This window comes from Panulirus ornatus, chromosome 3 (genome assembly GCF_036320965.1).
Source record: "Panulirus ornatus isolate Po-2019 chromosome 3, ASM3632096v1, whole genome shotgun sequence".
NCBI lineage: Eukaryota > Metazoa > Arthropoda > Malacostraca > Decapoda > Palinuridae > Panulirus > Panulirus ornatus.
Window position 1 is genome coordinate 73,377,791 of NC_092226.1, and position 117,393 is coordinate 73,495,183.

Genomic DNA, 117,393 nt, shown 5'->3' on the forward strand with positions numbered 1-117,393 from the left:
CCCTTACTTATCCCCTATCCATGCAGCACGTCCCTATCTATCCCCTATTCACGGAGCACGTCCCTTACCTATCCCCTACTCACGAAGAGCTTCCATCGTTTATCCCAAGCTTACCTACACCTAACCAGCCAGAGAAAACTACACTATCTCAAGCAAGTCCTGTTCACATGTGAGATTTTGAAACTATTTACCGCTGAGCGCGTGGGATTCGAACCCACACCATCAAAATGATTGTCTTTTTTCTGAACGTGTTACGGTTTACCAGTAACTGGTAACCATAACTGGGTTTCTTCCCTATAATGGGTTTTTTTCCTATAATAATTCCCAAACAACGGGTCTTGCATCTATCATCTACCTAACCATATCGTCCGGAGAAATCTTAGGTCGAAGCTCTTGTATATATACTTACTAGAAGCGACCATAGACTTTTCTCAACACTCTGACGCGTTTCTCCGTCTATATATATATATATATATATATATATATATATATATATACCGGTAGGTCATTACAGGGTCAAACCCTGTCTAGTGTTCCCTCCTGTGAGATGTAAATGAAGGTCAGGCCAAACTGCGTCTTCATCTCCAAAGTCTCTCCGCTAAATGCAAGTCTTAACACCTCACTAACCCAGTGTTCAAGAAAGATGTAATCTCGAACAGTTCCCCTGTAGGGACATGCGTCCTCATCAATATCTGGTCTACTTATTTCACGGTTTCCTCTTCCCCTGCAGGAGCTTATCATGTACTCATCTCACACAGAAGTCCCCAGGGATGCGTCCTCACCACCGGCTGGTATACCCACACAAACGTCCTCATCCCCTGCAGGAGCTAACCATGTACTTGATCCCCCGCCCACAGGTGGTGCTTGTGGTCAACGTGGCCACCTACTGAAGGCTCACCAACTCCTCCTACACACAGATGAATGCACTGGCGGAGACCCACGCAGGGCAGGACTTCGTCATCCTTGGCTTCCCCTGTAACCAGTTTGGTCTGGTAAGCTGAATATCGTTCCTCGACATTTGTTCAATATGGATGTTTCGTAAATCAACACTATTTGTAGGAGAGCTTCCATCTCTCACGAAATATATTAGGCAACAGAGCGCATAACACCGTGATAAAGATGGAGACTGACCAAATGAACCATCTATGCTTGACATGATTAACAAATTATCATAGTCTTCCTTAGACAAGTCTTAAATATCTGAAATCATTCGTTTTCTTTATTTGATCCGTCTTGTTGTTCCCCTCTCCTACTTCATGTTCCTTACAAGTAACGCACCGCCCCTCAGTTTCCTGTTAGCCACGTCCATCCTGACCCCTCTCATACATCTCTCTCTCCCCGTCCCTTGCCACAGCAAGAGCCCGGAGAGACCCCAGAGGAGATCATGAACGGGATCACTCACGTCCGTCCTGGCAACGGGTTCGTTCCCAAGATGACCTTCTTCCAGAAGACCAAAGTGAACGGCGCAGAGGAGAACCCGATCTTCACGTTCCTGAAGGTGAGCGGAGGTGATCCTAAGACAGAGCGCCTTTGAAATGTCAAGTTTTGATTTGAGGACGCACATCTTTGACATACATTTACAAATGCGATCTTTCTTAAGATGAAATACATACTTCTCTCTGCTTCACCCACAGAGTAGCTGCAGCTACACAGACTCAACATTCGAGTCCTCTCTGTTCTACGAGCCTCTGAGGGTCGACGACATCCGCTGGAACTTTGAGAAGTTCCTCGTAGGGCGGGACGGCAAGCCCTACGCGCGCTACCATCCAAATGTTGTGGAACCTGAGGAGCTCCTAGGTGACATCAAAGCTCTGCTTAATGCCGTTTAACTAACCCCCGAGAAGGGACGATGGACCACTGAGCATGTTGGTGTGACCCTTGAACACGACGGTGCAATCCTAGAACACGACAGTACGATCTTTGAGCACGACGGTACGACCCTTGGGTACAATGGCCTGACCAATTTCACCTGACTCTTATTGGCCAGGTTAAAAGGTCCGGACAACATACCCAAGGATCGCATCATTAAGCCCAGGGATCGTACCGTCATGCTCAAGGGTCGTAACGTCAAGCTCAAGGGTCGTACAGTCAATCTCAAGGGTTGTACCATCTTCCTCAAGGATCGTACCGTCGTACCCGAGTATTTCAAAACAACAGTCTCGGCAGGTATAGGGGAGTCCTCAAAACGGCCTCATGCTCTTCATGACATGGTCAACATCCTTCATTTGTAACCCCATATAAGTCCCCATGTCCTCCAAGTCAACCCTCTTTGCCGCAGCGCCCCACCGACTTATGACGACGCTGCCACGAACCCCCAGAGGGTGGGCTGCGTCCGAAGTAGCTAAGGGAGCCGTAGACTCTTGTGCATTCTGTCCACGACTCTCCTGCTGGCGGGCTTCTGCTGCAGTCGAGGGTCGGATTGGGGGCCACCCCGGGGCCACTCTTGTGTCAGCACTGCACTTACGTTGCACCTAAACTATATTGCCACTACTGTACTGCTATTAAATGCACATCAACGATCTATCGCATCTCTAGACCTTAAATTGTATCATAGCTGCACCGGATGTTAATGTCTGCTTAATCATATTTTTACGCAAGGCAATTAATTTTTGGCATTATTATTCAAACATTATCTACTATTCCATGCAGAGTTATCTAAAAAATGAAAAAATTCCTTTACATATCTGTTTATATCATGTTTAAAATGGCTGGCTTACAGAGAGTTTAGTTAGGAGTAAACCTGATAAACACGAGCTTTCGAAAGTGGTTGAGATACACTCATCATGTGGCGACACCTGTGTTTGTTTGCATTCATAAAAATGCATTACTCATACGTGGCACAACGCACAGTCGCTTGGAGGGTTTTTCAAGGTCTCTGCTTGACATGTTAATAACGAATCCCACACCAAAGGGAAGCACTATCTGAAACGTGCGAGGTATATACATGCGTACAATGAAAATAAAAAAAATCATAAGGATGCATCAGAATTTTGCAACTGAAGCGGTTAGAGAATGTTAGGTTAGGTTTTACGGGCTGGGATACCCTTTTTGTGTGTGTGCCATTTGTTGTATACACAAAAGGAGCACAACACCGACCCAAGAAACCTACCTAAAATATGACCTACCAACGTTTTAACTGATAGGACTCACAAACTCACAAACATCGCTTTTGCTAATGGTATCCTACTCAGTAACCACAGAGGTAGTGTATGTAGTCTCATGATTAACTTCAACACCTCAACATAAAAGATTGTTCTAGCTGGCGGTTAAAACTGGACGTTGACGGCCTGTTCATGGCCCTGGGAACTGATACGCCGAAAGCACCAAAGAACCATCGTACACCATGCCTTTGCTGCTATATTTTTAGGAGTATGAAAATTTACAATTTAAGGGAAAAGAACTTAGTCTTGTCAGAAGATATGTATGTTTATTACATTTACATATGTAGAATATGTAAGGTAGACTTTCACTATAAGGCGAAAAAATACAAGCCCAAATCTTGATGAACAACTGTACCTTCAGATAAAAATTGATAAACCATTTCGTGGGGATGATTCAGATCCCTAGATCACACTTCCATTGTTCCACGCCAATGGCGACTACGTTTAAGGATCAGGCATAACAAGGTGACTTCTTCCATCATGTCTTCAAAAATATAGTTTGACACTAATAATCACGTCTCTTGAATTACGAGATAAGACAAGAATAATGAAAATCTGACACACAATGACATGAAACTAGGAATGTTTTAGAAAATATGAAATCCACAGACAATCGTCCCAAAACAGTATTGACATTATATCTGGGATGAACTTTTAGATAATTCTTGTTAATTTCAAGTGAAAGTTGATATGTAGCTATTCGTATGTCAGAATACATTTTTTTTCATGTGTACAATAGGTGACTGCATCACCTATTGTGCAATAGTAAAAGTTGATATATTCAGTGAAAATTGTGCGCATGGGAAGTAACAACTTATGCTATATTCCTACTGTCTACAATTATATCTTTACTGGAAAATATATTGCCCTCGGCCTGTTAAAGGCCCTGTTAAGTATATAGTCGACAAAAAAATTCAAACGCAGATCGAAGACATCATTAGCTTTCCTACTAGTTCGGAAATCAACCTTAAAAAATATAATTTCACAATACGTTTTTTTTCTAATTCCAGGGTTGTCAGCCATGAAGTCATTATCCATGAAGGCAATGAATCTACTGCTAACTACTGTACCTATCTGAGACCAAATTCCTGCCAGTGTTCTCTGTAAAGGTTACATCTGTGTTTAGCGTTTGAATTCATGATTGCACTTAACAAAGATAACAAAGAAAAACGTGAAATGCGTCTGTAAAGACCATAAACTACATGTCATCGAGACATTATATGTTTAAAATAGTGTCACGACGTAAAGTTTTTTAAAAGAAAATCGAAACGTTTTCTCTGAATTACGTGTAAGAGGAACTAAACTATTGTCTATCTCCGCGCTTCTTAAATAGAACTATACATTGACAGATATTACAGTACTAATGATCATGTGGTTACTGCTCATTCAGACTAACTAATTCTAATATGCTATTAACATTAACATTTTTTTTTTGATTAATCAACACATCCCCCCAGTAAAAGTGACTTCTCTGATGACAAATTATTATGTATTCAGCCAAAGTTCTTTTGATAAACATTAATAGGCTGAACTGATCACATTTTGCACAACACACACATCCACCCATGAGAGCCCACTACAGTGACACGTGAAATGCCCTGTGCCAGTAATGCCACCCAGTGGACACACCCGACTTATGCCAGTAATGGTACACCCGAGAACGAGCTGTCATTGACAAGAGCCTGTGCTGAGCCTAGTCTGGTTTTCGCGAATCTTTATACTTACACATTGGAGGAGGTTCCAAAGTCTTGAATATACTAGAATTGCCATAGCCCACAAACACGCTGAATATCAAATGAAGGCTAGCGAAGATATTCTATTCCGGTTCACGTCAAACTGGATTTCCCGAATATTGAATATTGATTTCCCGAATATTGAAATATTAATGCATAATATGTTCATTGTGAGGACGTATACTTAGCAAAGGTTTGTTATTGGTGAAGTTGAATCCACTAATTCGTGATTACTATATGCGTGTTACGGTGAGGACGATCTGTGTAGAAAAACTACAGAAAATATCCTGCCGTCATTTCTGGACAAGCCGATGGACAAGGTAGTGTCTGGGTCCCCACCAAGCAGTTAGGATAAAGGTGGGGAAACCTAGTCAACAGGGCTGTACAACCCTCAAGTCTCAGGGTAAACTCCACGTTAGTGCTACCTAATGTCGTACGCGTCGTGCTCATGATATCTAATAAGCATATGTAGATTAGCTTTGTTTTTTGAGTGACCTCAGGTCGTCGCAGAGAAACCCCGGGAAATCCTACAGGACTTGGAAGCACCAGAGAAGACCGTGACCCACCCTCAGGCACTGCAATCACGACCACAAATTTCCTACGAACTGATCTTCCGCCAACGGGGAGTGAAGGACGCACTAGCCTAGCTCTCCCCGAGAGAGAGAGAAAAAAAGTTTAAGTAGTGGGTATCACAGCTGCTTTAAAACCGAAGGTTAGTAAGGCAAAACCAACAGGGTCTCCGTACCAGACTCATGGTGTTGTTGTGTGTATGTGTGTGTGTGTGTGTGTGTGTGTGTGTGTGTGTCTATCTGTCTGTCTGTTTCTGCTATAACTATAGTAAGGTTAGTATAGACACAACATGACACGCAAAATCAGACACTGCACAGTCATCCAGAGACAATGTTGATTTCTGGCGGTTCTAACATCACTCATGATCAATAGATGAAATTACTTAACCATCACTCGTGATAACAGACTTTTATTAGATAAGAGTCAGGTTGGGGGAAAACATTACAAAACAAATGAACAGCTTCTGCAAAGCCAAAATAGGAAGCAACAAAAATAACATACAGCATGACCTGCTCTGGCCTGGGACACTATATACGCACACAGAGACAAATACACATTGGGAACTGCCATATACATTATTTCATAGTATACACCTACAAGAATTAAGAGACGGAGAAAAACGAGTGTATAACTCTCTTCCTATAATAAATGAATAACTAATCACAAAGCACACTACACGTACTTCACTTCATTATGAAATTTAGTATGGCATATCTACACACCCTCGTTACGCTATAAAACACTACCACACTCAACTATCTTCGAAAACTCAGTGAGAAACATACGTAATGATCGCTAATGATTTAGCCACAGTAACCCCATTTGACACCTGTTGTTCACGTCATATCTCACACCTTGAGAGAGAAACCATCTTTCAGTATTAATAAAACTGGCATTACAATATTGCTTCACCTGGTAATAACCTTATTCACAAGCGTCTCTGTTCACTCATGCGAGGCTCTCAACCTTAATGTTAATAGGACATTATTACACGCTTCTGGGAGGCACATTTCCAACATTTCACCGATGATACAGTTAAGGGCAAAGTTCAAGGACGTCACACAAGGGCACAGTGCACGGGGAGAAAGGTCACGCGAGTTCAGAAAATCCATCTGTTTCGTATTGTCTGGTCATGACGCCTTAACGCTCCCAAGTTTCTAGTAAACTTTTATCGAGATCTTTTCACAGACCTGATGAGCGGGGACTTCGGGCACTCTGGACTTAAAAACCTCCGAAGCCACATGACCAGCTGACTCAAAACTCACGATTTACGTTCTCACAGTTGCTCTCCTTGGCCATTGTCTCTGGTAATCCTTGTTGAGAATGTGATTGATTGGCGAACGCCTTCCCAACTACGAGACTATCATTCCTTTACGATTTGCAGGATGTGCGTCACACTGTGATATACCATTTCACAAAAAGTAACGAGCTTTCAAGTGTTCTTCTGCATATGGGAGGCTGCAACATAACCCTTAACTAGACGATACCGACCTGTGAGGAGTGTTTAAGCCACTGTTCTACAACCTACACTGGCGTGATCAATGTGTACGGGACTGTCACACTGATGTGGTGTCTCCTCTCCATGACGCACTGACAGACGACACTCGCTTAAGGTCGGTCATCAGCTCGGTGCTCAGAAGCATTCGGGTAAAATAACAGAGGAAAAGCATTCGTTAGTTACCATACGTCTGAAAGAGCGCGTATCCAGAGACCGGAAACACCCCAAGATAATGTTGAGAATATCTCTTAAACACTTACATTGTTGAAAATTAAATATGCCAGCTTTCTTTGTAAGTTTTCCTCCTTGAGAAGAGTTTTTGTCTATATCCAGTATCCTTTAACATACATACTCGTGAATCAGACATTAAACTTCAAGTGTTTTTCTTCCCTTGCCTCAGTTGGTGCTTCCTTCCCGGATGTGCAATAAATGTTACTGTTTCCTTGAACACATGACAAGCAATAATAAAAAATCTGTAAATTGCTACATTTTGTTTGTTTGTTTCAGGGCAGATCCCAACTGCGGGTGTATTTGTCGTCCAGTGGATAGAGTTGAACCTTCAAAGACATCAGGAAATTTCAAAAGTGGATCAGAACTTGGACTGATTTTTGAATATAACTTTTTGCTCAGCTGACCATTCAAAAGTTAACTCTTTTTTTTTTTAGCAAGTAGCTCAAGGTGAGGCAATGTTGGGAAATCCCTTTAAGAAAAGTTTGTGATATTGAGCAAGGCAATGAAGGCTAAATATACTGAACTGTGTTCTGAGGAAGGGATTAACTATAACTGCTTCAGTTTCTTCATGAGTTGAGAGAATTACACTCTGGCTTAAACGTATTTCAAATGACTGCTGGAGTTATGGACAGTAGCGCCTCAAAAGGAACTAGGCACTGAATCAGAATGGGTTTGCCATCTATATTTCCTCTTTATAGGCTTTGTTACCGATATATTTTCCTTTTGTTTTGGCTTTGTTACCCATATATTTCCTTTTGTATAGGCTTTGTTACCCATCTACTTTTCCTTCTGTTTAGGCTGTTACCCATCTACTGTTCCTTCTGTTTAGGCTGTGTTACTTAACTGTTCTTCCTTCTGCTTACATAGTATTCTCTCAAGAACCATTTAACAAACCTCTTCCAAGTTCATCTAAAACCCGCCCCTCCAGACAGCACTCAAGAATGATGTTCGTAGTTTTAATCTCCAACCAGTGGTACCTGATCCTGAACCTTTACATCAAGGAAATTTGGAAGAAATGGTTAGTGTTCCGCAAAAACGAACGAATATCGCTGAGGGCACGATAAAACATGGTTCGATAATTATCACTGGTTGACAGTGTTCAGTCTTTCGAAGATTTAAAAGCAGAAAATACAGACCGCTCTATTGTTTGTTACCACGGAAGCCAACAGACCAATGCTCCGTTTTATGCTTAGCTAGGCTAGTCTCTAACCAAACGCGAAATACAGGATTATCCTGGGTTTGTTAACATTCTAGATTAGGATAGATACGTTAAGTTGGTTGGGTTACGTTCTAAGGATTGGTTAGGTTAGATTAACTTTCTCTTGCTTGTATTTTGAAAAAAAAAAAAAAAAGAAAAACCATGCTGACTGTGGACAACACGGGAGCCAGTAGTAGACCCAAGCGCTCCATCGTCACTCGCTTGTGAAAGAATATCCCGATCACGCCAATTGTACCTTTGACGGAATAATATCCTCCATCAAGTCTATACCCACTCTCAGAACGAGGTATTTGGCTAATTCAGTCTCTACATCTGCAGAAGAAAATGTTGCGGAAAAATTACACGAGCCAAAACCAATTTTTATGGTGAGACTAGAACGACCTCGGAAAAGAGAGAATAAAGTCAACATTTTCATCCCTGAGAAAATTATTTGGTAAAACAGCGAATCAGTTCATTGTGATTACTACTTGTGTGTTCTGGGGAGAGAGCTTTACACTCGCGTTGCCCCATCTCTTAACCTTGTATATATGTACCATTGTCTTCCCTTTTAAGTTTATGCACACACACACACACACACCCGACCTAAGCCGTGATATTATAACGAGGACATTGTGACCTCTTAAACTCTCCAGATCACTTAGAGGTGACACATGATACGTGCAGGAAATGAAATGCTGAATTAGCGGTTACGCATTCCTGACCGTGACGCCTTCACGGGCCGCCCAGGGTCGAGCGAATAGGTTCGAATCCTCCTTGAGGCAGTAGGTCCACAGTCAACCTAGCTCTTCATCCATCCCAGGGATTGGTCGTTAAAATGGGTACCTGGCTCAGGCTAAGGTGTATATATATGCAAATGATTCTTTCCTGTGGACGTTTATGTCATATTTTCACCAGTGTGATTCGATCTAAAGTTGTATAGAGACTATTGGTCCAATGTATTTTGATCAAATGTCATCTTTTTTTTACCTTGTGGCATCTCCTCCCTAACGTCACTTTATGTATGATATCGTCTACCTAAGAAATGGCCGAGTCTGTCATCGTACCAATAAGTGTGCTACACTTAAAGATGGACTAGTCCTAAATATTGTTTTCCAGATGATCCTCCAGCAGTTCCTGAAGTTAAATGAAAACTAATTACTCCAGCGGTAGTGATGTGTGTGTGTGTGTGTGTGTGTGTGTGTGTGTGTGTGTGTGATTGCAAAATTATACCAATTAAGAACCTGAGTTAAGGCTTTACATTCGTACGAAAGGCATTTCAGTGATAAGAGAAAAATAGGTCCTAAGGTTCGTGGAAGTAGTACATTTTCCTCCCCAGGAGAGTCCACTCACTTCCTTGGGTATCGAATCATGGTCCACTGGAGCGGTCAGAGGGAGGTAAGATCAACCGGTCCGTCAAGTGAAATACGATGACCACGAATTAACTGAGTGACTGATCCCTTCGGGCATAGTTGATGGTCGTGACTCATACCATCAGAATAAGTCTGGAACAATTCCAAGCCACTGTTCCGTCCTTTGACTTTCCACCTTCAACACTGAGGTCTCATTACCAATGTCTATGTGAACAATGTCCACTGACTTGTACAATACATTGTTCATTCCTCACTTGCTAGGAAATAAATGTATCTAAGAATAGCCATGATATCTGGCCAATCTTTTGACATATCCAGGTTAGGTCACGTCGTATATCACAGCAATATACCAAAGCCTTCTCTAACTTTCTGACCTGTAAGGTCAATCATATCAACCCAAGGTATTTCAAATGGAACCTCAAGAATCGCGAATATATGATTCATCCGATGGTCGATTGGGAAAGGTTGTCCTCGATATTCTTATTTGATACACAGAGATGGAGAAGGGAAACTGATTTCTTTCTGTTCGTGGCGGTGGAAACTTTTTCCCCAGCTGTTATGAGTTGGTACGCTCGCCAGACAAATCAGCGACCCCGATACCCCTAAGCTTTTATGGATACACATTAAGTGTAGACACTGTCCTGCGCAGGTAGGTTCATCTGGACGATTGATATGAGTTTAGTAACGTAACTCTTGGTTAGTTATGCTGGCTTTATGTTAAGGATTGTGACACTTCTGCATATCATCCTATGAACAACAGACTTGCGTTAAGGATGAACAGAAAGGGCTTGGAAGCATCGGATGTGGTCACTCTGCCTTCTCTGATGTTCAGTGTGTCGTTGTTTCTGTCTTTGAACGTCTTGGTAAGAGATGTCCGGAATCAATCACATTCTCTACAGTCCGGACCAAAACTTCCAACATGAAGCGTCGCGCGATACGCCGAGACACGTCTGTCTTGCGGGAAATCATGAGGAGCCGCGTTGTTTGCAGATCCAAGATGTCTTCGTCGGTGTCGAGCAGTGCTCGCAGAAAGCTCATCCCAATACGACAGTGTGTGTCAAGCTTTTAAACGTTCCATGCATGTATCTTAATTCTCCCGGCAGTACACTGAATAATCGCTCTGGCATTCTGGGTGAACTGTCGTACATTTTTGTCCGATATACTCTCGGTATGTTCTGTAGTGTTCTCGAAGACTTAACCACTCTGTATCCTTCCCCCGTTGAGAGATCTTCAGGTTCAACACATTTTCTGTCTTCTCTCTCCACACTATAGTTGCATTTCCCTCACCCTTTCCTGGCAGCCCATACATACGTTCCATTGCTCCGATCTTGCCTTGTGAAGTGCTTCTGAATTCTCTTTGTTTATTTCTGATTTTTCCCCACTGGCGACCAAACAAACCACAACGATATTCCATCTTGCTTCCATTATAAACACTAACCATCTTCATCGACAGGTTTCCATCTCTGGTAAAGGAAGTTCCCAGAATCGTACAACTCACCACTAGACTTGATAGTGCTAATCTTGTCAGTTTGCTCTCTGAAATCTAGTCTCTTATTTCTGATGAGAGAGAGAGAGAGAGAGAGAGAGAGAGAGAGAGAGAGAGAGAGAGAGAGAGAGAGAGAGAGAGAGAGAGAGAGAGAGAGAGCTATAATTGGACATATCGTGTGATTAGGCAGTTGAAGAAGACTGGTTCTACAAATTTTCAATCAGATCTTCCACTGAAGATGATAAGTCGTGTGTAATGTTCTAGAAACAATGCAGATGCAACTGTGGTACAGAATTATCTAGACAGCAATTATTTGACGAAATAATGATAAAAAGAATATGTCCAGGCACTGTATTCGTCTACGGTCAATTTAAAAACTGCCTGACAGTTTTCCTTGTGTTCGATCATTTAAAGTTAATATACATAAGCAGTCACATATTGATATTCCATATCTATATTCTATAAGAAACTCGGATAAAGCAGGACAAGGCCCCAATCAGCCCCTCACCTGTACATTCTCTCTCGTACCCCGTGACGTTCAGCCCACGTGACCCACCTGTTGCCCTGCAGCCTCCGCTGCCAGACGTATGAAAGCCATCTACGCTCAAGAACAAATTTCTCAATCAAAGTTATCAGTATCTGATCTTAAATCAAAATGAGGATTTGAATTTGGCGTCTTTTGATCGTATGTACATTATAGACAAACGTGTAATGAGAAGTGAGAAGTACGGTTCTTGTCGAGACAGAAAGGCAGCAAAGCTATCCCCTGGAAATTGTGGCAACGACGGCTGGCGGGTCAGTCTGTGGAATGACTGCTGGTGTATAAGATTGTCTGTGAACTGTGTATGCTGTTGTATCAGCATTTTATCCCACTAATACTTTGCTGAAATTTCGTGTACCCAACAAATACTTCCCTCACAATGTCTGATATCCCTGATAACGCTCCCTCGCCTCGGCTAAGCATCATCGTCAAGTGGCCAGATTTTGAAGGGTATGGCTTTAACTTGCATGCAGAAAAGTCCAAGCCGGGCCAATACATCGGCAAAGTTGATGCAGGCTCGCCAGCCGAGGTAGCTGGTCTTCTAGAGGGTGACCGCATTATCGAAGTGAATGGAGTGAACATCGCTAACGAGAACCACAAGCAGGTAAACGCATCTGGGAAACGAAGTTCTAAGAAATTTCTTTGTTAATGCTCCAGCGTGCATATGTACTGTATGTAACAATTTTAACTCCTGCTAAGTTATTTCATTTCGAAAACTAACATTCAACTTAGGTATGACATTCCTTTACCCATGTTTGTGTCGCAACTGACATGCGTATTGTGTAAAGTGGATTTGATATTCCTCGGATTTTAACAATGACTGAACACATCATCATGATTATTCTGTGTCTTTACTTGCATGACTGACTTAATCGAATTGCAAGACTTAGGAAATGGATGATTCAATGCTAATTAGTCCTTCTAATCTTTTCATTGACTGCAAATGGCTGACTTAGATTTTAAGTACATGGTTGATATTTACGATGTAATAATCGCGCATTCTTAAGGGAACTCTTTAGCCTGAGGCTACTTGACGTAAATATAATGCTTTTACAACTGCAGTCATCTGGGGAGAGTCGAAGGTGTGTTCCTCGGTGGAGACCGGTATCAAAACTATCACTTTCTGGCTAGAGGGAGGCGACCTCTGGGCTGCCTTGCGCACCGGTGCTCGCCCTTTCCTGCCTCGTTCAACACCCCACCAAGACGCCATCTGAGTGAGGGAAAGGGAACTTTCATTATCATATCTTGGGGTTCAGAAACCTCGATAGAAAGCAATAGTTGTCAGACTTGAAAATCGTTCAGAAATGTGTAAGGACAAACCCTCGGGTAAAATACTAGCCAAGCAGCCATGGCTGTTGAGAGTTTTGCCTGGGAAAGTTGTAGTGTATTTAGAAAATGAAAGTTTCGGACCATGATATACGGGATCTTATGTCACTCTGCAATCTAATACAAAAAAAGGTTAGGGTTATGAATATAATGGAAAATATGGGGGTTGATAACGTAGATCAAGCACTCATAAATCGACATACCACCTAAGAATCTTCCCAAAACCCCACGTCTTTTAGCTTTTGGTATTTCCCTTAATTTTCTTATATGAAAAATATTATTTTTCAATAGTTGCACGTCCCTGCTGCTGTACACACGAACGAATTTCGTAGTGCAACACATGGTCCATTTCGACTGACTCGATATTTAAAGCGAATCAAAAGAATCCCTGAAAATTTCTTTCATCTTACCCAAGCAGCGGAGATTTATTTTATAATTTCATTGTTATTGTTTCTACATGCAAACGTCTGCGTGACGTCACATCAAGTATGCGGTGGAATCCGTTTTTGAGAACTGAAACGTAAACAATGGTTAACAACTTCTTGTACGTGGCCATCGTAACAACCGCTTCAATTGCAGATGATGTGAAAGGGCAGATAATGATTGCTAGGGAAGGTTAGAAACTTAGTTCTGCTGAATTCCAATAAGAGTCATCTAAGTTCTCCCGGATGTACATGATACTCGCCGTATTTGATATCCTAAAAAATATATAGTGCTTCAATTATTCCACAGCATTAAATTATCTGAACAATATATTACCTTTGAAGAACAAAATCATTGTATCCAAAACTTTTTTGAGTAGATAATGTGGTAATTTACCATCTTTCACAGCCTGACGTGTTTTTCTTTCGTAATTGCGAACGTTTCATGAAAAGAACAATGATTATAGGGTCTGATAATAGGATCCTCTTTCTTAAAACCTTGATCTCTGTGATACTGATTTAACTAGCATAACGGCGTTATAATGATGCGGGATTACCCACTCATTGATTCCGGGCTTTGTCGGGTGTCTTACCTGTTTACATGCAGGGAGGTTGTCTTTGTTCGGAGGGTGCAATACTACCCGTTTCCTTTCAGTTAATGTCGAGACCCTGCCTCACTTTTGACGCTTCTGTTGAGGAGGATCGTCATCCTGTCTCTTAAATGATGTTTTCGGAGAATCCCCTTTTCGTAAGGTGTCCCTAAAAGTGTGCCCCAAGGAAGAACGCTAACAAATGAATAATTCCAACTCGACGAACCATTGTAAACATTTTTCATTATTCATCAAAAAAAAAGTTCACAGACTATTCCCCTCCGTAAGGAAGGCTTTGTTGGCTACGTGCAAATCTTGTGTGTAAAGTACGACTTACTGCTTCCGTTGCATGACAGATCCTCGAACTCTGATGTAGGAAAGTGTACTTAGATAATGGAGGAGTGTTATAAAGGTTAGGGGGGAATACACCCCACTCTGTACACACTGGGCTGAATGCCTTTGTTTTTTACACGTTTCTTCTGAGAGTAATTATAAGAATGAGAAGGTGCGTAAAGGAATTTATTTCCAACCTGGAGGATTTGCGCAGTAGCTTTGAGCAGGGAGGCGGGTGCATCCCACGTACTACCTCACCATCTATCACAAAACCATTTCTTGTCGTTACTCCTTTCTTGATTGTAGTATTAATTATGATCGTTGTCCCATCTCATTAAACACAATAATACGGACAGGATAATACGGAAAGTACATAGATGTCTGTATGTCGATATAGGTGTGTGTTGGCACGACAGAACCTGGATGCGCACGACCGCTTAGGATTGTCGATTAGGGCCAGACGTATAAAAATATATATTTCCTGCTCGAACAGCTGCCTAAAACCTGGTTGACATTTAGAGAGGACGTGAGCGGCACTCCTGTGCAGGAATGCGTTTTCCTGAAGGTAAAGGAGACTGGAAGAGCCACTGTTGGTGTAGTCCGTTGTGGAGCCAGAAGTATGGGAGACGTGTTAAACATTTGAAAAGTGGGCTTACTTTCCCCTCTCAAGGTCACCCACCAGGCTAGGCTTGCCACTGGCTACCTTTCGCTTCCCTTTACGAACTACCAGGATTGTCATTGTGAAAGTGATGGACTTTGTTGGAGGATAAGCGTGTATACTTGAAAGCAGGTGTTTATCTTGTTTGATATATTCATGAAAACAGAAACACCGGTTTACCCCTTCCTCGGGAGTCGATTTCTCAAAACGTACCCACACCGAAGTGCTATTGATGTCGTTCGTTGTTCAGGTAACCTTACAGGATGCTTGACTGTTACAAAAACTGCGAGAAAATAATTTCGAGCACGTGATATGTGGCCCCTATAATGCTTGGGGCTGTGATGGCAGAAGCCTCCTGTTATTCAGCGTTCGAGATTTTATGCAGCTCACGCATTCGGGGCTGAAGAATGACAACGCTCTTTCATTGGAATTTTGTGATGAAAAAGATAATATTCACGTGAGGTAAAGATTCAGTTAAGTCTTTTGAGTTATACGAGTTTACTTAATATTCAGGTAAGAGAATATTTTGAATTAATGTTATCAGGGAAGTGTGATAATGCTTACAGAGAAAATGGAAAGAAATACGAACTAGATATAAGTTTCAGATGATCTTCGTATTGACATTTACAAGTAAATTATAATTTCGTCCGTATCCACAATAATGATATTGGTAATGAGGTGGATTTGGTGACGGGTGTGGTGTTTAGGGGAGGAACCTGGCGTTCTGGCGAGTGAGTGAGGAGTGCAGGGTGGCATCTAGGACGGTAACTGTGACGATGGTGACTGGAAAGTTGGGGTATGGCTGTTGTAGCACGGTGGGAGTGGTGGTGGAGCAGCTTGGCCGGCTGCCCGCCCGGCTGACCTACATGTTCACGCCGTTGGACGACCTTCTGCAAGGTTCTCACGTGTTAGGCAGCGGGTCAGTGACGTGACGCGTGCTGGACCTGAGTGCTTCACCCACACGCTACGCATGACGCGTGCAGAACTACAGCATCCTAGCTTCCCATCCTCACATGCTAGGCATGACGTGTGATAAATTATTACATCCTACTTCCTCACCCTCACATATTTACGCATGACGCAGGTTGAACTACCGCACATAGTTTCTCATATCACATACTGCGCAGGACGCATGATGAATTACCACTTTCTATTTCCTCACACTTGCACACTACGCATGACGCATGCAGAACCACTACATCGTGGTTCCCCATCCATACCTGCTACACATGACGTGTGCCTAGTTACCACACCGTAGTCGGTTCCAGTATACGTAAGGCGTATTGGACAACCACATCCTAGTTTCCTCACCTTCACAGATGGCACGTGCCTGGGACGTAAGGTTTGGTGGTGCGTCGTAACTTGTGAGAGAGAACAGTGGTGGAACTGTGGGTCTGTGGTTTGATGAGGCATCAATGTTGTTGTGGGGTTGGTGGGATGCCGGCAAGATCCCAGAAGGGAGGGGAAGTATCAACGGAAAACGAAAGTTTGAGAATATTCTGAAGGGTCGGAGGTGTAATTTTAATTTGATTTATTGCTACTTGAATAGGGAAGTTACTTTTGTCATAACGGAGGCATAGAAGAGTAGACGATATATTGTCGGCTTGAAATATAGTTTGGTGAGATGGAAGCGCTGGAGGGTTGCTTGATGGCTTTAGATGGATTCATAGTTCAAAAGGTGAGCTTATTTGTTTTTAATTAAAGTGTGCAACCGAAACTGTGTCTCGTAGTTGTTGCGTTTGCTCTATAAGGGCATGAGAGGTGATACTGAAGTATTCATAAGGGCATGGTAACAACACTTGCCTACGAAAGTCGATATCTTATTAATGCATGGACAGCCAAGACCCCGGAGCACGGCGGTGCGGTCATTAGGCAGGCGTTACGACCTTTGAGCTCAAGGTTGCGACCGTTGGGTGTGATCAAAGCTTCACCTCAGGTCATTGTTTATCATATGATACTCGAGGGTAAAACCATCGTGCTTATGTAGTGCCTCATTTGAGCTGTAGGTGAACAGCATTTGAGAGTAGAGGATTACAGGGGACTGATCACCCAAACTCTTGTATAAGAAGAGACTGGAATGTCAGAAGGTGGGATTGAAAGGTGAGGAGTGTCGTAGTATTACCTTGGTCTCTCAGAATGGCCAGGAATGCAGGCGACAGTCCATGGGCAGGCAGTGTGGAGTCATTGTTGTCACTGATTCTTCAAAGGTCTTTAAATTGTAGGTCATTGGGTATTGCTGGCAATGAAACCACAGAAATTATAAGCTGCACATGTGTTGATATGAAACTAACATTTTTGGAAGGATGGTATTGACAACACGCACAAGCTGGGGATTGAACAACAGCGGACTTCGAACTACGATCCTGTGGTTAAGAGCTGGTCCTGGTGGGTGACAGGGATGACTAAGGATGATGTAACAATTACGTCCTCTTCAAGGAAACATTTATGGAATAAACGAGTTTGAAAAAATATAGTTGAGGATGGCTGAAGGTCTCTGAGGGGAAAAAAATTGATTGTGTTTGGTTGGTGCTGAGCTGAACGATGCTACTAAGAAGGTTGTTTATGTAGGAGGAAATGTAATGCTAGAACAGTGGAAGGCCCTTCCCATTACCCCGTTGCTACCTCACTGTGTATGTGGAAAAGGAAGAACAATTCATGACCCTAGTAAAAGTCTTGTATATCAAACCGAGTGGTATTTTTTCGAAGATATAAACGAGAGAAAAGTGAAAGTCCTGCAGTGATAACAAGTTTTGTAGGATGATGTTCGGGTAGGAACTGGCTACGGCCCGGGAAACCTGCGGGGAGTTGGTATCAAGGACCCTCTCAATAGTCTCAAGTTGGCTTCACCATTTTACTGCTGGTGGCCGTTCAGCTTTCTCCCGTGAGGTGTCGGTCCAGGACTTTTATGTGATGGTAATGTAGTACCGTGTCTGGTATCTGTGCCTCTAACTTCTCCATTTTGAAAGATGCAAAGGTACATTCAATAAGATTATTGAAGAAGGAAAACGAGGCGTTGGCTGGCCAGATTGGTAGAAAAACTGAAGGTTCTGATGTTTTTTGAAATGATGTTGAGTCATTGTGGCATACTGCCGGGAAGCTCTTGTGAGGGGTGAAGCAAGGTTCCTTCTTTAACGTGGTGGCCCTCCTGCGGCTGTGCTTTGATGGGCTTCCGTGGCCGTAGCCTGTGGTTTTCTTCCATTTTGAGAAGAGTAATGTAGACGACATACGTCCCCATGGGATTTTAGGTCCGAGTCGTAGTTGATGTTATCGCTAGTTACTTGGCAGGCAAGTGGACCAGATATACTGGGGGTGCCACTGACATAGGTGATCTTGAAGTAGTTGAGGTAGATGAGAACCTGACGCAACTCCCCGATAGGTGTGGTGGGAGGGTGATGATGCGTATAGCTGGTGCTTGCTGTGTCTCCTCCACCTGCTGCTGGTCCCAGGTGGGAGCGGACCAGTGAAAGTCCTGAATTGTCTTGCATTGGCCACTGCTCGCCGTCCCCATCAACAATCCGCGCCACCACCAACAACACTGCTGCCACATCTTCCACCCAGCCTACTCGTGCAGTCAGTCGTATTGGGCCAAACACCGCCACACCGGTTGCTTGTTGATGTTCGCTTACGATGGACCATCATCTTTTCGCTTGAACCTTCCTTCGGAACTTCTCATGGACCTTATACCCGCCAGAGGCTTTCTCTCCTGATCCTCCTCAACCACCCCACGACCCAACCAACCACACAGACCTGACGTAGCTGAACACGTCAAGCGGGGTCCAACTGAGCTTAGAATAATGTCAAATAACCTTGGGTTTTTGTGGTGTAAGTAACAATAGTTGTGTAACGTGGCAGTAAATAATAGACAGGGAGGACAACCTGGTTGCGGAGTTTAGGTGTGGATGTATTTGAACTTTGATCATTTGGTAATAGGGAAATAGACCGGTGTCGTGCGCTGTGTGTGTCCTCTCTCCTGCAGGAGAAAACGCCCATAGGCCGCTGCCGCTGGCAATCTCCTATTATAATTCGAACAAGGTCGTTAACGGTCGCTCGACTGATCGTAACACTAGATATCAGCTTGCTTTATCAGATTTTACTTTCACCTCCGTCGTAGATATTTTTCTCCGCTCTCATGACAAAATTCCACGTTATTTTGTGGAAAACAGAGCCAAGTGGGATCCACCATCAGGACGAGGTGCTGTGTTGCCATCTGTGTAGGGGCAAGTGTTTGTCGGTGGAGAGGCAGGCAGGCAGGCGGGCGGGCGGATGGCATGGCTGGCTGATGCTTTTGGCTCATACATTAAGAACTGCAGTAGAAGATCTGGAAAATAGAGCCAGATTTTTTGTTAATTAAATATCTTAACATATGACATGGATTCTGGTTTAATACCAATTAGTTCAATAATTCGATGAACCTGGGCAAGCTTGGTATATTTTCAACTTCTAAGAAGTCTTCGGACCATGTAGGCTGATGCTTACATCTTCATTTTCTTACGAATTCTGTTGTTGGGTTTGGAGCAACACCATCTTGAACTGTACTCTTCAATTTGTTTCCAAAGTTACGTCCTGTTTTTCTACCTTATGGATTTTTTGAAGCAGATGAGATCATTTGAGATGAACCATTTACAAACACGCTTTAACGGTGTCACGTATTTCTTCTAGTAGATCACACACACTTGAAGCATTGATGTGAGTAAACTCGCTAGACAAATAAAAACACAACCTCCACGCTTTCGACTGCTGCCCCATTTCCAGGAATAAAGGATCATCCTTAGAAATGGCCTGAGATACAGTCGTAAGCTTGCAGCTTCTATATATATATTTTTCCAACGATATTTTTCATATCCGTCTCTCTTAGACGAAAGCGTTTAGTAGAAATCATTGCGTGTTTCGAATTGAGCGATGAAATGCGTTTCTGGTAATGAGGCAATACTCGGGAAGTAGTGTTCTTCTTGCCTAAACCTTCCCTACCCCAGACTCCACTGGCGAAAAGTTTCACCTAATTGTGAAATATGCGAAAGGACAGCGCTTACGTTTCCTATACAAGTGTCCGGGTGAGAACGGCGAATAATGGCCACGTCGGTAAGGTTGCTTTGTCTCGTTAATGCTTATGACTTTCGCCCGGTATTGTCTATTCTGGTGATGTTTAGTGCGTTATGTATGTAAACAGTCCATTGTATATGGTTCGCTGCGGTGTTACCGGTACTTCATGACGTCACATTCCCAGCGGTTATCGCTTTTGGTGATTGTCGTTTGGTGTGATTGGTCAGGATCCGAGGTATCAGTGTTCTGAAACATTTATTGATCCAACTCATCATTCCTAAACATCATAAATCGGAAACACCATTATTCTGCACCGAAACAGCTTAGGTCCGAAATATTATTTCAAATCGTAGGTACGAAGCATCATTATTCCGAAATTTAGTCACGAAGCATCTTTATCCGAAACATCATAGATCCGAAGCATCATTATTAAAGCATTATATACTCGAAGCAGCATTATTCCTAAACATCACTGGTCCAGAGCGTCATTCCAAAACATAGATCTAAAGTGCCATTATTCCGAGACGTACATCCGAACCATCATTAATCCAAACATTAATAGACCCGAAGCATCATTGTTTCTAAAATTCTTAGATCTGAAGCATAATTATTACAAAATATCGTAGATCCGAGGCATCATTTACAAAACATCATAGACCCGAAACATTATTATCAAAAACCGTAATGTATCCGAACATTGATTATGCTGAAGCTTCATAGATCCAAAGCATCATTATTGCTGATTATCATCGATCCATTACATCATTATTACAAAATATCATTGATCTGAACATTGATATTACCGAAAAATTTTCACCTCCGAAGCATCATTGTTACAAAACATCATTGATCCGAAGCATTATTAAAAAATTCTAGATCCTAAGCATCGCTTTGGATTTACCAATCCGGTTTACCATCTCTCTCTCTCTCTCTCTCTCTCTCTCTCTCTCTCTCTCTCTCTCTCTCTCTCTCTCTCTCTCTCTCTCCCCAGTATAAGTTCGCGGCAACCAAAAACTTGTTTTTCGGTCTGATGGGGTTCTCGAAAGCTTTGCATTAATAATAATTCGTAATATCATGGTATGTCTGCAGATGGAGGGGATTTTTTCTCTGGTTGGATAAACTTTAATGAATTCTGTGATTTTTTTTTTTGTTGTAACGAATTATATTCGTGGCTTCATATGATTTTTGTACTCGCTGATTAAGTAATTTTTGTCTAATAATGAATGATTACGCAGATGGATTTGGTAATAGGGTAGTCGTATATATTCATGGATTCATTAACTTGTTTATTAGCGACTCTGTTCATGGATTGTTATATTACCCCCTGTGATGAATAATAAGTTATATGCCTACATGTATTCGGTAATTTGTGCATTGTTATAGATAAGAATGACACTGAAAGATTCAGTTCTTGTGTATCTAAGATAACGGCTTGTCGAAATGTCATTAGTAAACATTTTCGCCGGAGAGTACACCATCCGCTGCAGCGAGATCCCAGTGGGGACTTTGTCTCCTCGATCTCTGAACTGGTCCGGAATAATAAAGCAATCCGTGGAATGAAAAAAAAAAAAAAGAAAGAAATATTAGCACTCGCTGTGGGTTTCTTAGGTTGCTGCGTATACTGACAACCAGTTAAACCCGAAAATGAAAATCTTTTGGTTGTAAAGAGCAGGCTGTAGTGTCATGAGGAAAGCGGGAAGCCGGAGGCCAGTCTCCAGTGATTCTTTGGGTAAAAACGGTGTGTATTAGAGCGGAAACTCGACACATTGTGGCGTTAGACCAAGCTAAGGAGCCGTTGAGACGAGAGGCTGGTTGCTGGTGGAACCTTGTGGTGCAGGTCAGGGTGTACGGAGTACTGAACTACAGCGTGATGCGAGTCTTCAAATTAATATTCCGAACGCATCGAATTTTGAATTTGGGAAAAATATGTAATATGGTCTTTGGTGATTATTTAAGGCAACTGGATCGTCAAGGATTTGTTTATACCGTGTGTGGGGGTGCAGTGAGTGAGTTGGCAGTGTTGGAAGGCCTTGAGGAGAGGAGTGTAGGAGTGAGCAGGTTGGCGGGCGCCATGACCAGTAAGGTTAGTCTGGGGCCGGCCGACATTACACCCGACCGAGGACTCTGCACACCAACACACCGAGTCATCGGGATGGGAGGTCGTGGTTGGTTGGTTGGGGCTACATGCACTCGACTACCAAGGATCAATTAAATCCGTTGAATATTAAGGTATCACCACCGCCCGAAAAAAATTTTAACACCCCTTTTCATGTATTTAAGAACCTAGATAATTTACTAAAAATCTTTTAACATCCATTCCATGTATTAATGAACCTTGAATATAATTCTAAGCCCACATACACTCCGCGTCCATACTTGGTGTTAATAATAAGTACTGTGTTGCAGTGTAGCCAGCACACTAATTAGTTTATCAGCAGTTTACGGCCCTTCTTTGCGTGTCAAGACTCCTTGTGATTGTATGTTACAGGATGTGATAAGATAGCGTAAGTCTGCCGGAAGTCAGCTCGGGGCTTACCAGTAACTAATTTTTAAAGAAAATATAGAGTAAATGATAAGATAGAATGGCTTGTAGTTCTATATTAGACAACGTCATAAAACATACCGTATTTATTGCATCGTACGCGACTTACATCATACTTTTGTCATTTCCTAAACAGTACTTTTTTGTGTATGGAAATGACCTTCTGTATCACATTATACTGGAGATTAGACCACCTCTGCAGTGTTTTCACATTGGTTGGCAGTACCAAGCTTTTTAACTCGGCTTGTACTGATGTCACAAGCTGAATATTGATAGGGAAGGCGAGACTGGTGATTGTCATGAGATATGTGTGTACGCCCACTGGGTTCATAGGCAGCGATAACCTCTGTATACAGCTTCGGTCATAGTTAGGTGGTACCAAAAAGACACTAAAGTGTGATATACTTTACATAATCGTTGTTCATGATGAAATATTCTCTCAATCTACATGCATTTGTTGGAACTGTGGTGTGGTATACTGTTCGTAAACACTTGTGGGTAATGAACAGTTGAAGGCAAGATAACATTTTATCAGGGTGTCAGCATCTAAACTGCTGGCTGCAGCCATAGGTCATCTGCTGCACCATTAGTGTACGGGTACTTCACGTGCCCATCACTACAGTACTCACTAGACATGTCCAGTACCACTGAACGTGCACCGTTTGGTCAGGTTGGGAATGACCTGACCTGCCTATCTACGCGGGGTCAGGTCATCCCCCTGACACTGTGGTTGTAAGCTAAGCTTGCTGGAGGTCACACTGGTACACAACTTTAGCCTCGCCCGGGGCGCCATCTCAGACCACATACATAAAAATGTTAATGAGAGTTAAGTGACACTTTTTTTTTTCTTCTGCCGGCGATGGTTGCGGATTTAAGCTTAAAGGCTGAGTGAAAATTAAATAATGTGGATGAGGAATTGACAGAAAATGAAGAACAGTTAGTTCATTGTTCACACTAAAACAGTGCAATGTGATATTCTTGTGCTCAATACGTTACGGACAATAATATATATATATATATATATATATATATATATATATATATATATATATATATATATATATATATATATATAAGAAAGGATCATTTTTACGCATGATCAAGTATATTTCTTTGAGTCCACGGGGAAAATAAAACACGATATGTTCCCAAGTGCACTTTCGTTCAATAATCACATCATCAGGGGAGACACAAGAAAGAAATAGAAGCCAGATGATATACAATGAAGAGACGTGGACTCATAGAAATATATATTACATTTTATTATGTCTGTTCCTTTCTCGCGTGTCGGGAACAGATGAGTGAGCCATAGAGATGACACTGATGGGGGGGGGGGGGGGGGGAGAGCAGCCCAGGCCAGTTGAGAAAGATGATGATGATGAATCACATGAGGAAGTTGACGGATGGAGTTCAACTGAGACTGAGAAGTCCGCCAACCTATCTTACAAAGGTGGGTTCGGGTGAATTCTCCAGCAGGAGTTTTGAATTACCATGCGAGACTGACAGGCAGAGATAAGAGAGTAATGGTAATAGCTGTTTTGATTTACTGTGGGACACAGACGTTAGTATATTTAAGCAGGTGTACACTTCATGGGACTGTCACCATCCCGTGGTCTGAGTGTTCACCATCAGCTTAGATATACGTGAAAATAAGAAAAACAACCTCAGGTTGCATCGATTTTAAGATTCCATTCAACGTCTGTTGAAGGTAAGATGGGCATTTCTCGTTGACCATACTCGTTTATATTAAACTAAACGAAGATAAAAGTTTGTAGAAAACGTGACAGAAGGTCTTTGTCGCTTCTCACAGAGGTACCTGTGACCTGGAGGTCAACACACTCGGGTAACCTTGGTGTATTGACCATCAGGAGGGAGGTGAGGCCTCCAGCAGTGTTCCTGAGGGCAGATGTTCCGTCCCAACTGCACTAATTATAGCAACTAGACTGACAGACGATCGTTAGGCGCTGTCAACGACATTCCGAGCGTGATACAGATTAACGACGGTAGGACCACTTGAGCACGACGGTACGAAACTTCATGGGTCATGCCAAAGGCTAGATCATTATAACCAAGGGTCGTACAGTCATTCTCAGGGGGTCATGCCGTCTTGTGCGTAACTGTTTTCGAATATTCTAGTCAACATTTCCTCCTGGGCATCCACCGTTAGGGCTGGGGGAAAAGTCCACATGTTTTGTGATAGTATTTTTTGGAAAACGTTTATGTGACTTAGGATTTTTAGGCCATGTGTCATGTAAAGTAGTTGGATTTCTATGCCTTGTGTCATACACAATGGTTGGGTTTTCATTCAACTTGTCACATGAGTGAATTTTCTGTCGTATGACTTATAAGACTCTTGACATTCAGTCTTATAAGGGACTACAACCCTGGAACCTTCTACAGGCACATTCTACAATATGGTTGGAATTAATTGACAAAATCTTATAACAAATGTTTTCCTATTTCATGAGAAGGATGTACTTCAGCTTAGACTAGTTAGTTTTGATGGACCGAATAGATTACACTTTTTGTAGGCATTTTGAATACTAACAAACCCTGTTTTACTTGCGAAAGAATTTTGAGGAAACTCAAGTTCTTGATGTTGGATGTGGATGTTAGATAGATTTTATGTATGGTTTTGAGATGGATTGTTCGGGAAAGACCTATGACTTAAAGCTGTTTTGGGGACTGCTGGGATTATTGTAGTAGTGGTAAGTTTTCATACCTTTTCCCTCCGTTAGAGGTAATTGATAAGCTTTATTTATTGTAAATATCACTGAAAAACCTGAATTGTCGTTACCAGGGCCTCTCATTCGCCAGGCTTGTTTACGACAGTCTTTGGCATCCGTATGCAGGCGGGCGTGTCCCGCGCCTCAATTAATGCCTGGCGAGCTCCAGGAGGACACCTGTGAATTATATAAGACGTAATTACAGAAGCCGAGTCTCATGTTTGTGACCAGGGCTCATGGGTTAGTGATCCACCCCCCCCCCCCCCCCACACACACACACACACAACACACACACACTGGTCATGGGCATTGTCCTTGCCTAGCCTCGAGTCCCGAGCAATCCCGACTTCAGAACATGAACGCGCATGCTTAATGTTGTTATGTTGGTTCTTTTGTTCCCTTCTTTTGGTGGTTTTATTTCAGTTTCTACTCTTGGTAATAGCTGCGTGTGTTTGGCAAGTCACTACGTCACATGATTATGTGGCTATTTGTGATGTCTGTTCCTTTCCTTACGCCGCTAAGCTGTTCAACCATTTCCTTTTTCATTTTTGCTCCGTTCTCGTAACTTCTGTGTCTCTTTAATCACTGAGGTTGACATTTTACTTTGTCACGTATCTCAATGGACATAACGTGGCCATCGAACCATGGATATCAAAGAAGACTTGTAACAGGAGAGAAGTGCGTGAAAAATATAAGTGAAGAGGAATCATAAGACTTAAGGGATACTACACAAGTGTGCACGGAGAAGGCAGCCCCTTATACTAGTTTTAATGAGACTATATGTAAGATCAGACGTGGTGTCATGACGCGGAAGAAAGTTCTTTTTTTTTTTTTCACCTTATCTAGAGTATTGGTACTATTCTCCTTATTCTTACGCATTTGTATTCTCTGATTGGCTTGTTCCTGCCACGCGTCTACGCTTTTCTGTCACCCTTTTGCTGACGTCCTCAGTGCTGAAGTAAACTTCACATACGTCATAGGATGGGAGGCCCAGTCCCTTTTAGAACTCGCGTTGATCTTGACCAACTAATTAGACAGACATCCGGCCATTCATCATGGTCGTCACGGTCAAACCACTAGACGTATTTTCCTCTTAAACCCTCTTCACTGTAGCCACACTCCTCCACCTTATGTGTTTGGCTTACGTAATCTCACTCCGGGCAGCTGGTCTTGTGCAACTGAAGTCTCCAACAACTGGTCTGTAGCCAAGAGCCTTGGGAACAAATGGTCTTTAGCAGAGAATATGTGTGCCATGTAGTCTCTAGCCAGGAATGTACTTGATATATCTTGTCTCCAAGAAAGTATCTTAGTAGCAAATGGTCTTCAGCTGAGAATAATCTTTGACAGCTGCTCTATAGCCAAGAATATACAGGACTTCTGGATTTTAGCCAAAATCCACCTTTCGTAACGTATACAGATCCAATGTTCTTCTTTTGTTCCGTTCTAACAACAACGACCCTACCTCTCTCGAAAGTGATGAACCCACGCGATCTCTTTTCTCCACAGGACGGGTAGGAGTGCACAATAAAACTGTCGTTTCTTGCGACAGAAATCAAAATCAAATCCTCCCATTCTCCTTTGCACGATTAAGACTCTCCTTCTCAACGTTTTACTTTCCCTCGCCCTGTAACTTTGTATTGTATTATGTCATCGTAAGAGCTCATAAGTTCTTAGAACCAGATCATTTTCTTACGAGATAAAGCACCGAAACCTGACTGTTCAGGGAGGGGTAGGTAGACCAGGCTTTGGCTCACCTGTGCTTTCTCCTTATTCGGCCTCATCCTCGAGCACCACTTTTTCCTTCTTCTGGACACTTGCCCTGCTGACGTTGCCTCATCCACGAGAAAGAAAAACAATTCTTGAGTGATTTCATTTACTCTCCTTCTAGCTTGGACATTCATTAGAAATACCTTTGTGAATCATTCGAATGCTTCACATCTTTCGGCATTCCGATTCGTACAGTCTGTGGCCACCTGCATGGTTCCCGAGTAGGATATATATATAAACCGTTAGTATTTTTTTTTTCACTAGAATTGAATCTGATCTACATCGATCATGGACCTTATGGAATCATACGTCGAAGTCCTTAACATAATGAAGGTTTTGATACCACAAGTCTCTGATGTGTGAAGACTTCCATCCGTCTTTTTTTTCTCTCTTTTAGCCTTATAAACTCGGTGTCGCCTGCGTAGTATGTGGCAGATGCTTAAGGAATCGTTTCGTTTGTCCGCGTACCGTGGGAAGTCGTGCCTTAACTTCATACCTTTGGTCATAACGTCAAAAACTATATGTATTCGTGTAACTTGATACAACTGTATCCCATAGTGTGATGAAGTGAATGGCGGAAGACCCGCACCTCTGACATGGATTCTGCCTGAGTTATACCAGATACAAAAAAAAAAAAAAGGTGTATAACCTTGAAACTAATCTGCCATATAATTTGAAGAAAAAGCTATAAAAAGGCTATAAAAAAGCTATAAAACTTATCACACGTATTTCCCATCATGTAAGAGATTGAATGACAAAAGACCAATAACTTTTGCTTTTTCTTAATGCCAACGTTACAGAGGTATAACCTAGAACTTAACCTCATTATGCCATGTCAAGAGAATTAGCTAGGCATATATCTTGAGAGATGTTTCCAGTGATGGCCATGAAACTTGAACCTGTTCTTTCCCAGTATTTCAAGAAATGAACGCCTTGATTAAGACCAATGAGTCTAGTTTTATTTTCATGGTTATATAATGATTTGAACTGGTTTTGATCTGGATAACTTGGCCGTGTTGTTAGCCACACAGGTGTTCCATGGAGCACTCTTCTTGTACACTGCAGGCAACACAAGTGTTCCACGGAACATCCTTGAAATACACTGCAAGCAGCATAAGTGTTCCACTGAACATCCTTCAGTTACACTGCTGGCAACACAAGTGTTCCATGGAACATCTAATACACTGCAAGCAACATCACTGTTCCACGGAACATCCTTGAAATACACTGCTGGCAACACAAGTGTTCCATGCTACATCCTTCTAGTACAGTACAGGCGACTTCCAACACCCTTGTATTACAGTGCAGGTAACACGAGTGTTTTATGCAACATCCCTCTAGTACACCGCAAGCGACACGAGTGTTCCATGCAACATCCTTCTAGTGCACTGCAGGAGACGCAACACAGTTCTGCCCATTCCCTCATCTAGAATTCCTCCTCATTGTGTGTCTCTTTGGAAAGGTTCAGTTGTAAGAATACTTCATTGTGTACCTGGAGATGATTTATCTCGAGAGGCTGCCTGCCTCGTCCAGTGTTGAGTGTAACCTCTCATAAAAAAAAACAAAAAACGTTAAGCTGATGAATAGAAATGAAGGATTTAGTAACTGCACGAACGAGGCGACTTGGGGCATTTAAATACAGGGAGTCCTTGCAACTTTGCCGGGGTGTTTACGATGCTGAAACACCTCTTTGGGGATGGAATGTATACGCATGCCGTAGTCAGTGCCAGGCGTATACGAATATACGTAGTGCAATGAGTGCGTATTTTCTCAAGAGCACATAATGCTCTCCAGTAGCAAGAATTCGTACCCCCTGCTATTTGTGTGGGAACTGGGTACCCAGCATAGCCTTGGGGTTAGTGTACCCAGCTAGCTCGCAAATGGTATGGGGTTCGAATCCTTGCTGCTAGAGTGCAGTGTGTGATCATATATATATATATATATATATATATATATATATATATACACATATTGTCATACTATTCGCCATTTTCCGCGTTAGCGAGGTAGCGTTAAGAACAGAGGACTGAGCCTTTGATTGAATATCCTCCCTTGGCCCTCTTCTCTGTTTCTTCTGGAAAATTAAAAACGAGAGGGGAGGATTTCCCTCCCCATTCAGTCGCCTTCTACGACACGCAGGGAAGACGTGGATAGTATTCTTTCTCCCCTATCCCCAGGGATAGCGAGGTAGCGCAAGGGAACAGACAAAAGAATGGCCCAACCCACCCACATACACATGTATATACATACACCCACACACGCATATATATATATATATATATATATATATATATATATATATATATATATATATATATATATATATATATATATGTATGAGGGGAACATCCACTGTGTCAGTCCTCGGGCGTCGAATGGAAAGTAATTCTTTGAACACGACGCTACGGTGGTTGGGGTTGTGATAGCCCAGCCCTCTGACCCGACCCTTTATTAAGGGTACTGTCGTGCCATCATACCCAGGGATCGTACCATCGTACACAGGGGTCGTACCATCATACCCAGGGGTCGTATCATCGTACCCAGGGGTCGTACCATCATACCCAGGGGTCGTATCATCGTACCCAGGGGGTTAGAGACTCGTATTCCAGTGTGTGTGTGTGTGTGTGTGTGTGTGTGTGTGTGTGTGTGTGTGTGTGTGTGTGTGTGTGTGTGTGTGTCTTGGCCAGGTGTCAGTCATGAGGAAGTCGCGTGTTCTCGTTTGTTATCCTGTATCTGGGCTCCCTCTCTCACGGGCCTTTGATAAGATAGCCAGTAGCTTCGGGCTTCCCGGAGATGGCCTGCCAGTATCGGGAATATCTTAGAGGAGGATGATAATGGCCTGTATTTGTTGACGTCATACAAGATAGCCAGCACTCGCCCAGTGCCCGTGTGGAGACAGCCAGAGTTCACGCCGTGGGCTCCTTAGAAGGTATGGGGAGTACCGGCCATGCGCCCTGGGAATATAGCCATAGCATCCACCGTAAGCTCCTAAGAGGATGGCTAGATACACGGTAAGGGCCCCTAGGAAGTTGGGTAACACCTACCATGGACCTCTAAGATGAAAGGCTAACACCCGCCATAGGACGACGAGAGGATAGTCAGTACCTGCCATGGGCCTCTGAGATGATACAGTTCCCGCCATGGACCTCTAAGAAGATAGCCAGCGCCTGTCATGGGCCTCTAAGAAGATAGCCAGCGCCTGCCATGGGCCTCTATGAAGATAGCCAGTGCCTCTCATGGGCCTCTGAGAAGATAGCCAACACCTGCCATGGGCCTCTAAGAAGATAGCCAGCGCCTGTCATGGGTCTCTCAGAAGATGGCTAATTCTCGCCATGGGCGTTTAAAGAAGACAGCCAGTACCCGCGAGTCCTCCACACGTGATGGCCAACGACAGCACGTCAAGATAGCCAAAAGTCACACGCAAACCCGGATGCATGATGCTGTTTTTCTCCACCGTGAACAGGTTCGATTGATCATCGATATTCGAAGGACGAAAATATGTCGAATAATTTATTAACAGTCGTGAATAGGTTCGATTGATCGTTGATATTCGGACGAAAATAAGTCGAATAATTTATTAACAGTCCATGTAAATATTACGCTTTATTATTCAAGATGAAAACCTATGTTTATTTAGCTACCCGGGCGTATTCAAACTCCTCATAATCAATTAAGGGGGTTAAAGCTAGGATGTGGATGACATAAGCGCATTGGAAAGTACTCCTTCGTTGTCCAGAAAAAAAGAAAACACGGGATTTTAATTTTCCCCGGGAAGTTAGTGGACTCGTTTACATAAAACCATTCCCGATTATATTTCTAGCTCGAAAAATACCTATAGTACATAAAACAACTCTACATGGGCATGTTGGGAAATGTTTTTAATAAAGGAATACGAAAATAATCCATCATGCAGTTATATAAAGTCGTTGCTCATGAGTTTGGTGTTTTAGTTCCCGAAGGAGAAGCCAGTGATCTGTCAGTGTTGTTTGTTCTCCCTGCGGGAAAAGCCGAGGCGGAGGGCGTCGTCGCTGGAGCCTGGTGGTGCGGCGGAGAGAGAGAGAGAGAGAGGGGGGTAGTGGGTTGGGGAGGAGGAGCCTGGTAGGGGTAGGGGAGCAGCCACAACCAGGTCTTCAAGGTTACCTTGCCTTGCCATCCTGCTTGGCCTGCCGTGGCTAGCGACCTGGCCGTAACTCAGGTGTGTGTGTGTGTGTGTGGAGTGGAAAACCTCTCCCCGTAACACACAAATACTAATCGCACTCACCTTAGCCAAAGCCATATGCTTATTTATCGAACAGTCCCAAGGGGAGGATGAACACCTGGGTCAGTTGTGGGCAGGCTGCTGCGTTCAGGATTCGAACGCTACATCACAGAGGTTTAAGTGTGCTTCGCTAGGTTACAGTAGTGTACAGGGTCTAACAGCTACCTTCATCCTGCTTGGTTCAAATGTTCCAACCAAAAAGTATTGTATATATATATATATATATATATATATATATATATATATATATATATATATATATATATATATATATATAAGTTTGTAAATAAACTGAAGTCCACTGGGTTGAAAAGTTTGACTGAATGAAGCGCCGGTTGTGGGTCATCTAAAACCCGTCCAGTGGGAGAGACCTGGGGAAGCCCGCAGCCGCCCATGCCTAGCGTACGTAAGACCTTTCCTAAACTGACGCAACTCTAACATAGCTAAGGGGGGGGGGCTCTTCCCCCAAAAAATTGCTATATCTGTCCAGGTAGATTTACCTTAGGGCAACGCATTACTAGCCAGAGTAATGAGGGAGTCCCTAACCAGCCCTATTGGTAGGAGCATATTGTGTGACGCTCACTATAGAGGGTATATATATATATATATATCTTTTTTTTCTTTTAAACTATTCGCCATTTCCCGCGCCAGCGAGGTAGCGCTAAGAACAGAGGACTGGGCCTTTTTTGGAATATCCTCAACTGGCCCCCTCTGTTCCTTCTTTTGGAAAATTTAAAAAAAAAAAAAAAAAAAAAAAAAACGAGAGGGGAGGATTTCCAGCCCCCCGCTCCCTCCCCTTTTAGTCGCCTTCTACAACACGCAGGGAATACGTGGGAAGTATTCTTAATCCCCTATCCCCAGGGATAATATATATATATATATATATATATATATATATATATATATATATATATATATATAAAAGGCCCCTTTATTATCATCGTATTGAGTATGGATAAGCGTTACTTACAAGTCCTGGATGGTGTCCACATAGGGGATACAACTCCAGTCTTCGACACACATTCCACCATGGTGGCCCACAGTCTCCATATTTGTCGGGCAGCTTGTTCGACGGCTCTTAACCAACTCCCCAACACGGGGGGGAGGAATGAATCCCACAGGATCAGAGAGATCAAGGCTGCTGAAGTTAGGTCACATAACTCCTGACCCCACATGGGATTACACCTGACATATCCCCCGCCCAACCTTTCCCCAGTTTCTCTTCCCTTCACTCCTGACCTGCCCTATGTGTTACCACCCATGACTGACAGTACCTCGAGCTCCTCCTCCCAACGAAGGGTGGTGGTAAAGTTAGTCTTTCTTATCGTGCATCTTGTATTTGACTTTCACATGAAGATGCTTCATGCACAGGCGAACCGTCCGCCGTGTGTAGTACTCGGGAAATGTTGGAGAGCTTTGGGTAAAATGTCTTCGCCCATCCTCATGAAATAGGAATGGGGATAGGGGAGAAAGAATACTTCCCACGTATTCCCTGCGTGTCGTAGAAGGCGACTGAAAGGGGAGGGAGCGGGGGGCTTGAAATCCTCCCCTTCCATTTTTTTTTTTTAATTTTCCAAAAGAAGGAACAGAGAAGGGGGCCAGGTGAGGATATTCCCTCAAAGGCCCAGTCCTCTGTTCTTAACGCTACCTCGCTAACGCGGGAAATGGCGAATAGTTTGAAAGACAAAAGATATATATATATATATATATATATATATATATATATATATATATATATATATATATATATATATATATATATATATATATATATGTATGTATGTATGCATATAATATGCAGTCAAAATCAAAAGGGAATGGAAAAAATGGTGTCAGGTGCTTTTGTATGATTCCATGGTCAGAACGGAGTGTGTTTATATGAAACACACAGGGCTTAAATTGGTTACGTAATGTTGGGAGGGAGGGGGCGAGCGTACTCGCACTTACAGCGGGAGGCACTTCTGAGGCGGCTCCGAGCTGCTTGAACAACACAGATAAACAGAACCGACGTATTTTCTCGCATCTGACTTTGTAATTTTTGTGTTTCAGTGCCAAGTCTTGTGAGAACAGTTTTTGATGTTTTTATGGTAATGTTCTGTCCATTGAACATGACGGTACGACCTCTTCGGATCAGGTTGGAGGTGACGCCGTCGCATCCATGGTGGTAAACGTAAACATGAGCTGGAAACGACAGGTTACGTTTCATTGAGTAACGAGAGTAGCAGTGCTGGTATGAAAGTGGTGATGACGTACGCTTTGCTGCTTTGGTCGGTAGTCATGAGAAAAGTAGTGGTGAAAATCTTGCAAAATTGTATACGACAACAGCTGCGACCCAATTTTGCCGACGGTGTCGCTAGCCCTCCTTTGTTTACCGTCGCTGTATTAAGCAATGAAGTACAAAATTGCTTTATTTGGTGATCACCACGGTATGATCTTCGAGGATCCTTGAGCCTGAATGTACGATCCTAGGATATTGAAACGTGACCTCTGAACAGCTGTTTTTAAGTCAGGTCAGAATCTGACCAGACGCTTTCCATCGCGTCAGGTCAGAGATGAACCAAACCTTTTCGATCGATTCATGCCAGAGACCATATCACCCTATCCGGGGGTTGTCACGCTGTACTCAAAGGTCGAACTGTTGTGTTCATTGGTTCGATGAATTTAGCTGTATTAGAATCCGTCTTCCATATCAAGAAAATGCAAAATCAAGAAAGCTGTGTGTCTAAAGAAGTTTACAGCTATTCCGACGAATTTAGCGATGTGGAGCTAGGTTTGAATTAAACATACGATTGCCTTGAGAATGTAAATCTCACACTAGAATGGTTCTTCAGCCTGTATTTCTTAGATTAAAAAGAAAGAAAACAGGCTGCTGAACATTACTACTGACCCCACAAAAAGAAATTAATAAAAATGGGGGAGGGAGACAGTAGAGAAGATTGAGATGGTAAGATTCAGAGTGCATAAATCTGAGTCTTTCGTTCGCCACTTGGGACTGTAGGGTTCCCGTAGAATATTCCACACACTACATCCGAAATTAAGTGTTTTCCAACGTATGTTATACAGAATGCTAATGATTCAATCAATATTCGAATATTTAACTTAAAATACATCCAAGTAGCTTATTACATAGTAATGTAGGTGCTTTTGCCATTAACATTTTTTAGAATTGTACAAGTATATAATGGGCACTGGCACGATTACACACCATTGCTCACACTATTATTACATCATTACAGACTATTACCTAGCCAATTATCATTATTTGTACTAATGTTTGGTTTTAGTGAGGGATGCGTCTGTTCATGGTATCCTAAGGGCATTTTCCCTCGTGATGGAGTGGCAGGAAGCAACCTCCACTTCCTTGCACTCGTCCTTGTCTGAGGTGGTAGCCTGGTTCTGGTAACCCAGGTGTTGCCTACTACCGGTGCCCTCGGTGGCAGCTTAGGTGTTGCCTTACTGTAGCGGTTGCTTGACGTGGCAGCCTAGTTTTGCTTCATACATTCCTCATATTTTCATCACCCTCAGGGTATGTTCTTTTTAAGCATCAGTACAGCTGCAGCTCTGGGTGTGAAGACGAATCACTTATTAGTTTCCGAGAAATATCCTGCATAATAGGCTCACGGATGTGGGAGTCGACCCTCCGCGCTCTGAATTCCTTAACGCGCGTGTTTTCTGAAGACGTCTTTGAGAATTGTTGGAGCATGGGATTCGAGAGCGCCAAGAACGTGAGGGAACATCTATTAAAGATATAAACGTCTTCTGTCTTGTTTTGACATTTTGATGCTTGCCTCACAGTTTTAACCGTTTTATTTTGAAATTGGTTAACACCTGGGAATGGCTGGTCATAAAAGTAATAAAATTGTTGTTTTGGATACTGTGTCTGCATAAGAAATTGTTGACTCGAAGATGGACCCCTTGACCTCCTCACTTAACGGCTAAACTTTACGGTTCTCAATAGATCATGCAAGACTGATCATTTATACAATACGACGACCTTTCATGTCGTTGTGCACGACATAAATCTCAAGGTTTTTGTCTAGATGTCTTCAGACTCGCTCACACTGAAAATGTAGCGCAGCAGGAGGCAACACTGGTTTCACCTGGTGTTAGTAGAACGATGCAAATGCGTGCCTATGTAAACTTTTTCACGCTCTGTAAGAACAGAAGACCTCGGTCGCCAAATTTTTAATGTTCGAAATTGAAATTTTCATATTGTTGTTGTATTTTCGATAGAGTGAATACAGGATTTTGAAACAGTTAATTGTTTCTTGAATTAATTCAGCGAAGAAATTGAAAATTAGAACCTTAGTAAGAACAGAAATATAGTGGGTTACTTTTGAACCATACCTTTGTAGTTCAGAGACGAGGCTAGGCTTCCTTTGTTGGCATTTGCACCCGCCAGATCAGCCATCCCCATGTGCGCGACCGAATGGCCCTTGAGCACGACGGTACGACCTTTAAGCGCGACAATGTGGGCCTTGAAAACGACGGCACGATATTTGAGCATGACTACATACCCTTTGAACTGATCCTTTAGTCCTGGATCAAAGGCCAGGCCTTCGTGCTCAAGTGCCATCTTAAGAGTCTTTCCCAAGGGTCATAGTATTATGCTTCGAGGGGGTCAGGGGCGGCAGTACAAGGCCAGTTGAATATATTTAAGTTGATGGTAACGGGGAAGCCAAGACACCTTGATGTACATGATTATAAATACTGAAGGCATCGGGACCCTGGCATTAGATTAACAAGTGTCAGGGGTTGTTGTGATGTGTCCATCTCGTCCATGGACACTTATGCATAGGATCGTTCTGTCGTGTGCAAATGTTTCCATTTGACTTTTATTTCATCCTTTCGATAAATCTGCTGCTGTTGTTGATCAGTGCTTTCAGCATTCTCCAGTCGATCAAGATTTGAATGAACGTTACAGGAACGAAGGAAATGAATTCGTCTCTCGTTTGTCAATCTGTTCCTCGTATGCCCGAAAGAAAAAGGCGTGTTGTTATAGATTTGGATCATATAGTAGGATTTAATGCAATCAGATGCACTCTGATGTCAATCATTGCACCTTTGATAAAAAGTAAGCTTTGTCATATATAAATGCGTCGGTATATATATATATATATATATATATATATATATATATATATATATATATATATATATATATATGCACTTCACGTCTGTGGTTCTGCTGACGTTTGCCAAGTAAAGAAGAACTGCGAGTGTTGCAAAGTAATGAAATGTTTGAAGAACTGGCGCATGACGGCTGGAGCGCTGCCGTGGCTTCATCAACAAGGCTGGTAGATCAGCTGTTGTGTGCCTGTTTTCAGGTGTGTGTGTGTGTGTGACGTTGATTAAAGTTGGTTATCCTTTGTTTTATAGTTTTTGGTTTCTTTGTAAACGGGTTTTTTTTTTCACGAAAACGTAAACTGTATGACTGCGTTTGAGAAGTTTTGCAAAAACGTATGGATAGGAAAAATAGAGAGAGAGAGAGAGAGAGAGAGAGAGAGAGAGAGAGAGAGAGAGAGAGAGAGAGAGAGAGAGGATACCCCTTGATTCTGTAAGTGCTGCTGTTACAGCTGACTCGGCCATGTATGTTGTGTTCAGCACATATCGCGGTGGTGGTGGTGCAACGTCTCGCTGGGGATGTTCGCCGTACGTTTTCCTCCTCCTGCGCACCACACCTAGGTTGAGGATACTGCTGGTGGTGAGGGTATGGCTCCGTGATGGCGTTGTTGGTGCTGTGTGCAACGTGTCGGCAATATTGTCTGGTGGTTTAGACTGTGGCGGCGGCGGCACCAGATCGTCTGCTCTTTCTCGTGGAAATCCTCGAAACGTGTCTTGTGGTTCCTATGACCGCCGGCAACCCAGCCCAAACCCCCCTCAGCACGCCAGTCAGGCCATCCAACGCACTCGGCGTTATGCATTTACGAGTGTGTGTGCTGATGCACAAGCACACGCACTCTGTCGCCTCCCTCCCGCGAGTATGTTTGTAGTCTGTATATAAATTTATTTTATACCTAGGTCAATTGTTTTTGTTTGAATATATATATAAATTTATTCTTTACCTGGAAGGTCAAACGCTTTACGTCATTTCGTCATTTCCACTTTTAGAAATTGTGGTAAGAGAGGTTTTTTATGCTCTAAATCCCTTGAGCATCACGGTACGACCCTTGCTTGAACATCACGGTACGACCCTTGCTTGAGCACCAGTCTACGACCCTTGGTTACGACGGTACAACCCTTGAGCACGACGATACGACCTTTGAGCATGGCGGTACAACCTTTGCCCACTTTGGTACGGGCTATGAGCAAGTTGGTACGACCCTTGAGCACGACAGCAATACCCTTTGAAAGGCCCGATGGCTTGGATTTTGACCTGACCCATGACCTTAAGGGAGGGGGGGAAGGGGTCAGGTCAAAAATCCAGGCTGTCGTGTCTCAAGGGTTCGTACCAAAGTGGTTGAGGGATTAGAGCGTGATTACTGGGTCCGTTCGTGGCGAGGTGGGCACGACATATCCGGATGTCTTGGAGGTCACCGGGGCTCTGGGTGGTAGACTGTCATGGCATAGGTGACGTGACGTTTCTTTGTTCTCTCTGGAGGTGTCACTCACCAGCGTGACACACATCACCACCTCATTTTGTGGACTGGTCTGTTGCAGTGGGGATGAAAGACGATGGTGAGGTTATGTGATGGTGGTGGTGATGGAGTGGTTGTGATGGTGGTAGTTTTGATGGGGTGGTTGTGGTGATGGTAGTAGTGATGGAGTGGTCGTGATGATGGTAGTCGTGATGGAGTGGTTATGGTGATGGTAGTAGTGGATTTACCAGGAAAAGGGTTGTGTAGAGGGACACATGAAGGGAGAAATGTGTTTAGATATAAGAATCTGGCAGTAAGTGAGAATCGATTTTTTTTTTTTTAAAGGTGCAGAGATTGCAATGGTTAGAAATGGCACTGTGGGTGTAAAGAGTTTTTCGAAGGCTTCGTGTTTTTAGGGAATTACAGTTACCACAGCATTCCACCCTTAATGTGGTTTTATTGGTGACTGACACAGCACGGGAATAGCTCTGATCATAGACATCTTGAATGAAAAGAAAGAGAAATAGAACAATGAGAATTGTCAGTTTCTTTAGTTTTTTGATAAATATGACTCATTAAGGTAGAAAAGTTAAGGGATTAGGAAAGATGTAAGGAGAAGCGCAGAGCTTCGCTGTCTGAGGAAAGGATTACGTATCCTAACGGTTGAACTTCGAGTGCCTGGCACTCACACAGAATTTTAGGGAAGCAACCGCCGGAGCATGTTCACTGACGGGGACACACATGCAGACATCTCACGAGAGGAGAGAGAAAGCATAAACTGCTTTGCTGGTCAGATAAAAAAGGGATTGAGATTATGTAAAAAATGAGCAAAAAGATTTTTCCAAAACTTCAGAAACGGCAGAAGAGAGAGAGAGCAATGGGGCGATAGTTTCGTGGAGTTAGAGCTGTTTCCTCTCATATGGATGGGCTGCACCTAGGCATGCTTCCAAGGTGGAGAGAAAGTTTTGGGTTAAGACAAGACTAAGTAGGAGGGCAAGGGTCAGAGCTGGGTCTGAGGCACACACACACACACACACACACACACACACACACACACACACACACTCCTTGAGGGCGAGAAGAGATAATACGTCACCCAGGTCCATGCTCCCCACCCACATGCAGATGGGAGAGTTCGTGGAAGACCTTGCACGACGAAAACATAAGAGTGGGCTTAAGTTCAGTGGGAGGAGATGGAAAAGGGGGTCATCCAGAGTAAAGATGGAGGAGAATAAGCTGGCGAAAAGAACGGGCGTATTATGAGCAGGAGACGAGACTGTTCAGTGTACAGTAGGCTGAACGTTCCTTGGTATGTCGAGTATGACGAGGTCTAGCAATTGGGTGAGGACACGTGAGCATCCAGCTCCCTGGAGCAGAAACAGAAGCGATATTCACTGAAGATGGAAATTGTAACCGACGCTTTGGCGTAGTGCGAGTGAGTCCAGCTGTGAGGTCAAGTGTGGGGGAGTTGATGAATAGGATTGTTTTGGATTCTACTTCTTATAGTGCACGGGTAGGGCTAGAACACCCTCAGAATTGGGAGCCGTACTCCATCCATACAAGGAGGAATCGGCCCTTTGCAAAAAGTGATGGTGATAGCGGTGGAATGATTGTGGTGGTAGTAATGGCGTAAATGGGAAAACCAAGTAGAAGGGGGAAAAAAAAAACTGGTTCTGTGAAGAAATCCATGGGGAAAACATGATAACAGACGACCTGATGGGTTTATGAGGAGGTAAATGGGACAAACCAGATAACAGAAGAACTGATGATGGTCTGTGACGAGTTTATCTACTGGAGAACAATTTCAGTATCGTACATTACTAATCTATCTATAGATTGGAGACAGGATGATAATGCAAAAGGCACCTCCCTGCCTGCACCGCTCCATCCGGCTCATCATCCTACAGGAAACTAACTGGAGGACGACCATGTAGACAGAGTGTACCAACTGTGCAGTTTTATAGGAAAGCATGAATGGGAATTCATTGTGACCTTCCAGCTGCCGGATGCTCTGGAAGGAAACGTTGTGGGTCTCTCAAACTCTATATAGAAGAGAGAGGTTGCAGTTATATAGTATCATTCTAGATGATGGCACTGGTAGTGACCGTGGTTAAGTGGCTGTGGCAGTGGTAATGATGATGGCACTGGTAGTGACCGTGGTAGTGGTTGTGATAGTGGTAGCTATGATGGCAGTGGTAGTGATGGTGGCAGTTAGTGGTTGTAGTAGTGGTAGCGATGATGGCAGTGGTAGTGATGGTGGCAGTGGTAGTGACCGTGGTAGTGGTTGTGGTAGCGATGATGGCAGTGGTAGTGATGGTGGCAGTGGTAGTGACCGTGGTAGTGGTTGTGGTAGTAGTTGTGATGGTGGTAGTGGTTTTGACGATGGTGGTGGTTGTGACGGTGGTGGTGGTGGTTGTGACGGTGGTAGTGGTGGTTGTGACGGTGGTGGTGGTTGTGGTAGCGGGGAGGCAGTGCTGTTCAATGAAGGACTTGAAGGATTGTTGTCTCCAAGATGATGAAGGATCTCCTTGTCTTAACCATGTGACAAGTGGTGCTGAGAGAGAGAGAGAGAGAGAGAGAGAGAGAGAGAGAGAGAGAGAGAGAGAGAGAGAGAGAGAGAGAGACAACCCACCCCTGGGGGGCCACACTAGCTGCTACTGCTATGTTCGAGGTTGACAGAAGCTTGTGATCTGGCCGCTACAGAGTGACCATCACGGCCAATTGGATCGTTTCTTACGGCTGTGAACTCGTAAAACAGGACGGTACGACCCCCTTGTTTATGATGGCCTGGCCCTTGCACCTGACCCTTTAAGGGACTGGTAGAAAAAGATAAAAAACTAGGCACTTTACTGCCCAAGGGTTTTACAGTCGTGCTCTAGGGGTCGCACCGCCGTGACCAAAGTGTCGTTCCGTTAACTCCTGGGTCGTACCATACCCACACTAACATCAGTGTTGTCATTGCCAGCACCTAACAGAATCACTGTACGATCATCACCACCATTGTTGTCACTGCCAACAGTCAACATGATCACTTTACGAGCATCACCGCCATTGTTGTCACTGCCAACATTACACTGGAGGTCCCGGATTGCATATATGGTATAGGCTAACACAGCGTCCCTGGTTTGCATACATGGCACAAGCTAACACAGCGTCCCTGGTGTGCATACATAACATAGGCTAACACAGCGTCCTTCTTTCCTCTCCCCTCCACAGGTGGTACAGAGGATCAAGGCCGTGGCCAACGAGACGCGGCTGCTGGTGCTGGACCCGAAGGCGGACAAGTACTACAAGAGCAAGAACATCGTGGTCCGCGGCACGCAGGAGAACGTCATCGTCAAGACTTCGGCCCGACCGGAGAAGGTGGCGGCCCCGCCCACGCCCGAGCCCGAACCGTCTCCTCCCACCGCAGTCACCAACGGCCACCACCACCACCACAACAGCCACCACCACGACGACGACCATGATAACCGGTCCGTCAGTTCGGCGGCGTCTTCGTCAGCTGCGAGCGAATCCTCCTCCTCGCACCTACAGGTAAGCCGATCGCGTTAACTCTGGCCGCTGCAGCCATTATGCCTTGTTGTTGTTGTTGCCACTTGTATATGCTCTTTTTAGCTTGTTTTTGAGGCTTTTCTGGACACTTGTATGGCTACAAGCCAGTTCTGATTTACCGTTTGTCTTGTATATCACGTCAAGTTGCAGGATTGATTGACTGATGAATTTTAAGATGATCTGTGTCCAAATTTATGTATTGATTTCTGTATGTATTCCGGCATGGCATGGTGTTTTAGGTTACTTGTTTACATGCCCTAAGGGCTGATCATATGTCTCCACAACTTCACCTTCATGGCTGATCATTCATCTCCCTAGTGCCATACTTAGGGCTGATCCCTCATCCTAACCCTCAGGGATAGTCTTATGTGGCCCCCCAGCTTCACCCTCAGGGCTGATGGTTCATCTCAACCTCAACCTTGGGTTGATCATTCACCCTGACCTCAACCTCATTGCTGGTCATTCACCGTAGCCTCAACCTCAGGGGCTGATCACCCTAACCTCACCCCCTCAGCTCAGGGTTGATCGTTCATGTTAGGTCATCTTATCAGTACACCCTTAGGCAAGGTCACCGAGAAGGTCAGAGTTTAGTCACCCCCTCAGCCACTGTAGCACTACGAAGAAAAAAAAAAAAACAGTATACTCCTACCGACAGCTTATCCAACGAGTACTGTTGTAAGCAGTGAGTATGTTCAGTGGTGTTGGTAGTACAATCAAAGTCGAGAGGAAATGTATCCGCCTGTGTTGTGAGTTAAGCTAAAAGAATGGTTTTCTGTCTTCGAGAGAACGCTGATATTCCTTTAGGAGCAAATAGATATTTCTTTATAGTGCAGATCAATTTTTTTTCTTATACACCGGACGTGGTTTTCTGCTCATGAGCCAGATTTGCACCCCAGTGAATTTTCCATATACAAATGTAGCGTGAATCTTCTATACGTTAGTGTGGGTCCATATTTTACATTTGCCCATTTTCCCTTCAACAATATCCAAGTTCGCTGCTTCTGTCGTGTAGAGAAACTGCCATCTAAAAAAAAAGTCATGGTCCTCGCATAACCTCTTGGAATGCGACATCTCTCTGCCTTTTGGAGCACGATGACGATACGGCCGTCTGGTATGATGACTAGGCCCATCAAACCGAACGGTCATACAGTCGTACCTACAGATGCGCCGCCGTGTTCAAATGACGCAGCGTCTTTCCCGTGAGTCGCGCCATCGTTGCGAAGGCTCGTAAATCTCGTTTTTCGAGGCTCGCATCGTCTTGATTTAGGGGTGTCGTCGCTTCATTCTTAAGGGTCGCACCATCGTTCTGGAGTGTCGTCCAGTCGTTTTCAAGGGTCGTACCGTTCGTGCTCATGAAACCAGCCCCTCGCTTTTGTCATACTTGTCTTACAAGTCACACGATATGTCTCCCCGTTTTTCACTTTCCTTCCGCGGCTTCGGTCACTGAACTGATAGAGTTCAACCCAATCAGTCCCACGCCCTTCACGTCCTAACATTCTCCTCCTCCTCCTTCTTCACGAAGTCCTCACAGTTCTCACTCCCCTGCCTACCTCCCCCGTCTTTCCCTCCACCTTCATCCCACGGCTGTTGAAAAGTAGAGCGTTTAATGGTCAGCTTATATTACGTAACGAAAACATTTTGATTATTTATGAAAACTACACCAAGCCTAGCTTGAAATTGGTCGTTGCTTCACCTGAATTATACCACTGAAATACAGTATTTACAATTGAAAATAAGAAATCAAAATAATTGAATGGGGAAAAAAACAAAAACAAAGGTTATTTGGTATTTAGCCTCGTGTAAAGTAGGTCCGTGGGTCAGTAGATCAGCAGTGGAGTATAGCACTTACCTAACCTAGCCTTAATCAAACGTTGCCAACCGCTAATTTTCCAACGATATAGCAGCCCCTCTCTCTCTCTCTCAGTGGTCGGCTCTAAATTCTGTGATTCTTCGTCGTATTGAACCACTGGTTCTTTCGACCGTGACCGTAGTTTCTCGTAGTTTAAAAATTTCGTAACTAATACGGATGTTCAAACCGCTCACTCAACGAGTTTCCATATTAACGGCACATTTTTTGGGATGAAATATTTTAGCGTTTGTACGCAATGGTGGCAGATCCTTCATGGTTGTAAATATGATGGAAATGTCGCACTTCCCTTATAACCCGTATTTAGAAGTAGATTCTACGTTTTCTCCGTAGTCTTGTAGAGAATTCCAATGCTTGTTAACTTGAGTTCGGGTTATGATTAAACGAGTATTACCGCGCGGATTTTATGCTGTGCCACATATGGTCCGTGCGCTAACAGACCGTTTCCGTGTGTCGTGACCAGTGCTGTGAACAGCTGTAGCCTAGATCTGTGTGTGTGGGTGTGATGCAAGGCGTGTCTCGGGGGCCGTCCGGAACCCCTCAGCGATGTGCAAGTTGACTTGTCGCGCTTCTCTTCCCATCACTGGGTAAATCAGGCGGTAAACGGTTGAGAACAGAAGTGCGCTTGCACACATTCTCTCTCTCTCTCTCTCTCTCTCTCTCTCTCTCTCTCTCTCTCTCTCTCTCTCTCTCTCTCTCTCTCCACAGATATTACACGGTGGTAGGGTGGGTGGGTGGCGGAGCGACATCTCTGGTAATTCAAATACTGAGAGACAATACCCTATTTTTTGATCAGTTTTTACCTAGCTCAGCAGTGCCGTTGAACTTAATTACATAATCTCCATTCCGTTATATATATATATATATATATATATATATATATATATATATATATATATATATATATATATATATATATATATATCCCTGGGGATAGGGGAGAAAGAATACTTCCCATGTATTCCCTGTGTGTCGTAGAAGGCGACTAAAAGGGAAGGGAGCGGGAGGCTGGAAATCCTTCCCTCTCGTTTTTGATTTTCCAAAAGGAGGAACAGAGAAGGGGGCCAAGTGAGGATTTCCCTCAAAGGCTCAGTCCTCAAGTCTTAACGCTACGTCGCCAACGCGGGAGATGGCGAATAGTATTGAAAAAAAAGAAGAAAAAATATATCGCCATTTCCAGCGCTTGCGAGGTAGCGTTAAGAACACAGGACTGAGCCTTTGAGGAAATATCCTCATTTGACTCCCTTCTCTGTTCCTTTTTTTCTTTTTGAAAATTAGAAACGAGAGGGGAGGATTTTCCAGCCCGTCGCTCCCTCCCCTTTAAGTCGCCTTCTACGGCACGCAGGGAATACGTGGGAAGTATTCTTTCGGAATTGAGATATGAGCCTTTATTGTCAGTCGCTTCACTATTAACCTTCCACCTCACCTTGAGGATGACGGAACGACACTGGAGCGTGATTCTGTACGACCGTGAGGTACAGATGGCGCGACATTTGACCTGGCCCTCACGCTGTGGTCGTAGGTTACGCCCAGGTACGCGAAGATCGTATCGTCGAGCCCAAAGACGTGGTACGAGTCAGAGAGAGAGAGAGAGAGAGAGAGAGAGAGAGAGAGAGAGAGCGCTTGAGTCTGCTTGTTGCTGGAGGAACACGTGTGTGTGTGTGTGTGTGTGTGTGTGTGTGTGTGTGTGTGTGTGTGTTGGGGGAGGCTGCTGTTGTGGGGGGGGGGGGGTCGTGACCTTGTAATGTAGCGTAGTTGCGGAGGTAAAGGTATGACTCAGGTTACACCACCACACCTGTACTCCTACATCTGTAGCGGACCTGTGGCGCCAACACCTGTTGCCGCCGCCACAGGTGTCAACCAACCGATGGAGTGAGTCACCACAGAGAGAGAGAGAGAGAGAGAGAGAGAGAGAGAGAGAGAGAGAGAGAGAGAGAGAGAGAGAGAGAGACTCAGTTATGCTATTCCGACGCAGCAGTAATGGGTGTCAAGAGGCCTTAATGTTGAAGTCTTCACTAGATTAACTTTTTTTTTTTTTTTACTTTTTTTACGGTTTGAATTGGCCGTTGATATAATGGCTAGTCTTTTACACGAAGTTCCGTGAGTGATTTACCATTACATAACGTTTTACCGGGGTTGTGTCAGTGTGTGTGTGTGTGTGTGTGTGTGTGTGTGTGTGTGTGTGTGTGTGTGTGTTTTCTAAACCTGTATAAATTATGTATTGGGAGGGAGTTTTACACTCGTGTTGGGGCCCCCCATCTCTTGCCTCATCTCTACTATTGTACTGTTTAAACTTTTGTCTGCATTTATCATTTCCTCGGCTCAGTTTGGTGTGTTAGTACGGAAGTAGAGAGAGGTGCGCGGGGCAGCGTTTCCTATGACCTTCATGTAGCGTTTGTCCTTAAATGTTCTGGTGGCACCTTTTACCCCCTCAAGCACGACTGTACGACCCTCGAGCATGAAGGTACGACCCTTGAGCACGAACGTACGACCCTCGAGCATGAAGGTACGACCCTCGAGCACGAACGTACGACCCTTGAGCACGACAGTGCGGCCATCGTACTCGAGGGTCGTTCGTCTGGTCTTGCGCATGGGGTCGTACCGTCGTGCTCATACTGTCGTATGGTCACGCTTCGGTGGCCGTAAACACGTGCTCCAGGGTCGTGCGCGGCGGCTTATGGAACGACTATCAACTGGTGGGTGTCGTGTGCAGTCCGGCTGTCCACGTGTTATACAGAGAAGCAACAATGGTGTGTGTGTGTGTGTGTGTGTGTGTGTGTGTGTGTGTGTGTGTGTGAGGGATGGGGGATGTTGGTCGCGTGGAGGGAGTGGAAGAGAGAGGGAGGTAGGGGGGGGGGTCGTCGTTTATCTAGGGGGTGGGGGTGTTTCCGGTACATGTGGAGTGAATTGCTGGACACCACAGGGTGGCTGGGGCCAACACCTCCACCACCCCCACCAACACCAACACTACCTCCACCATCCACACCAACGACAACAACAACAACAACGATGTGGAGCCTTGAGGCTATAAGGACGAACTTCTCATAGTGTCCAATACGAACATTGTCTTTATGCATTTCACGTTACATATTCCGCATTTGTCAAGCTAAATAACAAAACACACACACACACACACACACACACACCTCAGGTAAATGACAACTTTTTTTTTCCACATTGGAACAGTCAGTAATTAGGCTCTTGTGTTGCATAATAATGATGATGATGATGATGGTAATTATCGTGACGAATCTGTTGTTAACTGGGTCTGAATGAGACTGTGGCCCGTCACCGTCCTGCGACAAAAACGGGGATCGTCGTGGTTGGTTTTGTGATGACCGTGTTCGTCCTGGGAATGGATGATAGAGGGAACAACCATATGTTCTGGTAAATGCAAAAGTTCTCTTCTTTCTCATGTAGAAGTTTAGCGCATGGTAGGGTAGTGTAGCGCATGGTAGGGTAGCGTAGTGCATTGTAGAGTAGTGTAGCGCATGGTAGGGTAGCGTAGTGCATTGTAGAGTAGTGTAGCGCATGGTAAGGTAGTGTAGTGCATGGTAGGGTAGTGTAGTGCACGGTAGGGTAGTGTAGTGTAGCGCATGTAGGGTAGTGTAGCGCATGGTAGGGTAGTGTAGCGCATGTAGGGTAGTGTAGCGCATGGTAGTGTAGTGTAGCGCATGGTAGGGTAGTGTAGCGCATGTAGGGTAGTGTAGCGCATGGTAGTGTAGTGTAGCGCATGGTAGGGTAGTGTAGTGTAGCGCATGTAGGGTAGTGTAGCGCATGTAGGGTAGTGCAGTGTAGCGCATGGTAGAATAGTGTAGTGTAGCGCATGTAGGGCAGTGTAGCGCATGGTAGGGTAATGCAGAGCTGGGTAGGGCAGTATAGTGCATGGTAGAGCAGTGTAGTGCATGGGAGAGTAGTGTAGTGCATGGTAGAGTAGTGTAGTGCATGGTAGAGCAGTATACTGCATGGAAGAGTAGTGTAGTGCATGATAGAGTTGTGTAGTACATGGTAGAGTAGTGCAGTGCATGGTAGTGTAGAGGAGAGTAGAGCAATGTAGAGGATGACAGAGCAGTGTACACCAGGGGGTAACAGATCGTGCCCCCAGGCTAAGAGAGTGTGCGTGCGTGCGTGCGCTTCCTCACATGACAGTTGAGAGCGTGATGGACAGAGTCCTCTGGTGACGGGCGGCCCAAACTGTCACTCGTGTGTGTGTGTGTGTGTGTGTGTGTGTGTGTGTGTGTGCACTCTCCAAGGTAAGGATCACGGTCATATATGTAGCCTTTATCCCCCCCCTCTCCCCCAAGGCACCCACAGCCCCCCCCCCCCCCCTCGCCCACAGAATCGTGGAGGGTTAATAATGTGTGTTAACACTGGGTGCAGGTCAGGGGGTTGGGCGGGGTAATGGAGGGGCATAGTGAAGTGCGATACAGGGAGAGTGTTGGGCGTTGGGGTACAGAGGGCGAACCCAAGCCTGTACCACGCGCGCCACTCCTGCCATAGCCCGCGGCCTGGGGACCACGCCTCATTCTCCACTCGATATTTTCTATCAGGGTTTCGAGAGGTTATGGACACGTGTGCCTTGATCTGGCTGGTTCTCCGGGCAATCGTCATGTACGACCCTGTAGCGCATGACGGTACGACCCTTGGGTGTGTTGTGTGCACCTCTACACCCAAGGGTCGTACCGTCGTGCTCCACAAATGATTATGGAGGTACCATGCGACTCTGAAGGTTATTCTCATGTGTTTTAACTACCAATTTGTGCTGCACGGGAAGGGAGTTTTCCCGCTAGTGGCGCCCCATCTCTTGAACAATCTCCACTCGCATACAACTTTTTAAACCTCAATTTATGGTGTCCGCAATTACTGTGCCATCACTTTTATCTAACAAGATAACTTATTGTTTTTTTTTTATAAAGTATGTTGTGCTTGACTTCGTGTCGTGTTCTCTGTTCTGTCTCTTACCACTGAGAGAACTGTTCACTGTTTACGTCATCAATCTGGTTTAAAAACAAAGGTCAGGCTTGTGTGTGTGTGTGTGTGTGTGTGTGTGTGTGTGTGTGTGTGTGTGTGTGGTAGTAATTGCTAGTCTCTCCGACCTGTGATATTTATCATAATATGTATTTCCGGCAATACGATTGTAACATTCCTTGGTGATTGGTTGTGAGGTCGAGAGTGATGGGTGTGGGAGTCCAGCTAAGTCCTGGAGTAGAGTAGGATCTTGTGGGAGAGTTGGAGGACCCTTTTGTGGGGGGTAGAGGAGGATCCTGTTAGAGTGTAGGAAGACCTTTTTGAATAAGAGATTTTCCTTCAAAAAGACAAGGTCTTCCTCTGCTGTAGTGGAGGAGGACGTAACGTTGGGGGAACTTGTCCATCAGAGGACCTGGGATCTGCTTCGAGTGAACCATGGAGTTCGATCTGGTGTGGTGGGTGACAGAGCATATGATATGCTTAGCTACGCGTTGCCAGAACTGTACGTGTCACACAAGCTGGGAAGATACTGGCAATCTAGGTCATGTGACAGAATCTTTCGCTCGCCATCGTATCTTAAGAAAAAAAAAAGTTCAAACGTCCCAGTTTTGATAGTTTTTGATCATCCTTTTCTACCGATGTCATTTTAAAATTCTTCCCATCTTGACTCGTGTAGCATTCTTATTATAATTTCCAAATCGAAGTAAAAGATATTCATCGTGGATTGGCGCCATCCACCGTTTTTCACTTTTTATAGCATATTCTGCCTCATCTAAATGCCAGAGGTGTGTGACGTGAATCGTGTTAGACACTTTCTACCTGTACACCCCGCCTCCCGCTGGCCTCCTCCACGAATTCTTGAAGGTTTAACCAATGTGACACCATTCCCCGCCGGTGGGGTGTTGCTGGTCAACCACCCCGCCTTAGCATGGGGCCAGGACCTGTGGGCCACAAGCAGAGGTAGCTAGGGGTGTTGGTGGGAGCGTCCACAGGGTGAGTGAGGCCTCTGGTTGTGATTAGATTGCTAGGTACACCGCCCGGCCACAGATAGTATTATTTACATGGGGGTCTAGCGTGTTCGGGGATGCTTAACGTATGTGTGAGGTCGTGTTAGCGTGAGTCCCATCGTACCGAGTTAATGTGTGTTATTACCTATTTGTATTGTAAGGGGAGGGAGTTCTACACTCGTGGGGCCCCCTCTCAATTAAACTATCATACAACTATTCAAACTTTTGTCCGCATTCATGATTTCATCATTCAGTTTTGTTTCATTTTCATTTATAGTGTAGAAGTGTAAAAAAAAATTTTATGTATCTTTTCTGACAAGTTTATTGCTTAATTTCTTGATCTTGCCTCTGGTTGTTTTATCCTTGCATCTTTTAGACAACTATGCGTTGTTGACGTCATGAAACTGGTTTAAAAAATATTGTCAAGGTACCCCTTACTCTTCTCTCCTCCATGATGGACAAAGTTAAGGCCTCAACCCTTTCCCTGTAACTCAGTTTTCTTAATTCCAGTACCATCTTTCTTGCCCCTTTTCTGGACCTATATTAGTTTTTTGGCCTCTCTTAAGTGCGATGACCAAACTTGAGTATCTTACTTAAGTTTTGGCTCCCTGAATATTTCCATGTCCATGTAAAGGAATATTATGCAAATATTTTCTGGTAGACAGTTTGTCTTAACTGTTCTCCTGGTGTGGGACTCTGGCGACAGGTTAGGGACGATGTGAAATCCCAAGTTCCTCTCGCGTCCAGATTCTCCCAGTTTTTATCCCCTTCTAGATAATGTTTATATTTGACACTTCTTTAATTTGTGTCCCATCCTCATCGCATTGCATTTGTTTTGGGACTGACTTTAAAAATCTCTTATGTATCAGACCAACATTGGAGTTTGTGCAAGTCCCCTTGTAAGCTGATGCAATCTTCCTCGCTTTTGACCTCCCTCACGACTTTGGCATCATCTACAAACATAATCTAAATGTAGTATGTGCTTCAGGGGTGGATGCAGAAGGGTACATGATAGTACATGCCCCGCTATCGCGTCTCATTGCTCTTATCTCGAGCGCCATTGTATACCTCTTAACACAAATATCGTTTTTAAAGATGAATCAGCACTTTCATTTATCTGTTCATTTACTTCCAAGATTCAAGTCGAACACTGGGACTCCATGCCTTTGGGCAGGGTGGTGTCAGCAGTTCACCCCTGTTACTCACTGTATCCTACGCTGTGTTATAAGGTACAAGGCTTCTGTAGCCATCACGTGCTGTGGATGTGAGAGGATGGTGAAGTGGGTTGATCTTGTGGCATACAGAACTATATAATCCACGTGAAAGTGTGAGATCTCGTACCGAACTACAGAATGGCAGCTTGGAGTCCATTCTGAGGGTGTGTTTGGAGCCGCAAGTTAATTTGAGGGTGCGTTCAGAACCGTGTGTGCGAGGATGGGCCGTGTGTGTGTGTGTGTGTGTGTGTGTGTGTGTGTGTGTGTGTGTGTGTGTGTGTGTGTTAGGGCCGACTAGTGAGTAATCGCTAACACACACACATAGTGATCCACGGAGAACGTCATGTCATAGACTATCATGCCACACCCTAGATGTCGTGTCGCTCCCACAGTCTGCACACAATCATTGCCTACATCATCTCTCATACTTTCGTCTCTTGCAACTCGTATGTTATTTCCGGCGGCCATTATCCTCCTTCTTAACTGCAGAAAATTCCACTTATAATAAGACGCCACAGGTGTAGTCAGGAAAGCCTTTTATATCTACTTTTATTTATATTCTTTTGAATTTTTATCTGGATGTCTTCTTTTAAGGACGTGTGTATGAAGCATGATGGTCTGTATCGCCATAGGCAGCAAGCATAGCGAAGGGTTGGGGTGGGGTAAGTCGCCAGAACCTGGGAGGTGGGTTAGAGAGGGGGAGGAGGAGCACCACTGCCACCACTGGTGACGACGGTCATCACTGGTGTGTGTCAGCTTTCTCTCCCCCCCACACAACACACACACACACACACACACACACACACAGTGGTAGCTAACGCCTTGCTCCCTCATCCTTCGTTCTTCCCTCCATCGCAGAATCTGTCTCTCTCTCTCTCTCTCTCTCTCTCTCTCTCTCTCTCTCTCTCTCTCTCTCTCTCTGGACCCGTTTTCCAGTCGCATATCTCATGGGGCGTCCAGGTAGGACAGGTTCTCGGGCAGTGCCTCCAAGTAATGACTCCCAAATAAAGATGAAGCGCGGAATAGATTTAAATAATAATAATAATAAAAAAAAGGTTGTCCGCCGGTCTTGTGTACATCCCTGAGGGTGGTGGGTCTGCGCTGTGTGAGTCACCTCACGTGAACTGGTGTAAAATTATCTGTGACTACTGCGTTGAAAACCTGCTACAGAATGATCAAGTCCTTCCTACGCAGTGCCACAGCATGATTTATATATATATATATATATATATATATATATATATATATATATATATATATATATATATATATATCTTTTCTTTCTTTCAAACTGTTCGCCATTTCCCGCATTAGCGAGGTAGCGTTAAGAACAGAGGACTGGGCCTTTGAGGGAATACCCTCACCTGGCCCCATTATCTGTTCCTTCTTTTGGAAAATTAAAAAAAAAAAAAAAAGAGAGGGGAGGATTTCCAGCCCCCCGCTCCCTCCCCTTTTAGTCGCCTTTTACGACACGCAGGGAATACGTGGGAAGTATTCTTTGTCCCCTATCCCCAGGGATAATATATATATATATATATATATATATATATATATATATATATATATATATATATATTCTAACTTGTCAATCAAAGCTTTCGTATGATAGATGTTCACTCAAAACATCTTTTTCCTCCACTCATCCTAGTATCCTCAGTAAAAGATATTTTTTTTTTCCCTATCCTAGTATCTTCAGTCGAAACATCTTTTTCCATATCTTAGTATGTGAATTACATCAGTAACATTTACGGAACCCCACTGCACGTTTCTCTTAAGGTGCGTCTGGTTTTTTTCAGCCAGTGAGAAGAGAGAGGAAATCTGGGATTGCCACTGTAATGTTTTTAGTTTAAGGTGTTTTTATAAAATCTGATAACTGCACTGTTGAAACTTGGGTGCTAGACATTTATTTATGAGTACAGCTTCTGAAGGATTAAACTGTTTGACAGTTCATAGGCTCGGAATAAAGTCCGTCCAAATAATTGTATATTTGTGGTATTTTGTAACCCAAGTCTCTTTCTTTGTCGTATCAATACATACGACAGATTTATAAGAGTTTCCCATTGGACGTATGTACCTTTACTGATGTCTTAAGTGATTTGGAAAAAAATAAACGAAATGTTGTACATTTGATTTTCCAAAAATCGTTAAGGTGCTAACTGTTAAGAATGACTACGCAAAATTTGAATTCGGCCCGAGTAACGATGATCGTTAGGGCTAACGAGGAACTGTTGTTATAGAGCTTAGACCATCAAACATTAGGAAATGATAATGACAATATCATTATCGTTAATAAAGTACTGTTAATTTTACTCCTTTTACTATTCTAATTCAAAAAACTTTACCTAAACGTACTTTACTTCAAAAATATATCAGACTTTGATCAGATGGACAAATCTCCGGCCAGGACGTTAAAAAGTGTGGATAAAACTGGTCAGTCCAGCTTATGAAAAAAAAAAAAAAAAAAATGGAAAAAATTAAACTCATGACAATGTAACTTGTTTCATCTCTAACATCACTAGGGGGTCTTCCGCTATAAGCATAGAGAAAGTATTAACCTACTTCGGCAGCCTGTTGCATAAATTGTATGACGAATGGAATATTGATCTTGTAGAAATACTGTAGAATATTGATCTTGTAGGAATACAATAAGATATTGATTTTGTAGGAATACAGTAAAATATTGATCCTGTAGGAATACAATAAAATACTGATCTTGTAGGAATACAGTACGATACTGATTTTGTAGAAATGCAATAGAATATTGATCTTGTAGGGAAGCATCAGGAGAGATTACTAGTATTAACAGTCTCTCGAGTCTCTAAACAAGAGCGTCTTGCTGTTCTTGTCATGTTTAAATTCGACTCTTGAACGGCTGTCTTATTCAGCTTTATGATGTCTCTAAAGTTATTGTGTAAATGATATTGACTTTATTGCTATCTAATGTTGCAGGATTCAAGAAAATTGAGAAAAGAATTGTTTCTATTTTAAATAGAATAAAAAAATTAAGGGTAGATTCCATGTTGTTACACTTTCTCAGTTTACGAAATACTTATAATATCTTAGCACTAGTTTTTGCATGTTCATAAACTTTAATATTAAAGTAATTAAGTTCGTAGGTATCTTGAATATGTAGAAGACTGTAAGGGATGCATATATCCATTCAGAGTTTACACAGTGTCCGCAAAAAATACGTCCCCCCATCACCAACACATTTGGAAAGGGTATGTCACATTAACATTTTAGTACTTTGTCATCTCTCCTTTGGCCTTGATTACCATCTGCAGACGTCTGGGCATGGAATTTGGCAAAGTTCCTGAGGTATTCTAAGGCCATGTTTTCGGTCTAGATATGTATGCGGCGAGGCACTGATTTAGCCTTGCCGGAAGCAACCGCCTAATCGTGAGCTCTGAGCGTCCTGTGCGTCTCGAAATCTCGTATTTTCAGGCGAGAAATTAGGCTTTCTCCTCTTTAGAAAGGTGAAAGCCAAACAACACCTTGAAGCACAGGTTTAAGAAATACAACGTCCAGAAGCGAAAATTACCAAAATAAAGTGGCTGCCAGAAGAGCAAAGAAAGAACATCCTTCCCTCAAGATAGCCTGAGGCACACTGAGGCGGGTTGCTGGTGCTCACACCGTTAGAAATACTAATCCCATTGACCAAATGTAAGATAATTTCAAACTTAGGGTGTCATATGCTTATAATCACAACAAACTTTAACAGTGCATCGCCTCTGGAAATATATGGGATGCAACAATGTTTTTATGCGGATGCAGTACTTCTGAAATGGCACGGTATTCAAGTTTGTCTGTATTTGGGAACTTTTAAGAAAGTCAGTGAAAAAGTTTATCATGTATTCTTTGTTGTCTTGTAAATAGTTGTAGTTAAAAGAATATACAGTATAGACGTAAAGGAAATCACTCTCTATTTGGTGTAGACGATTCAGAATCAAATTACAGAATGGTTCATTGCTAATGTAGGTCATCATCCTCCCCCCGTAACGTTTGCTTCCAGTACAGTATAAATTACTGTACTTTTCACAGAAAACAGTATGACCCTTATATACCATTCTTCAAGAATACCAAATAACAACAGACTATAATAACCTTCCTCTTGTAAGCTAGGACTGTAAAGCGAAATCACCTTTGGAACGACGTGGTTCGATCAGCTGAACGTGTTGTTATCGTTATCTTGTTTTCATTCAGGTTGAGTGATTATCAAGATAACACTTATCACCAGCGTTGCCATCCATGGTACAGTTTTTCCTACACCTGCATTACCACATCATAACGTACACCGAAGTGTCTAGAACAATCTCGCAGGTTTTCGAAGAGCGATTTAACCGTGGCAAGAGAAGAAAGGAAGGTTTTACACACATGTAAACGGGTATTATTTCACACGTATTGATTCCCCCTCGTATGTACACAAACCCCTTTATATGTCGGTGTCGCTCTGTGTAACCCGGCCTTTCCTCTTGTGTTTCCTAGCTTAATGACCGGTTGTTGTGGCTATAAAGAGCTATATCGACGAATCTTCTTGAGTATTCATGACTGGACGACATTCCTAGCGCGCAGATGTAGTATAAATCGTATGATTCTTACAGTGATGCGAGCGAAGGGCGATAGTTAGCAAGTGGCTAATCCGAGTCTAATTGTAGACGACAAACCCCCCCCCCCCCTTGTGTAGCGTAGATAAAGGAGTTAGACCCCCTTATCTACCTCCCCCAGCCTGGCTGGCTGGCCCGCGCGCCTCACTGCACCACAATTGGATGTTGCCCAGACTCGTTTCCTCACCAAGTTACGGACAGCGCCTGAGGCAGAGTGAGGCGTTGGAGCGCAGGGGAAAATCCCGATGAGACAACAGGCTGCTAGGGGGGGTCCTTTAAATTGTAGACTAAATAGATCACGATATAAAGGAAAGCTTTTATTTCTGTACTTAAAAAAGGTTAGTAGTGGATAGAAATTGCCGTTTTAAAAGCAAACTGATACAACGCTTTTGAATTATATAATCAAGATTGCAGTATTAAAAACAATTATAAAGCGCCTTTTCTATCATTAATTTGCGTCCTTGAAGCATACCTCGTGCATCATATAAATTGTTTGCTTAACAAGTATTTTGGGTGCTTCGTAATGACGATGTTCCTGACGCAGGTAAACTGATGACTCTGGTGGTGGGCGGAGCAGGTTGTCATTCGTGCCTCGAGATGGCGGCAAATTTTTATCGTGTCGCCCCCTCTTTACCCATCCTGCGAGGCTGGGTGACGGGGAGGAGAGGATACAGGGGTGGTGCACCGAAGGTCCTGGGGACTTGGGAGCGGCGGGCGGGCTGGGCTGGGCTGGCTGAATGAAGTACAAGTTATGTGGTGAGAAAAACGGTAACAGATCAAGGGAGGGTCAGCTGTCGAGACGGTTCGCTCCCTGTTGCCACCAAGACGTCCCGGTATTTGGCGATCTCTCCCCCCCCCCCCCCCCCCACACACACACATACACATAAACACAGCCAGACAGGAGGATGTATGGCTGTAGACATGGTTATGATGGAGAACAGTCGCTAATACTCTCTATTCTCATTGTGTGTGTTTGTTTTGCCGATTGCATACATGTACGTCTACTGGGACACTGTTATAAAGTCCCGACATACCACCATTATCCTTATCGTATGAACAAAAAGATTTCCTTTAACGTGTTTTTCATTTCATTTTTTTTTTTTTTTTTGGCTTATTATTACCACAGGCGACCAGTTCACCCAACACAGGTCTCGCGTATCCCGCTACCCAGCATCCATTGTCCCAATCGTCCCTTTGTTCATTCAAGGATCTACTTTGGAAGGCGCATTTAATGGGTTGACATTCCGCGCTTCAAGTGCAGCTCCACGATTGTGTTCTCAAGTCCGCGGCTAAACTGGATTGACTTCGTATCCCGTGTTTGTGGTCCGGACGGTCAAGGAATTTTTTAGTCGTTAAGACTTCCTTGTAAATCTGTTTTTCTTTATGGTATTAAACATTTTATTTTGTTTATTGAGACGGTAATCTTGTACCCAAGTCATCCCTTCTGACCCTTATATTACCTCTGGCCATTGATTATTACATGTTCGGTCTTGCCTGCTTTCTCTCTCTCTCTCTCTCTCTCTCTCTCTCTCTCTCTCTCTCTCTCTCTCTCTCTCTCCTCCGAAAGTTCACTAGTTTCTTCCTCGTGGCTTTGCGTTGACCTCAGGTCATCCATGCTTTCATGTGCAACTCTCCTCGGCTCATTCTTTCCCTGAAAGTCTTGAGCGTCGTCCAGTTTACTTTCCCCGTGAAGGGGGGAACATTCCTTGCCACACCTGCCGCGTTTTTGCAAACACCAGACATTTCTCTAGCGTATTATCACGTGTTCCAAGTTCCTTCTCAGTGCACTGATTGACGTCACTTTAGTACGCGTAGTCCAATATTGATGCAACAGTGGTTACGTGTGGAGGGGTCCACCTTGCCTGCCCGTACCTGTGTCCCCGAGGTTGGAGACCTGGACCGGACCAGAGGCTGGGCTGCAGAATGTCCTCCCTGGGGCTACCCTGTTCCCTGTCGAGAAAGTGGCGCTGCTGGAATCCCGCCAGGAAAGGTCCAGTAGTAGTAGTAGTGTGTCCTGTAAGTTACATGGGAAGTGCACTCGGCGAACACCTCGCATCACGTGGGAGTGAATGCTGTGTGCGTGTGTATATGACGGGGTTCAATAGAGGTGAGAGGCATTCGGAATTCTCCTCCCGCCCGATTATATAACGCGTTCCAGGTTTGTGGAGTCTAGTTTCTGTGTTATGGATGTTCCTGGTTTAAGACGAGTGGTTTACTGAACCACTCCATGATTCCCCCAGTGCTTGGGTCTGGAACCTCAGGACTAAATGGTGAGGCTGCTGCCTTCCTACACCACCTGTGGTAAACCCGACGACGCTCAGTACCGACTCGCTAATCAGGCTGGTATCATGAGTCAGTCTGGCACGCAGGACTGATCCTCTCCAAAGAGGATTAGGTTGTTATCAAGACTTGCGTTGGGGAGCAGAGTTCTTCCTGGTGTGTCGCACTTACAGACTGATGCATTTTTGATCACCTGTTTGGGTAACACCATTGAATGTGTGATGAGTTAAAGGATTGAATAGTTGTGACTGTGTGTCAGGGATGTTCCCCGAATGGTCAGCAACACTGACGCAGAAGGAACGGTGTGCCCTGCCCTGCCCTGCTCCCTCCCTCCCTTCTTTCCTTCCTTTCACCCGTGGCGCCAGTGCATCCAGGGAACGTCAGGGGTACAAGACATTGCCTGAGGTCTTCCCCCAGCTGTCATCACAGAAGGAAAAAGGAAAAAGTTCTTGTTGGAGGAGGAGTAACACCTGAAGGAGGGTGTCGCTTGTGTGACTGGTTACATAACGGGTGGGACGTCATGTGACTCGGGAGGATAGGTACCACTCCTTCCCCCCCCCCCCACACGCACCTCACTGCTGCACCTGACACCCCACGTCTCACCTGGCCCACTAGTGCCACGCCCTACACCTGACCTACCAGTGCCACGCCTCACACCTGACCCACCAGTGCCACACACTAAACTCTGAGACAAACTTACAAGAATCAAGGGTGATGGACTATGTGTATTCGGACGCCATAACGTTCGTGAGTTGGGAGCTAAGGACGCCACAACTTTCGTGACGAGCTAAGGACGCCATAACTTTCGCGATTGTGAACTAAGGACGCCATAACGTTCGTGAGTTAGGAGCTAAGGACGCCATAACGTTCGTGACGAGCTAAGGACGCCATAATGTTCGTGACGAGCTAAGGACGCCATAACTTCCGTGAGTTGGGAGCTAAGGACACCATAACGTTCGTGACCTGGGAGCTAAGAACGCAGTACCTCATGATATATAGTCGATCAAACCTTGATTTTTTTTTCCAATATTATGCAGAGTTCACACGGCCGTCTTACACACTACTTCTCCAGACACTTAATTCGTGGCTTCTCTGTCATGACTGCACGGGGGTGGATGCCAGAAGGATCTAGGTGGATATGTCTAGAGGATCTAGTGAAGACGATCTTCAGGAGAAGGACCACACGAGAAAGAGGTTTGGGGTCGAGGGAGGTGGAGCGATGTGGTGGCAAAATGAAGTAGGAGGAGGGAGGAGCAGCGTCATGGCTCGGGGGGTTGAGTGAAGGCAAGAATGCAGGATGTCATGGAATGATATTCTTGGAGGTTAAGGGCAGATCAGAAGGTGTAGCAGGAGGATGGGTGTGAGTGTGTGTGTGTGTGGAAGGCGGGAAGGTCAAGGTTTTAAGGAGTGGTGTACACAGGCTGCATGGGGGAGGGAGGGGTTATGATCGTGTCTATGGGAGGCTCTCGTTGTAAACACCCACAAATCAGGCATCAGGTCTCCTTCGCGTAGGTAGGATCTCCGTATTATCATCACTAACCCTCGCCCTGTCCGGATTTTATCTCTTTCCACCAGCTGGTGGAAAGAGCAAGTGTGGTGTTGTAAGAGGAGCTGCAGGTGGTGGAGGCGAGGCACCGTGGTGAGAGCTGAGCTATATATTCCAGCTGTAGACACAACCGGACATTCCTAAGCCACGTCTCACGCAGAGCTATCACCCAAGCCGTCCTCCCGCAAGCTTTACCTACCTGACTTGTGGGTTCTCATCCCAGCCTTCCTGGCCCCCAGCTTGTTACGTGACCCCTGGTGCTCTCACCCCAGCCGCCCACCTCCACCGATAGCTGCCTGATCATTGAGCTTTCACCCCCAGTCGTCCACACCCATCTAGGGGAAGGGGCACTGTCCCGTGTCTTCTGTGCTCGAGGGCATTACTGCATCTTTGTGGAAGGTGTGTGTGTGTGTGTGTGTGTGTGTGTGTGTGAGAGAGAGAGAGAGAGAGAGAGAGAGAGAGAGAGAGAGAGTCACCTTTTGTCCTTTCATCGAGCTGACAGTGTGACGCCTCACCTGTTGTGACTTCCTCCTCGCCTGTTTGGAGATTACCCTTGACATGATTGTCACCAGCTGGTATTGTCTGGATCGGATCTTGTGTGTGTCTTCTTGCAAGAAGGGACGCTTTAGCGCGCCGTCTTTCACTGACAGTTTGGCGCTCTAGAGAATGTACCTTCAGCGCACGTGAGGCGAGAGTGTGTTGTTGTTGCTTGAGAGGGACGTGTTTGTGGACGTGGGGCCACGGAACCTGTCGGGTTGGTGGGAGGGTCGAGTTGTGGATGTGAGGCCAGAGAACCTGTCAGGTTGATAGGGTCGGAGTTTGTGGACGTAGGGCCAGGAAATCTGTCAGGTTGAGGTGGGGAGAAATTTGTGGAATGGGGCCAGAAAACCTGTTGGATCGAGAGGAAAGACACCGAAGCGGAACAGATGACATATGACATCACAGTCATATTCTCACGTCACCGCAAGACTTTGACGTCATTAGCACAGCTGTGTTAGAATCAGCTGTTCACCTGCACACAAGCGTAGACGAAGTGAAAGGACCCGTAACACGTTCTTGCGACAGATGGTTAGAATCTCAAGAGTATCGAGTTGTTCACATGGAGACGCGGTTATCTTTGGGAAAAAAAGTTGGTTTTTAATCATGTTTGTCGTGTGATCTGTGGGTATTATCTGGGCATTCCTTTCTTATTAGTGTGGAGTGAAGCGCTGGTGTTTGTGGTCGTGGGAACGTTGGTGAGGTAGGGTACAGTGGTGAGCCAGGAGGGGTCGTGGACGGCCCCCTGTTCACCCAAGGAAGAACATATCGTATATACACCACTTGAGGGGATTGGTCACTGGTACTGATGTATGAGCAAGGGCGTATCCTGAGGGGGTTTGGGGATCCTCCTTTCGAAGGAGGAGGGGTTGCCTGTGCCGGGATGTATCCTGGCCTCTGCTAAGAGAGGAGGATTTCAATATGATGGTGAGAGGGTTATTGTAGAACCAAAATTGGACAATCTCAGGCTTTTTTTTTTGATGATATGTATGTGTGTGTGTGTGTGTGTGTGTGTGTGTGTGTGTGTGTGTGTGTGTGGGCGCGCGCGCGCAGGGCTGCATATGATGCGAGTTCGCTGTGGACTCGAAATGCTCTAATGATCTATTGCGGAGTATCTTAGTGTCCTGCGCAGTAGAGTGTTTGTCCAGTGGGTTACCGAATGTAACTGTTGTATCTGGTAAATGTATAAGTACAGTGAACGTAGTTAATCGCTGGAATCAGTCTGCTGTGTTTTGGCCTCTTGAGCACGAGGGTACGACCCTTGAGCACCGAACGAAGGGGCTAAGGTCAAAGGCCACATCATCATACCCAAGGGTCGTCCTATCGTGCTCAAGGGTCGTCCCGTCGTGCTTACGGTTTGCGCGGTCGTGCTTAAGGGTCGTTCTGTCTTGCTCTAGGGGTTTAGTTAGAGTCAGTTGGGTCGTTTATCCAATAACATAAACGAGAATGGTTTCCACAGGTCAGCAGTCTCTTTGTTGTTACGTCTTCAGGTACTCTTCCAGTGCGAACCAAATTTCCAACAGCATACCTGAGATGTTGGTTGGTTGTGCCACCACTGACTGACAACAGGTTGTAGTGACTGGCCATTTACGTTTAAGTGTTGTCACGGGGTCCTGAAAATTGGTTCTGGGTTGGTGTGACTTGTTACTAGCAGTGCCAACACTTGTGAGAGAAGGTTATAGATTATGTAGGTATGGCTTCTTATTGTTATAGTTTTAGGGATAACTTAAGAAAGTGGACTAGAAGAGACTGGAAGAACTTCTGTTGCTTGTTTGGTGAAGCAGGCAGATGTGGACAGTTGTAGACGTGAGACAGGCCAGGCATGAACGGGTGTAGACGTGAGGCAGGCAGGTATGAACACATGTAGACGTGAGACAGGCATGTATGAACAGGTGTAGACGTGAGACAAGCAGGTATGAACGAGTGTAGACGTGAGACGGAGGTGTAACCGTTGAGACGGGCAAGGGACGGGTGAAGAAGCGTTGGGCAGAGGAAGGAGGTAGACACAGCCATGTGGGCGGGGGTGACCTTGAATGTGGCGGGGTGGCTGGCTGGTGGGTGGGTGGGTACTGCCGGCCCGCTGGCTGGCTGGGGATATGGGTGGGTAGTGGTGGTGGGCCAGGCCAGACAGGTAAGCCAGGACCTGGGGGGATGTCAACCTGTGCATCACTCACTGACGTCGCCTTGTGTCGCTTTTTTGGCCTGGTCAGCTGCTGCTGCTGCTGCTACCTTACTAGGTACTAGTAGAGGCCAGCGAGGTTGTTACGCGCCAGGAGGTGGTAGAAGCGGGGGTAGATGCCCAGGTACCAGAGGGAAGGTGGGGCCAAGGTAACAAGAGGGGGAGGAAGGGCACGTTTGGTATCGTCCCAAGCAGTTGTCTACCTGTGTCGGGGATCACACACACACACGTATCGGTCTGCAGACCACGAGCGAGGTGTAATGTTGGCAGGGTTCTTGTCGGTGTTGGCGGTGGTGGTGGTGGCAGGAGAGAGGTGGGGAGAGACCCGAGAAGCACCATGGCCACAGTCACCATCACCTGTTGTTGCTCCTGCTTGATGCCTCAGGCGACGCGGACATCCCCCCTTCATCTGTCTCTCTCGTACCTCAGGGTAATTACCAGGGATTACAGCCACAGGTGCTTACCTGGCGTTCAAGTCCACTTAGTGGATTACAATCCACCTTGCATTGCATGACTTAATCTTGTCGTTCGTAATCCCGTGAGTGCGTGAGATGGTGAGGGTGTTGGCCCGCGGGATGACTTGGGATCGTCAGTAAGAGATGAGCCAGAGTGAGGAGAGGTGAATACTTGAAAGATGGGTGGGCTGGGGAGAGGAGAGGAGTTGCGGACAGTCCATCCCATGAGACTGGTTTGATCGGCAAGGTCAGGAACCACACTGGTGTTGGTTGGGTAGTAAGGGTTGGGTGAATGGGCTGACGTCAAGACTTGGGTGTAGGGCCGAGGTGGCTGGCTGGAGTGGGAGAGATGTGGAGATGAGCGATGCTCGCAACCTGTGCCTTCTTAACCAGTACCCAGGAAGTGTGTGTGTGTGTGTGTGTGTGTGTGTGTGTGTGTGTGACGTGTCGCCTAGTGAGGACCCTCTTGCCCACCACCTTCCCTGCCCCTCCACCCTGAACACGCCCACCTCCTCAGGAAAACGCGGTTGGCCACCACAGCACGGAGTGGCTCACCTCATTCATACAGCATGAGCAATAGTTTCGTCAGAGCAACCTTGCCCTTCATTTTCACCTCTTTGACTCATGGTCCGAGCCGTCACTTCCTCGAAGCAGGACCTCACCAACACTGCCTCGTTCCTTGTTAAGTGTTGTGACATCCACAACCGTCGTCGGGTGTAACAGCCCGCCTCACCTAAGGTCCATGTGCCAGACGCCTGTTACTACAAGACTCTCACTAATGTTTTCAGTAATACCAAGGTCTTGCACGAGTGCCTCTTTCTTACCTTGTCATCCATAAAGCTTTTACTACTTCTTCCCGAAAGTCGTCCAGTAGGTCTTGATTTCCACATTGTCCTCATTTTCGTTCTCTCAGCTACCCAGTTCCTGAGTTAGTTCTTCGTTGTATGCATTGGCCTTAGTGATGGCTCTCAACAGTGTTGCACATGCGTGTTCCTTGTACCTGCATGTGTAAGGTTCTTATTTGGTGCTTTTGAAAAGTCCTTTACTTTCGTTGGTCCTTGACAAGAGTCCTTAATGTCGTGTCGTACTGGTACTCTTGCGTTTAGTAAGTTCATTCATCGATTGTATGGACGCTACTGTGTTACTTGGAACGTTCCCCATTAGCAAGGTCTCCAGCAGTAGCTCTGCTGCCTTCACCCGTCAGCAAGGTCTCCATTCCTGGTAGAGTTGCCCCACACTATTTCATAACACAACAGTCATGTTTTCTGTTATACGGTGGGAGGTGTGTATGTTTGTTTGTGTGTGTGTGTGTGGAGCATGTGGTTGGTGGGAGTGTAACGTGGGCGTTGGCGGAGTCTGTCCTCAGGCGTCTTCTGGTAAGGAGCTGTGACGACATGACGCTTCTCTGAAACCAGGGATTACACCACCACATCTCTGTTGGTGTGCGGAACGGTGCGCGAGGCGCTACACTGGTCTTTAATGGAAGCTCGTGGGGGTTTGCCACAGACGGCGGCGTGGCTGTGGACGTGCCTGTTGTGGCCGCCCACCAACCCACCCGAAGTCAGGTACTCACCGGTAAAATTAACCTTCAGTTCGGGAATGCTGTTTGAGGCGAGCGTAATCTACTGGTCCTTGTGGTGGACAGCGGTAGTGTTCGGGCTGAAGGCACTCTTGTTAGGCCCCGAGTGAATGTAATACGTATATTCGCCAGGTGTATTATTTTAAAGAGTGGGCGATCCTTACTGGTCTTGAAAATGTTAGTACTTTACTGGTCTTGAATATGTTAGATGCGCAGTCCGCTGTGGATTCTCTCGTTTCCTTGAGTAACCATTGTAACCTGAGGCACATACTTGCCCAAGCTGCGATGTGAGTGTAACATGGATGACTGAAATGATGGCACGTAGGGGAGGAGGAAATGGTCCCTTGATGTTGAGGAATGTCGAGGGCAAGTGTAAGGGAAGGCAACAGACGTTGGACTGTAGAAGGAAAGGGTTGTTGTGGCAGGTGGCGAGGTGTCATGCGTCCAGGAGGGTCCTTGGCCGTGCTAAGGGCCAGTACTGTGTGTGGTAATGCAGGTACATTAACAAGGATCATCCCCCACATATTAAACTGACAAAGGTTACGTCAGCGTTCTTGATGTAGACGTCAGCCGCTCCAGGGAAGGAAGAGCTCCCTCCCCTCCCTGACTTAAGTGTGTTGTAGTGATGGTAGGAACCATCTTACACCCTCCGTGTCAGCATTGCTGGCTTATTGAAACTTAGCTACCAAGGTTTTTTTTTTTTTTCATTAAAGGCATGACGGTTATGATTAAGAAGCACCTCTGTCAATGGGACGTTTATCATAACAAGAACAGAATCCGTTTATCCTCACAGAAACACTTCTGAGCGGGAATCCTTCTGATCTTATATATATATATATATATATATATATATATATATATATATATATATATATATATATATATATATAATGTTCATGCTTTCTGAACCCGTCACTATTAACCCCTACGTCCCCGTCATTTTGTAGTGCGTCGTGTGGGTGACGTAATGCTGTGTTGCCTGGAAGGGCGTACATCACGGCCAAGAAGGGCCGACTTAATTTGTGGTCGTGGTTAGGTTCGTCCAGAGAGTGACTCACTCTAGACACGAACAAACATGGAGACTGGTTCCAGATTTTTTTTTTCTTAATATGAATACGAATATACCTGGACGTGGGTTCTGGATTTTTATGTATATATTTTTTAATGTATTAATCTCGAAGTGGTCAGAGACGCAAGATTTACCGGAGGACAGCGTCTTTTTCGATACCGTTATGACAAAGAACGTCACTTGGAAAGTTCTGACGTAATTCAAATGAACCTAACTTAATTACACCTTAGACCTTGTGAGGCTGCATTCATTCGTGTGTTTCATTATGAAAGAAAACGAATGGTTAATTATATTTTGTGGTGGTGTTTCCGATTATTATAACCCATGTGATGATTTGAGGAGACTGAAAGATATACGAATATTTGGTTGGAGAGACGAGGTTAGCGAGCTGGCGCCTTCGCACATCATACTCACTGTGGGTGATGCCCCTCAGGGATTCCCTACATTACGGCCAGTTAGTCTGGACGGAAAGATCCGGAGACTACGTGCTGTGGGCTGCCTAGCATTTCCCACATAATGGGGCCTAACTTGCATATCCCACGTGATAGGGGGGCCTATCTATCACCTCCCACGTGTTGGGGAACGGGGGGGGGGTGTAACTACGTCCCCCCCCCCCTTCCCTTCCCCACGTGCTGGAGGGCTAGCTAGCAAGTTTCCAAGAAGCGGCCAGCAACCAACCTACGCTTGTCCGGGGCAACTTCGCCTACACCACCACCAGAGAGAGAGAGAGAGAGAGAGAGAGAGAGAGAGAGAGAGAGAGAGAGAGAGAGAGAGAGAGAGAGAGAGTTCACTGTCCCTGGCAGAGGTCGGTCTAAAAGCTACTAAGAAATTCTGACATTTTCTGGGAGCTGAAACGGTTGATTACTTTCGTGATTTGAAAGTCGTTTTCCTTGAGCACGATAGTACGATCCTTGAGCACGACGGTACGATCCTTCAGCACGACGGTACGATCCTTCAGCACGACGGTACTGTCCTTGAACACGGAGCACGACGGTACGATCCTTGAGCACGACGGTACGATCTTTGACCATGACTGTACGAAACTTGATTGTGGTGGCCTTTGACCGGAGGCGTGACACACATACACAGACACACACACACACACAGTACTGCCTTACCTCGTTATTTTTGTTGCGTGGATAGACCAAGTCACCATGACTTACTCAGTGGTGATGGAAGAGAACGGAATGCAGTTCGTACCTCGTGTGTGTGTGTCTGTGTGTGTGTGAATTCGTTGTATCCAGTTAACTGCTACTCTAGTTCCTCCATAAACAGACACGTGACGCGAACACGATCGCCAGCATAACAGGTCGCTGTTCAGATGCACAGAGAACACTGTTTGGCAGTTACTGGCGCTAAACGCCCCGGGGTGTTGGGTCCCGTCGTTTACACTGTGGGTAGAGAAGGGGGGAAGGGAGGGGGGGTAAGAGGCACACAGTAATTTGTGGTATGTTGACTTGTGAAGGATCCTATTAATAAGGCAGGAAATTAGAGCTTATCTTTGTGTGTGTGTGTGTGTGTGTGTGTGTGCGCGCGCGCGCGCGCGCACAGGAACAACACTGAGAGCTTGGTGAGGGAGGGGACTTTGGAAGATGCCCCCCCCAATCGCCACCTCCACCAACGGATCAAATTGTGAAAGATATGGAAACGTCTATTACATCATTAGGGCAGGATAGTTAGTGAACATTTATACGTCCATGTGATAAACTTGATAGCTATATGCACTCTGATAATTAACTTTAAGAATTTAGTAAGTAAACTAAGAAAAAAAAACGAGAAAATATTAACAGGTAACTCGGATACATGAAGACGGCGTTGTCTATAATTAATTAATGTTTTATTCACAATACCAAGATTTTAGGGGAGTGAAAAACATTATGAGGCCACTAGAGCATTGATTGGGTTCGACACGTCAGAAACGAACAGCTAGCGATAACAAGCAATGACAGAGACCAAGATTACAGGAATTATTTTCACGCATCTCGTTTGAGTGGCATAAGAAAATGTTGCAGCTTTTTCCTGGGAAATTTTCATACTTGGCTGTGGACATGGGCTACTTGGACGACGTGGGAAGCAGTGGTTGCAACACGTGGAGGTGGAGGCGAGGCTGGTGGCGGCTCTGGGCTACGATTCGCTCTTGTTTGTTGGTGTTGATGGTGGTGCTCGATGATGTGATGTAGACGGAGACTGCAAGGAACCCGTGGGGATCTTGGGTGATGGGAGATGTGGCGAAAGATGGAGGTGTGGTGTGAAGCGACGGTTGGCAACGAGAATGGGAGGGAGGGAGGGAGAGAGACAGACTAGCTCAGCGAATGACGCCGTATCCGAAAAATTTCCGCGAACGGCGGCCGTTGATGGTGCAGACAGGCCACCACGCTCGCTGCTGAGCCCGCCATTGTCTTCTTCAACGCACATAAATATTCATATTTTTATATACATAATTTAGCTGGTTAAGCAGATATATCCGGGGTTTAGGATGATATTTGAAAAGCATAATGTGAACTGCCTTAGTCACGTATACATCTTATGCTCCTGACCTTCTAATGATATGTAGACTTGATGACGTGACATATATCATGTTAGAGTTAGTCGTAACCTGTTTTGATTGGCTGGTGAAACTTTCGCACGGCTTCCCAGAAATAATTGGTGGTAGGAATGGATCAGTTTACATCGGATCGGAACCTCATCCAAAGTGACCATGCCACAAGCGATGGTTATCCTGAACTTCTCGTATTCATTTGTGAGAACAGGCGTAATTAGATTATTTATAAAGGAAATGCATCGATCTATTTAATCCAGACTGGGCGAGGGTGCATTGTCAGGAGGCAGGTTTGTTGTGGATGTTGGTTAGATGAGGTGGGTGTAAAGATTTGTTAGTCTCCTGTATCTTGGCGCCACCTACGATAATCTCCCCCTATCTGTGTGCCACCTACGATAATCTCCCCCTATCTGTATGCCATGTAGGATAGTCTCCCCTAGCTGGGTGCCACCTACGATAGTCTCCTTCTAGCTGGGTGCCACCTGCGATAGTCTCCCCCTAGCTGAGTGCCACCTGCGATAGTCTTCCCCTAGCTGGGTGCCACCTGCGATAGTCTTCCCCTAGCTGGGTGCCACCTGCGATAGTCTCCCCCTAGCTGGGTGCCACCTTTGATGGTCTTCCCTATCTAGGTGCCACCTGTGATAGTCTCCCCTTGGCTTGGTGCTACCGATGATGCTTGTCTTTCGTTATTAACGTCAGCGGAGGGAGAGGAGCACAGGCAGCATCGTTGAGGACTTTGCCGACCCACCTAACTATTGTGTACGGCTTCGAAGATGCAGGTGCTTCGTATAATATGGCTCCTGTATATATATATATATATATATATATATATATATATATATATATATATGTATATATATATATATATATATATATATATATATATATATATATATATATATATATATATATATTCTTCTTCCTCTTTTAACTATTCGCCATTTCCCGCGTTAGCGAGGTAGCATTAAGAACAGAGGACTGGGCCCCTTTTGGAATATCCTCACCTGGCCCCCTCTGTTCCTTCTTTTGGAAAATTAAAAAAAAAAAAGAGAGGGGAGGATTTCCAGCCCCCCGCTCCCAAATATATATATATATATATATATATATATATATATATATATATATATATATATATATATATATATATATATACTGAACCCTAGGATCCTTTTTATGGGTCTCCTGCAGCTTCAAGGCTGCGCTTCACTCTGGAGCAGGGAAATGATCGTCTCCCTTCGGAGCGAAGACATCTTCGACGCCGAGAATACTCCTTTCCGTTCATTAACGATAATGCGGCCTTGCCCAGAGTGGCCCATCTCTGCCCCCGGTGTAACCACAAACTGGCGGGAGACCGGCATTAAGTTATTTATATAAGATGGCAGATGTTTTATCAGGAGTTGAGTGTCTTTATATAATAGAGAATCTAATAGCCTTCTGCAGACAATAGAGGTTTGAGTCCTTGTCATCGTGATGGGTCGGTCCATTCGTGACTTGAGGTATTGGCAGTCCTTGATGCATTGTGTGATGTCCTTCCTCCCAAGTAGTTCATACCGAGCATGTTATGAAGCCGGGCTAGGTGTGTGTGTGGCTTGGGTTCTGTATTTTTCAGAAACCTTTAATCAGGGTGCGAATTCCTGATAAGAGAGGGGGGAGGTGTAAGACGATAAGAAGAAACAGATGAATTTAAGGTCTCACAGCTGGTGAGGTGGTATGTGTTAGGCCTCTGGTGTTGGAGGAATGGTGGCCACCACCGGGAGTGGATGACATCTTGGAAGACGGAGGAGGTGGACGGAGGTGCCGTGGGTGGCAGGGAGGGAAGGTAGGGTGTGGGTGGGAGGGAGGGATGGTAGGGTGTGGGTGGGTGGGAGGGAGGGATGGTGGCAGTGATTGGCTGCCCGGGAAGGAAGGGTCAGGCTCGGGTCAAGGAGGACCAGTTTTTTTTTTCTTCTTTCGCAGTATGTTGACTCCAACCTCACCACCAGCACCGTGAGACCGACACACACACACACACACACACACACGCACGCACGGACCATTGGCACAGACCAGGAGAGTAAATGCCTACTTACGTAGGAAAATCTACTTGTGAGGGAGTAATGGGCTCAGAACGAACCACATAACACGAAGCTTTCTGTGATGGTGTAAAGCAATGGCTTGAGAAAATATGACATGTTGGTGGCCGAGTGTGCCTTTAAGCAGCCAATAGTCCAATGGTAAAATAACTACGTGACTGCGATGGCGCAAGATGAAGGCGCCTTTAATACAGCAAAACGTACATAAATGGAAGGGCGCAGAAGGCGTGATGCAGATGACCTTTCAAAGTAGGCGAGAGTACCTAACCAGTGGACGTTCCGCGGGGCGTAATAATTATGAAGCTGCTGCAGTTACTGAATGACAACCTGTCGGAGAGACGTTGGACATAGATGGATGTTTGCTGATGATGCCACACCAGTGACAACAGTGTTCCATATGGTGACGACCAAGATAGTGACTCGGGGGCAGACAACAGCATTCATATGATGAAATTCAACACACCCAGTGCACAGTGGTGAAGACTGGAGCACACTGGAATGAGGTCTAGTTAATGCATATCGTCTCGCAAGAATCAGAATATTGGAATGTATTTCTTGAGATGAACTTGCTGGTTGACCATTACCCAGAGAAAAATAGATTCTCAAGGTTGGGAAGGAGGTAAACACCTGGGCATTCTCAAAATTACCATCATATTCATAGAGAAGATAAAAAAGAAGGAAAAAAAGAAGATTACAAAGACGTACAGAATGGCATGCCTCACCAGCTCCGCCACCTCGCTTGAGGAGCCGTATAGATTCGCTACGGACCAGCAGCTGACGACGGAATTTTTTCTTTTTTCTTTGAAGTAACAGAGCTAAGCTTCAGGGAGGAGACGGCAGCCGTACACTTGACTACAGAAGAAATCAGAAGGAAAATGGATGACCTGATTCCAGTGTTTAGATACCCGTGTAGATTCAGCAACGAGGAAATTACGGAGGTTTGTCTGTAGCGATGACGTGATGCCGATAACGTTAAACGAAACGAAGTAATAAAAGAGCAATGAAAATGTATGATCTACTTGTGTGTCAGTAGATCAACAGACTGAAAGAGGAAGATAAGTAGTGAAGGTATGAACAGAGAGGATAAAAGATGTAGAAAATGTGGTGTAGGAGCTCCTTGTCCGTAAGCACAGCTAGAGAAAGGTCGCACCTTCCCACAGCCCTTCATCTGTACTGCAGCTTCGAGACCTCTAGTGGTTCGCTGGTTCAGTGTGTTTGTTACTAGGGTCGAACGGCTGTCTCACCCTCCTCCTCCTCGGACTTAAGTGATGTCGTTTGTTATGCATCCATTGTTGCAGCGACGGCCTCTCTCAGGAATGCTGGTGTAGGGCTTTAACAGTCCTGCCTTGTGGCCAAGGTGTAGTTGGCTGTGTGAAGCAGGCGGCTCGAGTTCGTATCCTTCTTACACACTTGTTTTCTATTATCCTTCGCGCATAGAAAATGAGGCAGAACTCGCCGACGTCTCTGGGGACGCGACTCCCCGTGTTTATTGGAGAAAGTAAAGACCTCCTCCTGCGTTCCTTGGAGAATGGGGCGAATTGTCCCCCTTTCTCCAGGGTGGCACGCCTCTCCCCTCTTCCTGTCCAGTAAGGGGGCGGTTTCTGTGGGCGGGCACGGTTGGCGGAGGGACATGACAAAAATAAATTTAAAAGTTTTATAGGTTATTTCCGTTGTCTGGCGTGAGGACCAGAACTTAGCCTCGTGTAGTTGTCATAGTTACAATTATTATTATTATTATTATTATTATTATTATTATTATTATTATTATTAGCAGTAGTAGTTGTTGTTGTCATGGTAGTATTTAATACCAGCTGGTCTTTCCCATCTGAGCGAGGTAGCGCCAAGGGCAGATACCTGAGTATCCGGGGGGGAAACTAGAAATCCTCAATTAGCTCTTTCCGTCTCTACTTTTAGAAAGTTATGAAACAAGAGGAGAGGATTCAGACCCAGTGCTTCCGCCCCTCTTGGTCGCTTACTACAAGACGCAGGAGAAACATGAGTAGCATTCTTTCTCCCCCATGAAGAGAGAATCTACAAAAGAGAATGTGATAACTGAATAAACATTCAAATTAATGAGTTATCAAACGTTAAAAGTTGTGTTACAGGTTTTGTGTTTTCCGGTAGTGTTGCGACGCAGCCCTTATACAAGATCGACGTTAATGGGAAACACATTTAGCTGAATTTAGCTTGAGCTGACGTGTGACTAGCCAGCCTCGACCATAAACCCGAGCCGGACGGACGGACGACGGACGGGATCTCTGGTATGGGGGCTGTAAACTGCGGCGGCGGCCTCAGTGTTCACTCCTTGGGGACGCCAGTCGGCCAGCCAATCGCAGGAGAGCGTGACTTGTGTGTCTGATTACGGAACACTAGTGCGCTAGATCCACTTGTTTGATGGCCATGTTGGAGGTGGTGTGACCCCACCGTACGTGACGAGGAAGCAGTTATCTGTATTTTTTCTCGTCGTCGCTTTGTGGTGAGGTGGGAAGAGGAAAGAGGTTGGACAGAAGGAGGTAAGGTTACGACATGAGAGGCACTCAGCAACGCTTTCCATCACCCCCCCCCCCCCCCCACCTAACACACTTTGTTTTATCTTTACGGTCGTCATTCACACCGTCACTTATGTGGGCCCGTGTGCTCCAGTCCCTCGCACTTTGTTGTACAGTACGAGGAACACTCGTTCTGGTAGGTGTACAAGGGGGCGCCACGCTGCCATGACCTTGAGAGCAGCTCTGTATGTAAGTGCGTGTTTTTGTCTAATATGCGATGCCCTGACTCAGGTGGCTGGGTTGCTTGAGACGTGACCGCCAGGTGTTCCACTACACACGACACCTTCAGTAATGTCAGCATACTAACACCACTCCACCACGTTCGTCTGCTCTTCAGGTTATCCCTTCGTCATCCACTCCATGGTTCTAGAACATGTGTTCTCTCGTCTTTCATGACTTTCGATAAGTCCCCTCTCGTGTCCTCTGGTCAGATGATCTATTGCCAGTGTCCAAGAGTTGCTCGCTATTGACCTTGCTGATGCCATTAGGAAACTTCAAGATTGAACTCGTGTCTCCCCTTCACCTTTTGCAGTCTGCTGAGGACAGACCAAAGGGCTGTTTACTCTCGTTCCTCTCATGTCTCAAGTCGGGCACAAATCTCTGGTGTCCTCCATCGTTGGACTTCCTGGCATATGTATACCCCAACATAGACGTGGTGAGTGGATTAGTAGGGGCGTGTTCTAATCTTGGTCTAACATGTGTGATGAATGTTATCGTGAAAACATCCGCTCGGTTACGTATCACCAGACGACCGTGACGTGGGCCAAGATGTGATGACCTTCATGCTCAGAACTTCTGACTCGTTCTACTTACGACAAGCCAGGTGGCGTGTGTCTGTTTAAGACGCCTCAGTTTCCCCCATCACTTCCATTGTTTCCATCACTTGACATTTGTCCAGAGTGTGGTCAAGTTAGCCATGCACCTCACCCAGACCTGGAGCCTGTCCTCCATACCTGCCCAGGTCACCTTGTCGTCGGCTGTCGTAATTACAAATTCACTTTGCCTCACTCATTAGTCTGGCGTCATCAGCATATATTAAGGTGTAATGCCACGACCCCCCCCCCCTTCCTTAATCTCCTCCCCGCGTGGTGTCATTCATACAAGTATGGAATTAACAGCAGCCCCAGAATTGTGGCCTGTGGGGCACCACCAGTGTACTGGTGTCCAGCTTAAAGTACAAAAAAAAAGAAGGATAACAAAACGAAACAAAAAACTAAGCGCCTCTGACATTCGTTTTCTCTGCCTTGTTAACTTCCTGTTACCTGATTTTCCGAGCGATGGAGTCTTGATTTTACCCCCAACTGAGATTGTTTTTTTTTTTTTTTTTTTAAACAGTAGCGTCTCTATATATGTTACTGTTTGTTCGTGTTTCCGCGTTCTTACGTGTACGTTTCTCAGTTTGTGTGTGTGTGTGTGTGTGTGTGTGTGTGTGTGTGTGTTTACGTGTTTATGAAGGTGAAGGGCAGAAAGAGACACAAGGGAGAGTGTGGCCGGCAGTGGTCACTTCACCTCTGACCAGAGAGAGAGAGAGAGAGAGAGAGAGAGAGAGAGAGAGAGAGAGAGAGAGAGACTAACTCGACCCATATTGTTGTCCATTTAAGTAACAATGTGGGCAGTGGGAGGTGTTGGTCTCGTCCCCTGCTGGTGCTGGGGGGGAGGGCCTCCTGGCTCTGGAGGGGAGGTCCTCCTGGCTATTTGCGGGGGGGGGGGGTCTCCTGGCTCTGTGTATGTTGGGGAGGGTTGGGGTAGAGAGGTTCACCGGCTATATAGGAGATAATGACGTCGCCTGGCTGAGTGAGGGCTGCTTCCTCCTTCACCAGAAGCTGGGAGTGTGAGGTCTCGAGGTTCCCTGGTTGTGTGACGGGTACTTTCTCATCAAGAAAAGTTGGGGGAGGAGATGGGTGAGGTAGGGGAGGGCTTGCTTGTAGGAGGAGGAGGGAGAGGATGATGAGGACCGAGTTCCAGCCTTTATTATTGTGCAACAGTGTGGCCCACCGTGGGCTTTGGTAACGTATGCCCCACCACGCGGCGGACCAGGACTCGACCATGGTGAGGTCTCCTTCACTCCCCACCCCCCCACTATCTCCACCCCCACCCCCTCCAACACCCATGACCCAGAACGCCTCCTTGTACACCCACTGGCCAGCCCTACATCCAGAACCCTGCACACCACTTCCCTCACACCGTCCAACACCCGTGTTAACACGACACTTCCCTCACACCGTCCAACACCCGTGTTAACACGACACTTCCCTCACACCGTCCAACACCCGTGTTAACACGACACTTCCCTCACACCGTCCAACACCCGTGTTAACACGACACTTCCCTCACACCGTCCAACACCTATGTTAACACCACTTCCCTCACACCGTCCAACACTCGTGTTGACACCACTTCCCTCACACCGTCCAACACCCGTGTTAAGACATGGCTTGTATGGGATTAGGAAGGCTGTGCACTTCGCTGCTCGCTGAAGGTTTGGGTGCTTCTTGTGCCTTCAAGCCATAGACAATTATTTATTCATATGATGGTATTTTTCCACCTCATGGAACTACCCTCCGTTGTGATGCACATCACGCATGTGTCGTGATGTGTGTGTGTGTGTGTGTGTGTGTGTGTGTGTGTGTGTGTGTGTGTGTGTGTGTGTGTGTGTGTCGGTGCTGAATATACCAGTTTTTCCCCCTGAGTGGACCAGGACATACTGGTCCACATTCTGACATACTCGTATTGTAACCATTTCTTTTTTCATTACGGCTTAGATTTTGTCATGAACGCCAGGTGATGTAGTTCACTCACACCTGTCTTCGTATGAGTCATCTTGCAGTAGTAGATGGAAACGAGCACCTGTAGCAGAAGTCGTTGTAGTAGGAGGGAGTGAGGGAGGAGGAGGAGAAAAAGCACTGCGTCTTAAGAGCAGGTGTTGTGGAAGGCTGTCAGACGGTGGGGACACTGTGGGTTGAGAGCCGCGATCCCCCCCCCCCCCCCACATGTGTCCTCCTCCCGCTGCCACGACCACAACAGAGAGAGAGAGAGAGAGAGAGAGAGAGAGAGAGAGAGAGAGAGAGAGAGAGAGAGAGAGAGAGAGAGGTTCGACCTTCCACCAACATCCTCCTCTTCACTCGCACTCGACCCACGGCCCTAGTCATACTCAGTCAGAGTGGCACGGGTTGAAGCGAGCATTTGAGGATCCCAGTGGAAGGTTGGCACTTGTAAGGCTGGCCGTAAACTGGAAGTATTTCACTCGTGTGTTGTTGGGTGATTGGTTCACAGTCGCGAAGCCCTTGTGGCATTAAGGGGGAAATGCCATCTTGTCTGCATTAGCTGGTAATGCCAGGTTTTCCGGTCAATTAATTGTTTTCAGGCGTATTGTTCTCACATTGTGTACAGAACAGTGTGGTGTAGCCAGTCCACCACGTAACTTGGGGTCTGATTTCATGGTTCTTATTCAAGGATTTCCTGTGACCTAGCGATATAGTAATTAAACTCTAGTGTTAGGTAGTAATGCGATTGTTACTTCGTCTTTGTGGTGAGAGTTAACGCTCAAATGGTTTAGAAACCGGCTAGGTGTCATTTTTTTTGCCCGTCACCTAACTAATGGTACGTGGTGTGAGGTTGTCGAGTGTCGAGGGTAGAAAATCAACCTAAAATCTAATCTACCCTAGATGGCTTATGTGTCACTTCCTCTTGCTGGTCTGCAGGGAAGTTGGCGGGGGGGCCGCTGACGACGACCGGCCCCCTCCCCCCAGCTCTGCAGAACGTACGTATTCCCAGAACATGATGCATGCGGCCTTGGTTGCAACTGGCTTACCTACAGCCGCTCACAAGGTATGCGGATCCGTGTACATAAACGGGATGGACTGGAGGAAAAACGGAAGACGCAAAATAATAATAATGATCATAATAATGATAAGCGCCCTTCGCTGTCAGTGCTTGGGTTCTTGTGCTCCAGTGTACCACACGCGGACTTCTGTGAAGGGTCGGCCCGGTGTCTCGCATCTAACTCTCTCTCTCTCTCTCTCTCTCTCTCTCTCTCTCTCTCTCTCTCTCTCTCTCTCTCTCTCTCTCTCTCTCCCCGACAGAACCAACTCCCCCGCTAACACACACACACACCCCCACCCCAGCCACCTCTCGTCCCCGTCCGCCACCATACCACCGCTGCCACCAATAACGTGATTAGATCCTCCGTCCAGCTGTTTTCCGGCCTGCTCAGTGTGTCTGTATACGACCACTTGGATCGCGTCTGTAGATGATGATGATGATGATGTGTGTGTGTGTGTGTGTGTGTGTTTGGGGGGGGGGAGTTCGTGGTGTTGGCGTTTCGTAACCACTTAGAACTCTAGAAAGTACATTTCGGCCGAGTTATCAGTATCTAGGGCGAGTATGTACTAGGGGGTTATGTACCTCAAGGACAAGCGATCTCCTGCATGTATGCATCACCCCGCTCCTCACTCCGCTTCATCTGGTCTGCTCATGTTCTCGTTCTTAGGGCCGGACAGAATTCTTGTTGCCACCTTCTCGGCCAACACACCCACCGCTGCCGCTGTGATCGGGGGATTTCGTAAGTGTTTGAGATGCCATGATCATCTGTCTCTACTGGGGTTCGACAGGTACCCTTCCTTTTTGTGCTACGGCTCGCAGGATGAGCACGGGTGTGCATGGTAAAGTAGCTGCTGGTAATGGCGGGAAGAAAGAAACCAAATCAGGAGTTTGATGCTGGATCAAGTAACCGCCTCGTTTTCATGTGATGAAATTCGGGCCAGTCTGTGCAGTTCTCATTTCGTATTGTGGCGATGATGTGTGTGTGTGTGTGTGTGTGTGTGTGTGTGTGTGTGTGTGTGTGTGTGTGCGTGCGTGTGTGTGTGTGTCGCAAGTCAGGTTAGGTATGTTGTGTGTGTGAGATGGCGTTGAAGACCTTGTGCCTTCTCACCTCAACCTTCACCGCTCCTCACCACACAAACACGCACCTCCACTGGTGTGGTGTGGTAGGGACGTGGTCAACACGGCCTGGGGCACAGGGATGCTTGGAGGGACTTGATATCACTTGGTTGATGTTCTGGGCTCCAAGGTCAGAGAGAAAGCGCTGGAATAAATTTGTTGTTTTATCTTCTCCATCACGTATTCGATCAACCGTTTACGTCATCGTACGTGCGTGTTTTGCGGATCATTCTTCTGTTGCACGACGAAATCTGAATGGAGAGAGAGAGAGAGAGAGAGAGAGAGAGAGAGAGAGAGAGAGAGAGAGAGAGAGAGAGAGAGAGAATCCTATCTTCGAGATACGCACATTCGGTGGAAAGGAGGCGATCTATATAGACTGGGAGTACCAACCATATTACCCTCGTACACCAGAGGGAGCCATAACAGCTGTTAGTCTGGTGAGAATAGGTTTGACATTTGTTCTCAACATCGGTAAAGCCCACGACAGGTCGTCTCCTGCCGGCTACTTCGCTGTCGTGTCGCGGGGAAGTAAAAAGGTTATATTATGCCTTTTTATCCTCAGAATGAAGCCAAGCGCCGTCGTGAGAGAGAATGAGTTCCACCTTTCATTCATCTTCGTTCTTCACGATGAATCAGAGGAAATTGTGTGTTGAGATGTATGCATGTTGTTGTGAGTTGCATGTATTGTCTGCACACTGCGGCTCATCTGCGTAGTTAGGCAGACGGCTGTGTTAACGAGTAGTGTGGTGGTTTACTTGTAAATGAAGGTCGGACGTTGTCATGTGATGGGTGTAGGAGGGAGGCTGTGCTGGGGGAAGGTCATGTGATGGTTGTATGAGGGAGGCTGTGCTGGGGAGAGGTCGTCATGTAAAGGGTGTGAGAGAGAGAGAGGCCGTCTCGAGGACAAAGGTGAGGAGGGAGGGAGGAGGAGGAGGAGGAGGAGTGAGGTAACTCTCAGCTGTGCTGGACTACACCAGGTAATTACATGCAGCACAACACCATCTTCCCTTCCTGGCCTTGTAGGACGCCCTACTCACCCACCCTCCACGCACCAGCATCTACTCACCCACTCCCCACGCTCCAAATCCACTTCTTCGTCCTCCGTGTCCTTTGTCGCCGGCCACCTGAGGTTTGGCTTGGCTTGGTGGCGTCATCCTGACGATGTAGGGTGGGTGATGCCCCACATATGCAGGGGGTTGGGGTGGGGCAGATGTGGCCGCCTCTGGGAGGCTGCCCCAGGTAGAGTGAGGGTGGACGGTAGCCTGGGGGGCGGGCGGGCGAGAGGGCTCCTTAAGGAAGCCTGAGGGACGTGACGCGACCCTCTTTGACTGTTCGTCCGTTCGCTTGGTTAGCACAAGCGGCTTAGGTCACGGCTTCCTCTGCCGTCGGCCAGGTCCTGGTATCTCGGCTCCAACCCTCTCGCACCAGGCGTTGGGGCTACCCTACGGGACCCTCTTCAGGACGTAGTGCGTTGTGCTGTGGATCATCCCAGGTGCTGTGGTAGTGTCTTGGGTAGTGTTGCTGTGTAGATGGCAGGGTGTTGCTGCTCAGGACGGTAACGCTGGGGACCGAGGCTGTGTGGGTGGGTCGGAGGGACTCGGGTGAGGTTGGGGTAGGGGGAGTTATGGTGGCGTGTGGTGTTGCATGCCATGATAGTTGGAGGGGAGGGTGGCCATCTTGGGCGGCTGGGTGTCGTGGCCACCAGCACTCGAGTGTTGTTTACTTCTCGGGGGCCACGTATGAACACCTCCGCCCGGGTTCCTCCTCCCTCACGCTGGCCCTAGGCCATCCACCCACACCTACCCCCACACCTCCTGCTCCTACTGACCCACAGGCAGTGGTGCGACTACCTGCCCCCCCCCCCCCACACACACACACACACACACACGGTGTTTAGTCCAGCAGTTAACCGCACCATGTCCCTCTCCCAGGCTCCGCCACACCTGGCTCGTCCGCAGCCACGCATCTCCACCACTCCTTTGGGCTTTGTCCTTCTCTCACGTTATATTTTTCATATATTTCCAAGTGTGTACCGCCGATCTTGGTTGTGGTTCGATCGTGTGTGATCTGCTGTGAAGTCGACTAGTGTACTAGAAGACACAGGGAGCTGAAGTTTAGTGTTTCTTAGAAGAGAGACCTTGTAATTTTGATGGCAGTCTTATGCCCTCGAATACAACTTTACGTAATACTAAATGACCTCTAATATGAAACTGGTTTTGAAGGGTTCTCAAGCACGCACACAGGCTTCCAAATGTTCATCCAAATAATGCCGAGCCGCCTTTAAATCTGGGAAAGGGATATCTCGCACTGATCAAGGGGAAGTATGTATGCATGAATATGCTTATTAAGAGCTGGAATAATAATAATCTTCCTGCCGCAGACGTGACCGACGTCGCCAAGATCATTTAACGAGTGGTCGGAGTCTTATGGTCCACATACCTGGGGGCTTAAGTCGCCCCCTTGAGGGAAAAACTGCCGACAGGTGCGTTTAGGTGTCCCTGATCCACTTGTAATTATGGACTTCATCGAAGGAAATGTATTGGAAGAAACCATTCTTATATTGAAGAGAAATGTAACAATTTTCACGCGGAACGACATCTAGAATGTGCGCTAATGTGTGCCGAAGAGCATTTTGTTGTTAGGCTGAGTCGGTTGCGTGTGGGTAGAAAGTTAAAGAGTATGTTATGTAATAGACTTTTTTTTTCTTCCTAAGGTCTTCACTAAAAACCAATCGTGGTCAATGACGCGGTGTATAGCAAGGAAATCCAACCTTCCTTTAATGAAACCCTACAGCTAAAACGTTTTTTTTAAAGGAGACCTTTCAGCTAAAACTTTGTTAAAACGTCAGCTGAAAGATCTGTTGGGCCAGAGCGGAATCCTTGTTGTCCTGGAGCTGTATGTTGACACAGAGAACCAAAGGGTTGGGTGTTGGCACAGTTATGTAAACACGAACGTACTTTAAGCTATCTGGGGACTTTTTGTCCAACCCCTCACACCAGTCTTTGACCCAGCAGTGTGATTCTTTAGCCCTTGGTCGTGCATAATGTCACATTCCAACCTCAGTCTTTTATGAGATTAAGAGATGTTTAAGTAACAATGACACGAATATCCAGGCGCATTATGCCACATCGTATCATGTGAGTTCAACGTTTGATGAAGTAAACATAAACACTGGATTCTGTTTGGGATTCCAGACTTGTGAAACACACGGTATATTATTATGCAGCCTGGTTGGTCAAGTATCCAGAGGTTACCTGTAAACTATGCCGTTCCTTTTTTGCCCGAGAACTTTACGAGTCTTCCTAGAGCGTCTCTTACTGTAGTAGGTTAAGGAGAACGCTGTTCCCTGAAATTCATGCTGTTTCCCTTGATATTTCCTACAGCCTCTATGTTCTCGGTGATTAAATGGATACAGTGTTTCCCAGTCGCTGCTTCCTGTGGAGGGTGACATTCGTATGTAGGTTAGGGTCTTGGCCGTCGAGTATTTTCTCTGTATAAACATAATGACGCATCGTTCTCGTCCACGTTTCAGCGTATGTAGTTTCTGGGCTTCTATCCTGCCGCGGTAATAGACAGGTTTTACCAGATAGATGCGGGTGGTAAAGGACCTCTGGATTTCTCCAAGGTTATGTTTTTTTTCGGCTTTGTGATGATGATGATGATGATGATGATGTCTGCTGACAACACCAGGAGGATATCAAGGGAGGATTAAGTGATTTAAATAACATTTTTTGGTCTCGCTTTCCCCCCCGCTCCTTTGAAGACCAAAACCCACCGTATTATTATTTTTCAACCATTCTTTTCCTCCTGTAGTACAAATGTAACGTCGTTTCATCTCTAGACGCGCGGACCTTGGGCGTCTTTGTTGTATGATGTCATCTCTTTCTTATATGAATCCAGATTTTACTGACTGTCTTTTGTTTTTCGAGATTAAGGAGACTCGGGTGTAACAAGCAAAGCTGTCGGCAACTTCCCCCATGTCTTTAAGTGCAAAAAAAAAAAAAATTGTTTTTGGTCTGTCGCAGGGTTGATACTGCCCAAGGAATTCTGTTGGGTCGTAATGCTCGGGTTTGCAAACGCAGACTCTGACAAATTCTTAGAATTTTGCTCGTGACTTCTCGTCTCTCTTCCAGGAATCGTTTTGAAAACCTTCATAACCACAAGGGTAAATGTAAGATGAAGAGGATCTTTGTGCAGAAAAATAATAAGAATATTATTATTATTGTTATTATTTGATTGCATATATATATATATATATATATATATATATATATATATATATATATATATATATATATATATTCTTATGAGTCCACGGGGAAATGAAACTCGATAAGCTTCCAAGTGCACATTCGTATAATAATCACATCACCAGGGGAGATACAAGAAAGAAATATGTCAGTTTATATATATATATATATATATATATATATATATATATATATATAATTGGAGATAAAAGTCTTCCCTTATAAAGCATGATTGAGCCTAAGAAGAGAGCATCCTGTAAGAACGCAGTTGCTCTGGGGAAGAGGTTGGGTATTTCCACGGCACAGCGTCTTGTGGTGGTAAGAGGTTCGACCTTCGGTGTGAAGAAGTGCGTCAGGTGGGAGCCTCAAGGCCATTGAGGTCTTCTGTAAAAGACGGCGTCTCTATTATAAGACAGGGATACACGTAGCGACGACAGACCACCGGGGTCCTTTCGAGGGTTTTTGTTGTGGTGGGAGGGGACCAGGGACAGCTAGAAAACATATAACGTAAGAGGCGCTAATGATATTAGTCGTCGGCTTGAAGCGAATGAATTACCAAAGCCTATCCTTAAACGTAACTATGGGGTTGCTTTTAAATACTCTGTTTGGTAGATTATACCTTACGGTAATTCTGGTGAAGGCAAGGTACTTCGGCTCATTCGAAAGAAACGTCTGCCATCGAGTTTATATCCACGAGAGAAATCAAATAAGTGTAGCCTTATTATTAAATTTAACTCTGCCTAGATCGAGCTTATTAACACCTTTGATCATTTTGAATACCTGTATCAAATCGCTTTCTGACCTCTTTTTTTTTTTTCTCTAGGCTACTAAGTGTTTCTCAGTCCGGGGATAATCTTGGTAGCTCGTTGCTAGATCTACCCTCTGTACATTACGTTCGAGACTTTTCCCAGTACGGTGACGAAAACTGAGCACTAGATTCAAGGTTGGAGACGCATCAGTGAATTGAATAGAGCGAGGATTAGCCTCTCATCCTGTACGTACGAACGCCATGCCTGTGAAGCCTAAACTTTCTTCTTGATGGTGACATGATAACATGGTAATCATGATTTACAGTTTATATTCATGGATGGATTACGTACCGCATTTTGCCAGACATCCTCCAAGTAGATTTTTTTTTTCCTTCGCTATTTCTGAAATATATTGGTTCTGATTGCCGTCCACACCTTAATGGCGTAATTTTTATCACTCGTATGCAGCTAAGGTATTCTGGGAATGCCATGGCATCAGTCTTCATGTGTAGCTGATGATGGAAAAGTCGCATGTTTATGTCAACAAGACCTTGTGTCTAGGTGTTATATAAACATGGCTTCTCGGCCTTGCTAGTAAACATACCGCTTGTGTGCAAGTATGGATGTTTATAGTGACTACACACACACACACACACACACACACACACACACACACACACACACACAATTGCCTGAATTCCACAAACCATTCTTTATTTATCATTTATTTTACGCAATCCTCCGTGATGTAGTGATTAGCGTTACTGAACATGGGTCGGCACTGGCCACTCGAGGTCCCACCCGAACGGGTTCGAATCTTGGTTGCTTTAGTCGGACCACACCCACCCCAAGTGTTCATCCTCTCATCATGGCTGGTCGATAAATGAGTACCTTGCTTTTGCTGGTGTGTTTGTGTACACTCACATAGGATTGAAGACATGGAATATATATATATATATATATATATATATATATATATATATATATATATATATATATATATATATATAGATAGATAGATAGATAGATATAAGGTTAAGAGACGGGGCAACACAAGTGTAAAATTCGCCCCCCGTAACACACGTATAATCACACTAAAGTGCACATACTGAACACTGGCACTTAAAGACCTGGATCACCCTACTGCTCAGAGAGCATAGTGTCCCTATTTGTAAAAATGAACTTCTGGACGTACTCGTGTCTGTCTGTGGGTCTGTGTCTGTTGTTAGTCTGTGACTCTGTGTCGCTCTGTGTCTGTTCAATTATGACCAACTAAAATCCACAGTAAGCATCTCGCGTTCCTATCAACAGCCCCCATGGCAGCAGTGAAGGTTGAATGTATTTTCATAACCTCTTTTGGAAGGCCCAGCAGGGGCACTGACTGAACCTCTTGGGTAAGGTTCGCTGTGAGGGTATACTGTCGAGTCGTGACTGTGTAGCCTGGGTGTCGGGTCGTGACTGTGTAGCCTGGGTGTTGAGTCGTGACTGTGTAGCCTGGGTGTCGAGTCGTGACAGTGTAGCCTGGGTGTCGAGTCGTGACTGTGTAGCCTGGGTGTCGAGTCGTGACTTGTGTAGCCTGGGTGTCGAGTCGTGACAGTGTAGCCTGGGTGTTGAGTCGTGACTGTGTAGCCTGGGTGTTGAGTCGTGACTGTGTAGCCTGGGTGTCGAGTCGTGACTGTGTAGCCTGGGTGTCGAGTCGTGACTGTGTAGCCTGGGTGTCGAGTCACTACTGCAGCCAATGTATGGTCCTCCAGCTGACGTGTCCAGGGAGGGGAGATGTGCGAGCTGTAAGGGGTGAGGGGGAACTTTGTCGAGTGATGGAGGAAGAGTGTGATGGAGGGAGAAGGAAGAAAACTGTGGAGCTGTCCGCCATCAGGGGCCGCCTACTGATACGTTATCACTGGTGATGATAATCTCTCCCTCCCTCCCTCCCTCCCTCCCTCCTCCATCCTTCCCCCTCGCCCCCCGCCATTCTTCCACTCTCCCTCGCACACCCCCTCCATCCCTCCCTGTCCCATTGGCTGATGGTAGTCATTGTTGCCTGCTTCTCTTAATGCTGCTGTTGTTGCTGGAGGAGCTGTTGGTGGTGGTGTTGTAGTTGGTGATGCTGCTGGAGTTGTTGGTCACAGTATTGTTGCAGTTGGTGATACTGGTGTTATTGTAGCTGGTGTTGTAGTTGTTGGCGATAGTAGTGTTTTAGCTGGTGTTGTTGTTGCTGTTGTAGTTGTTGGCGATAGTATTGTTGTAGATGCTGCTGGTGGTGTTGTAGTTGTAGTTGGTGGTGATCCTGTTGTTGGAACTGTGGTTGGTGGTGTCGCTGTTGAAGTTGGTGCTCTTCATACTGCTGTTTCTCTTGTTACTGTAGTTGGTGTTGCCAGAGAGAGAGAGAGAGAGAGAGAGAGAGAGAGAGAGAGAGAGAGAGAGAGAGAGAGAGAGAGAGAGAGAGAGAGGCGCATCATGAAGGTAGGGGTGAGGCGGGCAGCGTTGGGAGGGAGCGTGTTGCCAGCGGTCGCTTGAGACTTCAACCCCTCCCCCCGTGGACGTGACAACATGAATGACAGTGTCATACCCCTGACAGCGCCTCTCATCATGTTTTACTTTGTCATATCATAAATATCTAAAACTATTTCTAGTAATTCAAAATGTTTCGTCCCTTGCGTGATGGAGGAGGTTGAGTCTTCGGGCCGGAGTGTGTGTGTGTGTGTGTGTGTGTGTATGTGTGTGTGATGACCTATGTTTTGATTGTATGGTTATGTGACTGTTTGTAGGCCCTTTAAGCACCAGTGTCCACTTCTCTAGCTGGTCTCCAGTTGCAAACGAAACGTAACACATTGTACGATGTCGTATACTTTATATTATATAACTTTAACACAGTGCGGTGCCGTATACTTTTATATAACGTAACACGTAGTGCGCTGTTGTATACTTTTATATAACGTAACACATAGTGCGCTGTCGTATAATTCATATAACGTAACACAGTGCGCTGTTGTATACTTTTATATAATGTAACATATAGTGCGCTGTCGTATTCTTTATATAACGTACCACAGTGCGCTGCCGTATACTTTTATATAACGTAACAGTGTGTTGCCGTATACTTTTATATAACGTAACACATTGCGGTGCCGTATACTTTTATATAACGTAACACATGCGCTGTCGTATACTTTATATAACGTAACATACGATGTTGTCTTGTATATCATACATTTATACCTTTGTGTATGACGTCCCGATACTTGTATGTCAAAATTCTCTCCCAGTGTCTGTCAGTCTGTGTGTCTGTCTTTGTCTCTCGTTGATTAAGACATTTCTTATGCATGACCTTCATGTTTACGACCTTTTTCTTTTTACTGCATGTGACGTATCCGTTTATGACGTCTCGTCTTGGTATATCTGCGTTCTATTTATATGTCCTCGACGTCTCTTTGGGTATAACCACTGGTCCATTACCGTGTATATGACGTCTTTTTCAGGTAGATCACTGTTTCTGTTTACGTGTTTATGACGTCTTTTTAAGCTTCTTGGTAAAGACGTCCTTTTAGGTATATGACTAATATGTGCAGACGTCTCTCTTGATATGGTTGATGCTCTTGTGTCAGAGGAGGAAGGTCGTGCTGTGTGGTTGGTTAGTCTCCTGAGTACGACCCCTTGGTACGACGACCTGACGCAAAAGGGTCTTGTTAAAGGTCGTGGTATCATACACAAGAGTCGTACCTTTTCGCTCTAAGGGGTCGTTCCTTGGTGTTACGAGGGGGTCGCACCTTCAAACACAAGGGCCATCGAAACCTTGCTGCTTAAGTCGTATCTCCATGCTGAAGGGTCGTACCATTGTTCTAAAGGTCGTAATGTTATGAGAGAGAAAGACCTGGTGCGCGCGCGCGCGCGTGTGTGTGTGTGTGTGTGTGTGTGTGTGTGTGTGTGTGTGTGTGTGTGTGTGCGCCCCCTTCGCGGCATCCAGTCCACCGTTAGGGTCAAGATGGTGGCGTAACTCAGCGGGTGGCGAGCCTTGGTGCCTGACCCTGAAAAACCAGAGCAAGTTTTGGAATCATGTCGCTCCCTGGCTTGACCCGACCTGACCCCGAGGGTCAACCAGCACCTCAGGTCAGGGTTCATGGCTTCACTTGCCTCACTGGTACCTTTCTCCACTCTCCTCCTCGTGTTGAACGCCTCCGGCATCCCTTGCGTTCAGTCAGAGCGCCGTTGCATTACCTAGCGAGGCCCTTTGCTGCCACAGACACCCCCACTCGAGCGGTCAGCTCCTTGTACATCAGCGTTCAATCTTAGAACAAGGGTGTTCAGCCTCTGAACACGAGTGTTTGACCTTTGAGCACGAACTTATAACCCTTGAGCACGAGGCTGGATGGTCGGTTGACCGGATCCTTAAGAGCTTATGGTGGTGAAGGGTCGCAACGTCGTTGGAAGGGTCGTACCGTTGTGTAGAAGGGTCGCATCGTCGTGCTCAAGGGTAGTACCGTCGTGTTGAAGGGGCGCATCATCTTATTGAAGGGATATACCCTTGGGATTGTTCAAAGGCTACGACATATTAGCGTTGGGGAGGTGAACGAACTGATGTTTTTTTTTTTTTTTGTTTTTTTTTATTTGTCTCCAGGAGACATAAAAGCTTTTGTTCTCGGAAAGCCGTTGAAGGTCAGTCGTCTAAAGCTGAACGGGGTGGACCGTCAGTGAACACGACAGATAAAGACGGGAGTAGATATATCGTCAATTGGTCGTCAAAGGAGAGGGGGAGTGAGTTAGGGAAGAGAGAGGAGGCAGGAAACCCAACCCAGTGCATTGTTCTGTGGAGGGGATGATCACCTTGATAACAAGTGTGTACGGTAAGAGCCAAGAGGGTTGCTTGTGGTTGTCAAGGGTCACCACACACCAGCAGGTACGTCTCACACGTGTTGTGCAGTGTCTTGCTGGCTGGCTGGATGGTTGGTTGGTGGGTTTAATTGCTGGCCGGAGGGTTGGTTGGTTGGTTGGTTTAGCTGGCTGATTGGTTGGTTGCCTTGCTGGCTGGCTGGTTGGTTTGTTGATTGGTGGTTTGGCTTGCTTGCTGGCTGGTTGGTTTGTTGATTGGTGGTTTGGCTTGCTTGCTAGCTAACTGGGTGGTTGATCGGCTGGGTGGCTAGTTGGTTGGCTTGCTGGTTGGTTGTGATGAAGGCGTACATGGTGAGCCTGGATGCGTTTGTGTGTACCCAGGGTATTGCGTGGAGGGGTCGCCCATCATAGCCAGTTGTACTGGGACCACCAGCCGTGTTCTGCAGTCGTCTCTCATCGTCCTCAAGTCGTTTCTACTTGTGTTTACTTCTCCATATACCCCAGTCCCATAGGATACCTTCAGTATCATCTGCCATGTCCTCAGCTACGTCTCTTCGTTGTATATCACTTATATTTCTTTCCAGTACCTTTCCTGATGATGTGATCATTACATGAAAGTGCGCTTGGGAAAGTATCGTGTTTCATTTTCCTGTGGTAAGGACGGAATTTATGTGATCACGCGCTCAATTGTGATCTCTTCCTATATATATATATATATATATATATATATTTAAGGTAAAGGATATTTATGCATATTTGGCTTGATTTTGTGAAATATAGTGAGACAGGATGTTGGGCTTAGTGTGACAGTGTGTTGGGTCCTTTACTTTTGTCTTTACGTGTGAGGAAAACATGTTGTTTTTCCTTTGCTCTCTTCTTCGTAATTCTCATCTCGTTTTCTTTGCAACAATCAACACCCAAGTGAAGATGCGTTTGACCTGACTTTGCCCTTGGGGGTCAGATCAAAGGCCATTGGAATAGCATTCGTGTTCATGGATCGTACCTTCGTGTTTAAAACGGTCGCACAGACGTGATCTGCGGTCGTTTAGTCGAGGTCACTGGTCGCACCGTCGCGTTTAAGGACCGTGCTCCGTAGTTATGGGTCGCGCCCCTCGTGTTTTAGGGTCATAGCGTCGTGACCTAGGGTCGTACCGTCGTGACCAAAGGTCATATCCTCGTGGTATTGTGGTCAAGGATCCTATCCTTGGGTATAAATGCGTGACATTTGACCTGACCCAATGTCAGTAGTACCCAGGGTGCACTGAAGATGGCCTTGTAAGGGTATACCAATGATGGCCTTTGTCTTGACTTGTCAAAGGCCTTTGTAGTTTAGTGAAGATGAGTCTGTTGGCGTCTTCCTCCGTAAAGATAATGGTGAGTGAGAGTGAAGAGGGAGACATACTGAAGGAAGAACGTGTTCATATTACACCCTTGAGGTCCAGTGCAGAACGTGGATAGAAACAGACTGTTTTTACTCCGCCAGTGTACACGACTATACCTCCCCAGGGCTTAGTCCAAAGCTTCAGGGTTCTGAATGTGTTTTGTGTATATATATATAGTGTACAGAATGGAGCCATCTTTATGTAGTCATGCCTTTGTTTCATTTATAAGGGCCATCCAGTGTGGTATGAGGTGCGACCCTTTCCCCCCTCACAGCTGAACAGCACCTCCCTTCACCCTCACTATCCTTGGGTTAGGGTAAACCTTCACGCATTTATCCCGCCCCACCTCTGTAGCACAGGTATAGCATGTCAGGTATTAGTTATGCACCCCATTACCACCATATCCAACTTGTATCTTCGTATTTATTGATATATATATATTGTAGCACTGTACATAGGCTTAAGGGCGTTTGGTAGAGCCATCATGTCTAGTGTGTCTCTTAATCACTGAAGGCACTGATTCCTTCTTCACGTATTGTTTTACTAAGCTTGTAATATTTTATTTCTGGGATGCATGTGACACCTGGTGAGGGAGTGAACCACCACCACCACCATCACCACCAGCACTACCACCACCACCACCACCACTACTACGACCCCTGACGCAGGAGTAGTGGTGGGGTAGTGGTAGATGGTCTTCTCCCGGTGTCCCTTGTTCCTGCCTGAGCTAATGTTTGTCTTGCATGTGTGCATGTGTGTGAGCAGGCCGGGAGCATCCCCGCCCACGCCGACGAACACCACGCCCCAGACGGTGCCTCGGAGGAGACGTCTGCCGCCGAGCCCCCGAAGGAGCGGTGTCCTACCCCCTTGCCTGAGGAGGGGGACGACTCGTCGCAGGACGGCGAGGACGACCGGCCCACTCAGGAAGACCTCCCACCTCCAGTGGAGGACGAGCCTTCCCTGGACGGTGAGGACAGGCCTCTAGAGGAGGAGGCCAGGCCTCTGGAAGAGGAGGCCAGGCCTCTGGAGGAGGAGGTTAAGCCTCTGGATGAGGGTGTGGCCGCCCTTCAGGAGGGTGAGGGGCCGCCCTCGGAGGGCGAGTCGACCCCAGTGGAAGGTAATGTCGCGTCGGAGAAGCTGAGCGCCGCCGTGGAGGGCGAAACGGCCGCGTCCTCCCCAGAGCCGGAGTCCGACCTGGAGGCCGAGTACGACAACGTGGAGCTGGCGGGTGGCCCGGGTGGAGCCCAGGTGGACGGGAATGTCGTCCCGCCGGCTCAACCAGCCTCCACCTCCCGCAGGTCCTCCTCTGCGTCCTCCTCGGCCGGGTCTCACTCCTCGCGCAGCTCAGACACCGCCCACACTGACCCCTCCACGCAGGTTTGTCCACATCCACCCGCCCACTAGCCCGCCCACCGCCGCACCCCCAACTCACACTTGCATGAGTATCACCAACCCACCGCACCCACAGCATTCTAATACACAGTAAACGAACCTTCCAAAGTCTCGAACCAATGTTTTGAAGTATCGTTTTATTCTTTGTGCTTCAGATCCTACAGAGTAACCAACTTGTGCTGTAGTACGGAAGAAAATAGTCTGGATTACTATTTATTCATGCTATTTTCTGTCCAGCAGCTATACATATATACATGCTTTGCTTTCACATACCTTGAGCAAATCTGAGTAATTTAGATGTTGCAACATGCGGACTGCGTCTGTGCATATGCCAGTGTCTTTGAAAGGGACTTGTATGCTGGATATGACAGTCAAGTTGGTACCTCGTGGGAATGTTTGACACTGTTCCAAACTTGTGTAGTTATCAAAATGATTTCTCCTGAAGAAGGAGAAGAACCCCCCCCCCCCTCCAAACAACCACCCCCCTCGAGCATGACGGTGCGAGCGTTGACCACGACAATAAACTACCCCATGAGCATGATGATTGCCGGGTCAATGATGAGACCCTTTGAGATTAAGGGGTCGTCCCCGTCGTGCTCAAGGTATCGAATCGTGTTCGAGCGGGTCGCAACATTTCCCAGCACCATTACTGGCCTTCCTACAGTAGACACGATAACATTCCCTCTCGCCCACTTTTACATCTCTTCCTTAGCTTTTTGCTTTTAGCTTCTTTGCCATTATCCTTTCCCAGTATTTTTTGTTCTTTTATGTGGCCAGGTTCGACGGGATGCGACGTCTCTTGTGTCCCAGTGTCAGAGGCGGTATCCCCTCCTTACCACTCTCTTTGCCAGGCTACCGGAGATCAGCCGTCTGACACTGGAACATAAGGGTGGAAACAGTATCCTGAGGAGGAGAGGCTCAGTGCGTCAGCTGACTCGTGACATCAGAGACAGTCATCAGCTGACTGGTTTCGTCATCAGTTGACGAACTGAACCCCTCTGATGGAGAAGAGTTTCAGGCAGCCTCTGTCACTGGCATATATTCTTAGTAATCAGTTGAACTGCTTGATTACTGCCCTGATCGATTCATGACTAGGTGGTTCGTTAAAACTGAAACGTATGTGATTTAACTGTGTTCCTGTCTCAGGGTATGATGAAACAAACCTTGAGCACAACGATACGACCCTTGTGTGAGATGGCTTGGTCTTTGGCTTGATCCTGAAAGGTCTGGTCGAAGGCCAGGCCATCACAGACAAGGGTCGCACCATCGTGCTCAGAGGGTTTATCATCATAACAAGGAGGTAATGTTAAAGTTATCTTAAGGTTGTAGAGGACTGATGCTATAATCATCACCACCACCTCGTCATACTTCGATAGTAAACCTTTTATTTCCCCTGTTGTATTATACGTAGCGGTGTGGTCGATCTGTCCTGGTAGAACGTCTGTGTTATGGGTGAGGTCGTCAGTGCCCTACCATCCACCGCCTGTGTTGTACCACACCGTCACCAAACCACCTCACAGACTGTAATGTTTGCCCCTGCCTTTCAAACTCCTGCACTGTAATAGACCTCGTCACTGCACAGACTGTTGTATTGCCCGCTACCAATCACTCCCTCTGTTGTACCATATTCCGTCACCAGACCCTCAACCACCACCACACAGACTTGTAATTGGCCTTTTACCATCACCGCCTCTGCCGGACATATAGCCTGCACTAGACCCTTCCCGTCACACTGGTTCCCTCACGAAAAGCACTACTAGACTCTCACGGACCATGGCCAAACTAGTGGTAAGATTCAACGCGTAGTCTTGCTTGGCTGCTGCCTCCGGGTGTCGGATGTGGATGGCGCCTGTCTCCAGTGACAGGCTGGGACAGACAGGGGAGAGAGAGAGAGAGAGAGAGCCGGCCCCCTTGCAGAAAGAACGTTGAATACCCGCCATAACTGAGGCCAGTTCATCCATGACAAGGTGGACTGATGCGTGAACTTCCCGCCGCGGGGTGACCCCCCTCTTCGCCTGAGCTTCGCCAGAAGTCAGAATCCTTCCATCACTGGTCTGACCAACCCTCAACAAGCCAGGGACGCTTTACATTTACCTGTGGTGAGCAGCAGAGTCGATGGGGGGTGTGTGAGGGACGCACGTCTTTCTCACTCACTCTCATGGTTGGGTCGTTGACAGGGTTGGACCAGGAAGAGAGACTGTGGTACTGATGGTGAGTGACGGACGAGACAGCCAGAGCAAACCCACCTCCTCTACCGTCCACAGAACCCGTTGTACTGGACATGTTCATATCCCCCCCCCCCCCCCCTGGTGAGTTGTGCCCGGGTCATGATGAGACGGTCGGGTTCCACACGTTACAACACCTGACCCGTGGCTCCTATAACACTGCTTGCCCCCCCCCCCCCACCTCCCGTGTCCCACCTGACCAGTCCTCCTCCTCCCTGATCACTCCCCCCCCCCCCCCACGTGACTGTGTCTAATCTCACGTTTTCCTCCCGTCACAACAGAGCGTCATGAGCACATCGTCCACGCCGCCGTCGTCGCTGGAGCCCGCCCCAGCCCCAGTCACAGCCCCAGCTCCGACCCCAGCCCCAGCACCCGTCCCTGCCCCGACAGCCGCCAAGCCTGCCACCAAGCCCCTCGCCTCCAACAACACCTACAACTCCAGGTGAGAGTCCGCGGTAGGGATAATGCGTGGATGACTGCCAAAGAGCTTGTGATAGGAGGGCGAGATCAGCACCAGGTGAGGAAGGCCAATCTCGCCCCTGACAGCCACAGAACCTGTCTGGTAAGCATTACTTAACCCAGGTACGTCAGAAGCTCTGTCGCAGAAGCAAGGTAAGTCCGGGGGAGGGGGGGGAGCGATTGCCTATAAAACTTAGGTTGAGAAGGTACTGCAGCTGCATTCACTCGCCAACGTCCCCTACAGCCGCACACTACCTAACGCTCTTCTCCTGCGACAGAGCGCGTCAACTGTAGTATGACCCTTTTTGAGCACAATGGTGGTAAGGCCCTTGAGCACAACGGTAGTGAGGCCCCAGAACACAACGATAGTGAGGCCCTTGAGCACAACGGTAGTGGGGCCCCTGAACACAACGATAGTGAGGCCCTTGAGCACAACGGTAGTGAGGCCCCTGAACACAATGATAGAGGCCCTTGAGCACAACGGTAGTGGGGCCCCTGAACACACGATAGTGAGGCCCTTGAGCACAACGGTAGTGAGGCCCCTGAACACAACGATAGTAAGGCCCTTGAGCACAACGGTAGTGGGGCCCCTGAACACAATGATAGAGGCCCTTGAGCACAACGGTAGTGGGGCCCCTGAACACAACGATAGTAAGGCCCTTGAGCACAACGTTAGTGAGGCCCCTGAACACAACGATAGTAAGGCCCTTGAGCACAACGGTAGTGGGGCCCCTGAACACAACGATAGTAAGGCCTTTGAGCACAACGGTAGTGAGGCCCTTGAGCACAATGATAGTGAGGCCCCAGAACACAACGACAGTGAGGCCCTTGAGCACAACGGTAGTGGGGCCCCTGAACACAACGATAGTAAGGCCCTTGAGCACAACGGTAGTGGGGCCCCTGAACACAACGATAGTAAGGGCTTTGAGCACAACGGTAGTGAGGCCCCTGAAAACGATAGTGAGGCCCCTGAACACAACAATAGTGAGGCCCTTGAGCACAACGGTAGTGAGGCCCCTGAACACAACGATAGTAAGGCCCTTGAGCACAATGGTAGTGAGGCCCCTGAACACAACGATAGTAAGGCCCTTGAGCACAATGGTAGTGAGGCCCCTGAACACAACGATAGCAAGGCCCTTGAGCACAACGTTAGTGAGGCCCCTGAACACAACGATAGTAAGGCCCTTGAGCACGACATTACAACGCTTACGACACCCTGGTATTTAACCTCACCCTAATGGGCTGTACATCTGTGCTGATGGGTCGTATTATCGTGCTTGGAGGGCCTTACTACCCTGGCACTCTAAGGAGCGAGACAAAGAGATAAGCTGGGGAACAAGATTGTACCTATCCGAGGCGCAGGAGGGGACGACTCACTGGTCCATGATGTGTTGGCTGACATAACGGTGTCAGGCAATGAAGGCTGCCCGGGGTACAGGGACCTGCCCTGGTGCACACCATGTCGTCTGGAGGTCCGCTCCCTCACTCTAACGTCTCGATCGGCATATAATTTCCCCCAGCCTTCTGAAGCGTCCGTGGACGAAGTCTCTTTCACAGTGTACGTCTGTTCGAGGAGAAATAACACCGGAGCACCTTGTAGAACGCACATGGTAGATGATAGGGGTAGTCAAGGAGGACCTTGTAGAACGCATGGTAGATGATAGGGGTAGTCAAGGAGGACCTTGCAGAACGCATGGTAGATGATAGGGGTAGTCAAGGAGGACCTTGTAGAACGCATGGTAGATGATAGGGGTAGTCAGGAAGGACCTTGTAGAACGCATGGTAGATGATAGGGGTAGTCAGGAAGGACCTTGTAGAACGCATGGTAGATGATAGGGGTAGTCAAGGAGGACCTTGTAGAACGCATGGTAGATGATAGGGGTAGTCAAGGAGGACCTTGTAGAACGCACATGGTAGATGATAGGGGTAGTCAAGGAGGACCTTGTAGAACGCATGGTAGATGATAGAGATAGTGAAGAAGGACCTTGCAGAACGCATGGTAGATGATAGGGGTAGTCAAGGAGGACTTTGTAGAACGCATGGTAGATGATAGGGGTAATCAAGGACCTTGTAGAACCTTGCAGAACATATGGTAGATGATAGAGGTAGTCATGGAGGACCTTAAGTGTTTTTTCGTGTGTTTCGACCTTAATGAGATTTTAAGCTCTGACAATGACTACGCAGTGATTATATGATTAACTTATACGTAATAACTTAATGATGGTGTGTTAAGACGAGGGTGAGTTGATGATTATGATAAGTTTTGGGCTGAAAGGAACTGAGGTGCGAGTATTTTACGTTTCAGTATTGATATTGTGGCGCTTACAGGGATACGTATGTATTAAGGTATGAGTTGCTGGTTAGGAGGGTTAAGAAGTGTTGAATGTTTGGTGATGGACATTTTCGATTATATTCCCCCAAGAACGATGATACGACCCTTGAAACACGACGGGACGACACTTTAACACGATGTGGTACGACCCCTGAGCACGATGGTCCAACCCTTGAGCACAGCTTTACGAACCTTGGGTATTTATGCTCAGATCATAAGACCAGAACATACTCTGGGGTCGTGGCGTTCTGCTCGAGGGTCGTTCAATCGTGCTCGAGTTCAAAGGTCCGTAACCATCCACCATGCTCTAGGGTCGTAATATCATGCTCAATGATCGTACAGTAATGCTCAAACGGATCGTACCACCATGCTCAAAGATCGTACAGTAATGCTCAAAGAGGTGGTAACCATCGTGCTCAAAAGGGGGTCGAACCTTCGTTGCTTCACTGACGGGTTCGAATCAACGTCGTGTTCGAGTGCTTTACCGTGGAAGGGAAACGGCACTGTTTCGCCGAGTGTGTGGGAAGACTCACAGTGGTGGTAACTCCGGCTTGCTGGTGGTGTTTTTTCATCTTCACTGTTCTCACGCCCACTGGCTACCTTGGTTGCCTCGGGATGGTAGATGACCTTCAGGGCACGGCGGAGTTAACTGTGTGTGTGTGTGTGTGTGTGTGTGTGTGTGTGTGTCTCAAAGAGAGAGGGTTGGCCGCAGGAGTGGCTGCTGCCGAGGGTACGACGCACTGTACATACCACTTTCGGTATGACTGCCACCTCCACCTGGGGTTCAAGGATCGGTATGGATTCTGGAGCTACTGAGCGTAGACCTCTTTCAGTAAGTTCTCGATCCTCCTGAAGCTAAGACACACGCCCACACACACACACTTTCTCTACGAGAGTTAGGGTGTAAAAACGTCGAGAGAGAGAGAGAGAGAGAGAGAGAGAGAGAGAGAGAGAGAGAGAGAGACTGCTTGGAATGTTCGACAAAAACAAAACCTTTGTATGACGGGTTTTCCGAGGAGTCGGGGTTTTGATCAAAGGTATTTTGGGGTACGTGTGGGGAAACTACCTCGCCAGGGTGGGGAGTGGGCGATATAACCAGGCGAGTTGGGGATTGTTGTGGATGGCTTGTTACGATGGTGGTGTGGTACAGGGGTGAGCTATAGCGTCCCCAAGAAGTACTGGTTACAGTAGTACCATGTACAGCTGTAAGGTACTGCGGACCCAGGTAATACTGTATAAGTAGTACCATGTAATGCTTTAGTGATACTGTACAAGACAGTACCAGGTTATACTGTACAAGACAGTACCAGGTTATACTGTACAAGACAGTACTAGATTATACTGTATAAGACAGTACCAGGTAAGACTATACAAGATACTACCAAGTGAAGCCATAGTCATATTGTACAAAATAGTCTCAGGTAATGCTTTAGTAATACTGAACAAGATAGTACTTGATAATGTCATACTACCACTACTACACTAGACATTATCTGGTAATGCTGTGCTAATACTGTATAAGACGGTATCAGGCAACAGTGTACAAGGTAGTGCCAGTTAATGCTGGAAAGCTTGGTGCCTTACAGACCAGACGAAAAATAACCCTAGACTCTTGGTGTTGGTCAGTAGAAAATGGAGAATGACGAGGATGCATAAATAACAGTACCAACTTATTATTTTTTTGTCTTTCCTTTCTCCCCGCACAGTGGGCTAAACCTAAACATGTCCGCTGCCGAGATGCGGGCTATGTTGGCGCGCAAGAAGAAGGCTGACCCCCGCAAGGACACGGTCGACCTGCGGAAGAAGTACGAGATCATCCAGAACATGTAGAGAGGAGGTGGGGAGCGTTGGCAAGACCCCCTCCAGAACCGCCAGCAAGGTCTACCTACACAAGGCCGGTGGTTCCTTCACGCCCTAGAGCAGCAGCAACGATGGGAGGAGGAGGAGGATAACGATTAAAAAAAAAAAAAAGTTTAAAAAGACGACTTTAACCACTCGAGCGCGACGGTACGCACCCTCTTAAGGAGGGCGGTACAAGCCTTTTCGTAGCACGATGGTACGTAAACCCTTGGGGTTTATGAGTGGCCTGGGAACGCCTCATGCTCGGAGGGTCTCGTACCGTCGAGACTTCGAGGGTTTGCACCGTCTTGCTCTGCAGAGGGTCGGTACCGTCTCCCACAAGTAGTTAAATGTTTTCGTCTCAAATATTTCTTTTGTAACTCTCTTCTCTGCAGTTCTTGATATAACTAGTTTTTTTCTGTTGTAGAAAAAATAAATAGTTTAGTTTCTGTAAATATGTGAAAAATATAGACTAGCCACAAATGATGATTACAATATTAGAGGATGACCCCCCTACCCACCCATTTTTCCCCTTCCATTTCGAATTGGACTTCAACCCAACACAGTTGTTTGGATTACCATTATTTCAGCTGTAATTTTATGATGATTGTCGGTATTCCCGTGAGCACGAGTGTGTGACCCTTGAGCACGAGGGTGCGGGATGTGTTGGCCTGTCCTTTGACCTGACCCTTTTGTGGTTGGTTCAAAAGCCACGGTCGTCGACTCGGTCATGTTCTCAAGAGGTAGTGGCATCATTTGTCAAGGACACACCGTCGTGGTCAAGGGTTCTTCTTTATAAGATAATCCAGAAGAGAAGGGAAAGATGATGTTCACAGAAATCAGTCTGTATGTATGCTAGTGAAGAGTCATGATGACTGGTGATACGGTGGTGGAGGCAGCATCATCATGAAGATACCGATGGGGGAATAACTGTCTGGCAACTTCCAGGGTCTTCGTGGCCTCTTCTGACCCCTGCGTCATGTTTCGAGGCTATTCTGTGATTACGTTGTTATTGTTGGTCACCGTCACCACTGTACGGTGGACGAGGGAGTGGACACAGTTATAGGTATTAAAGTGCAGTGTTATAGATATAAATTGTATTCTTTCTATGAATATGTAGCTATTAACAGTGCAGAATGGGCGATGGGGTGAGGCTCGAGTTTTGTGGCGGCGCCCAGTGAGGTCCCCCACATTTTACTCGCTACCAAGATGTATCCCTCTAGTGTTAACGTTGTATATTTGTCAGCGAATTATGTGGACTTGGAGTGACTGGATGTATTTACCTGGTGTGGGAGCAACAGGTTGCTGGAGGCAGCGAGTGATCTCTTGCCTCGAGTGTCATACAGAAGCTTCAGCCTCAAGTATTTTTTCTTCTTCATTGCATACCCTGTAGCCTCCAGAATTAGTGTGTCGTCCTCGTGTGATGACGGATTTATATTTCTTCCCCAGAACAGTACATGAAAAAGACTACAGTACTTGATATGCCTGTTTACTGAAGGTTTTTCTCTGCAGCTTCCTTGCCATCATTTGCATACGATGGTTTTTAGGTCATTGTACCCCGATGGCTAAGTCATCGAACTCGAGGAGTCGAAGTGGTTTCTCACTGCACAGAGGACACTCGAGAAGCTCCCCACCAGGTCATGAGGCTGAGCTCTCCTTCATTAGTGAAGTTACAGTCATATTGGATAGACTTGTTCAGTCATTTACCATAGTATAGATCACGTCGTTTGGCTTTGTTCTGTCTTATGAGACCATAGCTTTGACGACCAACAGTATTCAGCTTTGTTAACATTCCGATTAGGTTTAGATTCTCCTCTCCTTGTGCCATCACATCTATTTTGTAAGGTATTCAGAGGTACTGTCAAAGACATTAAGCTAAATAGATGATCAGGTTGTGCGGAAAACAAAGCATCCAGAAATTGGTGCTAGATTCATATGTAGTCAACTGGCTTCGTTTTATTTTGCTGTACGTTATAGTCTTCTGAGTTGTGAATATTTGTGTACTGCGTTATTACATAATGCAGTGAAATATAAGGTGCAGCAGTTGTTGTATCATGGCAGACTGTGTGGAAACTGCCCAGTAGAGGAAAAGAAAATTTACGCCGCTGTTAGTCGACCATACATGCCCGTGTGTGTGTGTGTGGTTAGGTTAAGATTCACCCTCCCGTCTCCGTAAAGCCTTGAGCTTTGTAAGATCCTTCCCTCATCATGCCTGATTGTGGCAGACGAACACCACCCGTTCTGCTGTATTGTGTTGCATTGTCTCCTTGTGGGTTTAGATATGAGGGGGAGTTGTACGTTGACGTGGGTATCCAAGATCGCACAGGGCTATCACCAAATTAACTGGTTGGTCATCCCTTAGGGCCCCCCCCCCCCCTCTTAGATCCACTCTGATCTCCTGGGGAAGGCTATAGTGGATGATTACCTTAGAACTTGACTGAATGGTAATTGCGGTAGTAAACGTGGCGTACCTCCTTATTGATTGGGTGTCTCTCGCCCTTGGATGTAACTCAAATTTTCCCTGCGATAACGCTGGAGTAGTAACTCGGCGTGGAGCCTTGTACCCACAGGAACGTTTGTGGCTTCAGGGCTGCATGAAATGCGGTGCACAGTACTTTCTGTTTTAGTCCGTCAGCGAGATGATGATCAAAAAAAAAAAAAAGAAAGTATGTGACCTTGGTTCGCTGTTGTTAAAAAAAACAAAAACATCTAGTATGGGAAAATATTGGTTGGTATTATTTTACCGAGCATGGTGACAAGGTATATATATATTATATATATAATCTGTTAAGAAGAGTTCGTTTAATTCCTGCCTTTAATCACGTCTTGTAGTCCCTGTCTCATCATGTGATATGTGACCAGTATGATATACCAATAAAATACTAAAGAATGATGTGTGTAGTTTTTTTGATACCTTAAAATTGTGGGGCTGTTGATGGGAATTTGATGGCGTCTGATTTCTCTTTGACACTGCCTTTAGGCGGGAAATTACGAGGATAATCCTCCGTTGGAGGGAGAGAAGATACTGAGAGGAATGGCTTCGTGAAAAGGACAAACAGGCGCATTCTGTCGTGTTGGCCAAGCCGGCCCGGGGGGACACGTGATAGGGGCCAGACATACAACACCGATGTGGGTGTCGTCATGGTGTGGTGACGGTGGTGGGAGGGGAGAGAGAGAGACTCTGTTTGCCTGCTCGATACACTTGATCGGATGCCACGTGCTCCAGGATCAAATCCCAGGAATCTTTTTCTATCATTTTGCCTATGTAAAACGTTTCTCTGTTTCTAGCTGCGGGGGACTACGGCATACTGACTGCTTCCTGTAAATACCCGTATCAACCATTCACCTCCTCACTATCCTTCCGTTAGTCAATTTTCCTCTTTCCCTTCGTTTTTTTTTTTTTTTTTTCGGTCTATTCCACGTCCCTCAACTTCATTTCCTGGAGCCCACAACTTGATTTCAGTCCTTTCTCCTTGGAGCGTCTCATCATAACCTAATTACGATAACTTTCTTGTTCTCATTATATGGAATTCCATTCCACTGGCTCTGTCGCACAGCAAGCTCGTGTTTTTGTCTCGTGTATCACTCAGGACCAGAGAGATCCAACCACGTTTGATGTTTTTTCGGCACTTCCGTATTTGCATCCGTTCCTCCACTTTAACCTAACAGTACTTGATGTCCGAAATCACCATCACTCAACAGCCAATTCATCTTCATATTACGAACTACATTGTTTTTATCATAAAAACTTCTCTAACTCCTTAATCGCAATGAACTTCCCTCGAATATCTTGCTGGTCAGCCCCTAACGGCCGAGGCTGTGTCTATACACTCCGTATCAAACGTTTATTCCCCTCTTCTTGCCTTCGCATATCAGCGTTGAAGTCGGGATGTGAAGCATCCTGCTCCACGTCACTTTAAACCGGAAACCACAACACTCGTCTCTTGAGCCTAGCCTCACACTTGGTACACTTACTTCGTAGGAACTTCACAGTATGTTCAACGGCGTCCCGCCTCTCCAACATTCCATGTCCCGTTCACGCATCCCTCTCTGTAACTTTGACAACTTTATTCCATGCTCTTTAAAAGAACGCAAAAGCTGTGACATCTTTGTGTGTGTATATATTGGAAGAGATCCATAAGTAAACAAGAGATTTACATACTCGCATCCTAGAAAATATTTCCAAACATCCCACTCAACCATTCTTATTCATTAATTCGACTAGACCAACTTTAGACACTTTATCATATAATACTATTTGTATTACCTTATTTGTGCTTCATCTTTCACAAATATTTTAAGTCTCTGCAGGACCTAATACAGGTGTACTGGCTTCGTTACTAAGGGCGCCGACAAGTACTGAACTACTCGAAAGGCACTGGCCAACTGTTGAAATATTCTAGAGGCGCTGACCAAGCACTGAACCATTCTAGAAACATGGCCAAATAATGGAACTTACTGGTAAGCAGACATCGCCCTTTGAAACCCACTTTCACTATATTATGTAACCAATATGTTACATTAGAATGCACAATTCCTTAACTTTATTACTCCGTTGGATTCCATGCAAACACCTTCCGTCCCTCATTTTTAGGAAATCGATATCTTGGGTAAATATATATATATATATATATATATATATATATATATATATATATATATATATATATATATATATATATATGCCAACGGCATTGACAAACACAACATTTGGTCATTTTAATGTCAAATGACTGGCGCCATAATTCTTATCAATTCGGGTCGAGTAGGAATGGTCGAAAAGCGCGACATGAATGGTTCATATAAGCAGCGAGTGGATCAATATTTACGAGACAGTTGTCCTTAAGCTGACGAGATTACATAGGACTTCCCCCAACAACAGTAATTGGCTAAAATTATCAAAATTTATATGATACTAGCAATAACTACAGCCACCAAATGACTCGTTGAAATGTTTAATAATCATCGGTTGTCCACTGTGCGCTGAGGCAGTTCCTTATTTTCGAAAATGATTCTTTCACGTTTGGGGCAATGTAAGGACGCTGACTCCTCCTGCTCTCTATATCCTAACACGAAGGAAGAAAACTGAAACGACAAGAGAACATGTTAAATACGTAAATGATCACGAAGTTTATAATACTCTTCGTACAATGCGTGGATTTCTGTGGTTATAATTGTCTGGTGAGTTCCAATTTTACAAAAGAATTTTCCTGTGAGTGAATTGTAACGATACGCATAACATGAAAGCTGGGCTACAATCATGACGCAAGTTATACTTGGGTTATACTTACAAGTTACTGCCAGGGGAAGTTATAATGACGGACGGCAAAGTTACAGTGGATTGAAAAATAGTTATGACCAAGTTAAGCTGACGAGTTGATCGTCAAGTTCTATAAATCAATTTAAGCAACAAGAAGTAAGTTATAATGAGAAATCTCAGTGCCGGGTGAATTATATAACAGTAATGAGAGGCCAATGAAATATAATGAAGTGATTTATAATGAAATATAACTGCATGAGTAATGATATGATCAGACATTATACTGATTTGTGACAATAACGATAGTGGTGACATACTATCTTGAATGGTATGTTATTAATCGAATCTAAGTAAACCATTCTAATGTTTAAATCACATGGGAGGTGGGAAAGTCTACTGAACGATAAATGGGAACGAGAGATGTGGATAAATATGGTAATGTTTCGGTCAAAGATTTTTTCTCTCGGATTAAATTACCAGTGTGTTGTTGACGGCGGCCGGAGATGAGATAAGCCATCTGCTCTTGACACCCGAATTGCTGTGTTGGTGGCACATGTGTAGACGCTTGAAACATACAGGTTTCACCTGCATTAGGGAACCATTAAATGTAGAAAGTGACTAATCTTTGATAGAAAAGCTTTGAAAGTAAACGGCGAGCAAAGAAAGACCGTAGTGAGTCTGGGGCCCCGAATGACGGCTGACGGATTTCACAATAAAGTCTCTGGCACTAGTGTTTCGGCCCAGCGAGTCGTGAGGATGGCTGAAGGTTGGTACAAGTGCCAGCCACTGAGAGTGTGTGTATGTACCTGACAAACCAAGCTACCCAGTTATGCGTCCTCGCGTTTCTTGGGTAATATCATTCAGAAATTCTTGGAACCACGACGTCCCTGGCAGCGGCCATCAAAAACAGGTTCTGTCACTAATATCACGTATGTTTACATACATATAGGAAAAAAATAATAATAATCTCTGATATACAAATCATTCAGAGAAATTATATGATTGCGTGGATTGGATAAGTATACTATGGAGTTGTAGGAAACTCAATATGTCAAATACTTTTGTATTTCTTATGGTAAAAGACTAATTACATTTTCTTACGTAAAAAATCAACGATAAATTCTTTGTAAGAAGCTGGTATACATTAGCATCAGAAAATGCTAAGCAATGAATATGTATTGGCCGATTAAACTACTTATGGACTAGGCTCGCGAGCCGTGAGAATTTATCGTTTGAACATCAGTTTTAACTAAATCAAGGAACACGTTTACATATGCCAAAAAAGAAAATCCTGTTTGTTCATCGATTCATGACAATATTGTTGTTTACTGTTTCCCGGACGTTACTGTTTTTCCTTAAGAGGTATCAAGCGGCATTCGCTTCCTTTGTGCAATAACTGTATACGTGTGTAGGCTTATATGAGTGGCAGATACGCCTTATATAAAGTGGGTGCTTGGGAGGGAGGGAAATGCCTGATGGCGAAATGCCTCTCTCTCTCTCTCTCTCTCTCCTATGTATGATTATCTGTTTCTAAATTGCTTGTTCATCCTTGGGGGGAAAGGAACTTCCTATTAATATTCTTCCACTTCTTAATCTTGCATTTTTGTCTCAATACTTTGAATGCATATAACACACTTCGCCTATCGTGTTCCTGAAATGTTCCTTTACGACCAGGCATAGGCTGGTATGCGTGTGTGTATACATTCGTGAGTAAAAACATGGTATATATACAAGGTTAAGATACGGGGTAACAGGAAAACTAATCAGCCGTTTTCTTGCTAAATTTCCTGTTATGTATTCCTTTTAAGGCGTCTGCTCTGACTTCAGAGAACAGTTATACATTCATGATAAGATCTGCGTGCTCCCTTTGGGCCTGTGAGTGGTTAATATGTCTCTATATCCTCCTTGCATTGTGGGCAGATCGAGGGCTTTCTACGCAAGTTGCTTTCATTCTTATATCCTTTGGAAACATTCCAGATCTCCCTTTACACCTCATTGCTACTTTTACGTCTCACGCCTGCTATCTGATTCAAGTTTACATATTCGTCATATTTTCAAGTGCGTGGCCAAATCACCTTGTCATGTAACGTTACCTCCCTACCCTGTCTGTTTTATTTTATTATTTTTCAAATTCACACTAGGAGACAAATGTCATGGCAATATCTGTTTTCATTCCCGCTTATCAGTTCCTCAGTCCTTATGCATTTATGTTTCCTCGATTGCAGACCACGTGGTAAGACCTAGTATTTTGTAATTTCGTTCCAACGAAATGGGATTTACTTTTTCCCCGTAACAATGCAAACTTGGAGCCTGAATGACCTTGTGCTGAAAAAAAAAGTTTTCCAAGCCAGAAATAAGGCAGGTTACTTTTACGGCGCATCCATAGTATTACTATCTGAGTTCCACGTTGTATACTGCCGTATGGATTCACAACTTCTTTACCATAATTTTTACTCATTCCATGCCATGAATTATATCATGTATATCGAAATTATCGTGATATATATACATATATATATATATATATATATATATATATATATATATATATATATATATATATATATAATCACCACAAATGATACGCAAAGATCGAAGCGCTTTTGCTGTCTCTGGTAAAGCGATAACCTTGAGGGAGGTACTTCGTAAAAATTCGGGATGACGGGACTTAAACTTATTTGTTGTGGTTCACAGAGGCACAAAGAAGAACGTGACTTGTATCGTCGTGATTAACCAACATTTTCAATCAAATTTGAGTAATGACCCCATATCATGTTTTGTTTCCTACATGATGCTGCTTCATGACACCATGACGCTGTTTCATGCATACATGATACTGCTTCACTCTTGGAATGAGTTTTTTTTGAGTTTTGGTTTACCGATGATAAACTCGTGATCATTATTTTCAGCAACTTTTTTTCCAGCACTTCCGTAACTCCTCGGAATCCACCAATTACATCATACTCAAAATAATATTATTTGATAATCCCCCCCCCCAAAAAAAAAAAAAAAAATCAAGGCCAATGATTTAGGGCGGACTCAGGTTCTGGTGTTCGGCAATATTCGACGAAAAAATTTACGCTTTTCACAAAGTATGCACTTGGCGCACTTCTGACGATATTGGGGACGAGATGCGGTACCTCAGGTCAGGAAACTGGCGATATATTACACAGTTTTATTAAGTACCTCTAAGGACGGCACCGTTGTGAGCTGGTTATTCACTGTGGCTGAAGGTCATGCTTGCGGTTTTGAGAGTGTGGTCCAGTAGGTGCACAGGCCGGGCGGACACTCTGTGTGTGTGGAGTAACGGTCGACTGGTCAAGGAGCGTCATAAACATCAGTCGGCTGTCGTGGTCGCGCACACGATGTGCAGGCTTCATGGTCCCTTACGCTCCTCACTTTGTTTACAAACAGATTAAACTCTCTCTCTCTCTCTCTCTCTCTCTCTCTCTCTCTCTCTCTCTCTCTCTCTCTCTCTCTCTCTCTCTCTAATTTCAGTGAAGACGATTAATTTCCCACCCCTGCTCGCAAGTACAGGCACGGCAATCATTTTTTAATTGTCACATCGTCTCGCCTTGTTAAGGTCCTGAATACTGGCTTCCTAACCAAAGAATTATGGATCAGGTCTAAGGCATCAAGTTCTAAGGTCCTACCGTCGAGCTCAGAGGGATAACAAGATGGACACCTGCATCTACGAAGGCAAACAAAGAGTTGTTGACTACACAGCCTTCAATTCTGCTCCTCCTACTCACTCACTCGACCTGCATCTCGTTTCGACATAACCTTCTCAATAAATCCAGACTTTGACAGAATACCTCAGTTAGGAAAACGAAACCTGGTCGTCGAGTTTAATGCCTCCAAGACCCAGCTTCTGCACATCTCTTAAAAATTCCTCAACTTTCCTGTCTCCTTCGTCGGATCTGTAACTCCACCTCTTTAACTAGTTGAACATACTTGGAATTACTGTAAAATCCACTCCTATCTTCGAAACCCCACTTGATAAATAATTTACAACCGGCGATTCTTGTCAACTCAGGCATAACACAACACGTTTTGACACTATATATATATATATATATATATATATATATATATATATATATATATATATATATATATATATATTCATTTAATATACTTTGTCGGTCTCCCGCGTTAGGGAGGTAGCGCAAGGAAACAGGCGAAAGAATGGCCCAACCCACCCACATATGACACATGCAAATACATAAACGCCTACACACGCACATATACATACCTCTCTCTCTCTCTCTCTCTCTCTCTCTCTCTATATATATATATATATATATATATATATATATATATATATATATATATATATATATATCGTGGTCTGTGATGGAATCCTGGGCTGGGCAGTCGACCCACAGCCAACCATAGAGATCCTCCTCCCTCGGGACCCGTTGATAAATGGATACCTGATTTAGGCTGGGTATATTATTGTTAGTACCATTTCTTGTCACTATCATGATCATCATCATTACTATTCCCTTTATTACACCTTTGTGAAAGGGTCCTGGAGCTTTATCCCCATGAATCTCCATCCAGGGGCTTTCTGCAGCTCTACAGCCGTTCTACACTCAGTAGAAGGGACAGTATTCATCCCAGTGAAATGAAGAGTCCTTTGACGAGACAGTGTTCTCTTATGTCACTCTCGCCAAAAGCGGCTTTTCACTCTGTGTAATCTCAAGCAAAACCAAGTCATATAGATAACACTAACTTGCACTCACACTCTTGGCTAACAAAGAAAAAAGCATCACATGTACCTGATTAACAGCTGCTAACTTAGAAGTGCAGCATTCTCTGAGAGAGATTCTGTCACAGTCGTGCTAGAAATGCTTTCTTTTACAAATCCACGCCATCTACGTTATCCGCTGATTCAGATTATGCAACACAAAGGTAGGCAACAAATCTACTTTACATCGTATTTCTCAGTATTGTGCGGGTGATTGTCTATTTGTATTGCGCTATAACAATATTTACTCCACCGCACACATAGGATCACATTGCTTTAAGCGTTGTTGTTGGAGGAAGGTACATTTATCTTGCAAAATTATGGAAACAGTCATTGATATCTGCAGGCTTGTCTTAAGTAAGCAAATATGGCAAGCACCATCCTAGAAATGCTTCAGAATACCAGCCCTTAGGCGAAACGCATGATGAAACTTGTTACCAAGGCTTTTTGGTACATGCCGACAGGTTTACCAAAACTAGGCTTGGTATAAGCTCGCCGTTTCGAAGACACATTTCGAAGATGTAGACTGTTTGCTGAGGTTATCTGTTAATGCTGATTTAGTATAAGTATCTAATACACGCTGACTAATCTCGTGGACATGTAAAGTCCTTACAGGCTACAATGTTTATCTGGTAGATAGTGACTGGGTATCGTGGTTATATCATGTACACACTAACTGGTTATCCAGGTTATCTAGTGTCTGCTCACTATTTATATCTTGTACATACTGACTGGTTATCCAGGTTATTAGTATCTGCTCACTAGTTATATCTTGTACATACTAACTGGTTACCCAGGTTATTAGTATCTGCTCACTAGTTATATCTTGTACATACTAACTGGTTACCCAGGTTATTAGTATCTGCTCACTAGTTATATTGTACATACTAACTAGTTATCCAGGTTATTAGTATCTGCTCACTAGTTATTCAGGCTTTTTAGTATATGCTGATGGTTACTAGTCATTCAGACTTTCTAGTATATGCTGACTGGTTGCCGAGGCTACTTGGGGTACGTTTGACGGTTAGCAAGTTTATATGGTAAAGGATGACTGGGTACAAGTTAGTACACATCGATTGGTTACACCAAGATTAAAAGCTGAGGGTCAGTAATAGGGCGAGCAGACACAGGATAAGGTAAAATATTGCCTCAATTATCTTCTTTATAGAAGGATATCCGCGTTTACGTTAGGCAAGCTTCTCTGATGGCCAGGGCCAGAGGAGAAATCATGGGTCACAGTGCTTCTGTTCCCGGGTCCATTTACCCCTTCCTCCCGCCCCATATAACGGAACACTCCACGGTCATGTATTTTTCCACCCTTACAAGATTCATCAATCACATTGTATAAAATGGAACTTTTTGAAGTTTCATATTCAATTGTCAATAGTCAGTAAGTTTACGGATGTGCTTTCCAACAGTATAAGTAATATCCAATAAATTATCAACAAGGAAATCTATAGGGAAAACCCAATGTCAACTATAATCATGAGGACATCGATATTGGAATCTGTTTGTTGGCCGTGATGAAAAAAGATGTAATTTATATTGCTCTTGCTTCTATAGTGCAAATCTCATCTGTTTTGACTGTAGTAGGAATTAAAGTGTACCAATTTTTACCTAGGATTGATTTAACACAGTAATCATCTATCTATAATCTGTCAACTTTCGTCTATACCAATATCACACAGGAAAAACATTAAACTGCTGAATATAAAAGCTGAAACACCCAGTTATCTAACGGATTCTGATAATATCCTGTTATAAATAAATGTAAAATCTATCATGTCACGTTTCATTGATCTCACGATTCTCGAGATATATTATACATATGAGAGAGAATGGCTGAAAGAGGAACAAAAGGTCAATTTACTCTTATATCATTATACGTCAGTGGGTAGAAATGAGGCGTCAGGCAGGAGGTTGCTAGGCCACAGCGGGCAGACTGGGGAGCCCTGCCGGCCAGTACCAAGGTCGCCCCTTCCCGGGACACTCCGCTCACCCACGGCTCCCACATCACGCACCTCTCCTCAACCCTTCATAAAACTGGAACAAAAGCAGCGTGAGGAACGACCCATGAAAACCTAGCGTATTCTAAGAATTTCTCTCCAGGATCATATCCTCTTTTACACCCTGGGTTGCAAAGCTAAAGGAACGGTGCAGCCTATCTAATACAGTATTGAGAAAGGAATATATAATTTTTTTTTTATGTATAAGGCACGGATTCTAGTTGTAACTAACCATCTGATGCAATACACATACCTCGGTTTCATTTTGTCTGTTTGGAAGCTACACTCCACTGATAGTGCTATTCCAACATATCTTTTAATGCGTGTCATAAACTACTACGTACTGTTGTGCAGTAATTAAAACCAGTGATGACATACTGATGGTGGAAGTGACGAAAATAATATAGTTCCAAGTAAAATACTACTGGCACGACTTATCGAATTATTCTAACTTTATCACTATTTTTGTCCTCAAATCGTTTTTGTTTTAAGTCAACCGCTTTTAAATCGAGCCTGAATGCCAAACCTAGCTGCATTCTCCACAGTATTACATCCTGTCTGGGAATTTAACGACAACACGGAGAAAGGTCAGCAGAGCAGCAGCCTCGCTGACTACAAAGGCCTCGAGGAGAGATTTCCAAGTGTCACACAATAACATGGACACAGTTAAGTGACATCACTTCGGGAAAGGACAGATTCTTCATGACGTTACATAAAAAAAAAAAAAAACTTTACTGCTATGTCGGAGCAAAAACCTTTTACCGGAGAGCAATCATGTAATGACATGAACCACGCCAGACCTTGACCAAAAATCGGATGCAGAGTGAAATCCGTCTGTAACCTCATCCAGTGCTCTCTTACCTGATGGTAACAAACGATCATTGAACTAAAGAAACCCTGCAATTATGTAGTTTAAAGGCCAACAATGTCCTTGGATGAATCAAGACATAATGAGACTAATGATCACTCCCCGTCTCTCTCTCTCTCTCTCTCTCTCTCTCTCTCTCTCTCTCTCTCTCTCTCTATCTATATATATATATATATATATATATATATATATATATATATATATATATATATATATATTGCAGTAGGTCACAGTGATGTGCGTGATCTAATATTTGTTGATAACCACGAGGAAAATTGAAACACGGCAAGGACTTTTCATTTTTCCTCGGTTATCAGCAAATTTATATCTATCAATATATATATATATATATATATATATATATATATATATATATATATATATATATATATATATACTTTATCCCTGGGGACAGGGGAGAAAGAATACTTCCCACGTATTGCCTGTGTGTCGTAGAAAGCGACTAAAAGGGGAGGGATACTTTATACATCAGATACTTTATAAATAACACACACAAAAGCACAGACTAGCTAGCTGGTCTTGCCATTCCCTGTGTTATCGGAGATGCCGGGTCAGTCATGCTATGCCGTAGCTCCACAAAACATTACTCAGTTTTACATTTCGTGGTATTTAACTAAACACTGAATACTGTCTGAGAATATCAAAACATCTAACACTGTCATGTTAGAATGGGGAGGAGGGGAGGGAGTATCTTTGAGGTTCGTTTACACTTTACAGTCACTACCCTGGTACACTGAACAAGTTTTGAGGTCAGTGATGGTGGTGTCTAGTGCATATTATCAGCCGGAAACACGTACCGAGAACGCCAGATATGGTTTCCTATATCAACACTTGCTGGTATTTCTGCGAAATTGCCAGTCAGCTGTTCGTCCAAATTCGTCGTAGAGAAATCTATATTTAGAGCACACATGATTGCCATTCCTCGTACATCAAAATGAATATGAATGCTATTGATATAACATGAACGTTTAGCAAGCAGTACCTAGCACGACTGCTGATGACGTCAATAAGTTCATAAAAAAGAAAAAGAAAAAATACTGAGTTTTACGTTACATTCTCTACTGAAGATGTAGCGTCATCATAGCGCCGTTTCCTGTCGCGGAAGTGCAACAGTAACGTTGGGGGCGGTGACCACGACAGCTCGGCTGAACACAAGTATAGAGCCGTAGCTTCCATGAACCTCTCTACACTTGCAAGTAAAATGCGTCTGTGATGGACACACGTAGGCTTGACCATACTTGTATAATATTATTTGAATATATATATATATACATATACGTCACACGTGTGGGTCTGTTTTGGTATATTTATATGCACGTCACACGTGTGTGTTTGTTTTTGGTATACTTATATGCGTGAGTTCACTAGCACGTATACACGCGTTGGTACATTTGTACGTATATACATAATCGTACCAGCAGCAAAGCACAACAACTGCTCTTTCGTCAGGGTCGCTCAGCAACCACTGGGAGGAGAACTTCCGCCCCTTCACCCGCCACTCGCAATGGACACAGTTGACCATTGTATCTGCGTCTTCAACACCCATGACGTAAAGTCTTGTGCGAAAACAGTGTTGAGCATTTAGATTACGGGTGTTCTGGGGATGTGTTGGTACACGTGCGTCCGTTGGTGAAAGATAGGCTTTCGTAGTTTGCAGTTAGATATTGTTTATGCGTCTGTGTTGGTTCTCTCCATGGGGAACGCAGTGTTGAATGAGTTAAAGCTCGTCGCTATATCTGAATGTAAGCTAGACAAAGGCTACCAGACTGAAGACGAGAGGATGTAACTTGTATTCGGATTGCTTGTTTACCTAACGTTTGATCACCGTGGTATGTGAAGGCAGGAAGATAGGCTTCTCCAGGAGCAGTTAATGCTTACGAGGCCATTAATGCTATCATTGCATTTGATCAAAACGTACTAATAATGAACTCGAATCAAAGGAAGCCATGCTAGTCCCGGACAGAGAGGCCGAAACACAATGAATCAATGAATGGGTACCTGGAGTAAGGCTATAAGTTTGTGTGTGTGTGTGTGTGTATATATATATATATATATATATATATATATATATATATATATATATATATATATATATATATATATAACAATGAAGATAAGTAAATAAGGAAAGAGTTGTATATATCAACGTCTTCATAAGGAAATAACAGATTTATCGGTGCATTTCATACTGTAGGTGGAAATAGCACAAACAGAACCAGCAGTATCAAATCGAGGGTTGAATGAGGTGATAGCAGGTAAAACTTTCCTTCACAACTAAACGTTACCTAAAAATAATAACATGGCTACGTGGTAAAGAGGTTAGTCCGGGGTTGAGTGTATAAAAAGTTCGAATCCTGGTTGTGGCAGTCGGTCCACAGTCAATCCAGCTGTTCTCCACTACGATTTGTTCGATAAACTGAATACCTGCTTAGGCTAGGATATATATATATATATATATATATATATATATATATATATATATATATATATATATATATATATATATCGTTCATGAGATAGCCTTGCTAAGGGCATTCAGTTACCCGTGTCGTCTTCACTAACATGAAAAAAAATATCTCTTGCTATTCTTTACTCGTCTGCAAAAAGTTTACGAACTACTAAAATACGAAGAAAACGGAATGTTTTTAGATTACTCCAGAACTGATTAATCAAGCAATGACATTGCTGTGGTACTTTTCCAATTATCAGCTTTAGGCAATGAGAGATTTCAGATGGAGGCGAGATATTGAAAACGCCCGGAAGAAAGAAAATTAGGCACGATGTTTTAATGGGCAGGCAGTCTCCTCAGCACGTCGGCAAAACAGCGGCGGAATGTGTGCCGAGTTGTGAAGTTCAACGTAAATGGTGAAGTACGCCTGAGACACGGAATGAAGAGCAATGATACCATAACAAAATTCAACGATGTAATGATACAATGAGTGACGGCTACAAGATAGGTCTATTATCGGACAAAAAAAAAAAGAAATATTACACTGTCTTTTAGCTTCAGGCATGGCCAGTGATGCTTAAAGTTGCTATATAATCTAGCCCGGCGACCGGAACAGAGTAAGTCTCTCTAATGGCACGACGAGTTGCAGGAGCGGACGCCGAGATGAACGTACTTGAAAATTGGGTTCATCAGAACAAGGAGCGTAACCTCAGAGGGAAATCACAGTAAAATGAAAGCATAAAAGAAAAATGGCCAATAAAGTGAACAGTGACTTTAAGGTCCCACGGTAGCGCGAGGTGACTGACGTGAGAACAAACCGCAGAATGTGTTTGATGTGGGATAGGCTGCCGCAGGCGGAGTCGGTCGGACGGGAAGGGGTTGGGTTTTGGCCGTGTTGATGCCGACAAGATGCAGTCATTATCATGTTTGGCACAGCCTCATAGGACGGGCACTTCTTTATATATAAGGAGGAACGGCAACACCACTACACTAAACAAGGTCACTGTACAACCCACTAATGTAATGGGGATAGCATACCAAAACATTGCCAAAGAAATAAAACTTCTCATTCGACCACGAAACCTAATACAGTACCTTTCATATTTGAAAATAAGTGGTCAACGGCAGGGTTGTTTGTGTGATATCATCATGGTTGTATAATTTGTTTATGGATAGGGTAGTGAGGGAGGTAAACGCAAGAATCTTGGAGAGAAGGGCGAAGAGAAGATGCAGCTTGTTGGGGAAGGGGGCTTAGGAAATGAGTAAATTGTTTGCTGATGATACAGCACTGGTGACAGATTTGAGAGAAAAACTGCAAAAGTTAGCGAGATTGAAGTGTGAAAGGACGAAGATGAAAGTAAATGAGAATAAAAAGGTTATTGGGGATAGCAGGGATGAGGGACAGGTTAGTTGGGGTGTGAGTTTGAATGGAGAAAAATTGGAAGAGTGAAGTGTTTTAGATACCTGGAAGTGGACACGACAGCAAACAGAACCGTGGAAACGTTAGTGAGTTGTATGATGAGGGAGGGGGGGGAGGGGCGAAAGTTCTGAGAGCGCTGAAGAATGTGTGAAAAGGGGCAAAGCAATGTGGGAAGGCTAAAAAATGGCTTTGTTTGAAGGTATAACAGTTCCAACATTATTATATGGTGGCGAGGTATAGGTTATACATATGACATTGCGAAGGAGGGTTGCTGTATAAGGATATGAAAGGTCTGAACACAATATGTGGTGTGTAATGGTTTGATCAAGTAATGAAAGGGTAAGAGAGGTGCGTGGTAATAAAAAGCGTGGTTGAGAGAGCTGAAAAGGGATGTGCTGGAATGGTTTGAACACATGGGGAGAATGGGTGAGGTGACTGACAAAGAGGATATATGTGTCAGAAGTGGAGGGAACAAGGAGAACCGGGAGACCAAATTGGAGATGGAAGGATGGAATGAAAAAGATTTCGAGTGATTGGGGCCAGAACATTCAGAAGGGTGAAAGGCGTGCATGGGATAGAGTGAATATGAACACGTGGTATCTTGGGGTCGACGTGCTGTCAGTGAACTAAACCAAAGCATGTGCAGCGTGTGGAGGTAAACCATGGAAAGGTCTATGGGGCCTGGTTGTGGATGGCGAGCTGTGGTTCTCTGCAGTACATATGATAGCTAGAGAATGGATGTGAGCGGATGCGGCCTTCTTCGTCTATTCCTGGCGCTACCATGCTTACGCAGGAAAAGGAAAGCAAGTTAAAAAAAAAAAATATCAGTGAAGCCCTCAACCACGTTTAAGACATCAGAAAATGGATGCAGTGTGCAAAAATATATTCTAATAAGAGCAATGAATAAGTTTCTTGCATCACGTTTTCACTTTGGTAATAATAATAATGATAATTTCATCCCGGACGTACTGTAATGAGTGTTACAGATGCATGTAGTTGAGCTTTCGAAACGATCTCTCATCAGTGAACAAGGCAAGGACACCCGCTCCTAACCTCAAGTAAAGGTCAGCACCAGTGGATGACTAACAGTACTTACTGAGTGGGGAGACTCACTACGTTACCCTCTTGTGTGCAGCGTATGAGAACCACCGGATCGTTTTAGCAACTAGTCAATATTTAAACTCGAGCCATGGTAACCTTAAGATGATCTAGTACTAAGTCTTAATTTAAAAAACCAGCTGCTGTAGTCCTTATAAGCATATGGTGTATTCTTTTTCATCTATAGATCAATAAAAACAAAAGATTTCTGGGCAAAGGTTTCTCCGTATATCACCTTGGACAACAGCGTCACAACCCTAAAAACATAAACCCGTTGTTGCCTTCGTTCAAGTGACTGTGTGTTGAGGTGCCGTTCTCTGTGATAAATCTAGCTGAGGCAACTAACCCGAAACTCATCATTTATAATTCTTCGTAATGATTGTTGAATTTTTTGTTTAAATTTTTCTATTGTGTGAGCTGGCGGAGCTACACTGTACTGTTCTTGTTAGTCATCAAGCCCATCTTTGATTATTCTTGAGCATATCTTGAAAATCGTACGTCCGAGGAAAAATATGAATTTCCAAAAAAAAAAAAAAAAAAAGGAATATTAATGACGTCTTGTGTGAGACCAACGTTTCTAAAAGAAAAAGGAAAAAAAAAGCGTGAGCATGAAAATTCTAAAATTCCTTTGGTTTTCTCACTGAAACCAATAACTGCATCTTTGTAACACTGTCTGGTAATTACGTTATACAAGACAACTTCTGGGGTAAGCGGGAGCACCCCCCCCCCCCCCCCCATGTCTCCAGATCCGTTGAGATAAAGAAGTGCTTAGGAGTGAAAAAATAAGATAATGGCACATCTCTTGTTAACTCATCAGTAGGTTACTGACTAATGACTGAGCACCTTGGCCGAATAGATGTTACTGTATTTTCCAAAGTTCCTCTTGATCTCTGCACTTACATAAACCCTGTAAGAAAACTCTCCCAAATTCAATCCCTGATACACGTCTTTTCAATCAGCGATCAAGAAATTAACATTTATTGCCCACCGCCTAGTCGCACTATTGCTCTGATAATATCCGCAGCGATGCAACCTTCTACTACTGCGGATTTCTACATCACACGATTCTGTCACATCAGTTTTCTCGAGTCCCATTACGTGGTGGGGATTTATGATTATTCTTAGCTTTTTCCTCAGCTCATAATTTCCGACTTCAGATCCCACTCTGGGAAGTTGGCATCTCTCTGGCTCTTCGACCGCATCATGACGAAGCTAACCTAAAGTTGTTAAAAGCCTTACTCAGCCACATCTCCTATCCTTATCCCTTGAAAGTCAGTTGTATTACCTTCTTTTACTACCCATATTTGCATTCTTTACTTATAACTTATCATAATTACCACAAATATTCATATATTCACAATACAGGCAACGGTGAAGGGGGAATCGTTCAAAAGTCCATGGAAATACGAATAACACAGCGATGTACCTTACGTTTCTTTCCCGGGATTGATTTCATATTTACAATCCTACACCACATCGTCCCAGCGTTCTTCGGTACTGGAACACTTGTTGGTTGCTTGCTTATTTACGTTAAAGGACCTAATTGACTGTCCGAGTCACTAAGGCCGTCAGCGTCAAATTTTCACCATCAAACGAATGTCCTTGAACACCTCCAAGTGTTCAAGATAGTTCTTAAACCATACACCCATTCACTGCAAATATAGTCGGTCATTAGTAGCCTACATTACTGCCTCAAATGCCGGTACAGCCAGTGAGGTATACAACACCAAGGTTTCTCTCTAAATCCGCCCATGGCCGTGTACCATCATCTTGTCTCGCCATAATCCTCATATCCTGCACTCGGTCTGTTCAGTCTCGTTTGTAGAAATTATTCTGTTCGGCTTTCGTAAAATGGTTGTGTTTACCATTTTTCTATAGCCTGTTGTTACTCTCTCTCTCTCTCTCTCTCTCTCTCTCTCTCTCTCTCTCTCTCTCTCTCTCTCTCTCTCTCTCTCTCTCTCCGCCTCCTGGTTATTTCAGACCTTCATAGCATTTGCATTTCATGTACTCAAATCAAATATATTCTATGATCTGAACTTTGAATGGGGCTTGTGGGAAGATATCTATACACATCATTTCATCTTAACCGAGATATAAGGAGGAGCCAGCCAAATGTACGTTCTGAGGTTGTTTTATATATGACCCAATAAAATATTTCAGGAAAAATATAATTTGCCTGGGCGTAGTGAATGGAGGTTACATGTCGACCGCATTTCAAGTGAATCGGCCCCAAAATTAAGCGAATGGCGCGTAAGACTGGCTCGACTGACGGCAAGAAACTTAACAAAAACAACACCTCTCCCTTCCGCAGCTATGACAAGGCCTGAACCCTGAGAGGGACACTGCAGATGACAGCGGAGATACTGAAATCCAGTCAAGCGTAATCAGTGTAAGAATGCATGAAAATGGTTCTAAGTCTGTAAAGTATATATGAATAATGATTTACTGGCTGCAGATGATGTTCGAGTTTTCACACGGCCATCAACCCGACTGTCCCGAGGTAAGTGCTGCCTATCAGGACTTCCATCACACGACTTGTTTGGAGTAGTCATGAGGCAAATTCTGCCGTCAGTGCGTCCACCACACTACTTCTATGCCAGGCAACAGGTGTCAGACCCCAAAACCATAACCAGGCTCGGTTTGGACGTCCTCTTTTTCGAGCCATCGACCTTGGGATTTGCCGGAGAGGAATAATAAATTCACTGACTCCATATGAAATAAATCAAACGAGTAACGTAAGACGAGCTTCAACAAACTGTGGTGTACTGGACTGGCTCGCCACCTGCACACGGTGTCCATAATCACATTGTGGCGGCTGTAATGGCCTAAGTATGTGTGTCCGTGTATCTGCCAGTGGAAATACTCTTAAAAAGCTTAACTCAAAAGCAATACAAGATTTTAACTACTTAAGTAAACCCCTCCAAACCCTCCAGTAATTGAGATAACAATGTGACTAGATTAAGGGACACGTAGGTACATAAATTTGCATTCTAATGAGATGAGACTGATTTGTTTATCGTTATAATTCAGGGGTGCTAACTTATATTACTATGAAACAGACACAATCATTTGCATATGTT

At 45.0% G+C, this 117,393-nt stretch overlaps 1 protein-coding gene and 1 pseudogene across 1 annotated transcript; both read left to right on the top strand.

Annotated features, from left to right (window-relative positions):
• LOC139759905 (glutathione peroxidase-like) overlaps positions 1-2,519 on the top strand; it is a 6,168-nt pseudogene extending 3,649 nt beyond the window's left edge.
• Positions 2,520-12,028: 9,509 nt separating this feature from the next.
• Positions 12,029-99,331, top strand: LOC139763509 (uncharacterized). Its single transcript, XM_071689653.1, has 5 exons — positions 12,029-12,392; positions 41,245-41,562; positions 88,957-89,568; positions 92,090-92,250; positions 96,306-99,331. Exons 1-5 carry the CDS (start codon positions 12,168-12,170, stop codon positions 96,427-96,429), a joined length of 1,440 nt encoding a protein of 479 aa, XP_071545754.1. The 5' UTR covers positions 12,029-12,167; the 3' UTR covers positions 96,430-99,331.
• The last annotated feature ends 18,062 nt before the right edge of the window (positions 99,332-117,393 follow it).

What these genes read in the sequence shown, in the direction of transcription:
- LOC139763509 (XM_071689653.1), top strand. Translation starts at nt 12,168, where the DNA reads ATGTCTGATATCCCTGATAACGCTCCCTCGCCTCGGCTAAGCATCATC. An exon ending in CCTCCTCCTCGCACCTACAG is followed by an intron (nt 41,563 to 88,956) that starts GTAAGCCGATCG and finishes GTGTGTGAGCAG; the next exon opens with GCCGGGAGCATCCCCGCCCA. An exon ending in ACACTGACCCCTCCACGCAG is followed by an intron (nt 89,569 to 92,089) that starts GTTTGTCCACAT and finishes CCGTCACAACAG; the next exon opens with AGCGTCATGAGCACATCGTC.